At 40.8% G+C, this 144,179-nt stretch overlaps 1 protein-coding gene across 1 annotated transcript; it reads right to left on the minus strand.

Annotated features, from left to right (window-relative positions):
* Positions 1–31,056: 31,056 nt before the first annotated feature.
* MTPN (myotrophin) lies at positions 31,057–84,291 on the minus strand. The gene is made up of 4 exons (XM_059711885.1): positions 83,952–84,291; positions 49,407–49,520; positions 48,394–48,477; positions 31,057–34,242 (listed from the first exon to the last, which is right to left on the minus strand). The coding sequence occupies exons 1-4, from the start codon at positions 84,021–84,023 to the stop codon at positions 34,156–34,158; spliced, it is 357 nt and encodes a 118-aa protein (XP_059567868.1). The 5' UTR covers positions 84,024–84,291; the 3' UTR covers positions 31,057–34,155.
* Between the last annotated feature and the right edge of the window lie 59,888 nt (positions 84,292–144,179).

The raw sequence follows: 144,179 nt of genomic DNA on the forward strand, positions 1-144,179 counted from the left end.
GAATGTGTGTGTCCTCTGAAATTCATACGTTGGAATCCTAACACCCAATGTGATTGTATTAGGAGGTGGGACCTCTGGGAGGTAATTAAGTCGTGAGGGTGGAGCCCTCACGAATGGGATTAGTGACCTGATAAAAGAGACCCCAGAGACCTATCTCACCCCCTTTCTACCGGGTGAGGACACATGGGAAGTCAGCAATCGGCCACCTGGGAGAGGGACTTCACCAGAACCCGATCGTGCTGGCACCTTGATCATGGAATTCCAACTCCAGAATTGTAGGAGATGAATGCTATTGTTTATAAGCCACCCAACCTGTGGTGCTTGTCATAGTAGCCAGATGAGCTACGAGAGGCCACCGCCTGGAGGCAGATGTTTCACCTGTTCCGGGTTGACTGCTCAGAACAGCTCCACTTCCACCTGAACGAAACAGCAAGTAGCTCTTTCCCATAAAATGCTTGGGAAGCTCTTGACCCTCTTGCTTCTCAGATTGAGGAACACCATGGTGAAAATCAAATGTTTCATGTTTAAGATGGGAAAAGCCACTCCCAGAACAATAGGGTCAAAGCATTTTCTGTCTTTTGCTGTTACTGTTTTTGTAGAGTTTGTGTGGGACATTGTCCTCCTTTATCTGTAACTGGCAGTGTGACATCCTTGTCACCTCTCTTGGCCACAGTATTTTCACTAGGTGTCCTCTACCACCCCTTTTAACAGCAACATTTTAGGACACTGTTTCTGTACTTCCCAGTCCTTTCTGGGGAGGATTAAAAAACGGAATGCTCAAGGTCTGACCCTTTCTGAATGTCTACAGAATCCCAGGGTTTCAATGACAAGCAGTGGTGTGCTGGTACATGTTTCACAACTGGCACTGATTTGTAGTATTTGCCAATTTCCATGGAGTAAATAATCTCATCATGGCTGGTTTCCAGCTAGCAAGGTGATAACCTGCTCATTCAATTTCTGAAAATTTAACAGTCAGACCTAAGGAGTTTCTGTGAGCTGACTTCAACACGCCATTGTGAACAAGCCTCCTTGTCTATTCTGAGAGAAGCAGGGCTCACTCAGTAAGGGGCAGAGATGCTCGCTCTTCATCTTGGCTCTATGCCTGGCTGTTGGGAAAGGTCAGTGTGGACACCAGAAAATTATAGAGGATTGGCATGGAAATGTGCGGTCAAACACTGAGAATAGAGATGATTCCCATTTATCAGGATGTCTGACAGCTCTCTCGGGGCCCTCTGCCAGAAATGCATCATTCCTCTGTGCTTGCAGAAGGGCAGACAATGACACTCAGAAATTAGATTGCCAATAAGAAGTGTTCCAAGTGGAGAGAGAGCCCTTTCTGTGCCAGATGGGGGACAGTTTGGGAGTGGGGTGGGGTTCACGATTAGGTTCAGTGGAGTCTCTCCTATTTGGTCTTATGCTCATTAATTAAAACCAACTTTTTATTCTGGGCGGGCATCTCTTTTCCTACAGGTATGCATCCATCTCTTGTTGCTGTTTCTGAGGGCTAGTACTCTCAATTTTTCTGCCTCTGTTAAAAACAAAATCCCAGGATATGCTGAGAGAGAGACTCATATTTCACTCTTCTTTAACCGTAATTGAAAGCATAATGGAAGGTCATAGGTTCAGGTCTGCAGCAGCCAGTGAGTGATAATGGGAGCATGGCCTGTGTGCTGTCTAACCAAGAACCTGAAGTAGAAGCGGTGTTCTGTTCACATTCTGCCTCCTAAGGGGGGCGCCAGTGTCAGGCGGGGCCTGGTCCTCAGTGAAACGGAAATACCAGTAGACCCAGAGCTTTGCACACCTGCAACGTCAAGATAGAGCTCAGTTTGCAGATGCCAAGCACTGAATGCTCTGGGGAAGACTGGGCAGGAAGGCTGGTATAATGCATAGCCCTGCAGTTCTTTGTTCCCTTCCCAGGGCAGCATGGAGCAGCCCTAAGGTTATTGTCATCACTGGAAACTATGCAGGTAAATGATGTGTCTGTGTGTAGGTTAATTAGGAGGCAAGGGACAAGGAACCTTACCCAAAGGTAAAAAACAAACAAACTTGGCATAACCTCACCCATCCATTTTCTATAATCTATATGAATGTTGTTAGGCTCAAGGGAAATCTGGCAAGACTAGGTCATGGGCTCAGTGAGCCCCACCTTCTTAATGGACAGGTGCACACACCCCTCAAACAAAAGCACTCACTCTGTCTTTTCTAGAGTATGGGTGAGGACTCCAGGAATGATCTGTGCAGGAAGGAGAGCACATTCATTGGGATTTGCCTGAAACGTGGAGATGAAAATTAACTAGTGTGAGAAGAAGTGATATAATGAGAAGAGGAGTCTACAAAATAGTGCCTATGACAGAGTTAGTGTTTATCGCAAATATTTATACCAATGGATAACATTTGGAAGTGCATTACAAAGAAGTGAAATTTAAGGTAGGCTGGAGGGATAATGAGTGAACATTTTACAAGCTTTCCTAGTTTTGTAAAGCTGTTCGGATACATTTAAATCTTTTGTGAAAAGGATTTCAATCTTCATAAAGAACACAATGTGCTGGAGTTTCCCTGGAGAAATTGGAATCAGCTATAACTAAGAGTTTCTTTGTGGGATGATTAGACTCTGGGAGGTGCTTATAGCACAGCTGAGAAGCCACCTTCAAGAATGGGATCCCCTTCACCCTGCTGGCCTCTGGACTGGGGGGCGGGGTGGGGGGTGGTGGTAATAAACCAGGCTGCTGCTGAGAGTTCTCCCATCTGAGACAGTGGTCCTAATACACGGCATTGACTGAGACGCAGTGTGACCCGGTGAATTGAAGGCAGAGCTGTGCACAGGCAAGTTTATGAAGCGGGGAAAGACCAACTTTGATGACCGCCTCAGATCTCAAATGCATTTGCCTCCTTCCCATAACTGAACTAGGCCCTGCCAGCAGCCACAGCAGTTAGAAACCAGGCGAGTCAATCCTGCCCCAGGGTCAGCCCATCATGAGAACTTTGCAGGGACTCTTAGAGCCATCACCCAAGGGAACGCCTCTCGCGTGCAGAGGATGACATTAGGAGCAGCTTTCTAGAGTGGGGAGGACTTTTGCTACCACAAGGGGAACCACCTCTTCACTCCCTATTCGGGCCATTCTTCTGCTCCAAGTTCAGTGTTCTCCAGTGCAAATGCCTTCTTTTTCCAGATAGGGAAGTTATTTTGGTGACTCGGCTGGCACTGTGGCCATATCTGGTTAGAAAGATATTCCTCGCCTGAGACACAGACTTCTCCTGGAGTTAAAGGGCTCTTGTCTTCCACACGGCACGTTTGTGTGGCAGGAAGCCCCCACTGAGCTCAGGCTGCGGACAGCACCATTTGACCCTGGCCCTCGGGTTCAAGCTCAAAGAGCCACAGTTTTCTCACTTGCCAAGTGAGGCAATTACCTCGCAAGGCTCTGGAGATGAAGTGCACCAACAGCGAGGGCCTGGCATATCATAGGCCCTCATCAAACGAGTTCCCTTTAAAATGTTAAGAGCAACAGAGACACAGGACTCATTCGGTGCTTCCTGTATAGTTGTGACTCATTCTCACTGCTGACCAACACTCGGGAGGTGTCAAACAACAGCCCTCGCTGGCTCAGAAAGGCACACTTTCTCACCATGACTGGCACTTCTTGCCATGACATGTGGTTTAGCCACAGATATTAGCAAAGATGGTTTCAAAATAACTGTGGGGGCCTCCTCCCTCAAAGCCACTGTGAAATCCTGCGACTGCTTCTATTCCAGGCCCCCGGCCTCCGCCCCCGCCTCCGCCAGGGCTTGGCGTTGGCTCAGAGTGCTTGGCACACCCTTGGGACAAGAAGGCTGTTCTAGACGTCAGGGCCAGAGCGCACCGCCCGTGCCTGCTGGTGGATGAGGCTGCTTACCCAGCCCAGGGCCCAGAGAGAGGGGGCTGGCGAGTAGGAAGGAGCTGCCGAGTGACCACATTCTAATGCCAAAGCAGATCATAAACAAATGAACTAAGAAAAATGTATAGTATATTTACTAACAACAAACGCGATGGAGAAAAGTTAAAGCAGGGGCTGGGAACAGGAAGTGTTCTGGGGGGCATTTGACACTGAAGGTGGGGCGATGCATTAGGTGGCAGGGAGGTTTCTTCTGAGATCTCTCTCCTTGCTTGGAAGGGGGTGCCTCCTTACTGTGTCTTCACGGGGTCTTTCCTCTGTGCGTGTCTATGTCCTAATCTCTTCTTAGAAGAACACTAGTCTACGGGTAAGGGCTACACCCGGGGAACCTTTTTTCTGCCAAGAACCATTTGAATATTCATAACATCGTTCAGGGGCCATACAAAATTATCAACTTAAAAATTACCTGCTATAGCCCTAACCAGTTTGGCTCAGATGATAGAGCGTCAGCCTGCGGACTTAAGGGTCCCAGGTTTGATTCCGGTCAAGGGCATGTACCTTGGTTGTGGGCACATACCCAGTAGGGGGTGTGCAGGAGGCAGCTGATTGATATTTCTCTCTCATTGATGTTTCTAACTCTCTATCCTTCTCCATTCCTCTCTGTAAAAAAAAAAAATCAATAAAATATATTTACCAAAAAATTAAAATAAAATAAATTACCTGCTATATTTGGTCAAACATGTAATTAATTCACCCCTAATGCCTTGGCAGGACCAGACCAAAGGATTTTTGGCCTTAAAAAGCCTATGGGCGGGGTGTCCCCACCCCTGGCCTACACGAATGACCTCATTTAACCTTAATTTCATCTTTAAAGACCCTGTTTCCAAATACAGCCACAATCTGAGCTACTGAGGGTTAGGGCTTCAACACATAGGTTTTCAGAAGGGACATAATTCAGCCCATAACACATGGCCAGGGAAAGTCTTATGGACATGGCACTTTTGAATAAGAGCTTGAAGGAGGTGAGGAAGCCAGCATGTGACAATGAGAAGAGTATTCTAGGCAGAGGGAACAGCGGGTGCAAAGGCCCTGAGGTGAGAACATGCCTGGCTTCTTTTACAAGCAGTAAGGAAGCTAGTGTGGCTGGAGCCAAGGGAAAAGGAAAGGAGGGGCAGGAAGAGAAGTCAGAGGCGTCAGGGCTGACTGTATGGGGCTTGCAGGTCCTGGTGAGGACTTGGTCTCCTCCTCGGGGGGGGGGTGGGAGCCGGGGAGCGATGTGGTCTAGCTTACAGCACCGAGCTGCTGCAGTGGCGTGCATCAGTGGTTCCCAAAGTGGGCGCTACCGCCCCCTGGTGGGCGCTGCGGCGCCTTTGCACCTGCTGTTCCCTCTGCCCAGGGGGGCGGTGATGGCCACAGGTGCATTTGTTTTAACTTTTTTTGTATTACCTTTCTATTCTGAGTTCAATAAATAGTTTCATAATTTCAAACTTCAATGTTTCTAATTTATACCTTTCTTTACTATATTTTACGAAAAAAGGTAGAAACACTAATACATATATCTTTCTGTTTAATTGCTATTAAAATTTAAAAAAATTAATTTCCAGGGGGCGCTGAGTAATATTTTTTCTGGAAAGGGGGCGGTAGGCCAAATAAGTTTGGGAACCACTGGCGTGGATGGAAGGGGGTTGGGGCAGAAGCAGAGGCTGCACAGTCACCATGGGACCAGGGTGGTGCTCAGACTCTGGGTAGATTTTGGAGGAAGAACTGGCAAGATTTGCAGCTGGGTCAGATGGGGTGGAAGCGTGAGAGAAAAAGAAAAGTCAGAGCTAACTGCAAGGTTTGGGGCCTGAGCAAGTGGGACTAGGAATGGCTATTTATCAAGACAGGGAGACTAGAGGATCTTTGGGGGAAAACGAGGAGCCAGTTTAGGATAAGGGAGGTTTGAGATGCCTATAAAATTTCCAAACGGAGGTGCTGAGTGAAGATGGGCTATGCAAGTGTGGCTGTTCGGCAAGAGGTTCCGGTACGGAGATAAATGTTGGGAGCCATCAGCTTATAAATTTTATTTGACTGGATGATATGACAAGGGAGAGAGGGTACATGCAAAAGGGGAGATTATCTAAACACAAATTCCAGGGTTTCCAACGTTTATGAAAAAATCCGATGAAAGTGGGCTCTAGGGGTCACACTCCTCCCAGGCCTCCAAGTTATCATCCTCGCTGAGGGGGTGATTGTTAATAGTCGGACCAGGAGTAATTTCTGTGGTTTCATGTTGACTTAGAGGCACCACAGCTCCCACAGTCTCTCCTTGGTCCCTGCCTACCACACCTTGCTGGTATCTGTCTCATGGCTGGAGTGGGGTGTGGAAGGCAGGCAGTGCAGGCCACACACAGAGGCTTGGAGACTGTGCCAGAGACTGTGCTGAGCACACATAGTTATGAAGCTGCCCGTCTTAGTCAGGGACCAGCAAGTCTTTATTTCTCGGGAGATTAGCCTCCCTGCTTGTATTAACACAGAGGGAAACCACCAGTGTTGCCAGAGGCCTGGAGAGGACCACGAAGCTACCATTGACTTTCGTCCAACCCTGCAGGGGGAGAGCCTGCAGAAGCCATTTTTAAGCGGCCAATTGACGTGATTTGAATAAAGCTGGGGATGCAGGGGGAGGGCTGGTTGATGCAAGCCCTGGTGTTAACCCGCAGAGGAAACCTGCCTTCTGGCAGGAAGTGCCGCTGTGGTTTCAGACACATTTTTCATATCAGAACCAGGGTTAGCGTTCTTGTCTGACCTTAGCTGTTGAGCTGGGGGTGTCGACCCTCGGTGCTCTTCTAAACATAGGCACAGGCAGGCCGCCTTGCCATTCCCAAGGCCTGCTGGTGAGCGGGAGGGGCCAGGGTTCTTTCAGTGCAGAATTCCCAAGAGGAGCTGGTGGAATGGTCAGGGCCATGGCATGTAGTTGGTGCATGGAGGCCACGTTATGTAATGCTGAATCATAGAGACAATTAGCTCTGTCAGTTCTCTTTCCATCTTCTTGCTTACATCAAAGGACACCTTAGGTGCTGGCCTTCAGCACCTCTCTTATCCTTGCTAATCGTCCTTTCTCATGCAGAGAAAAACTCCAGGCTGAGTCTTGGGGAACCAGCAGGAGCCAGTCAGAACTTGCAATCATTGCTTTTATTATATTTATTTTATTTTCATATTTATTTTTTATTTATCAGAAGTGATAGCTGATTTCTCATAATAAATTTCCCAAATAAGTTTTAAAAGTGACTCAATTTAAGAAAAACAGTAATAAAAAACAAACAAATGGTACAAGCCATTTGTGGCTCTGGGAAAAGTCAGGACAGTAGTGTGTGGATGACTGCATTTTTGCAAGAATACTGCCACCGTGAAATCTCACATCTGCGCACGTGGAGTGCAAGCGCCCTTCATGACAGTGGAGAGCCAGGTGAGACACCATGGTCCCAAGAATACTGAGGAGATTACATTCTGCTTCCCAGAGATGCTGGGGAGAAGTCAGAAGTCACCTGAGACCCTTTCTAAGTGATTTTGTTTTCCTCTCTCTGGAAGCTGGTCCGACCTCTGTTAGTCCTCGTGTTCCGAGGTTCCACGATGTGCCTGGTGTGGGTCAGATTTCATCCTTTGTGGCTCCTTTCTCACCGGTGTCAGCTCTGGGAAACCTTCTTTACCTTTTAAAAATGTCAAGGCGGGGCGGGGGGGGGGGGGGCGGGGAGGAGACATATGTAATACTCTTTGTAATACTTTAAGCAATAAAACAAAATTTAAAAAAAATAATAAAAAAATAAAACCCTGTGACCTGGGGTCTTTGGGGTAAATTTACTCAAAAAAAATTTTATTGCAGTATATTTGACATTCAACATTGTGAAAGTTTAAGGTGTACATTGTATTGATTTGCTATGTCTATTGCAATATGATTGCCATTGTATGTTAGCTAATGCCTCTATGATGTCACTGAATTACCATTTGTCTGGCATTGAGAACAATTCTCATTCTCGTCTCAGATTCCCCGGTGAAGCCTCGTTCAAAGCCTTGCCTGCAACATGCACACCTGACTGCCTCCTTCCAGAGCCCCTGGTTCTTAGGATGAGAGGATCCCCGGAGAGTCCTGAAGTAAAAAAAGCAGGTTGCTCCTCAGTTTTCCCCCACTGCAGCTTAGGATTTAATTTTCTGCATTTATATCTTTAAAAAAAAATTAGTTTGCTGTTTTCTGTAGTCCATAACTTATTTATGAGCATATTAGTTTAAAACAAGTTTCACTAATTTCTTTTTAGCTGATTTCTGATTTAATTGCACTATGGCCAAAGATGTGGTCTCTCTACAGAGTCCATGAAATTTTAGGAAACCTTTTCCTTTGTGATCTACTTTATGTTCAATGTCCGTGAGTGTGCACTTGTGTAATTGATCCTTTGAAGTATGTAGAATGGGATTTTATCTCCATATTACAGGCAGGGAGTCAGGAGCCCAGAGGATTGTAAAGACTTGCCCAAAGCCCCACAGTAAAGCAGAACCAGAACTGAGGGGTGAGGGAGGAAGTGGGGCCTGATGGTTAAGAGCATGGACTCCAGTCCAGTCACCTGGGTTGCGGCGAGGCCCGCTGATTTGCTAGCCATCTGCCTCCCGGGGATGATAATACGTAGTTCCTACTTCATAGGGTTGTCAGGAGGTTTACAAATATGGCACATAGTAAACACGCAGTAAGAGCTAATGATTAGTTCTATTTTTTTAATCCAATGTTTATGGTCCATTTAGTGTAGAGGAGTCATTCCACTGAAGAGTATGCCTTCAGAAATGTTTGCAACTACTCCTCAGCCCAGCAATTTGTATTATATTATGGCCACTGTGCCTGAGAGAAATTAGGGATAATTAGAAATACCACAGGTAAGTGGAGAAAAGCATTCTGGATGTAATCCATAGAGGGCACTCTAGCCAATTCAGCAAGTTCTGTATTGAGCATCTATTAGGTATCAGTGACCATTCCTACCCAGGAGTTTCTTCCTATCTTCTGCAGCTCATTTATGCCTCAAACAAGGTAAATCCTGGGGGAAAACTTTATAAAATGAACAGCAATAAAAATGGTTAGAACTACAAGGTTGAAAGAAGGCTAGCAGGGGGGAGGGGGAGGCGGGGCATGAGGTTTGGCCATGCACTTTGTGGTGGATTGCCTAAATAGGAGGAATTATCTGGGCTGCCCAGACTGTCAGGAGCTAATCCCTGCAATAATCACCTCGAAGCTCTCGGAGCCTAGAAGCATGACAGGGAGGGAGAGTTGCTGGCAGTGGGTGTCCATTGGGCTGTACTGCAGTCCTCTCTTCTCTTTTGTGGGCACCAACAGCTGACAGTCTTCAAAATAAAGGCGCCTGGCCTGCCTCTGAGCTGGGCCCCTGGAAACAGGCCAGCCCCCATCTCCCTCATTGCACTCTATGTTCCACATCTGTCTCCATGAAATCTGACTTGCACTTTGAAACGTCCCAACTCTGGCCCCCCTCTCTCTTCCTGTTGGTGGAGAAATTGTGCAGTTACTTCCTTCTGTGCCATCTCCCTCCAACCCCCAAAGAAAGCATGCTTGATGATATGGTTTCCTACTCCACCACTACTGCAAGGAATGTGTATGCAGGGACATTTTTTTTTTAAAAAAAGCTTTTTATTTTGAAATAATTTAGACTTAGAGAAAAGCTGCAAAAATAACAGAGCATTTCAGGATTCCCCTCACCCGGGTACCCTCCTCACGTTCCGATCTTACATAAAACATAGTACAAAGATCAAAACCAAGGACTTAACATTGATAACAATACTAACAACTCAACCTGAGACTTTATTCAGATTTAGCCCATTTTCCCATGGATGGCCTCCCTCTGTTACAGGAATCAATCCCGGCTCCCAAATTGCATGTGATTGTCACGTCTCCTGGCCTCCTTTCATCTATGACAGTTCCTCGGTCTTTCTGTCTTTCATGACCTTCACACTTTTGAAGGATAGTGTTCAATTTTGTGGACAATTTGGGCTGCTGTCATGTTTTTTCATGATTAGACTGTGGTTATGTATTTTTGGCAAGTGCTAGGGACTGAATTGTGTCCCCCAACCCCAATTTATACGTCGAAGTCCGAAACCCCATTGTGACTGCTGGGAGATAGAACTTTAGAAGGGAATGAAGTTCAAATGAGGTCAGAAGGGAGGGGCCCTAATCTGATATCAGGGGCACACGAGGTCAGTAGGTCTTATTACTGGTACTTTTTCCTTGGGAGTTGGCTTAAGGCATGTCTGAAGGGCTGTGTTCTTTCCAGTGTAAAGTACTATGCTTCCTTTTATAATTAATAAATATTTGCGGGGGGGGGGGGAGATACTTTTAGATTATTCAAGTAACTGCTTTTCTTGGAACTTTCCCCCAGTAAGTGTAGCATCCATTGGTGGGGTTTTGCCCGCAGTCATCATTATTGTGAAGTCCTAATGGTGATCTTGTATTCCCTTCTTTCCTTCTACATTTATTAATTGGAATTCTTTTGTGAAGAAGAGATATGTCTTCTTGCCAATTTACTTATTTGTTCAATTATTTTAAAATATCTGAATAGACTTATGTATGTTTATTCTTGTCTAGGATTACAATGAGATGTTGTTATTTATTGTATTGCTCAGTTGTTCTGGCTTTGGCCATTGGGAACTCTTTTAGGTTGGTTTCTTTGCTTTTTCAGACTTTTTGAGCACTTCCTTACTTCCCTACCAAAACAACGCTCCAGAATCATCTCGTACTTTCTTGCCCAGACCTCGGATCAGCTGCTTCACGGAGCCCCCGCTCCTGTTGTTGGGACGGTTTTTAAAAAGCAGGATCTGAGTGCGGGGTGTCCTCGTTGCTCCTGGGTGCCAGTGGGGAAGGGACATTTTTTCTTTCCAGGAAATGCTCTGTTATTTTTGCAGCTTTTCTCTAAGTCTAAATTATTTCAAAATAAAAAGATTTTTTATTTTATTTATTTATTTATTTATTTATTTATTTATTTATTGCTTAAAGTATTACAAAGGGTATTACAAATGTATCCATTTTATCCCCCCGCCCTAGACAGTACCCTAGCCTCCCCTTAAAAAGATTTTTAAAAAAAATGTCCCTGCATACACATTCCTTGCAGCAGTGGTAGAGTAGGAAACTATATCATCAAGCATGTTTTCTTTGGGGGTTGGGGGGAGATGGCACAGAAGGAAGTAACTGCACAATTTCCCCACCAACAGGAAGAGAGAGGGGGCCAGAGTTGGGACGTTTCAAAGTGCTAGTCAGATTTCACGGAGGCAGATGTGGAACATAGAGTGCCATGAGGGAGATGGGGGCTGGCCTGTTTCCAGGGCCCAGCTCAGAGGCAGGCCAGGCGCCTTTATTTGGAAGACTGTCAGCTGTTGGTGCCCACAAAAGAGAAGAGAGGACCGCTCCCACTGGACAGCCCAATGGACACCCACCGCCGGCAACTCGCCCTCCCTCCTTCTGTGCCACCTCCCTCTAACTCCCAAAGAAAACATACTTTTCTTTGCTCCCATCTGCCGTAGTGCCTGAAATGCTGAGTCTCCTGGAAACCCGTGTGACTGAAATAAGGCAGCCCACTGCACTGCAGCGGCCTGAGAGATGGCCTGCTATGTCTGGCAGGTTTTTCAGTCCCCAGTTAGAATGCAAACATCCCCGGATTGTAGGATGACGTGATGACATAGAACTGGGTGAAAGCAGGCTCCTTGTGAAGGAGGCCCAGGAGCAGCCCATGCCTGAGGTCAGCGGTGACACCGGGGACAGGGAGGGACCCGGAAGAGGAAGTGGGTGTTCACCTGTGACTTGATATTCTATTCTGTTTTGTTTTTTGATTTCAGTCTTTGTTCTCTGCTTTTTGGTTTTTGAGGATTCTCCTGATATGTCCTCTGGCTCACAGACTCTTTCCTCAGCCATGTCCAATCTGCCAATGAGCCCATCAAAGACGTTCTTCACTTCTCTTACAGCAATTTTTTTTTTTTTTATCTCTAGCATTATTTTGGTTGTTTCTTAGAATTTCCATCTCTCTGCTTACATTGCCCACCTGTTCTTGCGTGCTGCTTTCTTTATTTATGAGGGCCCTTAGCATATTCTTCAAAATTGTTTTAAAGTCCTACATCTCTGTCATGTCTGCCTCTGATGCTTGCTCTATTCAAATTGTGTTTCTGCCTTTCGGTGTGCCTGGTAATTTTTGCTTGAGAGCTTGACATGAGGTACCAGGTACAAGGAACAGCTGTAAATAGGCCTTTAGTGATCTGGGGGTGTGGTGTGCGGGGAGGGAAGCATTCTATAGTCCTGTGACCACGTCTCAGTCATTTGGTGAATTTATGCTCTGGACTGTGAGCTTCACCGTGTTTGTAACTTTTTTCTCTTCCCTAAAGTGGGGCGGGATTCCTGGAGCCACAGGAGCTGGTGTTTCCCCTCCCCCGTCGATTAGGCCCTGAGCATCCCCCAGCAGGCGGCCTCTGGTTAACTAGTCTCACCTGAGGGCGGCCGGGGAGAACAGGCTGCTCTGGAGTATTTGAAAATGGCTCCTTTCCCTTCTCCCTCCTGGAAACTCTCGGGAACTTGTCTCAGGCACTGACTGTGGGAATCTGGCTGAGCTCCTGGAGGTGAATTCCCCCGCACAGGCAGACCTCGGAGGGCCTGCGGGTGTGGCTCCAGGCCACCGCTGTAAAGTGAGTGTAGCTGTAACGAGCAATCTTTTTGCTGGTGGAGGGTCTGGCCTTCAATTTGTAAAACCACAACATCTGTGAAGCGCAGTGAAAGGAGGTGTGCCTGCATCGCGGGAAACTCGCCCACCACAGAGTTCTCCTGGAGCTTCGGGCCGCCAGCAGGTGGTCAGCGGCTGAGTTCAGGTTTTCCAGCCCCCGCTGGTTCCCGCGGGCAGCTCTGCTCCCCAGTCTCCGCTCCAGCAGGTAAGTCGTGCCTCCTTTCCCCCCGTTTTGTCTCTCCAATCTTGGGGGCAGCAGTTTCCCCTGTGCTCTCCCCTCCCTTACAGACCCAGGCGGCGTTGCTGCATTTTCCGTCTGGGCAGCTTCTACTTGTTAGGAGGGAGTGCTGGTTCCTAAGCTCCTTATGTGTGGGCCTGGACACTGGAGGCGTCTCTAGCTCCTACCTGCCTTCTGATTTGGGCTCCCCGCACCGCACCTCTCCTCCCCGTCCCGCCTCTCTAAACATCCAGTGGATTTGTAGTTGGAGAGTCAACATGAAGGCCAAGGAAATAGCAGTCTGTTTTTCAGAGAGGCTGGTTGGCATGCTCTGGAGGATGTGGGTGGGAGAGGTGAGGTGGGGACAGGGCGATGGCAGACAGAGTTGGAACCACAAGCTTCCCGGGCTGTTCCCGGCTCCGGCTCCCAGCGCCACAGGTGGCCCCTGCAGGCTCTTAGATCTGGCGTCTTGGGGACCCGAATGACTGGCCCTGGGAAGAAGGCTCAGGCTCTTTGAAAGGCCCGCTGCCAAGCTCTCCTACCTGGAGACTTGCTCGTGAATCTGTCTGCCTCCGGGGGGAGGAGTGGACACTTTGACTCATCAAGCATCTCTATGCACAGGGGAGGACAGGAGCTCCCCACTTGGTATTTTAAAGGCAAATCATATTTGGGAAAGCTGTCAAGATCCTCAGCATTGAGAAATTCCTGGGGAAAGGCGCTCAGCCAGCTATCAGTTATTTATGCTTTCCAGGGGCTCTGGAAACACAGGCAGCAATGGGGTGGAAGAAGCATCCCTGCCATATATTAATGACCAGAAGGCCTGATAACTGGGTGGGGGAGGGGCCACAGAGGACTAATAGGCTCCCTAGGCCCTAGGTGTGGGCCCTTCTAATGATTTCTTAGCGAGGCTACTGAGAAAGGGAGTGGATTTTTCCCCTCTTCAGCCACCTAGGTCTGAAGAACTTCAAGGTAATTCATTAGCAAGTTCTTTATAAGAAGGCAGCTACTGCTTTGCCTGGATGGACACAGAACATATATACCTGAGGCTGAATTTTTAAAGCAAATTTAGTAAAAGATTTATTGAAAGTCTGTGAAATGCCAGATACTGTTCTAGGCACTGGGGACACGAAACTTAAAACAATGGCCCCTGGCATGTAGCTCATAGCCTACCTGGGTATTCCAGGTCAAGGGCAAAGCAATGCAAAGGTTGCCAGATCAATTAATCTATTAGTACTTTTGCAGTATTGGTGTGCTTGGGGGAGATTTAAAAAAAATCATAGTTTATTTTCTCATGGGACTGATAGGGAAGGCAAAAATAAATATCTATGGACTAGTAACAGGATATTTAATGAAAACGTGGGCAGCAGGACTTTGAAAAAAGGAGAGATCAGTGTTGGTTGGAATTTAGAGAAGGTCAGTGGGAGACTCATTTCTAAAGGGAGGATGAGGTGGAAAAATGCAGGGCTCAGGAGCAAGGCCAAATACTGACCCTGACATGGACGCCACTGAAGGTCTTAGAAGAGAAGGGGAATGTATTTGTGTCCTCGGGCTGTCATAACAATCACCAACTGGGTCACTTAACACAGCACAAATGTTCTGTAGGCTAGAAGTCAGAAATCCAGGTGTCAGCAGGGCCATGTTTTCTATGAGAGTCTGGGGGATCCTTCCTTGCCTCTTCCTAGCGCAGTGATGGTGAACCTATGACACGCGTGTCAGAGGTGACATGCGAACTCATTTTTTTTGGTTGATTTTTCTTTGTTAAATGGCATTTAAATATATAAAATAAATATCAAAAATATAAATCTTTGTTTTACTATGGTTGCAAATATCAAAAAACTTCTATATGTGACACGGCACCAGAGTTAAGTTAGGGTTTTCCAAAATGCTGACACGCCGAGCTCAAAAGGTTCGCCATCACTGCCCTAGCGTCAGGTGATGGCCACCCATCCTTGGCTCACAGTTACATCCCTCCAATCTTCGCCTCCACCTTCACATGGTATTTCCCCTTCATGTCTTCACATCACCTTTTTGCGGACACCAGATGTATTGGGTTAAGGGCCCATCCTACTCCAGTATGGTTTCATCTTAACGAATGACACCTGCAACCCTGTTTCCAGAGAATGTCACATTCTGAGGAACTGGGGGTTAGAACTTCAACATATTTTGGGGGGAACACAATTCAACCCATAAGACTGGTGAATTGGTGGAAGTGGGATATTGATAAGGTTAGTCTGAGTGGAGCATGTTGATGGGTTGGATTGGGGGGGACTTCTGGCTGGTGGTTCGACAGTCTCAGGGCCTTGTGAGGCACAGTTGTGTGGAGAGGTAAGCGTGGCCATGGGAGTTTTTATGGAAGCAATGACAGCAAGAGAAGATGAAACTAAGTGTGAAATCAAACAAGCATGGCTAGGTGTTAAGTCTACATGATTAAAAGAGTGATGTTGTGACATGTTCAATCAGTTTATTTTAATAAGCACTATATTTGGAAGGAAAGAAATGTTTTCTTTGGATGAGTGGGTGAGCAGTGAAGATTGTGAGTTTAGTGTTCATTGTAGAAGGTACTTGGAGGGCAGGGCCCAGAGCTTGGATGAGATTTCAAGAAAGATGTAGATTTTGGAGTCATTCTGAGGGGTGGGGGATGCCTGGAGCCTCTGAGTTATTACCTGTATCCTGGGCCTGGCTTTGGGGTTGTTTCATGTTTTGATGTTGAGCATCACCCAGTTCTCTCTCCATTGGGGTCGAGACTCCGGTCGCAGCATGTGAACACTAGGTACACTGTGTCGATGGTGTGACAGGCTGACTGTGGGTTGTCTCCTTGGGGATAAAGTGCCTTAGGATTAGGATGCAGAAGGTCTATATCAATTGCCTGACATTCATGTTTCCAGGGTATCCTTGTTTATGTCTCCAAACTCCCGGAGCCCTCACTGGTTGGATTAGAAATGGGATGTTTTCAGATTTCCTAAAACCTAGCACCACTGCCTTCTTAAAACATGGCGTCTGTCTTTAAACATTTGAATCGTTTATCATCATTCTGGGCTTCAGATTGGCGTTAGCCAAGGGCTCTCAGCACTTGCTTCTCACTTGATTATCCACAAGTGTTTCCGACTCCATTAGTCAATCTAGTTTACATTTGGCTCACCTGTGCTGCTCATCAGCTACTCTGCTAGTTCTGGTCTCAATTGAACCTTTTTAGGCCCATTAGCATCATCAGGGGAGAAAGCAGGACTGAGCAAAGATCTTCAATTTTTGTTGGATGGATTTACGTTTGGATACAAGGAACTTCATCATGGTGTCAGAATTGTTTCTGGGTTTCTGGCAGACGCATTTCAGCTCAGCCAGGTGGGAGCACAAGAAACATGTTCAAGTTAATCTAGGGTGCAAGTTCAATGTGTGCGGAGGAGAACATCACATGATGTGAGGAAGGGAAATGCTGCTACGCCAGGGTGTTCATCCACGTGCAGCCCATCACCGGTACTGAGGATCTGCTGGCGCAACCTTTGCTTTGACATCGTTAGCTCAGAAGCTTATGAAAGCACAGATGTCCTTCTGCCTAAGGAGACGACGACTTGAAAAGGAAGAATGGGGCCAAAACCATAGAGGCCATTTTTGGCAAAAAAAGATCGTCAAGTTGACATGCAAAACTGTAAACATAATTCTTTCCTAAAATATGTCAGGAAGCACCAGGCAATCTTTAACCCAAATAAATGACGGTGGCAAGAGAAAAAGAATAAAGAGATTTTCTCTTTCTTCATCACTCCCCAGTTGAGCAGGCGTGTATTTGACTCTCATAATAAAATAGTGAACATCTCATAAAAAACAAATAAATTTAATCAAATGACAATGTTCTGGTTCAGGTCAGAGGTACTAGATTTTTTTTGACTCCCTGATATTTAATCAGTAAGACCTCCTTGTAAAGTCATGCCCTTTTAATCTTCTGAAATGAGGCAGTTGAAACTTTTAAAAGGTAACCAGTATGTGTCGCAACCAAAACATAGGCACTTGGTCTGGTTATCCTCAGAGAAGAATTCCTTTTTTTTCCTCCCCATCATCAAACCACAGTAATATCTCCTGAGTGAGCCGTTCAGTTGCCTGCAGGAACTGGGTGGCAGACATCCAGGTTTTAATTTTTTTTTAATTGATTATTATCATTATGAAGAGAATTGTTAATAGTGGCATGAAACCAGAGTTAAACTCCTCGTTATGGTCAGGAGATGGACTGCAGGCTGGCTGTACTGGGACATTCAAAAAGAGAAGGAGTAACAAAGTGCTTCTGCGCTCAGTGCAAGGAGTAGATGTCAGGAAGCAGGTCCTCCTTGGGGAGGGCGAGCCTGGGACCACGTTGCTGTTTTGTGCAGCAAACGAAACACTGGGCATCCTCTCCCTGAACGTGGACGCTCCCTACAGAGCGCTGGGCTTCCACCCCCTGCCTGGTTCTGTTAGCCCGTGGTCGGCAAACTGCGGCTCGAGAGCCACATGCGGCTCTTTGGCCCCTTGAGTGTGGCTCTTCCTAAGCCTTAGGAGTACCCTAATTAAGTTAATAACAGTGTACCTACCTATATAGTTTAAGTTTAAAAAATTTGTCTCTCAAAAGAAATTTCAATCGTTGTACTGGTGATATTTGGCTCTGTTGACTAATGAGTTTGCCGACCACTGTCAGACAATTGGGTCAGAGGGCTCTGGGGCCGAACCCATCCGGGTGCTCCTGGGTTAGTGAGGGGACACAGTGCAGAGAGATGCCGGGGCAGCGCCGCCCTGCAGGCAGGGTCATCAGCAGGGTGCCAGGCAATGCCCCGAGGGGCCTGCTGGGCATGTACACGGGTGTCGGTGCTGCTGCCACCTCCCTCCTGTGTCTCTGCCCGCATCAGGGCTACACAACACCATGCGCTACCCGTGGAGCAAGTCCAACCGGGTGGAGCTTTGCATACCTGAGGCCATAACATTTCATGCAAATTTACAAGCACCACCAGGGGCGCCAACCTGAGCAGGACACACTTGCCCCCCAGGAGTAGCAGGTCCTCTCTGCCACCCCCGTGGGTTTTCTAGCTCGGTTTGCTCATTCCCTGCCAGCACACACCAGGACTGAAATGCCTGTTTTCTGTTTGTTCTCTCCTCCCAGCACATAAGCCCTATTGGGTTGGAGTCGTGTCAGTAGTGCTTACTGTAGTGCCCGACACATATTTAGACAATAAATGTTTGCTGAATGAATGAGCTCACCATCTAGAGAGCTGGCTAGCCTTACCACCTCCTTTCGTTAAATTCACATTGAGCTGACATGCCCCCAGTTTCTTTCGTAGTTGGATTCTCTGGGCATCTTGTAGATCCTGTGGCTCTTGTATCAGGCATGTCTCTCTTCCCTGACCTTTCACTTTCCCCTCCCTTCTTGCTCTTGTACCTGGAGGCATTTTTTAGCTTCTGGAGCCGCTGCGGCTGGTATGGTCTCAAGCAGGCTGCTTTGAAATGATTTCACAGTCTTGGTTGAAAGAAAGATAGTGCTGAGCCTCCTCCAACCCCCCTCAGCCTTCAGTTTTGGCAGGAAGGCCAACACTGGCTGCTCAGTGGTTAGGGTGCTCAGTGGTTAGCATGGGAATCCTGGTGAGTCTTAGCCCTGTGGCTCCTCTTTGTCCCGTGTCATGCTGCCCTCTCTATGCAACCTCCCCGCCCCTCCCAGCACTACTCATGCCACAACTTCTTCTTATTCCCATATTTTGTCTTACAACCACTAAGTGGCTCCTACCAGCAAATCTCCATCAGCCTTTGATTCCTGCAGGAGGAAAAGAAACACCTTCAAGATGTGAGAGAATTTTTTCTGTCTGTGCAGACAGAAAGGGATAAAAAGGATGCTAATGAAACACAAGTGTTCATTATTTATGGTACCTAAACTTTCCTAGAGGGAAGGCAGAGGTTTTTGGTTTTTAATGTATTTTTCTTTCCTTCAAGAGTTTGAAAGAAAAGGAAATATGGGCCCTTACAGGTATTTGATTGCTATCCCACAGGTGTGTGCATGTGCGTGTGTGTGTAAGACATCATTTTCCTTTTACTCTTCAGCTATATTTTCTTGTCTGTAGGAGATGCTACTGATTCTCCATAGTAGATGTCCTTCAGAGAGGGTGTTGTAGCAGTTACCTATTGCTGCATAAAAACAAACCCAAGCTACATGTAAAAAAGTGAAACTAGACCACCAGTTTACACCATACACAAGAATAAGCTCAAAATGAATAAAAGATTTAAATGTTAGTCATGAAACCATAAAAATCACTGAAGAAAACATAGGCAGTAAAATCTCAGACATCTTATGCAGCAAAATTTTCACTAATATAATGCCTAGCGCAAGAGAAACAAAGGAAAAAACAAACAAACAAATGGGACTACATCAAAATAGGAAGCTTCTGCACAGCAAAAGAAATCAGCATCAAAATGAAAAGGGAGCCCACTGTATGGGAGAACATATTTGCCAATGATACATCTGATAAGGGGTTAATATCCAAAATATATAAAGTACTCTTACAAATCAACAAAAGGAAAACAGTCCAATCAATAAATGGGCAAAGGCCTGCATAGACACTTCTCTAAAGCAGACATACAAATGGCTAAGAGACATGGAAAAATGCTCACTGTCACTAATTATCAGAGAGATGCAAATTAAAACAATGAGGTACCACCTCACACCTGTCAGAATGGCTGCCATCAATAAACCAACAAACAACAAGTGCTGGTGGGAATGCAGACTGGTGCAGCCACTGTGGAAAACAGTATGAAGTTTTCTCAAAAAATTAAATATGGAACTGCCATTTGATCCAGTGATCCCACTTCTAGGAATATATCCTAAGAAACCCTAAACACCAATCAGAAAGAACATATGCACCCCTATGTTCATAGCAGCGCTATTTACAATAGCTAAGATCTGGAAACAGCCCAAGTGCCCATCAGTAGATGAGTGGATACAAAAGCTGTGGTACATTTACAACATGGAATGCTATGCACCAGAAAAAAGGATCTCTTACCCTTTGAGATAGCATGGAGGGACCTGGAGAGTATTATGATAAGTGAAAGAAGTCAGTCAGAGAAAGACAACTATCACATGATCTCACTTATATGTGGAATCTAATGAACAAAATAAACTGATGAACAAAATAGATCCAGAGACATAGAAGCATGGAACAGACTGACAAATCTCAGAGGGAAGGCAGGGGTGGGTGGGTGGGAAGAGATCAACCAAAGACCTTGTATGCATATATGCATAACCCATGGACACAGACAATAGAGTGGTGCAGGCCTGGGGTTGGGAGGGGAGGGGCGGGCCAGAAGGGGTCAATGGGGAATAAAAGAAAACATATGTAATACTTTCAACAATAAAAATTTTAAAAAACACCCCAAAATCTAGTGGCTCACATCAACCACTATTTGTTCCCGATTCTGCAGTTTGGATTAGGTTTAGCTGGTGGTGGTTCTGCTGGTCTCATCTGGGGTCACTCATGCAGCTGCAGTCATCCGGGGACTCAACTGGGGCTGGGCGGCCCACGGTGGCCTTATCCCACGTGGGTCTGGCAATGAGCTGGGCTGTTGGCTGGGACACTCCAGGCTGCTTTCCATGCTGAGATGCGCGGGGCAAGCCCCAGCGAGGAAGCACTGGTTGTTGCTGGGTTTGTGTTTTATGTCCCATTTGGCTCCAGCAAGTCACATGGCCAAGCCCAGGAGTTCGTGTGGGAGGTAGTTACACAGGGGCATGGATAAAGGGAGGCATGATTCACTGGGGTCATTACTGTAACAATCTACCACAGCTAGAAAGAGAGGTGCGTTATCTGCGGGTGTGGCTTTTCACTTGCTTCAGCTAACACATCATACTCTCCCCTGATTTTGCTGATCATTCCATAACTAGGTCCTGGCCAAACCTCGAGTTTTTCTTAACCGATTCCATCAGTATCTGGAGTTGGCAGCCTTTTTCTGCAAAGGGCCAGAGAGTAAACACTTGAGGCTTTGTGAGCCATGCAGGCTGTTACAATCACTTGCATCTGTTGTGAGGTGTGGCAGCAGCCACAGACAATATGTACATGAATGGGGCATGGCTGTGTTCCAATAAAACGGATTACAAAAGCAGCTTGTGGGCCAGGTTTGGCCTGTGAGCCATGGTTTGCTATGCTGAGTCTTGATCTATGATACTGTTTTAGATTGCTAACAAAATGTACATTACACTCAAGTATTGCTACTTCTCAAACTTGAAAATTAAACGTCTTTGTGGAATTTGATTTCATCATGAAATAACATAATTATGTTAATAGATACATGTAACATAATATTTTTCACCTAATTGTTTAAAATCATAAGCAAGTCCATTAAAAGTTTTCTACCTATCTCCTTAATAACTTGGGAATAGCTGTGTTAATGAAATGAAATGCCATGAGTTGGTTCAGTGGGTGGGGCAATATAACAGGTGTAGAGAGAACAAACTTTAGAGTCAGAACTGAGTTGCCTGAGTTCTAGCCCTGGCTCTACCACTAATTGGCTGCGTGACCACAGGCCACTTCTCTGAGTTTTAGTTTTCTCATTTGATAATAGGGATGACAACAGTGTGACCTCATAGGGTTATTATACAAATTAAATTCATTTACATAAAAAACAAACTTAGAATGGTGCCCAAATGATAGTAAATGCTCAGTTAAAATGGTGAAAAAAATCAAAATATCATAGAACTCTAACTTCTTTAAATAGTAATTTTTGATAAGCAGAGGCATGGGGTAGTTTCCAGGTTCAAAGTGTTGTGGTATAGTTTCAACAATTTTAAATTTTAACTTAAAACTGTTAGAACTAATAAGTAATTTTAGTAAAATCACAGGATATAAAAATCTGTTGCATTTCTATATACTAACAACTATCCAAAAAGAAAATTAAAACAATTATAATAGCATCAACAGGAATAAAATACCTACAAATAAATTTAACCATGGAGATGAAATACTTATATAATAAGAACTACAAAACATTAACAAAAGAAAAGAGACACAAATAAATGGAAGGGCAATTCATATTCATGAGTTGGAAGAATTAATATTGTTAAAATGTCCATACTTCCCCAAGTGATTTATATATTCAATACAGTCCCTAACAGAATCCCAATAACATTTTTAAAGACATAGAAAAACAATCCTAAAATAATTTGGAAACAACAAAAGACTCCAGAGTAACAAAGCAGTTTTGAGCAAGAACAACAAAGCTGGAGGCACCACACTTCCTGATTTCAAAAGATATTGCAAAGCTACAGTAATCAAAACAGATTGGTACCGTCATAAAGACAGACATATAGACCAATGTAACAAACTACAGAGACAGACATAAACCCTCGCATATATGGTCGACTAATATTTGACAGTGGAGCCAAGAATACTCAATGAGGAAAGACAGTCTCTTTGATAAATGGTGTTGGAAATGGGATACTCACATGTAAAAGAATGAAATTGGACTTTTGTGTCACACCAGATACAAAAGTCAACTCAAAATGGATAAAAAAGTGAAATTTAAACCCTAAAAAAATAAAACTCTTAGAAACTTAGGGAAACGGCTATTGACATTGGACTGGACAATGATTTCTTTGATAGGATACCAAAAGCACAGGCCACAAAGCAAAAATAGACAAGTGGGACATCACACCAAAAAGCTTCTGCACAGCAAAGGAAGCCACTAACAACATAAAAAGGCAGCCTATAGAGTAAAAGAAAATGTTTGCAGATCATATATCTGATAAGGAATTAATATATAAAATATATACGGAACTTGTATAACTCAATAGCAAACCCCCAATAACTCGATTGAAAAATGTGCAAAGGACCTGAACAGACAATTTTCCCAAAGAAGACATACCAATGGCCAACAGATATATGAAAAAGTGTTTAATGTCAGTAACCATCAGGGACATGAAAATCAAAACCTCTATGTGATATCATCTCACACCTGTTAGGTTAGCTGTTATTAAAACACAAAGGACAAGTGTTGGCAAGGATGTGTGGAGAAAAGGGAGCCCTTGATTTCTGTTGGTGGGAAGGCAAATTGGTGCAGCCACTACAGAAAACAGTACAAGGCAGGGCAAAAGTAGATTTACAGTTGTGAGTACGTGAAATACAGTTTATTATTGTGTTGTTACTTATTGTATTTTCCATACAAACAGTTGTAAACCTACTTTTGCCCTACCCTGTTAGAGATTCCTGCAGATATTAAAAAAATAAACACTTGATCCAGCAATCTTCTTACTTTTTAATTTTATTTTTCAATTACAGTTGACATATAATATTATGTGGTAGCTTCAGGTGTACAACATAGTGATTAGACATTTATATAACTTACAAAGTGACCACCCTGATAAGTCTAATACCCATACATAGTTATTGCAGTATTATTGACTATATTCTCCATGCTGTACTTTACTTCTCCATAACTGTTTTTATAACTGGCAATTTATACTTCTCAATTCCTTCTCCTTTTTCACTCATCCCTCCCCATCCCCCATCTGGGAACCCTCAATTTGTTCTCTGTATCTATGAGTTTGTTTCGGTTTTTTGTTGCTGTTGTTAGTTTTATATTCCACATGTAAATGAAATCATGGTATTTGTCTTTCTCTGACTCATCTCATTTGGCATAATACCTTCTAGGTCCATCCATGTTGCTGCAAATGGTAAAATTTCATTATTTTTTATGGTTGAGTAATATTCTATTATATTTATACCACATCCATTGCATATATTGTATATACATATGTACCACATCTTTATCCATTCGTCCAACTTAAGTTGCTTCCATATCGTGGCTATCCTATCTAATAAAAGAGAAACTTGGTAATTAGCATACGACCACTACCCTTCCCATTGGCTAATCAGGGCAATATGCAAATTAACTGCCAGCCAAGATGGCGTCCGGCAGCCAGGCAGCTTGAAACTAACATGAGGCTTGCTTGCTTCAGTGATGGAGGACTCCAACGTTCCCCGCCTGCCACTGCAGGCCTCTGAGCTGCAACTCTAAGCAACTATGTAACAAATATAGAAGCTAAACAAAACCCCAGAAACCTGCTTTAGTCCCGGGCTTCAGCCAGCAGGATTGCTACATTGTAAGCAAAGGCCAGAAACCTACTTTTAGCAGCGGAGGCCTAAGAGCTGGAGCCAAGCCTCAAAGCTAAAGCTGGCCCAGAATAAAAAAAAAGAAAAAGAAAAAAAAGGAGCTTCAGTCACCCCCAGCCTGAAAACAGCCCTCATCCCCTCACCCAGGCTGGCCAGGCACCCCAGTGGGGACCCCCACCCTGATCCAGGACACCCTTCAGGGCAAACCAGCCAGCCCCCACCCGTGCACCAGGCCTCTACCCTATATAGTAAAAGGGTAATATGCCTCCCAGCACCGGGATCAGCGGAGCCACGAGGCCTCCTGGCACCGGGATCAGCGTGACAGGGGGCAGCGCCCAAACCCCCTGATCGCCCTGCGGCTCTGTGTGTGACAGGGTGCGGCACCCCAACCCCCCCCCCCCGCGTCCCCCCCTCCCCCCTTCCCCTCCGCCCACAGGCCCTGCTCTGTGTGTGACGGAGTAGAGCCATAACCTCCCCATCGGCCCTGCCCTGAGTGTGACAGTGGCGGCGCCCCAACCCCCTGATTGGCCCTGCTCTGTGGGTGACAGGATACAGAGCCCCAACCCCTCTGATGGGCCCTGCTCTGTGAGTGACAGGGGGTGGCGCTGCAACCTCCCCATTGACCCTGCCTTGAGTGTGACAGGGGGCGGTGCCCCAACCCCCCAATCGGCCCTACCCTGAGTGTGACTGAGGGTGGCATCACAACCTCCCGATCGCCCTGCTCTGTGCATGACAGGGGGCGGCGCCCCAACTCCCCAATCGGCCCTGCTCTGAGCCCGACCAGGGGCTGCACCTAGGGTTTGGGCCTGCCCTCTGCCACCCGGGAGCAGGCCTAAGCCAGCAGGTTGTTATCTCCCGAGGGGTCCCAGACTGTGAGAGGGCACAGGCCTGGCTGAGGGACCCCCCTCCCCCCCGAGTGCACAAATTATTGTGCACTGGGCCTCTAGTTATAAATAATGCTGCATATGTCTTTTGGATAAATACCCAGAAGTGGAATTGCTGGCTCATATGGTAGTTCTGTTTTTAACTTTTGTAGGAACCTCTATCCTGTTTTCCATAGTGGCTGCACCAATCTGCATTTCCACAGACGGTGCATGTGAATTCCCTTTTCTTCACATTCTTGCAAACACTTGTTTGTTGATTTATTGATGATAGCCATTCTGACAGGTGTGAGGTGATACTGTGGTTTTAATTTGCATTTCCCCGATGATTAGTAATGTTGAACATCTTTTCATATGTCTGTTGGTCATCTGTATGTACTCTTTTGGGAAGTGTCTATTCAGGTCCTCCATTTTTTAATTGGATTGTTTGAGGTTTTTTGGTGTTAAGTTGTATGAGTTTCTTATGTATTTTGGATATTAACTCCTTATTAGATATATCATTGGTGAATTTGTTTTTCTTTTTATGGTTTCTTTCACTGTGCAAAACTTTTTAGTTTGATGTAGTCCCATTTGTTTATTTTTTTTGTTTTCTTTGCCCAAGGAGACATTTTTTAAAAAAAATTACTAAAAGTGATGTCAAAGAGTTTGCTGCCTGAGTTTTCTTCTAGGAGTTTTATGGTTTCAGGCCATACATTTAAGTCTTTAATCTACTTGCATTTATTGTATATGGTGTAAGAAAATGTTCGTTTCATATTTTAGTATGTCTGTCCAATTTTTACACCACCATTTATTAAATAGACAGTTTTTACCCCACTATATGCTCTTGCCTCCTTTGCCATATATTAACTGACAATATAGGTGTGGGTTTTTTTTTTTCTGCATTCTCTATTCTGTTCCATGTGTCAGTTTTTATGCCATACCATGCTATTTTGATTGCGATAGCCTTATAGAATGCTTTGATATAAAGTGATATCTCTTACTTTGTTCTTCAAGGTTGCCTTTGCTATTCTGGGTTTTTGTGGTTCCATATAACTTTTAGGGTTATGTGTTCTAGCTCTGTGAAAAACACCAGTGGTATCTTGATATGCATTGCCTTGAATCTATAGATTGCTTTGGGTAGTGTGGAAATTTTAATGGTAATTCTTCCTATCCATGAATATGGTATATGCTTCCAATTATTTGTATCTTCATTTCTTTCTTCAATGCCTTATAGTTTTTCAAGTATAGGTTTTTTACTTCCTTAAATTTATTCAGTTTTGATGCAATTGTAAATGGAGTTATTTTCTTAATTTCCCTTATTTTTTATTAGTCTATAAAAATGCAACTGATTTGTGAATATTAATTTTGTATCTTGCTATTTGACTGAATTCATTTATTAGTTCTAATAATTTTTTTTTTTGGTGGATTCTTTAGGGTTATCTATAGCATGGGTGGGGAATGTCCTAGAAATCATTTGGTCTGGTCCTGCCAAGGCATTAGGGGTGAGTTAATTAAATGTTTGACCAAATATAGCAGACTAATTTTTAAGTTGATAATTTTGTATAGCCCTCAAATGATATTATATCCAAATGGCCCTTGGCAGAAAAAAGGTTCCTTGCCTCTTATATATAGTATCCCAACAATTCCATTTTGGGATATATACCCAAAGCAATTGAATTCTAAATCTCGAAAAGATCTGATCTACATTCCCATGTTTATTGTAGCATTATTCACAATAGCCAAGACATGAAAACAACCTAAATGTTTATCAATTTACAAATAGATAAAAGAAAATGTGGAAACAGGTGGAATAAAAGTAGGTTTACAGTTGTAAATACGAGAAAGTTTATTCTTGTATTATTTATTAATTATTGTATTTTTTATACAAACAACTGTAGAGCTACTTTTGCCCCACCCTGTATACAATGTAACATTATTCAGTCTTAAAAAAGAAGGAAATCCTGACATATAAGACAACATAGACCTTGGCGCTATTATGCTAAGTGAAATGAGCCAGACACACAAAAAATAATGCATGATCTCATGTATATGTGAAATCTAAATTACAGTAGTCCCCTCCTTACCCATGGTTTTGCTTTCCAAGGTTTCAGTTACCTGCTGTCAACTGTGGTCTGAAAATGTTAAATGAAAAATTCCAGAAATGAACAATTTATAAGTTTTAAATTGTGCACTGTTCTGAGTAGCTGATGACATCTCACCCTGTCCTGCGTGGAGCTATAAATCATCTGTCCACTGTGCATGCACACTCTCTTGCCTGTTAGTCACTTAATAGTAATCCCAGTTATCAAGTCAATTGTCATGGTATCGTAGTACTTGTGTTCAAGTCACCCTCATTTTACTTAATAATGTCCTCAAAGCCATTCACATAACTTTTATTACAGCATATTGTTAAAATTTTTCTAGTTCCTTACTAGTTACTGTTATAATTATTCTATTTTATTATTCTTACTGTGCCTAATTAATAAATTAAACATTACCAGATGTATGTATAGGGGAAAAAAAGCATACATAGCGTTAGGTACTTACCACGGTTTTAGGTATCCACGGGGGGTCTTGGAATGTACCCCCATGGATAAAGGGGAACTACTGTGGTCAAACTCACAGAAGCTGAGTAGAATGGCGGTTGCCAAGGGCTGGGAGAGAGGGAAATGGGAGGTGTTGCTTAAAATACACAAAGTTTTAGTAAGTAAATTCTGGAGATCAATTGTTTTAAAAATTAAAAAAAAACCCCACCAGGTCACAGAGCCACCCCATAGACTGAGGCAGCGTTCAGCAAGGGAGTAGGTCTGAGCATTGGCTTTGAATATCTGCATGCGAACAGTTTTTATTTTCACTTATTTGTAGGAGCATGGGCTCTAAAATGAGACAAAATTAAGTTTACTGTTCGTGTGTTATTTACTGGCTGTGACCAAGTTATTTCCTCTCTCTTGGTCTGTCTCTCTTGTTAACATCTCTTTACTGTGAAAAGTGAATAAGGTAAAAAAGTTCTCAGCACAATGCCTAGCTCCTGTCACACAAGAAATGTTCATTAAAAAAATCACAAAAATTAGCTGAGATCTGAGTACCTTCAAGCCCTCTGAAACTGGACTAGCGAATCACGGGCAGGGTGACATAGCTGGACTTGGTAACGCCCACAGGGGACATACAGAAACACGGACATTAGATGTCAGGAAGGGACATAAAGATATGACATTTTCAGACTTCTTAGTAAAACCTTAGAAAAAGCTAGCTTCTTTAAAAAATGATTTTAATTATCTCGTGTATCCTCAAAACCGGCATCCTCTGGCTAGGAATCGTCTTTGCATACTTTCCTTTGTGATACATGAGTGTTGCCCGACATGTGAGCCACCGTTCTACCCCAGCCTGTAAGTGAGACTACCCTTGGCCGCAGCTGCAGAATGCAATGCGTAGAAGTTGCTAGGGTGGCCAGACAGTCCTTCGCTTTTTATAGCTGTGCTTCAGGATATGCCACAGTGGCTCAGCGGCCTGCATTCCACCCATGCACACCATTTCCTCAGAGAACCATTGTGATGTGATCTTTGTCTTTGCTGATTTCAGTTTGCAATAGGAGTATTTAGAAGGCTACTTGGACAATATTTAGATACAATTTCACTTAGGCTCCATGGTCCTAACGGCAGCAATCCTTGAGCCAGGCGTCACTGAAACAAAGCCTACCTCACACTTGACAGTGTAATGGTTTGACACTAATGGTTCGGAACAAATACAGTGAACATCTACCATGTGTCAGGTACTATTAAAGCTGCTGATAAATTTTCTCAATCAGTGATTATATTTCAATGAAAAGCTTTGGGGGGAAAAATCCTAATGCTGATGATCTGGCTGGCATTTGGGACAGAGTTGACCTGAAACTGAGTAACTTGGCACGAGGTGCACCCACTGCAGTGGAGAATCCATACTCACAGCACTGGCGCCAGCGCAGGGCAGTGGGGTGGGGAGAGAAGCCTTTGGCCTCCCAGAGGGCTCTCTCCTGCTGCCGGACTGGCAGGCAGAAGCCAGAGGGACACCATTAAGTGGCTGCAGCAATCCAAGTGGCCTGCTGTTGTGGGGAAACCCCAAAAGTCTGAGGTCAGGATTGATTCCAAAGAACTGACATGTGGCCTTATTCAAATTCATAAGAGTTTTAATAGGAGAAACTTACATGGGCAAAGGGCAAAGCAGCTGCACCCAGTGATGGCGGGCAGGAAGAATCCACACCCCTCCCAGTACAGGGTCCCTTTTTAAAGGGGGCATTAGGGGTTAATAGCAAAACCAGACTGCAGGTAGTTGTATTGACCTCCTGAGAGAACAATCTATCACTATGTTAAAGGAAAAGTTAAAAGATAGTATCAGGCAGTTATTATACTCTATCCAGTGGTTCTCAACCTTCCTAATGCCGCGACCCTTTAATACAGTTCCTCATGTTGTGGTGACACCCAATTTCATTGTTACAAATTGAACATAATTAAAGCATAGTGATTAATCACAAAAACAATATGTAATTATATGTTTTCCGATGGTCTTAGGCGACCCCTGTGAAAGGGTCGCGACCCACAGGTTGAGAACCGCTGTGAGAGCACGTTTGCCCTTTTGGGTGGCATTCCGTCTTTGGGGTAATTAGCTAAGAGTGAGGATAGAGTTAAACAGTCCCAAAAAAGTTCATCTCCCAGGCGCCTTGGCTGCTGGAGCCATAATGCATCTTTAAAGTGAGCTCCCCTGCACCTGCGATGTGGCAAGCCTGAGGGGAGACACATGACACTTCTCCCCAAATTCCTGATGTTCCCCTCACCCTCCTCTGGAATTCACGGAGTGGACTTGGGCAGGGCCTAAATGTCAGGAATTCAGCCGTGCGTGGGGGCTGTAACCCTGGACTGTGGAAATGCTGTCCACAGCCAGGTGAGAGGACATCCTACAGAGAAAAAGCCTTAATAAAAGTGAGGGGAACCAGTGTTCAATGCTTGGACCCACTGTTAAATCTTACCCTGACTTCTTTTGTCCTGAACATAACTGAATATCATCTTGAGATTTTCTTGGGTGTCTAGAGCTCAGGACTTGGCTTGAGTCTTACCGTCTCCCATGTTAAAGGATTCCATTTACTTTCTAGGAAGCTAGCCTTGATGATGTCCTATTTACAGGCTTTTTGACCATTGGTTTCTCCCTTTATGGTCTGTACACTGGTCCTCAAACTTGGGCGCACATCAGAATCACCTGGAGGGCTTGTTATAGCAGACTGCTGGACCCAGCCCCATAGTTTGGGTAGGACCAGGCTGGGCATTTCGATCAAGTTCTCAGTTTATGGTGAAATTATTAGTCCGGGGACCATCTTTTGAGAATCACTGGCAATGCAGGAGGAAAGAAACAAAATCTTGTAACCGTCTGATACATTGTGCTGTGTGAAAGTCCTGTGATGGCTGCTCTCTAATCACCAATTTCGCAGTAACTCACCCTTAACTCTTTCTTTCCTATAGATGTGCTTTCCATCAGCAGATACTGGTCTTCTCTTCAATTATATAAGGGGGCTCTGTCCCCTTTAACACATATTTAGCCAGACTTAAATACTTTTAAAGATATCAATTCTTAAAACAAGAACTTCAGTGCTTATAACCTCTTCTGTGGACACTCCCACCTACTACCACACATACTACCTGTGTGTACTCTTCTGTCAACCACATGAAAGTTCTGAAAGATAGCTTTTGCTGTATTTTAGCATCTGTACATATTTTTGGACCATTTCAAAGTAAACTACACAATAGTCTTGGAGTATCAACAAGATTACAATAGAATCACAAATTTTACCTACAATCATGTTCAGTTTTGAGGTTTAAAGTGGTTTAATGTTAAATCAGAACATTTATACTGAAAAACATACCCTATAAAAGTGCTCAGGGTCAAGTGAGTTTTGGAAAAAATGGTGACCCTTCAAGGACGGTGCAACTTACATGAGCACGTGAAAGATCGATCAACTTTAACACTTATTTAGACCCTGGTGACCCAGGTTGTACTGGTTGCCTTGTCCCTTGTAATGGACCCAACATTTACAGCAAAGCCATTTGTATCAAGAGACTGACACAAAAGCAAAACTTCCCAATGAGCAGCCAGAATTAAATCGTTCCTATGTCTTTTCTTTCCACTGGAAGTGTGATTCAGGGAGAAAATTTAGATTAATTACATGTCTAAGTTGATCAAAGTACTGGTTCAGTTGTGGAGAAGACTGGAAAAGGGAGGCGATAGTAACTGAGGGAGAAAAATGGCTTCCAACATGTTAGCTGTAGCACAATTCAAGTTTATTCCATTTGTTCTTGCAACACAAAACTTAAACACAGTATTAGTTAGCATTCTGATGTACATGAACCAGGATAATATGAGAAACCCAATTGTGTCAAAAGTATTACATTGTGGAAAAAATGAACTCAAATATATCAAAATGCACAAAGCATTAGTCTTCCTCTGTTACTGCTTAGAAAGATATGATTGTTTCTCCATTTACAAAATAGAATCAGGACAATTTAAATTCTTTAAATTTTGCATGCAAAACACTGCAACTGCTTATGTAGGAGGGCACTCTCACCAGCTTCTATACACAATCGAGTATGCAATATTTCATGGAAGAAAACAGCAGCTTAATTGAAGTGTTAGGGGGGGAAAAAATCAAACACGTACATACTGATTTAAACTCCATTATTTGGGGAAAAGAATCAATGAATAAAGGGGCTATTTGCTTGCAGCTTCCACACACTGAACCACCTACCTCCCCTTCATGCCCCACTGGGTTTAGAAGGTGAGCTGTGCATAGAAGAACTACTTGGTTTACTCAGGTGCTGTATTTGAACTGTAAGTCTATAGATACCAGTCTGAAGCTGCAAGGGAGAATTTGTTAGTATACTAATAGCATAGTAAACACTCGGGTGTTTTAATACACCTGTTTTTAATTGTTATAGTGCATACGAAATGACTGACTTAATACAAAACTACAGAACATGCAAGGTTTTTGCTGAGATGTTAAATATTACTTCAGTGGAGAAAAAAAACACACGTACTTAACCTTTCACTAATGCATGTAGTACCAAAAAAGCAGACATGGTTTTAACTTCCTTTACTCAAATATGAACATTAAGTGTTGTGAATTTTTCTGCCAAGTGGTTCAGAAATACATTATAAATAACCTAGTTTAAAAAAAAAAAGAAATTGTAAACCATCTTGGCCAGTCTAGTCTATGTTTACATGTTATTTTCTCAAGCAACTGCTTCATAATTATGGGGCTTACAAAAAGACTGGGAAAGAAGGCGCAGTAGCCTCCACTGCATCACAGGGAACACAGGGCAAACTGTACAAAAAGTCACCTGGCGTCTACACCGGTGACTGGGAAGCAGACCAGGTTCAGGAATGATAGGACAGTGCACTCTCTGCAATAGCCAACTAGAACAAAACACTGAGGATGTAAAGGTAAAACTGTGTAGAGGGTAATCCAAGCCTTTTAGATCACATTATGCCAAGAGGTGAAAACAAAGATTTCAAAACACCTTGTTGATGGTTAAAGACTGATAGAGTGCCCTCCATCTCCAATGAGGATGGCTCCAGGTTTCAGTTCAGTGCGGTCATAAAGTACTGATTACTGACTTTTACTGACTCTAACAGGCTGCATTAAGGCAGCAGAATTAGCCAAATGTACAGGGTTAGGCTAGTTTTAAGTGAAAAAAGCCACAGGATAAAAAAGGGTTCATGGGGAAAAGTACACACACACACACACACACACACACACACACACACACAGAGTCACTCACTCACTCCACACACTAACCAACCAATCAGCAACTGATCAATAAGACTTATTAGCCAGGCTGACGGTTCTTTGATAGTTTAACTTTGCTGTCGAATGCTACATTGCCTTAAAAAATCATCCATAATTCTTTATTATCCACAATCTGAATACTAGTCCCTAACCCCCCGTTTTTAAAAATTTGAGGTACATTTAGTTATTGCATGACATGGCTAAGGAAAAATCCTAATATTTTTAGAAAGCTTAAATGGGTGGCAGGTCAAAGGAATCTTAGTATTTTAAATGCACAACAGCAAAATTTAAGAGTATATGCTCTAATTAGTCATACTGCTCAAGAAATAAACATTTGAAAATGTGTCCACAAACATTTTCTGCAGGTCATAATTATTTTAGGGCTGTATTTAAGGGCAAAGAGTACATCCTGAAAGTGTCACGCTTTATATGATGCATGATTTAGAAAAGAATAAAAAATATGCTGTGCAGGTGGGCTGGCCTATGTTCAGAACTTTATCAACAAACAGCTGGGGAGCCGGTAACAAGCATGTTTTTGAAGAGATGGGGGTTAAATTTGTCCAAATAGTAAATCTCACCCCAGTGATAGCTTTGGTGCAATAAGTAATCAGCATTCAAGATGGGTCAAAGAGACATTCCAACAATGTTCCTTGTTCTCCACACATAACCGGGGCCAATCCATTCAAATAGCAAATGAAGAAAACTATAGGTACGAAGACAACTGTTCTCTCTTTGTATGATACTAACAGGCTTATGGCTATGATTCTAGTTTTACATCCCCTTTTACTACCAGCAAAGTTTAAAAGTGTTTCAATGTTATCTAAGTATTTGAATCTAGAGGAGAAAAATTTATGCACACTGGAATGGTTTCTCCTATAGACTTCCAAAATTTAAGATTTTATAAATAAAACTAGTCAGTTTTACCTAAAGATACATGAAATCCATGTGAAAGGGGAGAGGAAATCCAAAGTTCAGGCATCTAGCAATTTAGGTGTGCCCCACCTCACCTTCACTGAGCTTTCGCGTAAAGGCAGAAAGTCACTGAGGGAAGATTTGGTCACCAACCACAGGCAGCGATCTTCACTACACCAGGAGATTCCCCAGAGTACACCTTAAGGCAGAAGGCTAGAGCTAATTGCTTATCTCAGCACCCTAAGTTACATCACAGCAGCCACTACTGCTCACACAGTTAGGGCTACGATTATGTAGAGTTGGCCTTTGTATAATCAGACCCTCGACACAATCTAATTAATGAATTAGCTAGGGAGCTGAGAAGGTCAGATGTTACGGTATGTGTCTTTGCTCTCCCTTGGGTATAATCTGTGTATTTTTGGAAATGGAAAAGAGGCCGACTTGATCAGGAGGCTTTGTAAAAGCCTGATTGTAGTTTTTGCCTCTCCTCCAAAACATTGGTTTTTGTTTTCTGGTAGTCTCATTTGTTATGAATTTCTCTCTCCCCTCACCCCTCCTAAAGTATTTAGCTGAAGAAGCTGGCAGATAGAGAGTGACAGACAGACAGGCAGCAGTGTGAGGCCACAGGAGAGTCATTCTTCCAGAGCTGTCAGACCATCCATCCATCACTGAAGTAGGGCTTTGATTGCCTGGTTGTCAGTGGCTTCAAAAGCAGTTAGTCCATCTGGGCCTTTCACAGTCTTATCAGCACCCTGGAAAAGAATGGGAAAAGCCGTTATCATTAAATGAGCCTATAGCTGAGAGAAGAGAACGAGACTAGATTACTCAGCATCCACTAGTGTTTACACCTAGAATTAAAAAATTCTCTTACTTAAACAGGGTTCATCCTATTGAAGAAAAAACCCTAAACACTTGGCAAAGTTATAGATTAAGTTATAAAAATGTCAGATTATTTTTCAGGCACTAGAAATTGTAAACTACACACACAACTTGCCAATAACATTGGCAACGACTGGCTTTTATTTATACTAGCATGTATTTGCCCAATTAATTAACCTTTAAAAATTAATACACCTAGGTGTAGCGTAAAATCTCTTTTGCTAAAAAAGAAAGTATCATGGTGACGAAATTATCTTTCCCCTCTTTGCAACTTTTTGGAGAGTAGACCTAAGTGTTACGCACATTATTTCTAAAAATCTGGGACTTATAAAACTTTTATTTTAGACAGAGTCCTAAAGAACACGTGTAATACTGATCATTATTCTTATAAACACTTAGCAGTGAGTGGCTGGGACATGGCTAGGAAAGGGGCTCTGTGACGCCCTCGGGATGAAATGCTCTCCAGCCTGCCTCAGTGCTTCTGGAGGCTGCTGTTCTGGACCATTTCGTTGCAACACGGTATTTTAGGTTTGAGAATGTGGACCTATACCTTTGTGTCCACCCACTGTTTTAAATCTGTCTTCTTTACTAGGATAAAGTTCCATGGGAGCAGGAACCGTGTCCCCAGTGTCTAGGAAAGTGCCTCGTGCATGGTAGGTGAATTTGCTCCCTGAGCCTCTTTAACTACCAGAGACAGCATTATTCCCCCATTGAGGGTTCTCTTTGCTAGCTCCACCCAACCAGGATTCAGTCACCAATTAGTCTCTAGCATCCTTGCCAAATCTCATTATTTGTTCCTAAGGCCTAGCCTACAGAGCTGACTAAACTTGGCATAGGTGGTCCTTTAAAGACCAACTCTAGTCTAACTCAGCAGTCTCTTCTCCCATTAATCTTTCTATGCTTCAATCCTATGGAATTTCTCACCATTTCTGAACATACCATGTGCCACACCTTTATACATGCTAGTTCCCAAATGGAATGTCTTACCCCCTTTCCCTGGCAAATCTATTCAATCACTCAACAAATATTTACTGAATGTTTGATGTGTAGACATTGTAAGGGACTGGAGAATCAAAGAAAAACAAGACAATTTGCCAGCCTGGCTGGTGTGGGAGACAGACCAATCAACCAGTATGAATCAGTGGGATGAGAACAATAATGGCGTTATGCACCATGATGAATGGCCTGTAACGCAGAATGGGATATGATAGAGGGTATGACAAAGAAAGTCTTTCTGGATGAGGCAATGCCTGTCCTGAGTCTTGATGAGTAAGTACAAAATGATTAGGTAAATCAGGAAGGAGATGACGACAGATTCTAGGAAGTGTGAAATTATTACAAAGTCCTCTTCAATGTGATCTTAAAAGTCTCCATTTCCTCATTTTCTAACTTAATTTAACTGCTTTATGGAACACATGGAACTCATTGCTAAGTGGAAGAGAAACCTGTAAGAACTTCAATGTGGTAAAGCCTCCAATATAGGTTAAATGACAATAATTGCGATCACTGTATTCAAAACAAATTCATTTTGATAGTTTTTATAATTAGCACTGTACTATAATTCTGCATTAACACAAAGTTAAATATTACAGTGAACATATGTTGCTTTTTCAGCTTCCAGAGTTCATTTCCCTTCTTTTGGTAACTGCATCCTAATTTCATTTTGAGGAATCATTTGTCCCATTGTGTGGACTCCTGGGAACATTTTTTCATAGAACTAGATGAATAGTTTCCTTGTTGTGCAAAAGCTTTTTAATTTGATGTAGTCCCATTTGATTATTTTTTTCTTGCCAAAGGAGACATATCCAACACATTATTACTAAGAGCAATTTAAGAATTTATTGCCTATGTTTTCTTCTATGGAGTTCTATGGTTTTGAGTCTTAAATTTGTCTTCAATTCACTTTTTCATTCTTGTATATGGCAAGAAAATGATCCAGTGTCATATTTTTGTGTCTGTCCAATTTTTCCAACACCACTTAATGAAGAGACTGTCTTTATTCCATTCGATATCTTTGCCTTTGTCATAGATCCATTGACAATATAGGTGTGGGTTTTTTTCTGGGCTCTCTATTCTATTTCATTGATCTGTGTTTGTTTTTATGCCAGCACCATGCTGTTTTAATTACTATAGCCTTGTACTAGTAGTATAGTTTGCTATCAGGTAGTGTGATCCCTCCAACTTTGTACTTTCTCCATTGCTTTGACTATTTGAGGTCTTTTGTGGTTCCATATACATTCTAGGATTATTTGTTTTAGCTATTTGAATAATGGCATTGGTATTTTGATGGGGATTGCATTGAATCTGTATATTGCTTTGGGTAGTATGGATATTTTAACGATTCAAGAGCACGGTATATGCTTCCATTTACTTGTATCCCCTTCAATTGCTTTCTTCAGTCCTACAGTTTTCTGAGTACAATTCTTTCAACTCCTTGGTAAAATTTATTCCTAGGTATTTTATTCTTTAATGCAATCGTAAGTGGGATTGCTTTCTTAGTTTCTCTTTCTGATAGTTTGTTATCGGTGTATAAAAATGCAACCAATTTCTGAACATTAATTTTGTATTCTACTTTACTGAATTCATTTATTAGTTCTAATAGTTTTTTTAAAAATTATTATTTTTCCTCACCTGAGGATATTTTTCCCATTGATATTTAGAAAGAGTGGAAGGGAAGAATGAAGAGAGAGAGAGTTCTAACAGTTTTTATGTTTGGATTCTTTAGGGTTCTCTCTATATAGTATTATATAATCTGCAAATAATTGGTTTTTCTTCTCTTCCAATGTGAATGTATTTTCTTTTTCTTGTCTGTTTACTGTGGCTAGGACTTCCAATACCAAGTTGAATGTAAATAGTGAACATGAACATCCTTATCTTGTTCCTGATAAGGAAAACACTTTAGCTTTTCACCATTAAGTATGATGTTAGCTGTGGGTTTTTCATATATGTCCTTTATTATGTTGAAGTATATTCCTTCTATCCCCACTTTGCTGACAGGTTTTTATCATAAATCAATGCTGGATGTTGTCAAATGCTTTTTCTGTATCTATGGATATGATTTTCATCCTTCATTTGTTTATGTTATGTATCATGTTAATAGTTTTGTGGATATTGAACCAACCTTGATTAAATCCTACTTGATAATGGTGTACTATCTTTTTAATGTATTGAGGAATTCAGTTTGCTAATATTTTGTTGAGTATTTTTACATCTATGTTCATCAGGGATATTGGCCTATAATTTTCTTTTTTTGTAGTGTCTTTGTCTGGTTTTGGTATCAAGTTAAGGCTGGCCTTGTAACATAAATTTGGAGTCTTCCCTCTTCAAATTTTTGTAGTAGTGTGGGCAGAATAGGTGTTAAGTCTTCTTTGAATGTTTGGTAAAAGTCAAAGCCATCTGACCTAGCACTTTTGTTTGTTGGGAGATTTTTAGTAACAAACTCAATTTTGTTAGCAGTTATTGGTCTGTTCAGAATGTCTCTTCCTGATTTATGTTTCTTCCTGGAAGTATGTATATTTCTGGGAATTTATCAATTTCTGTCATGTTGTCTAATTCAGCGGTCGCCAACCTTTCAGACCTCACGGACCACCAATTGGCGACCGCTGGTCTAATTTATAGGCATAGAATTGTAGCATTTCCTTATAATGCTTTGTATACCATGGTGTTGGTTGTCATGTCTTTCATTTCTGGTTCTATTTGGGCATTCCTTTTTTCTTCTTAATGAATCTGGCTAAAATTTTACCAATTATGCTTATATTTTCAAAGAACCAGGTTAGTTTCATTAATCTTTTCTATTTTTTTTGCCTCCATTTTGTTTGTTCTGATTTTTATTATTTCCTTACTTCTCACTTTGTTCTTTTTTTTCTAGTTCTGTAAGGTGTAAGGTTAAATAGTTTATTTGAGATTTTTGTTGTTTCTTGAGGTAGGCCTACGTTACTAAATTTCCCTGTTAGAACTGCTTTCACTGTGTCCCACAGCTTTGGGGCCATTGTGTTTTCATTTTCATTTTTCTCAAGAACTGAAAACAGTTCTTCCTTGATCTCATTAACCCATTCATTGTTCAGTGACATGTTGTTTAGCCTCCACGTCATTGTGTTTTTCAGTTTTCTTCTTGTAATTGAGTTCTAGTTTCATATCATTGTGATTGGAGAAGATGCTTGGAATGATTCCAATATTCTTAAACTGAGACTTGTTTTCTGGCCTAATGTGATTTATCCTGGGAAATGTTCCATGTGCACTTGAAAAGAATGTATATTCAGAGGCTTTTAGGTGAAATGTCCTAAAAATATCAATTAAGTCATTCTTATCTAACATGTCATTAACACCGCTGTTCCCTTGATTTTCTGTCTGGATGACCTATCCATTGATGTCAATGGGGTGGTAAAATCCCTTATTACTATAATACATATATTTCTCCTTTATGTCTTTCAATATTTATTTTATATATTTAGGTGCTCCTACACTGGGTGTGTAACGTTAATGAGAGTTGATCCTCTTTAGATTAACCCCTTTATCAATACGAAATGCCTGTCTCTTGTGATAGCCTTTGTTTTAAAGTCTATTTTGTCTTTAATACAAGTATTGCTTTCTTAGCTATTTTTTCTTTTCATTTTGCATGGTAAGTCCTTTTCTATCCCTTCACTTTCACTCTGTATGTCTTTCAATCTGAAGTGGGTCTCTTGTAGGCAGCTCATGAACTTTCATTAAAAAAATCTATTTCCATTAAAGATAATTGATAGGTATGTACTTTATTGCCACTTAATTGTTTTCTGATTGTGTAGTTTTGTGTTCCCCTATTTTCGTGTATGTTGATGACTTTCTAGTGTAGTGTTTGGACTCCTTTCTCTTTATTCTTATAAATTTCTTATAGGTTTTTGGTTTGTGGTTACCATGCACTTCGTATTTATCAAACTATGTTTTTAGAAGTCTATTTTAACTTGATGGCCGCTTAGTTCAAACACATTTTTACTTACCCGCTCCATATATTTTTGTCATTATTTACTTATTTTGTGTTTGTATTTCTTAATTTACTGTTGTAATTAGGTAATTTTCCAACTTTTGCCTTTTAACCTTTGTACTGTAGTTGGTCGAGCCACTGATTTTTACTATTTGCCTTTGTCGGTGAAAGTATTTTTATTTCTATATTTTCTTATATTTTTAATCTTTTTTATTAACTAAGTCCTTTTAGCATTTCTTGTAATGCTAGTTTAGTGTGATTAATTTCTTTACATATCTTGTCTAAGAAACTGTAACTCTCTGTTGACTTTAAATGATAGCCTTGCTGGGTAATCTTGGTTGTAGGTCTTTGCTTTACATTATTTTGAATGTTTCATGCCAATCTCTCCTGGCCTAAATGTTTCTGTTGCAAAATCACCTGACAGTATTATGGGAGCTCCCTTGTATATAACTAAACACTTTTCTTTTGTTCCTTTAAAATTATCTGTCTTTAATCTTTGACATTTTAATTAATGTGTATTGGTATGGGCCTTTTTGGGTTCCTCTTATTTAGAATTCTCTGCACTTGAATTCCCTCTAATGTAGTCTTCAGTTATTGTATTCTTCATTTATACGTGCTTTTTTATCTTTGTTGAAATTCTGAGTTCATGTATTCTTCCCCTGAGTTCATTGAGCATCCTTATAATCAGTGTTTGGAACTTTGTATCTGGTAGATTGCTTGTCTCCATTTTGTTCTTTTTTGAAGTCTTGTTCTGTATTTTTTTTTAATATATTTTATTTATTTTTACAGAGAGGAAGGGAGAGGGATAGAGAGTTAGAAACATCGATGAGAGAGTAACATCGACCAGCTGCGTCCTGCACACCCCCTACTGGGGATGTTCCCGCAACCAAGGTACATGCCCTTGACCAGAATCAAACCTGGGACCTTTCAGTCCCCAGGCCGACGCTCTATGCACTGAGTCAAACCGGTTAGGGCTTGTTCTGTATTTTCATTTGGGACATGTTTGTCTCCTCATTTGGTCTGACTCCCTGTGTTGTTTCTATGTATTAGGTAGATATGCTTATTCTACTCATCTTAGCAGGTGTCCTATGAGGCCCAGTGGCACAGTCTCCCTGTTCACTCGAGGCAGTTGCTTCAGGGCATCCCTTATGTGGGTGTGTGCACCCTTCTGATGTAATTGGGCCTTGATTTCTGTTGGCACATCAGTGAGTGGGATTGACTCTCAGGCTGACTGGCCGTGAGGGCTGTTGGTGACTACAGCAGACAAGCTGTTGTCTGGGGGCTACTCCCATGGAGCGGGAGGCTTTACTGGGGTTCTGGTGCCAGCCAAATCTGCCTTTCATGTGTGTGGATGTGGAGGTGGCTGGGTGGTGTCGTCTAAAGCCAGCTACTGGGTGTGTCGTTTCTAGAGCCTCTTAGGAAGAGCTCTGGTGCAGGTGAGGATCAACTGCTGTTTGTGTCCAGCTTAGGGTGACCAGTAGGAGCTACAAAGTAATCTGAAGAAGGCTGCTGCTTGTGCTTGGAGGTCCTTGGGAAAGGCTATGCTGTGTACTGAGGTGCCAGGCTTGAGACCCTTTGGTGGGCCCCATGATATGAGCTGAGTCAATTCAGTTTTCCTCCATATATCTCTGTTGCTTTTTGAACTGCTACCCTTGCAAGCTTAGGGTAAATTTGTGAGCCACCAAATCTTTGCATAGGTCCCTCAAGAGGAAAAATACTTGGGACTCTAGGAGCCCTCCACATCACTGTGATATGCAATCCCTGCTGGTTTTCACATCCAGATGTCCTGGGGCTCCTCTTCCCAGCACTGGTGCCCCAGGCTAGGGCTGGGATCCCTGCTCCTCAGGGGGGACCTCTGCAGCCCAGATACACACTCAATTCCTAACCCCCACACGAAGGGTGTGGCACCTGCTTGTTCTGTCTCCACCCCTCCTACCAGTATCTACATGGCTTCTTCCTTACATCCCTCATTATAAGGCTTCTGTTTAGCTAGTCTTCAGGTGGTTCTCAATGATAGACATTCTAAAATTTAGTTGTAATTTTGATTTGGTCATGGGAGGGGGTGAGTACAGCGTTTACCTACTCTGCCATCTTGACCCAAACAGTATTACATTTGATTCTCAATTCAAACAGCAAAATCTGCACCAATGCCACTTTGAGGATTTGATAATGCTGGTGGTATTTGAGAGGGGTATTCGTGTATTATCATTAAATGGTTGTATGAAGTTTTTTTAATGTAGCACAGATAAAATATTGAACAAAACATGAATGCTATCAGATAAGGTATTTTCCTACATTTTCTTAACAGACTTTTAGTATTTTTTACTCTATAGCAGGGATTGGGAATGCCTGGCCTGCAAAATTATTTGGCCTGGCCCTGCCAAGGCATTAGGAGTTAATTAAATGTTTGACTAAATAGAGCAGGTTAATTCTGAAGTTGATAATTTTGTATGGCCCATGAGTAATCTTATAAATATCCAAATGGCCCTGGGCAGAAAAGAGGTTTCCCACCCTTGCTCTATAGCAATTGTATATAAGATGTAAACATTTTGACTTATTGTAAAAGAAAGGCACTGAGTAAACTTTTGTTCTGTATCTCACTCATTTATCTCCAAAGCAGGAACAGTTAACTAAGAGTGATCTGAACTAGCTATGAGTCAATAAAATAAATGTTCAATAATCAGTGGTCAACTGTGGAGAACAGTATGGACTTTCCTCAAAAAACTAAAAATGGAACTCCCATTTGACCCAGTGACCCCACTTCCAGGACTATATCCCAAGAAACTAGAAACACCAATCAGAAAGGATATATGTACCCCTATGTTCATAGCAGCACAATTTACAATAGCTAAGATTTGGAAACAGCCTAAGTGCCCATCAGCAGATGAGTGGATTAAAAAACTGTGGTACATCTACACAATGGAATACTATGCTGCTGTAAAAAGGAAGGACCTCCTACCATTTGCAACAGCATGGATGGAGCTGGAAAGCATTATGCTAAGCGAAATAAGTCAGTCAGAGAAAGATAAATATCACATGATCTCACTCATTTGTAGAATATAATGAACAACATAAACTGATGAACAAAAACAGATCCAGAGACAGAGAAGCATCAATCAGATGCTCAAACCTCAGAGGGAAGGTAGGAGAGGGTGGGGGTAAGGGGGAGAGATTAACCAAAGGACACAGACACCAGGAGGGTGATGGGGCAATGGGGGGATAAGGACACATATGTAACACCTTAATCAATAAAGAAAAAAATTAAAAAAACTAATCAGTGGTCATATATATATATATTTATTTATAGAGAGAGAGAGAGAGAGTTGTTGTAAGGTTACAGTAGAGACTTTCTAAGAAGAAAAATTCTTTGACAAACTGTGAAACGGAAAGAATGGAAAACAAAAAAAGCAAAGTTTTCCTTTTGACTTTCCTGTTGTATATAACAAATGACAATTTATAAGTTAATATACTGTCATTTTTTAAAAATTTAAGAGTGAAACAAATTATAATGTATTAAAACGAAAATTTCAATTCATGAGATTTTGATTCTTTCATTCCTTTCTATTTAAAACAGTGGTTCTCAACCTGGGGGTCGAACGACCCTTTCACAGGGGTCGCCTAAGACCATCGGAAAACACATATATAACTACATATTGTTTTTGTGATTAATCACTATGCTTTAATTATGTTCAATTTGTAACAATGAAAATACATCCTGCATATCAGATGTTTACATTGCGATTCATAACAGTAGCAAAATTACAGTTATGAAGTAGCAACGAAAATAATTTTATGGTTGGGGGTCACCACAACATGAGGAACTGTATTAAAGGGTCGCGGCATTAGGAAGGTTGAGAACCACTGATTTAAAAGAATTCTTGTTCTTATATAGAGAGTGGTATGTACTTTATAAAGGATGGAATATAAACACACTAAACATAGCTTATCCGTCTAAATTCTAAATTGTAGCAAACTTAACATCTTTAAAACAGTAATAACAGAAGTAAACATTTAAATATTTCTCCTTTCCCCACAATATGCTTCAGTGAATTATTTAGAAATGGTTTTCCCCCTTAGGGAACAAGGATACTTGACTTCTTAAAATCCTTTATTACCCATTATATAAATTACAAGGCATTACATAATTTATAAGGAATTTTAGTATTATAGAAATTTTGATATAAATACTACAGGAAATGCCTAACATGGTAATATATTAAATGCTACAGGGATTACTATTATTTCTCTTAGGAATGATCTCTTTAACCATGGAAACTAGATTGTGATATCAAATGATATATGTAGCTGTGAAAAATAAAATGAATTTTGGACTTATAAAAGTCCACTGGCTAATATCATAGTTCAAGAGTAGCATTTTATGATTAACTTTCTTTGAAATAATGTAATCATGCAAACCTTCTATTACTCAGGTATCTGAGGTTTTAACCAAGACCAGTTCAGTAATTAACAATGAAAATTCCATATCTTGTTTGGCTACATTAATTGATAATAAAAATTTTCAACAAATATGCACTAGCATAGTCTAGTAAAAGCATCCAGAACGATACACATTTTTACCACTGAGGGTTAAAGTTGTGAAATGCAAAGTAACTGTGAGCTAGAAGAGGGGTCAGCAAGCTATGGCCCAGATGTTTGTTTTTGTAAGTAAAGTTTTACTGGAATGCAGCCAAGCCCATTCATTTCTGTATTGTCTATGGCAGCTTTAGAGCTACAGTGGCAAACTTATGACAGAAACCATATGGTTGCAAGACTGAGCCTAACGCTCTAAAAAAATCTGCAACTTCTGAACTACAGAGTATTTTATACCGCCTTTTAAGTTTTCCTTTTACTGCAAAAACTTCCCAGTTAAGATTTTCTAGGGTAGAAAAAAGGAAGCTTATTGAGCTTATAATTATAATTCAAAATGACATGTGCTTACACTCTACTTACAAGCTGCTTGGCCTTTTTACTGACTGCTGTGCTGTTCGGTTGTCACTTCTCTGCCTGTTTCATACTCCAACTTGGGTTTCTTCCTCCTCTGCTACTGCTAAATTTCCCAGGATGCTTCTCGAGCCTGTATTTTTACTTGTTTCATCTGTCTCCTTTTCCTTTTCTCTTCTCACTAGTTTTATTAATGTTTTTCACGTACTCCGGATTTGGTGAAAGTACCAGGAACTTTGATCATCCTGCTTCCATCTTATACATTATTTAACAATTCTGTAGTTTTAGCTTATTTAAAAAAACTTTAGTGTTTTGCATTTTAATATTTGTTTAGACTTATTCACATACTAATTTGCCTATGACCCTTCTTGCATCTCACCTTTCCCTCTGGGTTTATTTTGTTTCTGCCTGAAGTGCAACTAGCTCCTTCACTTGTTTGTTGCTAAGGGGCACTAACCACTATTGGATTTGGAGCAGCCTTGGATCAGAGTCTACCTTTTGTAACAAATATCCTCTTGCTCATGTTAGGAAATGCTTTCTATAACCCTATCCCGCCTGCTTTCTGTTTCTCAAGGATTCATTATAACTTCTTATCTAAAACCCCTTCTTACGATTCAAATCAAATACTGATTCATTCATTTTAAAAACATCTTTTCTGTGGTTGGGAGGGAAAGGATACACTGGCATGTGCTCACACCTTGAAGTGGAAGTCCCACATATGTTGTTTTCTACATTACTAGCTCACCAATTAAAAATCAGCCCAAATTACACATGTTCAATTTCTCATAACTGTTTCTGACAGTAATTAACCTCCCTGAGAAAAATAGTTTCCTTATCTATAAAATGGAGATGAATATACCTATGTATTTGGATTGATAAAAATTAAAGGAGATTATATACACAAAGTCCTTAAAAAATATTACATAGATGTTAGTTTCTTCTTTTGCTATATGGATAATCAAGAATTAAATGTTTTACATTCTTGTGTCATAAATTCCATTTTCCACTGCATTAAATTTTAAAAATAGCCCAGTAAGTATTACATAGTTTAATATCAAATATTCTAGCAATCTTCTTTTTGTTTTTGTGATTTTTCTCCCTGTCCCCCACTAGTTGTAATCATACTGAGTTCTTAAATTTCTGTTTATTGTTTTGGCTTTTTTCCCCCCTATGCTACTCACATACCACCTGAATAACATACTAAGAATGTCGGTGAATCTGGTAAACTTCTTAAACTAAATACTTTTTAAATGAATTTATAATACATAAGTATTCTATTTTTGATAAAAAGAATAAACTAGATTTTATAATAAACATTGATTTTAATGTTAAGACACTGAAACAGCTTCATTTTAGCAACTATGGATTTTTTAGAGTATAATGAATTTCTAAAAAAAATATATTGGTTAACAAAACTATAGGGTATCCATTAAAGAAGCTTATGCAATAATAAAATGAAAGCAATAAATTTTGAAAAAGCAGAACTAAATTTTACTAGGCTGCTTTTATAAAGGTTAAAAAATGTCATCTAAAACAAAAAACAGCTCTACAAGGTTAAAATTGATCTATCAATAGAGCCATCTTTGAATGTCCCTGACTTAGCTACAAAAATCAAGGATCAAACACATGCTAAAGAACAAAATTGCAGGCACCAAGTAAAAGAAAAAAATATAAGCTAGTTAAAAGACACCTCAACTTACTACCAATAATTTAGCAACGAAGTACATATTTATAGCGATCCTTCTGGGATAACATATTGCCTTCATACAAATCAAGCTTTCCTTTTAACAATGACTTAGAACATATTTTGGCAATAAGGGATAGAGAACAATGAATGGCTCGGGTCCTCTCTAGCATAAGAATAATTATGTCTTATTTTGTTCGTCCCACAGGAAGGAGAGGAATATCAGAAAGAAACAGTTTGAGCACGTTTAGGGGCATCTCATTTAGTAAATGACCAGAGCCTAAGGACCCAAGCTAAAAATGACCCCACGGAGGTTTTTATTTTCAGACAATTTCACCCCTGACGGGGTAGAAAAACATCATGGAAAGAGGTAATTTCTTTTTGTTTTTATTCTGACTTATGAATTTATTTATTTTTAACTGAGTTAAAGACATGTAACAACTATATTAGTTTAATTTTTTATTTGTACATATTGTGAAATGATGATCAGAGTAAGTTTAGTTATTTCACATCCATTACGTCTCATCTTTACAAATTTTGTGTGTGATGGCAACTTTTAAGATTTACCCTCTTAGCAACTAAAACTATCAAATATACAACAGTCTTGTTAACTGTTTCTTTTACTATACACTTAGCAGATAAGTTGAGGCCAGGGTAATAAAGCCCATTTTGAGGAAGCGAGCTTACAGGTAAAAAAGAAATCAGATCCTGATCCCATGGCTTAAGCACAGGGTCAGGCAGTGCCTCAACTGTAGAATTATATGCATCAACAAGATCTCCTTAAGCCTATCTGAGCTGGGGTTAGTAACTTGCAATACAAAGAGTCCTAACTAATACAATATGGGAAATTATATAAGTCTTTCATAAACTGTACATCAATATTTGTAGCCTGTGACAACGGTAAGCAAAAATAATCCCCTAGGGATGAAATTATCTAGTAGTTTACAAAGGTACTTTTTTAATCTTTTCATGAATATGGGGGTAGGAATAGACAATTAGGAGAAAGACAGTGACTGGAAATCTTTGTGAGCATATCCTACCACTAATAGATTCTGAATCTATTAGTGGCAAGAAATATTTCCATTTGGCTTTAAGAGAATTAGTATGTGTGTAGTAGCTAAAAATTACTGTTGATATTTGCCAAAATTCCCCCAAAACTCATAAAACAACCACTACACATTTAAACAAATCCAGTAACTGTGTTTAACGTGAAGCTATGGGTAAAAACCCTGAGTTTTCACGGACCTGAATTAACTACTTTCAGAATCTTTAAAAGTTCTCAAAGTATTACGAGACAAATGTGCTACCTTCTTTCCCAATTTTACTGAAGCATAAAATCCTCTTCAGTCTTAGTTATAATAAAAGCTTATTTATTAAACACAAATGTACCGGGTATGGTGACAAAATGCTTTCACTCATTTGACTTCTATTTCTTTCAGCAGGGCTTTATTTTAAAATACCGAATGAAATGTTATAAATAACATTTTCTAGAGTATAGCCATAAAATAAGCTTGCGATTAATACTGGTGCCTTATTTTATTAAGATTTCTTATTAAGATTTGTCTCCCAATATTTGCAGATCCTAATACAGCTAAATGGTTGCAACTGGTGCATTAATTCCTGAGGCTGGGTTTGGAACTCCATCTAAGAATTTATAATAACAAAGACAGAACACTGGAAAACTCCAGATTTACCATGATCTAAGTAACATCAAGAAACCAGATGACTTGGAGAGCATCTAATTCATAACAGTAGCAAAATTACAGTTATGAAGTAGCAACGAAAATAACTTTATGGTTGGGGGGGTCACCACAACATGAGGAACTATATTAAAGGGTCGCGGCATTAGGAAGGTTGAGAACCACTGCTTTAGAGCAAACTGCCTCTAATACTCTTCCCAGTATGTATTCTTCTCAGTACGTACTACAGAAAAAGAAGTTTACAAATTTTAAACCAGGGCCACTCAAGGTGTGATCTGTAAACAGTTACTAGTCCACAACATTTTCTGTATCATTAACTATAATGTTTATTTCAGATAATCCCCCCCCCCAGCAAACTATTTATTTGATTTTAGAGCGAGACATCGATTTTCTGTTCTATTTATTCATGCATTCATTGACTGATTCTTATATGTGCCCAACTTTGGCACATCGGGATGATGCTTTAACAGAGCTACCATGCCAGAGCTGGTCACAGCAACTATTCAACAACTATTCTTGATTATGGAGACTGTGTTGTTTTATATTGTAGCCCAAGGTTCTTACCTATTACCAACTAGTAACAGTTTGTGGACCAGTTATTTTGGGCTATAATATTCTAGACCTCAATTTTAGATATTACTTGTTTTCTGTCCCTGAGGCCAAACAAATAAATTAACCAAATACTTAGCTGAAACAGTCATGCAGAAGTGGAAAGGCAATAAAAAGTAGCAATTGACCTCACCTTCGACAGAAGCAATTTCACACAGGAAACGTGACCTTCATAGACAGCAGACAGAAGGGGAGTAATATGATGTTTATCTGGAGCCTGTGAAATATTAAATAAAGAGATAAAACCACCTTATCCATTTTTCATTTCTTCTTTCTAGATGGAATTAGGAAACACTTGTGAATATTTTAAAGTCAATGTTTACCTATTTACCTTTCTATCCAAAATCTCTGTATAGGTACACATTTCTAGCCTCTGGAGAGCTGCCCTCTAGAGCAGTAGTTGCCAACCGGTAGTCCGCGAACCACTGGTGATCCGTGAGGTCCGAAAGGTTGGTGACCGCTGCTCTAGAGGCCCAAGCAAGGTTTCTCTTTGGGAGTCTGCAAAGTGAAGTAGAGGGAGCAGAGGCTTTGACCCCAGCTCAAACCTTGGCTCTGCCACTTACTGTGTGACTAGGTATAATCTCTCTGAGCCTCACTCCCCACTAATATAGAAATGCCATTGAGGTGAAGGGAAGAACAGCCAATGAAAAGATTGCCACAGCTCAGCCAAGTGACTTAGTGTCCCCTGAAATGTGAGAAGTTCATCTCACTTGCTGTCATAGTTACTTAAACATTTTTCTAAAACTCTGAAATGCAGAAGGCACAGAAGGAAAGAGTCGGGAAATGGCTGCTTCTGTCTGACCATTTGCTTACTGACCTCTGTCAAAAAATGCACTATATTTACCATGACTGCAGGGTCCTATGGTCCACTGGCAGATAGCATTTGCTACCTACAGGTGGTGCAACTCTCAAGTTGCATTAGAACTTGAAAAGCAGCAGCCAAGGGGAAACATCCTGATCCTCAGCTTGAAAGTCGTTCTGTTTGCTTATTGTTTAAAATCCAAACTATACATTTCTAAGTTACAGAAATTATGATATAATTTCAGACTGTATTATTTAAAATGAGGTTTCCACAAGAACTACTTTATACATCTACATAAGCATACAACAGGAATTTTTTCTAGAATGACAATGTTCCTCACATACATTAATATCTGCTCCTTTCAGCAGCAGAAACTCCAGGATTTCAAGCTGCCCACAATCTGCCGCATAATGAAGAGGCTTCCTTCCACCTTCTAGAGTCCGGTTGACATCTTCTCCCTTTAAAAGAAGCCAAAGGAAACAGTATTTATGTGGACGGTAGATTGAAGGGGGAAGGTGCTTGATATTTTTACTTTCGTAAAGCTCTAAGAATTTCATGAAATATTTGCATTTCTTGCAAAGTGAAGTAACCAAAAACTTGAAATTCTGCACACAGTTTGATAGTAATTCAAACCATGATTAGTCAAGCTAAAACCAAGCAATAATGCTAAATGTAATGAATATACAGTGCTCCATTTCTAAGAAATTCAATCAGCATAACGTCAAGTGGTGGCCTCATGAAACTGATGAGTTCAAATACTGACTTTTTTATACATATCACATGACATGTATTTTAATTCTTCAAAGAAAAAGCATCACTACTTTGATGGCGTCGGCCATTACCACAAGGTAATCAGTATTAGCTATTAAGAATTCATTTCGTTCACTCATTCAACATTTACTCAAGTCCTATTGTATGGTAAGCACTGTACACAGGAGACAATGGTGAGCGAAATCAGACGTGACTTCTGATTGCACAGAGCTTACCATCTAGTGTAATCACGTTTAAATGTATTTCAAAATATAACTGCTATGAAAGAAAGGAACTCAGTGCTACATGAATACTTTTCAGAAGGAATATGATGATCTTGGTGATGATGGTCAGGGGTTGGTAGTATCAGAAGATGAACTAAAGGCCTCAAAAATAGTTTTCATTCACTGAGGATTAACAGAGATTCTAACACTAATAAATATAATTATCTTCTCTGCCAGCTACTACAGGTTTGGCACTGTGCTACATGCATTATCTCTAATTTTTAAATAATTCTAAAAGGAGAAAATCTCCACTTAACTTATGAAAAGTTTAAAGCTGAAAGCGGTTAAATAACTTTTTAATGTGGCACAGTTAGTAATAGTGATCTAAACCCCAAAAACTACCACATTGCCTCCAATTCAGTATTCGCTCTCCTCCCCTTTTAAAAATATGTTTTTATTGATTTTAGAGAGAGGAAGGGAGGAGAGAAACATCGATCAGCTGCTTCCTCCACATCCCCTACTGGGAACTGAGCCCAAAACCTGGGCATAGGCCCTGACAGGGCACCGAACTGGTTACCTCCTGGTGCATGGGACAATGCTCCACCAACTGGGCCATACTGGCTGGGCCTCTTTTTATCTTAAGGAAAATTCAGACTTTACAGAGTAGCAAAATGTCTGAAAGAATTTATTTTCTTAACTACAGTATTATTCACCTAGTTTGGTTTAGTCAACTCATCAAGCCATATCCTGAACTGAGATATTCAGAACTCATTTTATAGCTATTATGAGCTTTTCTTTCAAACATACTCTATATGGACACAGTCTATTACATGCTTAAGATCACTGGAGACTGGATTACTCCCAGTTAACTCCAACTCTACCACTTAGTTGTGGGACCTCAAACTATTTTCTAAATCTGTTTCCTTATCTGTAAAATGGGAATGAAAATACTTATATCTGACAGGGTTTTAGTGCATCATTAAAGGAGACAATTCTTGCAAAGTATGTATGTAACACAGTACCCGACACAGGGTAAAACGTAAAAGATTAACTGCTTTCTGTGGATCCCTGATGTTGACTTATACTGGTTTTAAAAGACTATCCAAACTTGTTTCTACCTAACAGGAGAAATATAAACAAATTATTCAATGTAATAATACTTTATATTTAGAAACAAATTTAAATAGTCTGGTTTTAAAAGACTATCCAAACTTGTTTCTACCTAACAGGGGAAATATAAACAAATTATTCAATGTAATAATACTTTATATTTAGAAACAAATTTAAATAGTAACAGCAATTTGTTGTACCATCTTAGTCTTTATTCATAACTGCAGAAATGTGAGACTCTAAAGATAGATATTGCTTAAATGATTCACAGACAGAAGTAGTTTAATTTTCATTATTTTTCATTATTAACACTTCCTTTCCATTACTGATATTAGCTGGATAGGTCTTTTTAGTGAATCAAAGCAAAGAACTACAGTACTTGCAGTGTGCAATCAATAGGATAACTTTGTGAAAAAATATCTGACAGTTTCCTTCCCTACTTAGTACAAGCATGCAAAATGCATACAAAATGGAGCTGTTGTGTTTAAACTTTATCCTTTATCCCTGCAGACACTGACTTTATAATTCTTATTTTAGCAGACAAAAAAAATGACTGCTTTAAGTTACTGACGGAAAAGAAAAGATCCTCTTCAGCAGGGCCTTAGCAAAAGCAGTACTTATGGAAAAATCTATAGTATTAAACGCCTGTATTGGAAAAGGAGAAAGGTCTCAAATAAATGATCTTTGTACATTTCACTTTCAGAAAATAGGGGAAAAAGGTACATGGAAATCTCTGCAGCTTCTGCTCCATATTGCTGTGAACCAAAAATGCTCTAAAAGACAGTCTATTTAAAAACAAACTGAATCCAAAGTAAGCAGAAGGAACGAATAAAAATCAGAGCAGGAACCAATGAAATGGAAAACAGAAATAAAAGCTAATTCTTAGAGATCAAGGCACTTGATAAATCTCTAGCCAGAGTGAGTGGTGGGCCACAATGCAATATATAGATCATGTATCATGGAAATGTACACTTGAAACCTGTATGAACCTGTTAACCAATTGTCGACCCAGTAAGTTTAATTTTAAAATAATTAATTTCAAAAAAAAAGTGAAGATGCAAAGAAACTTCCAAGCCCCAGATGGACAAGAAAAAAAAAAAAGGATAATAATAATTCTACACATTATTCCAGAAAATGGGAAGCATCCAACTCATTCCATGAGATTAGCATCACTTGGATTCTAAAATAGGACAGAGATGTTATAAGAAAAGGCCACTACAGGCTAATATCTTTCATGAACACAAATTCTGAATAAAATTTTAGCAAACAATCCAAAACTATATAAAAAGGATAATATGCCATGACCAACTCAGATTTATCCCAGGAATACAGGTTGGTTAAATATTTGAAAAGTCATCCAATATAATCCACCATTTGAACCAAAACAACCCATATGATCATCTCAGTAGACAAAAAGGCATCTGACAAAGTCCAACATCTATTGCTGCTAGAAACTCAGCAAAGAAGTAAAAGAGGGAAATTTCCTTGGCCTAATAAGGGTTTTCTACATAAAAACTACAACTAAAATTATACTTAACTGGTAAAAGATCGAATGCTTTTCCTCTAAAAATCAAGTTATCTGTTCTTACCACTTTAGTCAATGTTGTACTGGGGATTCTAGCCAGTGCAATTAGGCAAGAAAAAAAAGGGGGGCATCCGTTTTGAAAAGGAAGTAGAACTGTCTTTGCAAATGACATGATCGTCTATGCAGAAAATCCAAAGGAATCTACCAAAAAGCTACTAGAATAAGTAATTTTGGTTATGTTGTAGAACAAAAGATTAATATACAAAATCAATTGCATTTTATACTAGCAACGAATAACTGCAAAGCCAAGCTAAAAACAGTATTTACAACCGCATTCAAAAATATAAGACAATTTAATAAATCTAACAAAAATGTGAAATACTCATACACTGAAAACTACTAAACACTGTTGAGAAAAATTAGAGAGGATCTAAATAAACAGAAACATACCATGTTTGTGGGTTAGAAGTCTCAATATTGTGAAGATGTCAATTCTCCCCAAATTGATGTACAGATTCAATGCAATACCAATCAAAGCCCTAGTAGGTATTTTTTTAAGACATTAACAAACTGACCCTACACTTCATACGGAAACAAAAACAATGGAGAATAGCCAAAACAACTTTGAAAACAAAACAAAAAACAAGTTGGAGGGCCAACACAAACTGATCTCAAAAATTATTAAAAACTGCAGTAATCAAGAAAGTGTGGCATTGGCATAAAATTATAAACTATTCAAATTAATTTACAGTGACAGAAAGCAGATCTGAGAGGGACTCTGAAGGGGTACCCTCAAGTGATGGATATGTTGTTCATTCTCTTTTTATTTTTATTTTATTTTATTGATTTTTTACAGAGGAAGAGAGAGAGTTAGAAACTTCGATGAGAGAGAAACATCAACCAGCTGCCTCCTGCACACCCCCCACTGGGGATGTGCCCGCAATCAAGATACATGCCCTTGACTGGAATTGAACCCAGGACCCTTCAGTCCGCAGGCCGATGCTCTATCCACTGAGCCAAACCAGTCAGGGCTGTTGTTCATTCTCTTGATAGTGGTGATGGTTCACAGGTGTGTACATGTCAAAACTTATCAAACTGTATACTTTAAATATCTGCAGTTTGTTGTATTTCAATTATACTTCAATAACAAATTTCTGTGGCTCTATTCTTACACCAAGGTTGTGGGTTCGATCCTAAGTCAGGGCACATATAGGAAACTACAGTGGTAAAATGCATAAATGTTTAATAATTTAAAACCATATTGCTATGCAGTCATTCATTCATCAAATACTTGCTGAAAATGGACAACACATCAGGCAAAGTGCCAGTAAGTCATTCATGTTTATTCAACAAACATTTAGTGAGTGTCTTGTTCTTGTCACTGGGAGACAGTGGAGACAAGAAAGACCAAGTCACTGCTCTCATGAAGCTCAATTTAAATGAAAGGAGAGGTCAGTCAACAAAGAAACACATAAATAAGAAAAGAATATCATATATAGTAAGTTCCATGCAGAAAATTTATAAAGGGGAATATGACAGGGAGTGACTAGGTCTCTACCTTAGGTTGTAACATCAGAAGAGGAGGCATTTACTGATATAGCGGGGCCTTGACTTACGAGTTTAATTCGTTCTGTGACGGAGCTCGTAATTCAAATTACTCGTATGTCAAATCAACAGTGAACGAGTGAGACACGTGATGCTGGGCTGATGTTAGGGCGTTCACTGTGACGTTTGCTGCGCCAACTAGCAGTGGGGTATCTGAAGCCGGCTCGTAACCTGAATTTTAGCTCACAACTCAAAGCAAAAAATTGGCCGAGAGACAGCTCGTATCTCGAAAAACTCGTTAGTCGGGACACTCGTAAGTCAAGGCCCCACTGTACTAATGAATGTACAACTAAGTGGAAGAACAAAATAGATGTCTTTCTCTCTCTCAAATCAAAGTACTTTGATGACTATTCATTTCTCCCAGAGGATCAAGTTTAAACAACATAGTTTAGGACATATGGAATGATCTAGCCCATGATGACCTTTCCAAATCTCACAGCATTTCTACTCCCTAAGGGCCTAACCTTTATTTAGCTAGCTCCTACTAATTCTTCAGAATCAAGCTTTAATAAAACGTCTCCTAGAAAGTCATCTCTAATCACCTCAACTTTGAGAAATGTGATCCTCACAGGTAAGTACTTTGTCCTTTCCTGTGTCATAGCACATAGCATTCTACTCAAACTGCCTGCATCTGTATTCTCTATGGACATGGGTCAGGAACCATGCCTCCATTGTTTACTTTTGCATCTCCAGTGCCTAGTATAGTTTGTGACATATAGTAAACATTTATGTAATAGAAGCTTTTTGACTGAGCAAATGGTGAAGTTGCTCAAACAACAGACTTGGAGGTCACACATGACATCTTCCATTTCAACCTAACACTGTTATCTAGTAATAGCAGTAGTAACTTGAGATCAATGATGTTTACCAATGTAGAGAGCATGCATGACAATTTCAAGTTTTCAGCAGTAACTTCAGTGGTGGTGGTGAAACAGAAAAGGAAGATAATGCTCTATCTAGTTCCTTTCTCCTTACCCTCCATCCTATTCTAGGCCAGCCGTGGGCAAACTACAGCCCGTGGGCCAAATCCAGCCCGTTTGCAGTGAATAAAACTATTGAAAAAAAAGACCGTACCCTTTTATGTAATGATGTTTACTTTGAATTTACATTAGTTCACACAAACACTCCCCCCATGCTTTTGTTCCGGCCCTCCGGTCCAGTTTAAGAACCCATTGTGGTCCTTGAGTCAAAAAGTTTGCCCACCCCTGTTCTAGGCATTAGTGTCATTACCAAAGGAAGTTAGACACCTATTCTGTAATTTTGATTCTAATTTCATGAGACATTACCAGCTAGACCAAAATCTCATATTAATTTTGTCTCCCAGATTCTGGGGCTAGGGAAGAGAAATTTTCTGCACAATTCCAACAGGTTCCTTAGCATTACATGACAATCTAACCATGTTTTCTTTTGTATCTTGCTCTTCCACTTTCCATGGAGATTATTTAAATCTCTTCCGTTATTTATAAACTGTCAACTCTATCGCCTCACTTTCTTTCTCAGCAGATAACCTAATATCCTTCTTTTCACAGAACACTGCCTTCAGACAAGAATTCCCCCATAACTTCTCTATACCAACCTGTCTATCTAAAGCCAATTTCTCACCTACATGTTTTAGATATTATGCTTTCTTGTTTTCTTAGAAAGCGTACTCCTTTGTTTATCCCTTTTCTTATCGGTGCTTTCAACCTTTCCTGCTGTACTGGCTCATCAGCATGTGCTTTTCACAACTCTTCCACTAAAAAAGCAAACAGCAACAAGACCTGACATCCACTTTTTAGTGACTATTTTCTTTCCTATCCATTCATGGCTAAACTTTCCAAAAAAGCACTGTCTATATTTTCTATCTCCAATTTCTCACCTTCCATTCTAATCTGACTTTACTCTGAACACCATTTTTGCTGATGTCAATGATCTCCATGTTGTGACTGACAATGTTGACTACTCTTTCCTTTTTTAAACACTCGTTCTTTTTTGGATTCAGTGACACCACATTTTCCCACTTTTCCTCCTACTCTCTGCCTGGGGCTTCACTGTTTCCTCTCCTGACTCATCTACTTCTATCAGATATTTAAAACAAATTTTTAGAATCTTAGTTATGATTTCAGATTGTCATCATAAATAATTCAAACAGTTGATAAACTTGGTTATACAATTTTGTAATAATATCTACTTAGAAGTATCTTGATTATATAATTTTTTGGAATAATATTTCCTTAGGGATAAAGTTTATACATGTTTTTAAAGGCATTATGCAATAATAGCATATGCCATGGAATTTGGCAGCAATAACATTCTTACTATGATGTGTGTGTAAATAACCAGACAGATCATAAATAATTGCACATAACTTCTATTTGCCATATACAGTTGGGGTAAAGCAGGCTGGCAAACCTAATTTGTCATCACATCCAGACCTATTCTAGCTTTACCTTTCCCTTTTAGCAAGAATAATTTATCCAGTTTCATTTTACTCTCCTTCCTTTCATAGCACCATGAAGCCTATTGATTGCTGAATATACAACATAGATTTTTATTATATTAAAACTGTATTTTTACAATTGAAGTTATTATTTTCTCTAAATATGGTATATTCCATATGCGCAGTATATATGTAATATTGCAGATAAGAAAATATTACTTCATATTTTCTGGTGAGTTTAAATTAAATACACTCTATCCAGAACCACTGTGGTGACCATGATCCTTCCTCGTGCCTCCCAAGGTTTAGATTATGGTGGGACGGAGAAAGTCTGTGTGAAATTCTAAATCAAATGGAACCCAAGAAGAGTCATAAGATTACTACTCTATATTCTAACAACTCAAGATGAGCTTCTCTGAGTCTTTCCGGTCCTAACTGGAATTATTCTTAGAAATAAAAAAAGAAAAAGGAGTGATAATGCATCACCAGTTTACATCAATAAGTTGGTGAGTTCTACACTGGGAAGAGAATCTATTATACTATGATTTATTCCAATGTCAAAGCATGGCATTTTAGGTCTGAACACTGGACAAGTTTTTCAACTTTATGAAAATTAAATGACATTACTGGCATTTGAGAAAGCTAATTATATTTCATTTCTTAAGTACTACTGTTTAGAATAACAGAAAGCCTGTTATAGCAATAAATTCTCTTATTTGACTAACAACTTACTAGTGTAACTGTCTAGTTCTATCTTTAATATCAATAAATCAACTAGTATGTACCGAGAAACCAGGTTCCTAGCTTTGTATTAGGCATGCTAAGGCTACAAAAAAAAAAAAAAAAAAAAGGAATTGCAGGTCTCTATCCACAAAAGCTTTGTTTTTCACTAATTAATTGGTTTCACAAAATAAGTATTAATTCCTATATATCTCATCCACCCACAAAATATAAAATAGCCTGCCCTGCTAACTCTCTACCCAGTACTTCTCAAACATTTTCATTAAAGTACTCCAAATAACAGAGGAAAAATACATGCTTTCTTAAATCTGAGAGCAAAATCTTAAATAGCCAAATTAAAAATTCATAGAAATATTTCTGCATGAATAAGCACATATCATATGTACACGTATGTGTTGTTTAATATAAAAGCCACAACCCTAAATCCATAGCTATTGATCCCCCTCTTTCCCACCCATGGATGCTTTAGGAATTTGGGCCATCTACTCTATGGCTTGCAGTACCTCCTTGAAGAAAGCTGACTACTAAAGAGCACAATATTCTAAAATCTAATTCAGTCTCCTCTATTTCTGATGCCATGATATGGTATGATAATTTCTGATTCTGTACCTTTCCTCTTGAGATCTACAGACCACTAGACAATCTATGGATAGACTTTCAAAGAGTCTACAAATTCCTTTGTATGTGTATATAATTTTCTAGGTAGAGGCCATGTCATTTTTCATTAGCTTATCAAAGGGGTCATGACCCCTGAGACACCCCTGAGACGTTAGGAACCCATTCCTCTATTAGAATGCATTTGCTTAGGTATCTCAGTCTTACCTATCTTTCACTGCCTACTTAACTTCTACTTTTATGAAGAGAATTATTAAATAGTGGAAAGAATACCAGACAGAAGCCTTGGCTCTAGTGACCTCTGCTACTGCTCACAACCTTGGCAGACCTATTTCCTCAATGAATAACCAGTGGGTAGAGAAGATAACCTTTCGATTCTATTACAGTTAGTTTTCATGCTCTTTACTTTTATGTGTTAAAGGCATCTGGTGATTGTATCAATCTATAATTGCTCCCCACCCCCACTCCACTCACATTCTAGATCAGCGGTTCTCAACCTATAGGTCGCGACCCCTTTGGCGGTCGAACAACCCTTTCACAGGGGTCGCCTAAGACCATTCTGCATATCAGATATTTACATTACGATTCATAACAGTAGCAACATTATAGTAATGAAGTAGCAACGAAAATAATTTTATGATTGGGTCACAACATGAGGAACTGTATTTAAAGGGCCAGAAGGTTGAGAACCACTGTCTAGATTAAAAAAAAAAATAGGTTTTCTGTACTTCTGGCTATGAGAACAAAGTAGTTCAAGAGTTTTGTTGCTGAAAATGGCTGCTACAGTATAGTTAACTTTCCACATAAGCTAGATCAAGCAGGAAGATTCATATAACAATATGAATAATGTAAAAAAAATTATAGACATACCTTTCAAAGGCAAGTGTTTTTTCTGTTAAATCTATCATTACTGAGTTATTTTACTAATGTATGAATTTAAAAAGATGAAACACTGCATTAGAAAAAGACACACTATTTATAATTAGATTTAATTCAACAAACATTTACTGAACCTAACATAAGTTAGGCACTGTGCTACTTGCTTGGGATAAAATAAGAAAGTCTGATAAAATAGGCAGTTAATGAATTTGTTGTCTACCTACTTGGGAAGATACAAAGGAGCTTCAATGAAGGGAATGCTCAATGACTTAACTTGTTGAGTATTTTTTATTGCAATTTAGCTTTTCATGTATTTATATTTTGTGTTAATTAAACTGTAAAGGCCCTGGGGGGGGGGGGGGTCAGAGACTACATCTTCTACTTCTAAATAAAATCACATTTCACAATGCCAAATGTGGTACTTTGTTATTGTTGATTATGATAGCATATCATATAATGCTAAATTAAGGAATTAGCAGAATTCAACACGCTATTGATTTGGAGATGGTGGGTGTATGCGAGAGAATATGAATCCTCTCCAACTAGAGGCCCAAGACGGTGCAATACGACTAAAGAAAACACCACTTGAGGAGCTAGAAAAACTGGAAGTTTGCGACCAGAGGATTGTGGGATTGCGGAGGATGCCTGGGCGCCTACCGCTACAACGTGAGCCTGTTATTGCGCATGTACAGTCAGCCCTATAGTCCTCAGTCTGGCAGTATTTGGATATGACTTCTGGCAGGAAATTATTTGAATTGAGGTTTGCTGTTCCCTTGAGGCGAGGAAGATCAGAATTAAAGGTTTCATTTGTTACCTTGGTTAGAAGTGGAGGAAAATGGGATAGTGATGAATAAGAAACTTTGGAGATAGTGAAGGGCAGTTTGTCCAGACTGTTGAGAGCTCAGAATTAGAGTTTAATTGGGATAGAAATCCTGCTAATAGACCTGATGCCTGAAATCTGAGCACTCTACTTTTAGGTTTTCCAGTTCAAGTTTTTGGAGACTGCCTATTAAAACATTCCTGGTTGGAAAGTGTTTGTATAGAAGCCCATAAGTATTAAGTATTTGCTGTGTTTATCATGTTTAGCTCTCTGTAAGAAATATGGCATAATGTTAAATGCCTCATGTTCTCAAGAAGCTTGAATTTTAAAATAAAAAAGAAGAAATATGAATATTAAAAATAAAAAAAGAAGAAGCTTGAGTTTTACAGGTGAAATCAGGCAGGCAGGCGAGCGGTTAGGGGCGATCAGGCGAGTGGTTAGGAGCCAGTAGTCCCAGATTGTGAGAGGGATGTCCGACTGCAGGTTTAGGACTTATTTCTAAGCACTCCTTTCATAAGTGTTACAAACAATCCCACTATCACCACACATACTTAATAAGTAACACATGAATTAAATAAAATTTGGAAAATAAAATGTTTCTTCTAATAAGGCCTACCACCCAAAATACAACCATTATTAATACCTTGTTGTACTTCTGGTTTTTTTTTCCTCCTTATGAAAGGCAGTTGCTTAAAAAAAGTTACAATGACACTATTAATTATTTAACACATGAGAGATCTTGCTGTTATTCTTGAAAGCTACAGAATATTTTGTCAAGTAGGTATGTCATAGTTTACTTAAAATTTCTCCTAATTCTGGACATGAAGATTAATACCAAATACCCTGTAACATTAAAGCTTTTATTTTATAGAACAAAGTAATATATGTCATTGGTTCCAAAGCACATGTTTTCCTGTATTTTAATATCTCTGAAATTGAGTCACAAAAGAGAAAGAAAAGTCTTAACACTTTGCCTTGGTGAGAGAGAAAGGGAACTTATGGGCTGATTACGTGCTTTGTAAAAATATTAACAGTCATTGTCCATACCTGGCTTTGCTACAGAAACTAATATATAATGAATGGGTTAAGATGCTAGAGTGTGAAGTATGGAATTAGATTATGATGAACTTAGAGAACACAGAATAGTGAAATTCATTGAAAGTAAGACCAGACAATAAAGCCCATGATGATGTTATACACCCTTCTTCCTGCCATTCAGACCCTTTTCCTGCCAGTTTGTTAATGCCAAGATGGAAGTGAACTGGTTCATCCAGACTCTGTCTCTGCTAACACCCTTTTCCTGTTCAGACTTTGGACAATCTTCTTTGCCTGCCATTCAGACTCTAAATTTTGCCAAAGATGTTCACCTCAAACTGATACAGCTTAATCTGATCTTGATGTTGCCTTCTGGATAGACAACTGTGAGCTCTTTCTATATAAATTCATGTTATCCTGATATACACTGCTCTAGATCTTTTTTAAGACCTTGAAGCTTTAAAGAATTTTTCACTCACTAGTCATTTATTTGGTCAGTCATTCACTCAACATTTAAGAGCTCCCACTATGAGCTAGAAATTATTCTAAGTGGTAGAAACACAGAAATGAACAAAAAAGACAAAGTTCATCAAGTCAAGTAACAACTCCATTCTGGACTATGCTCAGAGTTTCTTTTTTGGCAATAGGTTTGTGCTATGTCATACAAACATAAAATGAAACTTCATTCCTCCTCTACCTGCTTAATCTTTTAAAAAATACTCATACTCAAGCAAAAAGACCCAGACCACCTTCTTACAGATATACAAGAATAAACTAAAAATGGATTAAAGTCTTAACTATTAGACTCAAAACCATAAAGCTCCTAGAAGAAAACATAGGTAGTAAAACTCTGAGCAGTGATTAGAGCACTGGCCTGTACACCAAAGGGTCCAGGTTTGATTCCCTAGGTTGTGGGTTCAATCCACAGCCCTTGTCTGGGTGTATCTCTCTCACATTGATAATTCTCTCTGTCTCTCTCCTTCACTCCTTCCACTCTCTCTCTGAAAAAAGAAAAAATCAATGGAAAAAATATCCTCAGGTGAGGTTTAACAAAAACTCTGACATTTGTCTTAGCAATATTTTTTTCTGATATATCTCCTTGGGCAAGGAAAACAAAGAAAAAATAAACCAACTAAAAACTAAATACATTGAACTAAAAATTTTTGCAGAGCAAAGGAAACAAAATTACAATCTACTGAATGGAAGAAGATAGTCACCAATAATACATCTCATAAGGAGTTAATATTCAAAATTTATAAAGAATTCAAAATTAAATCCCCCATTAGTGACAGCCTGGATAGACCTACAGGGTATTATGCTCAGTGAAATAAGTCAATCAGAAAAAGACAAAAACCATCTGATTTCACTTACATGGAATCTAAAGAACAAGATAAACAGATAAACAAAACTGAAGAAAACTCAGACACAGAGAACAGACTGATGGTTGCCAGATGGGAAGGAGGTTTGGAGACTGGTCATGGGGATGTAAAGGGAATATTGTCAATAATATTGTAATAACTATGTATGGTGCCACGTGGGTACTGAAAATATTGGGGGGTTGGGACACACTTTGTAAAGTATATGGTTACCTAACTACTATGTTGTATACCTGATCTAATACAAAATAATGTAAAATGTAAACTGAAAATGAAAGATAAAATATTTTTAAAAGGTACTCATCTACACTAATAAAAGACAAAGATGCTAATTGACTGCATCTTTGCTATGCCTTAAGCCACGCCCACCAGCCAATCAGAGCAACTATATGCAAATTAACCCAACCAAGATGGTGACCGGCAGCCACAGAGTTGGAGCAAGCAGGAGGCTTGGTTGCCCCAGTGATGGGGGAAGCTTGTTCCTGCCTGTGCTGAGCCGGCTGTGGCCTCCGCTCATGGCAACAAAGTTTTAATTACAGAAGACAAATAAATCCCAGATACCTGCTTCCAGCCAGCCTCTACTGGGAGCTTGGGTGACTGGGGGTTGTGGCCATCCTGCAAACAGCCATCAGCCCCTCACCCAGGCTGGCCACACCCTCATGGGGTGAGGGTCCCCGCTGGGGGGCTTAGCCAGCCTGAAAACGGCACTCAGCCCCTCACCCAGACTGGCCAGGCACCCCAGCAGGACCCCCCCCCCCACCTTGAAGGGGGTGTGGCCAGCCTGAAAATGGCCCTAAGCCCCTCACCCAGGCTGGCCAGGCACCCCAGTGGGGACCCCCACACTGAAGGTGCTGTGACCAACCTGCAAACAGCCATCAGCCCCTCACCCTCATAGGGTGAGGGTCCCTGCTGGGGGGCTTGGCCAGCCTGCAAACAGCCATCAGCCCCTCACCCAGGCTGGCCAGGCACTCCTATACAATAAAAGGGTAAAATGCAAATTGACCTTAACAGCAGAACGACTGGGAATGACTGGTCAACTATGACACACACTGACCACCAGGGGGCAGATACTCAATGCAGGAGCTGCTCCCTGGTGGTCAGTGCACTCCCACAGAGGGAGCTCTGCTCAGCCACGAGCCAGGCTGATGGCTGCCAGTACAGCTTCTCCTGCCTCCTCAGCAGCGCTAAGGATGTCTGACTTAGCAGCAGCTTAGGTCTGCTCCCCACTGGCAAGTGGACATCCCCCGAGGGCTCCCAGACTGCCAAAGGGATGTCTGATTGCCAGCTTAGGCCCAATAAGGGATTGGGCCTAAGCCAGCTGGTGATCATCCCCCGAGGGGTCCCAGACTGGGAGAGGGCACAGGCCGGGCTGAGGGACCCCCTCCCCCAAGTACTCAAATTTTTGTGCACCGGACCTCTAGTGTTCATATAATGGAATCAAGAGTGGTTTTTGGAATCTAACAAATCTAAAGACAAATCCTGGCTTTGCCATTTACTAGCTTGGTTACCCTTGGCAAGTTACTTGAATTTCTTTATTTACATCATCTGCAGAAACAATCTTTCAAGATATCTTTTTTTAAAATCAAAATTTTATGACAATTCAATGAGCAAATGTAGACGAAGTACTCAGCAAATAATCTAACATTAAATGGTGATCATTAGAATATCATTATTGTTATGTTTATTTCATAACACAGAGCATGTATTAGATCTTTGGTTTGCTTTATCTGTATCACGACATTATTATTTGAATCACTATATATTTACTAGATCCAGTACTTCTTACAGGACTCTATTACACAACATTGGTTCCTTTGAATAATAAACATTCAGATGGGATAGCATTCTTTATGTACTACTTCTAAATGAAATGGTCATCTGATTCCCGCAGAGAACTTTAAGCCATTCTTCCAGCAAAAAGAAACAATTCTCTTCCTTTGATCTCCAAGATATGTACAGGTTGCTGCAACTGAGTTCTAAGGCATAAGTACATACTGTACTGTCACAAGAAACCAGTGTCCTCAAAAGCTACTTAACAAAACAGGAGACTAAATTAGCATATGTATGACCATTTTGTACTGCAAGTAAATTAATACTGGATAACTGACAGAGTAGAATGCAGCAAAACTATTAAATTTAACAAACTCTATATAGTTGACTCAGTGTCCCCAATAATTCAGTTACAACTAAATATTACCTTTCACCACTTAAAATTCAGAATTCCTTAAGACTGCAGTGTTTAGGGCAACCAACTTGGGTTCCCCTCCCTGCAGCACCGAGTTTTTCTGTAATAAAATTGCTTTCACTCAAAAAAAAGGGGGGGGGGGCAATGTTTCATATTTCTTAAATAACAAATCCTTTTGAGAATCAAATGAATGCTATGGTCCTTCCTTTCCTATAATCCTCCCTCTGCCCTGCTCTCTACCCAGCCCCTAAAGGGTAAAAGTCCTTACCTTAGGATATAACTTTGCCAAAAGAATCATATTATTGCACTGGTGGCATGAGTGGGTAAAACAGTACCAGAATTCTAAATTACAACACAGTGATGGATTCTACTGTGTTCCTACTGCTGCGGAGCAAAGTAAGCAAGAAAGGTGGTAATACTTTATCTGGAGCTTTATAATACAGAAAAAACAAACGGATGGCACAACATAAAAGGCAGAAGGTCTAAGGTGTATAAAATCAACTTGCTGTTACTCTGTTTTCTACAAAGTTAATATGAAAGGTCTGTCTTAATAAATGCATTCAACTCTCAGTTATAGATATGAATCTATTTCAAAGTAATGAGTGTAACAATCACTCATTTAATGAGTATGTAATTAATAAACATAATGTATGCTCATAAAACACTTAAAATGTGTTCTGAAGAATAGTTTCTTATTGCGGTTAAAATCCATACTGGGTCCAGCAGTGTGCCTCAGTGGTTGAGCTTTGACCTATGATCCAGAAGGGCACATGCCCGGGTTCTGAGCTCGATCCCCAATAGGGGGAGTGCAGGAGGCAGCCATTCAGTGATTCTCTCATCACTGACGTTTCTATCTCTCTCTTCTTTTCCCTTCCTCCCTGAAATTAAAAAAACCCCCACCAAAATCCATACTGGGCTGATCCCGACCAAAGTGATCACCTTAAACAAACGTCATGTCAGACATGTTCCCAATTGAGGGTTATTTTTTCACTAACAAAATTACTACAAAACACACATGAATGGTAGTGATGGCTGAGACTCTAGCAAAAAGAAAAAAAAAATCACAGCAAAGCATATATATTAAGAATAAAAACTGCAAAATAAAACAAAATGCTGTGTTTTTAACACAATTATACATATAATTACGTATTTCTGTTTCTGGGATTCTTAACCTAGGACTACTCAAGGTCTAAAAATACATACACAAATAATAGGCTTATTTTCACTTACCTACCAATATCACACAGAACTAATGGAAATCAAAGAAAAAAAATGTGAGCTAGGGAAAATTTTAAGAGCAAAAGTAATGCATACCTCTTTGTATTTTTAAGCAATAGAAAGTGTTAAGCATCTACTTTTCTTAAAAACAAAAAAGTTTTTAAATGGAAATCATAATAGTTAAGGCCCCAAATCTTGTGGTATATTTCCCCATCTATACATCTACATAGAACTTTAACTTAAGCTTCCCCTCCCTCCCAAAATAACTACTTTAGTGATTTACATTAGTTCTATATAACTGTTTTACTTATTAAATGCATACTTTATTTTTCTTCTTTGAAAGTTTAAAAGCAATTAGTCTTAGACATTTTTTAACTAAAAATAGTGAAGTATTTGAACAATTTTTCTATTGATGGTATAAAGTTAAAATTTTTTAATTTAACCAAATACATATATTTATATAAAGAAAAACTACCGAAATTAAGAAAATCCACTCAAAACACTGTAATAGAATTTCAATTTGGACAAAAGACTAATATGAACAAAAAGTAGCTTCATTTGTCAAGAAAATAATTCATGGCTCCACAGTTGAAATTTATTCCTAATATCTTATGTAGCCTGGGAAATATCTCGAGTTCTGATCCAACAGTTTACATTCCTAAAGGCTATATCTGTAAATAAACCCATGAGAGAGTAGGAATGGGAAAAGGGGAAGGGGGGAAGCAAAAAAGGAGAAGGAGAAAGGGAAAGAAAAATTCAGTCCTCAAGTTTCTGATGTGATTTCTATGGCAATCTATTGAGTGGAAAGGGGGATATATACAGGGTGGGGCAAAAGTAGGCTTACATTTGTTCATATGAAAAGTAATACAATAATTAGTAAATAATACAATAAAGTGTTTCACCTATTCAACTGTAAACCTACTTTTACCCCACCTCATATTTTAAGATTGTTTTTCGGTTGCCATCCTACATGGGTAACAGCTTGAATTATTTTTTCACATCTTTTATTCCTAACAGAACTGCTTGTTTTCCAGTACTATCATAGAAAATAACCTAAAGGTAAGTCAATTTTACTCCTTGAATCTGTTATTTTGCCCAAAAGTTTACAAGTTAAAAAAAAATTGTATTTAATCATTTTAGCTAGCATGTGTCTTGCTCCTCATCTGTGTTTACTAATATTTAAATAGAAGTATGGAGACCCTCTATTTCTAATCTTGGATCTTCTCAGTTCAGAAAACTTCTATTTCTATCTATCAGTTCAAACTTGTTATTCTTGACCTGGCCAGTGTGGCTCAGTTGATTGAGCACTGTCGTGTGCACCAAAAGTTGCAATTTCGATTCCTGGTCAGGGCATGATCCCTGGTCAAGGTGCTGTGATGTTTCCCTCTCACATTGATGTTTCTTGATCTCTCCCCCTCTCCTCTCCCTCTTTCTAAAAAATAAAAATCAATAAAAACATTTCTTAAACAATAAACTTGCATGTTCTTCCTTATCTTTTGCTAATTCAGTCTCTGCTTTATCTACTATAATACTTAATCTTCAATTTTTTTAAATCTCGGTATTTCATTTGTGGTTCTGAAACATTTCAATGTAAACGATTGAATATAACACAGTTCTGGAATGAGTCAGATAAAATCCTGTCTTTCCATTCCTTGGCTGTAGGATCTCAAGCAAGTTACTTAATTTTTATTTCCCTAACTATAAAATGGAGAGAAAGCCTACCTGGGTAGTTGTGAGAATTAAATTATATGCATATCTATATGTACATTAATTTATATGTAGGGCCATATCTGGCATAGAGTAAGTACTCAAAGAGTATTCAATGAGAAAACACTCAATTTTCATTACCTTTCATTTGGAATTTGGTATTTGATTTGGCATTGACTCTCCTATTAAAATTTCTGCCTGGCTGGTGTAGCTCAGTGGTTGAGCATCGACTTATGAACCTGGAGGTCATGGTTCGATTCTGGTTAGGGCACCTGCCTGGGTTGTGAGATTGATCCCCACTAGAGGGCTTGCAGGAGGCAGCCAATTAATACTTCTCTCTCTCATTGATGTTTATCTCTCCATCTCCCTTCCTCTCTGAAATCAATAAAAATATATTAAAAATAAATAATACAAAATTTTCATCTGAATTTGATTTGGTATTGATGCTCCTTTATACTTTAACCACTTGTGACTTTTTTCTTGGCTCTTACAAATAGTCTATTTTTTTTTAATTTAAATTTTTTATTATTTAAAGTAATACATATGTCTCCTTTTTCCCTCATTGACCTCTCCTTGGCAGCTCCCACCCCCCAGCACATGCCCTCACCCCGCTACTGTCTGTGTCCATGGGTTATGCTTATATGTATGCACACAAATCCTTTGGTTGATCTTACACTTCCCCTCTCTCACCCTCCCCAGCCTTCCCTCTGAGGTTTGACAGTCTGTTCGATGCTCTGGATCTATTTTTGTTCATCAGTTTATTTGTTCATTTAGTCTATTCTTTTTATATAGTTGTATGGTTTCTTAACACAGCTGTATAGTTGCTTCTAAGTTTTAATCATGTTATCCATTAAATAGAGAAATGATTTATTCAGAAACCATACAACTATCTTATTTGTTTGCTCTATACAGCCTTTAACTGAACCTACCGAAGAAAACTTATTCTCAGAAGAATTATTCATTATTGTATTTCCATGGCTACTGAATACAGTGGGAGGCACTGTAGGTGCTCAAATGATATTAGGTGAATGAATTATTAATGAACCAGTGAAAACTGTGCTAACTGCCTTCTCTTTTACTTCTGGAGTTGGAAATCAAGCTGAGTTTCAGGACTGACACTAGGGCTGGGGAGAAAAAAATTCTGCAACAATTCCTAACTTCAAAATAATCTAGGCCTCTTCCCTAAATTTCAAATTTACTGAAGAGATTTTATGTTTTTCCCTCCCTCCCTCCCTCCCTCCCTCCCTCCCTCCCTCCCTCCCTCCCTCCCTCTCTCTCTCTCTTTCTTTCTTTCTTTCTTTCTTTCTTTCTTTCTTTCTTTCTTTCTTTCTTTCTTTCTTTCTTTCTTTCTTTCTTTTTTTTGAGATCTTCATTCAACCTCTCTCTTTCTCTTCCCTATCCATACATGGCTTTCTATGACAGATCAGTATATTTTAAACATAAAGGTTTCTGAATCAGTCTTTTGGAAATGCTGATCCCCAAAATAAGTCTTGTATTAGCTCATACAATTTAAATTATTTTTTATCTCAAGAACTCAAGGGGAAAAGAAATTAGATAACCCAGTTTTTGCAACTTCAATGTTATGCAGAAGTGAGCAAACGGAGGACCCACTGGCCCAATCCAACCTGACGTCTGTTTTTGTAAATCAAGTGTTACTGAACACAGACATGCTCATTTGTTTACATAGCATCTATTTTCTAAGTTTGCAGCTAGAACGCTTTCAGTTGGATTGGGTTGATGATCACATGGTTAATCCTCACCTCTTGGTGAGGATATTTTCCCATTGATTTTTAAAGAGTGGAAGGGGGGAGGGGGGAGACACAAATAGAGAAACATCGATGTGAGAGAGAGATACATTGATTGGTTGCCCCCTGCATGCACCCTGATCATGGGACTAGGGTTGTGATCGAGCCTACAACCAAGAACCAAGGTATGTGCCTTTGACTGGAACAGAATCCACGACCCTCCAGTCCTAGGGCTGACACTCTATCCACTGAGCCAAACTGGCTAGGGCTCCATATTCTTATAAGTAGTGTGGCATTGAGTAGCATTTTAAATAATTTATTCATTAATAACAATTAAAAGCACTGATGATTCTTATTCTTCACAAAGGAACAAGCATAAAGACTAACTTTACTTTCACTGAGACTATATGGTTTTAAAAATTATTAATTGAAATTCTAAAATGAGCTTTTAGCTTGGAGGCGGCTTAGATGCAACTTTCTTTGGTCATCCCGAATCCAGGTTCATCTGACACCAGCCACTTCCACCATGCCACAGAAGTTGGACCCCAACAGATCAAAGTCATATACCTGAGGTGCACTGGCGGGTACCTCAGTCGGCCCTGGCCTTAGGGAGCTCTGGGTCTGTCTCCAAAAGAGGTTGGTGATGACACTGCCAAAGCAACCAGTGATTGTAAGGGTCTGATTATTACAGTGAAACTAATCATTCAGAACATGCAGGTCCAGACTGAGGTAGTACCTTCTGTCTCTGCCCTGACCATCGAAGAACTGCCAAGAGACATAAAAGAAGCAAAACAAACCCAACATTAAGCACAGTGAAAATATAACTTTTGATGAGATGGTCAACACTGCTCAATAGATACAGCACACTGATGTTTAGCTAGAGAACTTTCTGGAACCATTGAAGAGATCCCGAGGATTGCTCTGGGTGGACTGCAATGCTGATGGCCACCACCCTCACCCCTCATCATATCATAGATGACATCCATAGTGGTGCAGTGAAATGCCCAGCTAGTTAGGAACTACAAAGGAAAATATTTCAATTAAAGATCATTTGACAACTGAAAAAAAAAAAGAAAGAAGAAGAAAAAAAAGAAATTCTAAAATGTTGGCCATGAGAATTACAACTGAAAGCTGGTGTTAATAGTTATACAACTGTTGTTAAAACTGTATTCTACAACCATTGTAACAATGTGGAAAAGTTGGATAAAGTTCAATGGCACATCATTTATACTAAGAACATTTGTTACAAAGAGGTATATGGTAAAACAACACTGAAAACAACAAAAGAAGGGTTAATTTCTAGAAATACCAATTCAACCTAAATTTAACTAAACTATATGGCAGATAAGAGACAATGTGATAAATATTGGGAATACAAAACTAATTTATATCTTCAAAAAGCTCATAGGGGAGATAGGTAAAAATTAGTATGGGCCCTGGCCAGTTTGTCTCAGGGGATAGAGCATCAGCCTGCAGACTGAAGGGTCCCAGGTTTGATTCTGGTCAAGGGCACATGCCAGGGTTGTGGGCTCGATCCCCAGTGTGGGGAGTGCAGGAGGCAGCCAATCAATGATTCTCTCTCATTGATGTTTCTCTCTCTCTCTCTCTCTCTCTCTCTCTCTCTCTCTCTCTCTCTCTCTCTCTCTCTCCCTTCTCCCTTCCTCTCTGAAATCAATAAAAATATTTTTTAAAAATTAATATGGGGTTCTTAAGTATAAGAACAGTAACCAATTCATATTGATGAACAGAAATGTAATATACCCTCCCCCCCCGCCCCCCAATGTTAAAGGTAGCTCTCTAAATTGCTGGGAAGGTTGAAGAACTGGGCTCAGTAAATGAGTAAAACCAAGGAAGTTTAAAAGAAAGAAAATCAAAATCTGTCACAAGAATGATGCGGGCACAGAAGCGATGCTACAATGGGCACCCCACTACTTCTGTTTTTGGAAATGATGTTTTATTGCACCCACTACAGCCTTTACTGTGCTTGAGTCTTTGTATTAGCTCCAGATAAAAGCACCCAATTAGCCATGTGTGGGTTACGGGCCCATTTCCTAAGTGTAGGCAGGAGAAAGCCATTTATTTGCCTTTTTTGACTTTGCTATGGTAGGAGCCAGGCCTTGCACTTCACCAAGATCCATTCATGAATTTGAGGAGTTCCCTATCTACCAGGGAGCTCCTCAAATTCAGGGAGGGATTTCAAATGCTGGGAAACGCCCACTTCCCAAAAGACAGATGTCCCACCACAAACACTATCTTAAGCCAAGATATGTTGGAATATTATGGGGAGAGAGTCTCTGAGTTGTCAGAGACTACTGAAAGGCAGTGTTCACATATTTAAATGGAAACAAGTGATCCACATCTGTACATGCACTTAAAAACAAACAAACAAAAAACAGCCATGAAGAACAAAAGACATATGCCCTGGTTGGTATGGCTCAGCTGACTGGGCATCATTCTGTGCACTGAAAGGTTGCTGGTTCGATTCCTGGTCAGGGCATACACTCGTAAGAGCTGTGCAGGAGGCAGCTGATCGATGTTTCTTTCTCACATCAGTATTTTTTTCTCTCTCTCCCTCTCCTTTGCTCTCTCTCTAAAAATCAATTACAAGTCGTAAAAACACACACAAAAATACATATTCCACAGATTTGAGTTTCTTAAGCCACTGTTTTTCAAATTCAAGTCTAGTGACTTGCCAGGAAAGTCTGGAGCCCATAGTTCTCAAGTTTAAGTAACTCTACACTAGAGCATAAAAACAACAGGAAAGCTTTACATTAGATACCACGCTGGCATAAATGAGGGATTCACTGCACAGTCAGGATATGCCATGCAGAACAAAATCTTTAAAAATAAGCAGGATTTTACCAAGCAGATAGGAGTGGGGCAAAAAAAAGAATATTCCAATAGAGGCAATAGCTAGTATAACACATTTCATAAGAAAAAAACATATTGTGATGTGAAAAGCATCTGTTCGGGTTCATGAAAACTTAATTAAAGTCCTAGTCCCAATTAGCAGTATGATCCTGGTCAAGGCTTTAACATCTAATTTTTCCTTATTTACAATATATGGCAGTTGAATTAGATGATCTTTTAAGCAGTTCTGCTTCTAAACAAATTTATGATTACTATATATCAGTAACTGGCTAATATTTATTAGCATTCACTACATGTGAGGGAAAATGGTACAGTTTATTATTATTACCTTCATTTTTTCCAACTGAAGAAACTCAAGTTCTAAGCAGTTAACTAGCTCAACTCAAAGTGATACACTTATTAAGAGAGCCAAAGCTGGAGGATTTAATTCCAAAGGCAATACATTTAAGCTCTACACTATGGTTTCACCAATAATTCACTTTTAAATTCTTAAAGGACAGTGTTGTTAGCTTCAATTATACTATGGGTAAAGTTTATTATCTACTCGGGGCCCAGTGCGCAAAATCGCGCGAGACCGCAGATCTGTTGCGCGAGCAGGCGGAGCCCCAGAGTACACGGCACCACGCTGCTGTGGGAGCAGGACCCCAGACCTTTCGTGCCACAAGACCCATCAATGCACCTCCGGGTGGTCATTACGGCGTTAGGGCCACAGGCCTTTTATTATTGAGATAACCTCCTTTTTTTGGCTAATTTTTCAAATAACCAAGAGTTTTGACCTAAGTATTAAAATGTTCATTATTTTACACTAGAGGCCTGGTGCACAAAAATTCGTAAACTCAGGGGTGGGGGGTTCCTCAGCCTGACCTGTGCCCTCTCAGTCTGGGCGCCTTCATGGGATGTCCGAATGATGGCTTAGGCGCGAGACCAGGCAGGCTATCAGGGGATAGGGGTGGCGCCGCAGGCCTCCCTCTGCAGGAGGTGACCCGGCCAATCAAGAGAAGGCGCCACCCCCATCACCCCTCCCTCTGCCCACTGGCACATGCCTTGGCTGGCCTGACACCACCTGCTCGCTGGCCCCACCCCCCACCAACTGGTCATTCCTCTGTTCAGTCAATTTGCATATTATGCTTTTATTATTTAGAATAATCAAATAGAAATCTTTCCACACATGTATCTGACTTTTTAAATGACATAAAAGTAGAGCAAATAAACTTTTCATGAAGCTTGAGGTTGCATTTATACGTATTAATTATTGTATAAGCTCCTGGAACTTTAAGGTAACATGACTTTTTGCCCCTTCATTTTCTTATGTTTTGATTTCTTCTCTCATGATTTCAGGAATCACAGTTCCTCTCCACTTCGGTAATGTTTTGTGGACTTAAAAAAACAAATCAAGTTTCTTAGCTAATCATAACTATTTATATATATATATAGCTGACCCTTGAAAAACACAGGTTTAAACAAAGCAGGTTCACTCTTACACAAATTTTTAAAATAAATGTATAATCAGCCCTCCAACTCCCTGGATTTTGCACCTGCGGATTCCACCAACTGTGGATTGAAAACATTGTTTTTGATCTAAGGTTGGGAATCCACTGATGCGGAGGGCCAACTATATGCACTGTTTTGCGTGATTTTATATAACGCATCTGAAGATTTTGGTATCTGGAACCAATCCCTATAGACCAGGGGTGGGCAAACTTTTTGACTCGAGGGCCACGATGGGTTCTTAAACTGGACCGGAGGGCCGGAACAAAAGCATGGATGGAGTGTTTGTGTGAACTAATATAAATTCAAAGTAAACATCATTACATAAAAGGGTACGGTCTTTTTTTTCAATAGTTTTATTCACGGCTGCTATAGACACTGAGAGACAACTATAGTTAAGTTTTAGGAGAATAAAAGGTTATACATGAATTTTCGACTGTGTGGGGGTTGGAGACCCTAAACTTCACGTTGTTCAAGGACCAACTAAAGTAAAGACACAGTTGCAAAAAATTTACTTTTGGCAGTTATTTCTCATTACAAGGAGGCCTTTGATGTAATACCATAAAATAACTTTTAATTATCTAAACATTTTTAAGATCTGACCATTTGTTTCAAATATTTTTATATATATAAAATATTCCAACACTACACCATATCTTCCAATCCTAAGATACTTCATAGAGAATTACAAGCTAACATATTATGTTCTTCAGATCACATGATGCTAACATTCAAGAAAAAAAGTTTTATGCTTATGAAGATACTAGGGGCCCGGTGCACGAAATTTGTGCACTGGGTGTGTGTGGGGGGGGGGGGGGAGTGTCCCTCAGCCCAGCCTGCCCCCTCTCACATACTGAGAGCCCTCAGACGTTGACCCCCATCACCCTCCAATCGCAGGATCGGCCCCTTGCCCAGGCCTGACGCCTCTGGCCTAGGTGTCCAGCCCGGGCAGCGGGGACCTGCAGTGGCAGCGGAGGGTGGGGGGGGCGCCGCGATTGCGCGGGCTCCGCCCCTGCCCCTGCAGGATGCCTCTGGCTGAGGCGTCCGGCCAGGGCAGCGGGGACCCACAGCTGCAGCGGCCCCGCGATCGTGGGCTTCGCTTTAGGCCCAGGCAAGGGACCCCTAGCTCCCGGGACTGCCAGCTTCGACCGTGTCCAGCTCCCATCGCTGGCTCCACCCCTACTTCCTGCTATCACTGGCCAGGGCGGAAAAGGCACCTGATTCTCCGAACATGGCTGGGGGGCAGGGCAAAGACGGCCCCAGGGCCACCTTTGCCCTGCCCCCCAGCTCTTAGCTCCCCCCTGGGTTTCCGATCACTGTCAGTGGCAGGGGGCTTCTTCCTGCTTTCCCTTTCGCCTCCCTGCATTGTGCCTACGTATGCAAATTAACCGCCATCTTGTTGGCAGTTAACTGCCAATCTTAGTTGGCAGTTAATTTGCATATAGCCCTGATTAGCCAATGAAAAGGGTATCGTCGTACGCCAATTACCATTTTTCTCTTTTATTAGTGTTGATATGAGTTAAATGGGAGGTAGGTCCAAACAATCCTCATACTTTTCCTGAGACAAGAGAAAAAAGGGAAAAAATTTAGAGGACCCACCTGCAAAAATTCTAGAGAGAATATGAAAGAAATGGTGGCTCTATCCCATATTAAAACATATAAAGTTAAAATCATTAAAACAGTTTAATATGGATATAAAACAAGAAATCCAAGCACATAATAGAATTCTATTCATGATAAAGATAACAGTTCAGATTAGCAGAAATCATCTATATATATATATATATATATATATATATATATATATGAAAGCCTAAGCAACCAAACAACTGAACAACCAGCTGCTATGATGTGCACTGACCACCAGGGGGCAGATGCTCAATGCAGGAGCTGCCCCCTGGTGGTCAGTGTGCTCCCATAGCCAACATCCTGCGGCCCCTCCCCCTGGCCAGCTGGTCCAATGGCCCCGATCAGCCCCAATAGCCGGCCAGGCAGAGGGACCCCACCTGTGCATGAATTCATGCACTGGGCCTCTAGTATATAATAAAGAGCTAATATGCAAATGGTCATCACGCCAGGGCAGGGGACCTGAGGCGGTGCCCCCCCCCCGACCCAGTGCTGGAGTCAAGAGACCTGAGGCTGTGCCTCCCGCCCTGGCACCAGGACGTGAGGCTGTGTCCCCCGCCTGGCAGGGCTTGATGGGGCTGGCGCCGGCCAGGTCTTGGTGTTGCCCAATGTGGGTGGGACCAGCCAGACACTTCTATGATAGAGAAAGGGCAAATAGCAATATTAAAATATTTACTCAAATTAGTTATCTTTTAATATGCATGAATTTCATGCACTGGGCCACTAGTTATACAATAAATGGTGTGAAAACTGTTAAAAATACACAAATTATATTACTATTTCATGCCTTACTTAAAAATAAATAACACAAGTATCAAATGCCTAAAATACAAAAAATGGAAAAAAAACACCAGAAGTTCTATAAGACCAAATTTTTTTTTTGTAATCTTATAGAGAAAAACAGGTCTATGTAAACAGGACACAAAAGTCCAGGTCACAAAAGCGGGAAAACATGATATATTTAACCACATTAAAGGTAAAGTCTGTTGTAGAACAACTATGACAAAACAGATGAAGTCAAGACACAAATAGAAAAATATTTGCTAGGTATATGATAAAAAAACGAGTTTCCTTAATTTATAAATAACCCATACAAATCAATAAAAAGCAACAACCAATTTCCTAGTAGAAAGATAAACAAAATATATAAACAAGAAATTGGGGGAAAGACTACAAATGCTTATGAAGTTTTAATAAGATATCAATTTCCTTATTAAAGAAATGCAAATTGAAGCAAAACATCATTTTCCACCTATTCAAATGGCAAGAACTAAAGAATGTAATGATGCCTAGTGCTGTCAATGTTTGAGGGAATGCTCAGTCTCATGCACTGCTCATATGTGCCCAAGTTGATAAAACTCATCAGGAGGGTAATACAGATAAAGTCTCAAAGTTGTCAAGGAATATATATATACACACAAAGGTAGTAACTATAACACCATTTAATTACAAAAATAAGCTAGAAACGAAATGTTTATCATAGAGCACTAGTTAAATAAATTACCCATAAAATGGAATGCCATGTACCATTAAAAAGGAGGGGGCAGCCTGGCCAGTGTGGCTCAGTGGTTGAGGGTCAACCTATGAACCGGGAGGTCACAGTTCCATTCCTGGTCAGGACACATGCCTGGGTTTCAAGCTCATTCCCCAGTGGGGAGTGGAGGGTAGGGGGTGAGTGGGAGGGGAAGTGCAGGAGGCAACCAATCAATGATACTCTCTTATCATTGACCAGAGGCCTGGTGCACGGATTCGTGCACCGGTGGGGTCCCTTGGCCTCGCCTGTGGGGATCGGGCCGAAACCGGCTCTCCAACATCCTCCAAGGGGTCCCAGAATACGAGAGGATGGTTCTTGGGTGACACACCCCAAAATCGGGCTCCCTCCTCTCTGGTTCCAAGTGCGTCACCCGAGAACCGCAGCTTCCAAGTCACCGCAGCTCAGCAGCTCCTGAGTGTCTGCCCCCTGGTGGTCAGTGTGGGTCATAGCTACAGGTCGGCCAGTCACTTAGGCTTTTCTATATATCGATGTTTTATATCTCTCTCTTCCTCTCTGAAATCAATAAAAATATATTTTAATAAATAAATGATAGATAGGAGGTGGCAGATAAATAAATTTCAATGTGCAACCTAAGATGTATTATTAAGGCATTTAAAAAAGCAAAGTGCAGAAATATGCACAGAATATTTTTAAATAGAGAAAAGAATAAGTGAATTTTCTATCTCTTCCTGAAATTAGTTTTGTGAACCTGTTAAGAATGGCTCCTTTATTCACAGGGACTGGGCAATAGAATCATAGGTGTTGCATTTTCTAATCTGTATCTAAATTAATTTAATTTCATCCTTTAAAATTACTAGGAATTAACTAAATAGTAGAATCATGGGCCAATTTTTATCTTCTTTTACGTGTCTTAAAAATACCTACAAGTTTTATATTTTAAATAAGATACCACCTGGGTAAGGGGAATGGGCAATGGAACACTAGTTTCACTTTATTCAATTTAGCTTTATCTTTTAGGCAATAAGCATATATTATATTTATAATATAAATCAGCTTTATTACACCTCTGTCTGTACTAGTGTAAGGATAATGTTTAAAAATCTCAAAGGAAAATAAAAATCTCAAAGAAAAACACTATAAACAGCCTATGACATCTGAGTGAACATTTGCCTTCCAATATAAAAAAAAAAGCCTTTATTTTATATTCAAAGAAAAAAAGAGTAAAAAACTAATAGAAAGAAAGTATCTATATTAACCTTTCTGTATCTATTGAGGGCATCTATATCTTATACAAGCTGATATATTTGCTGACTGGGTCACCAGCCCTGCTATAGAAAATGAATTTTTTTTTTAAAAAAAGGAAATTTCATAAAACTAATAATTGCAAATTAGATTGAATCAGGGCCCCTTTTAAATTGCCTATTTTATTACGAAATGAAAAGTGATGCCAGTAAGTCTTGCAATTTCTAAAGATTAGAGTTGACACTTTATTCTGGTTCAAGAGAGTCTATCTTTCACAGGGTGCACCCTTGTTGCTTTTCAAACCTATCGGAGTGTCAAGGGAAGATGTAATTAGAATGGGGGCTGGAGAGGGAAAGGAAACCACAGAGAAAGGGAAGTTAAGAGACCTGATGTATAGTATTTCACAGCAAGTGAAATAGAAGCACATTATAAACAAGAGTACATATATCAGACCTAATAGAGATTATCTGGGATTACTTATCAATACACTCATAAGCACTCACCTATAAGTGAGCTAGAGCCTCAAAATTTTCCACAAAGCTCACCTCTAAGTAGTCTCAATGGATAGTTACCATCCTGCATGATTACTTTTTAACACGTACTCAATTATATAGCAATCCCTGAGTTACCTAGCATTATTGAGAAATGAAGATCAGTGGTCTGAAGTGTAATAGGAAGAAGCTTTGAAGTCAGAGAAACGGAGTTAAAATCTCTGCTTCACTACTCAAGAGCTTTATGACCTCAGGCAAGTTATTTAATCTTTGTCTTAGTCTCTTCGCCTCTAAAATGGGATCATGCTTATGGGCTGATGTGATAGATGATATACCTGTGCACACTATCACAGGGCTCAAATCGATAAAATTTTAATACGATACTTTTTTCAAAGAGTGCTATTTATTTAATTTAAAGCATTCCGAACATGTCACAATACTACTGTACTACTTATTTCTTCCTAAGGCAAATAGACACAATTTTGACTTTTTCTGTACTGTATAGAATCACAATTGCAAACTATAACCCAAAATTATGAGTGACTATAAATACAAAAAAGTTTCCATAAGCTATAAAATAATCTCTTTCTAGACACATCTTGAGCAAAGACAGCCTCTGATGAGATTTAAAGTTTACGGAGCTGTTGTCTCTATGCTAATTATTTTCAAATAGTTGCATTAAAAAGTGTTTGATTATGGCCATTTTTCTACTTTTCATTTATAGTCAGAGATAACTTGCCTGCCTCTTGTAAGCTCTTCTCATTTTTTTAATGCTGATTCTAACCTTCCATGAGCTAAGAAACCAGATAACCATTTCAAGGTAGACTGATAATGGTAAAAAATATATGGGCTGTAAATTCAGACTGCTCAGGGTTTAAATCCCTGTTGTGCTACTTACTTAGTGGCCTTGTTAAATTACTTAATTTCTCTAAATTCAATCCTTAAATCTCTTCATCCTTAAAATGGGAATACTATTACCTATATTGAAATGCTGTGGTAATAGGCAAATGAAAACTTAGGTAAAAATCTCGGAGAGCACTTTATAGTACCTGGCACATAAGTCATCCTGTCAATGGTAATTATCATTATATAACTAATGAAGTATGGTGTAACTGTAGCTAAGTGATGAATAAAAAGAATTTATTTGGAACATATGCTTTTAATGTGTGAAATTCCTTGGCACTATACTGGGGATACAGACATGAAAAAGAATGTAACATCTACCCTCCAGAAGCTCGAGCCTAACTGAAAACAGACATGCAAACAAAATCATAGCAATTTGCTAAGTGAAACACTAAAAGAAGTAGCACACCATTAGAAGTCCAAATGTTTTCTGGAAGAGGTGATACTTAAGCTAAGAGGATAAACAGAAGCTCACCAGGTTGGGGGTTATGGACTGAGGTGAGCCAGCTTGGTCAAGGAGGATGACTGCACATATAAAGACATACAAGAAACACCATGGCAGAGTCTGAAGGAGAGTTTACAGAGGCAGGAACAGGCCAGGTTGGAACAGCCAAGTATGCCAAACTAAGGAGGAGTTGACCATTAAAAAAAGGGGGTGGGGGGTTTACAAAATAATTTTAAGGGAGTGAAGGAGATTGGCTGAAAAGATAACATGCCCAGATTTACACTGTAGAGAGATTGTTCCAGCTAAAATGTGCGAATTGACCAGGGAGGGAAACATTAGTCAAGGAAAATACAGTCCAGGCAGGAAAGAGGCAACAACTAATGTAAAATAGTAGCAATAAGGATGGGGAATAAGGAGTGAATGAGAAAGACTAAGAAGATAGTCTTGATAACACTCAGAAATTTTGGAAAATACCCCCCAATTTCTAGTTTGGGCAAATGTTTGGGTCATGATGGCATTAGTCAAAATGGAGCCCACAGAAATAATTTTTGAAAAGAAAATGAACCCTCAATTTGGAATTTATCGAAAAGAACTATCCATTCTGGAGCTCAGGTAAGAGCTGAATTAATTCCAATGGGAGAAATTAATATAAGGACAGAAATGGAAGATGAAGGCAAAAATGTCACTCAGAGGAAGCATATAAATTGAAAATAGGGCTATGAATATCTATTATTGCTGACTTTCACTCCTCTTCCAATTGGATAAACTAAATTTTGTGTTGATGTTATTTATTACTCGCATACTACTTTAAAAGTATGATAGCTTTTCCATATAGTCTGCTGAATAAAAATGCTTAAGTTTGCCAAGCACTGTGTCTAACTTCTTTACCATCAAAGTCCCTCGGACCAATAAGTTAACTAAATATGATCTCTGGGTCAGTCAAAAAGCCAAAATGTTTCAGGTACTGTTTTAATGTTACCGATGAACATTTAATAGGAAGTAATCAACATTTGTCTTTCTATGCTGTTTCCCTTTTTCCATTTAGAACTACACAATTTTCAATGGTTTGGGAATTCTGAACCGATTTATCAGAGTTCAGGAACTCACCCCAAACCAACAACTTATGCCTATCCATACTTTACATTTCTGTATAGAAGTCAGAAGCAGGTAGAAAAATACAATTATTGATTTTTTAAAAGTATTAGTTTTAAAAAGGGGGCCTATTAAAATATTTCACTTAATGAGAGAGCTTCACAAGAGAACAGAGGAGAGTATTTTAAAGGCTCTTAACCCCTTAGGAGGAAAACTAGACAAGTTCAACTTTTTAAAACAGAATTCCTTTGCATAGAACTCCAATAAATGCACACTACATAAACTCAGAAGACAGTAACAAGTGGTCATTAATTGGTAGATAAAAAGGGTGAGACGATGAAAAGCAGGGAAGATGGCTCTGAGCAGGAGAAACCATGTTCGAAGGCAGGGGTGGGGAACGTCCAGCCCCAGGCAGGGCTGTATAAGGCCCGGGAAATCATTTGGTCTGGCCCAGCCAAGGCATTATGGTAACGTGAGTTAATGAAATGTTTGACCAAATATAGCAGGCTAATTCTTAGGTTGATAATTTTGTATGGTCCACGAATGATTTTGTGAATATCCATATGGACTTTCGAGGAAAAAAGGTTCCCCACCCCTGCTCTAAGGACTTGAGAGTGAATAGGTACGGAAAGGGAGCTCAGTCAGTAAAAACTGAAGAGCTAGGTTTTGGTTGGTTGTTTTTTTGTTATGTTTCATTAACAAAGCAAAAAATATTTTAAGAGACTCAAGTTACTCAATAAAAACTAGGAAAGGATGCCTGGCTGGTATGGCTGAGTGGTTGAGCACCAACCATGAACCAGATCAGGAAATCATGGTTGGCTTCAGGTCAAGGCATATGCCTGGGTTATAATGTCAGTCCCCAGTAGGCGGTGTGCAGGAGGCAGCTGATCAATGATTCTCCCTCATCATTGATGTTTCTATCTTTCTCTCCTTCTCTCTGAAATCAATAAAACCATACTGGGAAAAAAACTAAGAAAGGAAAAAACTCAATAATCTGTTTATAGGATTACACTATAGTCCAACCTTTTTGGATAACAAGTCCTTTGGATTAAAAGTAAAACTTGCTTTTACTTTTCTTTGAATGTCTATCCTCCTTTTCATGCAAATCTTTTTTGTTAACGAAAGTAGGCAGTAAGGTAGCATTAGGAAAAAGACAAAATCAAACTGAACAGAATGACCTAACTTAAAAAACTGAACATAAATGAATCCCTTGTTATTGGCACACATTTTTTTTTTGTAAGTGTGTTTGTGTGATTGACAACTCTATGTACAATTCATCTGCCTGGACATGGGCCTTGGGAATGTCCTTCTAGAAACCTTGCTATCAGAAGCTTTGCAACTACAGTTTAGATTGTGAGAGGATGCATGGAGCAGTTAAAGAGGCTACGTTTTGGAGTCAGCAGTTCTTGCTTCATCATTATTTTAATTTCTGTAACTTTGAATTTTTTTTTTCTTAAGTGCCCTGCATCTCAGGAATCTTATCTGTAAAATGGAACTAATGAAAGGACTTACTTCACAAGGTTGACAAGGACGATAACATAAAACAAAGTGTCAGGAAGACGCTACATAAATTGTGTCATGTTTTGTAACGGTAAGCTCAGTACTTACCAACTTTTCATATTTCAAGGTTCCACAACAACACAAAAACAAAAGCCCACTCACTTCCAGAGGACGGCAGTATCCACCCCTGGAAAGTGCGCCGCAGACGGAGGTGTTCCAAGCAATCTCCCCTTTAATTTTACATGGAAACACCCGGTAAGCCCGAGAAGGCGGTGGACAGAGTCCTAAAAACCCACTGCAAACAACAGCTAAGCTGCGCGCACAAAGGCCAAGGTGGAGTGGGGAGGAGGGTAAACACTATCCGTAGTCTACCCTGCACAATCCTACAAGTTTGAGAGCAAACCCCGCTTCCACTTGCTTGCTTCCGAGCGGGTCTCCGAAGCAAAAGCACAGCAAGCACCACGTTAGTGAGTGAGTGAGTGAGTGAGTGAGTGAGTGAGTGAGTGGTCAGGCCCTCTGAAGAACTAACATCTGCTCTGGGTTCTCACGCTTTCCGGGGAGCAAGATGCCCCCCGCGGTTTAGTAATAAAATGAGACTTTTCGTTTCGGGAGATGTCTTCTCAAACGACCACCCTATCAGAATCACATGCGTGAGCTCTCCCATAATTAAAAGGCACGCTTTTAGGGTCCCAGGGCAGGCCCGCGTAGCAGGTTACCATCCACCACAACGCGGACTCTGTTTTGCGTCTTGAGTTTAGTTTGGGGATTAACGGTCTTCACCGTGACTTCAGCCTCAGCCACACCTGTGATTAAAACTGCATGACTGCTGGTCACACGTGTCGGCATTTCCGACGGAGCCAGGAAGAGGGAACAAAGTTAACGTGCTGGTCTGAAAACTACTCAGGTATCTTAAACGCGGCCGAAAGCCTTCCCACTTGAAGCAAATTAGGCATCTGCTGAAGGGGGGGGGGGGGGGGGGGGAGAGAGGAAAAGGCCACACCCAGAGCTAAGCCTCCATGGCGACGCGACACCAAGTTTCATAAGTTTAACCATTGCTATTTCTGGTACCCTGTGTGTGTGTGTGTGTGTGTGTGTGTGTGTGTGTGTGTGTGTGTGTTTTCACGGTCACTTAAGACGTTAAATTCATTAACGGCCCACGGTTAAAGAAGGGGGAAAAAAAAGTCCTTCTGATCCAGCCGTGGGCAAACTACGGCCCGCGAGCCGGATCCGGCCCGTTTGAAATGAATAAAACTATTGAAAAAAAAAAAAGACCGTACCCTTTTATGCAATGATGTTTACTTTGAATTTTATTAGTCCACACAAACACTCCATCCATGCTTTTGTTCCGGCCCTCCGGTCCAGTTTAAGAACCCATTGTGGCCCTCGAGTCAAAAAGTTTGCCCACCCTAATCACTTAGTCACTTCATTCAGCCAAGGGCAGGTTCAAGATGGAGAACTACTTCATTCAAAGAAAGATTTCAGTAACTCCGGCTGGGAGGAGGGCCGGACGCCAATGGTCCGTGCTCGGCAGGGAGGCTGAGCGCCGAGTACCACGCCTCCCCTCCCCCAGGGCCAGGCGAGCCCCGGCGCCGGCGCGGCCCCCGCAGCTCCCCGGCCCGGAACGCCCCGGCGATCCCGACCCTCCTTTCAGCCACGACGCTGCCCGCCGGCCTCTCCCCGACGCCACCTCCATCCCGGCCGCCTCTCCCCCGCACCTCCCCGCCCCCGCCAGCCTCCTCAGCCTCCGCTCCATCCCACCCCCGCCACCCGGCGCCCGCTCACCTTGGCCACATAGTCCTTCACCTCATCCAGGTCTCCGTTCTTCAGGGCCCACATGAACTCCTTGTCGCACATCACTGCAGCGGGGCGGGCCGCCGGGCCGGGCAGAAGGCGAGGAGGCGGCGGCAGAGCGAGCGGGTACTGCCGGGCGAGAGGGAGACGGGCCGCGCCGCGCGGAGAGAAGAGCAGGCGGGGGAGGCTGCCGGGCGGGCGAGGCAGTTGGCCCGAGCGACAGTTGGGGCGGGAGAAAGTTCTTTTGCAGCCACAGGGCCCAACAGAGCAGGTTCCGCCTGGCCGAGGAGCAGCCGGAGCGCTTGCACTTCCGGTTCACTCCCAACTAGGGCCCTCCCACAACTTCCTCTTCCTTTTTCCCTCCTAGCGCTTTGGGACCCCGCCCCGGGGCCGCGGCGGAGCCACCTGTGTGCGCAGGCGCGGTGTCTAGGCCCGCAGCCGGGAGCGGGAGGTGGGGGGAGCCGGAGGGGAGGGGAGGCGGGGAGAGGCAGAGAGGGGTGAAGGGAGGCGGGGGCGGGCCAGGAGGCCAGGCATCAGAGGACAGGAATCCAGAGTGAGAGTGAAGGGAGAGTTAAGAGTGTTTCTGATGGGATCAGGACGTTCCTGCACAGCATAACTGAGAAAAAGTAAAAACAACTGAAAAACTTGGAAGGCATCTTGCTCACCTGAAAGTCTCCAGTAGAACTGTTTAATTCTCTCTCCTCTTTCTTTTCTTTCTCTTCCTCTCTTCTGGGCTGCCAGCATCTCTTGGGCTCCTAAGACTGCTTGGATATAGTAAAAAAAAAAAAAAAAAAAAGAGAGAGAGAGAGATGAAATAAACTAATTCCTGTGCTCGAGGAACTCTTCAGTACTTAATGTGTATTTAGCATGTCAATACTATGTATAATTTCTGTGGAGGGGAAAACTTTGTTCATCTCCCTGACAGCAGTTATGTCAATGACTAGGACTTCAGTTTGGTGCCATAGGACACAGCAAACCTAACTGTCCTGTACAATTGCATTTTTAATATTTTATGTTCATTTGTTTTTAAGGATTTGAAGCTTCAAGACAGGTCTAGTGAAGCCAGTCTATTCTTCCTAGAATTTGTCTCTAGTACCTCAAGGCACAGAAACCAGGGGAATTATGCCTCAAACATAATGATCCAGATATACACATATGACCATACAGCAGCGGTTCTCAACCTGTGGGTCGCGACCCTTTCACAGAGGTCGCCTAAGACCATTGGAAAACACATATATAATTACATATTGTTTTTGTGATTAATCACTATACTTTAATTATGTTCAATTTGTAACTATGAAAATACATCCTGCATATCAGATATTTACATTACGATTCATAACAGTAGCAAAATTACAGTTATGAAGTAGCAACGAAAATAATTTTATGGTTGGGGGTCACCACAACATGAGGAACTGTATTAAAGGGTCACAGCATTAGGAAGGTTGAGAACCACTGCCATAGAGAGATCCAATAAAAACTCTTATTGGAATGATTATTCACATATAAAGTCTACTATTTATTAAACCAAACTACATTACCATGCTTATTGCCATATAGTATAAGGGTTCAGAACAGACTCTGGAACCAGATTGCTTAGTTTTGAATAGAGGACCCAACCCTTACTAATTTTGTGTCACCTTTGACAAACTGACTTACTTCACAATACTCTTAAGGATGTTCAGTTTTCTATATAAAATGAGGGTAACAATAGTGTTCAATAAATGTAATTTTGGGGCTATCATTTAGAAATAGCAAATAGAGGTAGGTTTGAAATCAAAAGAAAAATCTTCAAACATTTAACAATACCATTGTTATTCTGTTCATTTTACTTTGTGACCTTTAGAAATACAACCTTATACCTAACAATGATGGAAACAAATCTCAAAGAGGAATATGTTAGGCAAATCCCCAAGTCTCCATCTCTTCTCTACCTCCCACTCTGACCTGTGTGATCTTTGAGTTACCGTATTTTTCCATGTATAAGACGCTCTTATTTTTCCCCTAAAATTGCTAGACTAAAAATCGAGGGGCATCTTATACACTGAAGTCAGCCGAGGAGGGAGCCACGAAGGTGCTAGCTACCCATACCTTGTCAAATAGGCTTCTTCCAAACACGAGCCTTATTGTTATTGACATCAGCTGATGCCATACTTGGAGGTGGAGGTGGAGAGTGCGCAGATGCAACAGGGACCTGAGGGTTCTGAGCCCATAAAGATGTCAAAAAAAAAAAAAAAAGATAAATACCAGTAAGTGACTGTCTTACTCTGAAAAATCAAACTGAATGTAATCAGCTATGCAGAAGAGCATGGAAATAGAGCTGCAGAGAGACAATTTGGACCTCCTTCCACAGAGTGTGTCATCAGACAGTGGAGAAAACAGGAAGAACAACTTCTTAAGATGCCAAAAAAAGAAGAAGAAATCCTTAAGAGGAAAACCAGCAAAATGGGCAAACTTGCTGCAGAGGCTGAAGACTTGAATTATGGAGCAGTGCCAGCGTGGCTTATGCGTGTCCACAAAGCTTATTCAATGCCAGGCAAGAATGTTTGCAAGCGAAATGAACATTGTTGATTTTATAGGAAAGGCAAATGGTGCTTCAATTTCATGAAGAGAGAAGGTTTAGCCATGAGAACACAAATAAAGCTAGCTCAGAAAATGCCACCAGTTTATGATGATGATCTCACATATATAGACAGTGACTCAGAAGACAGCAGTGATACAATAGAAGTTGAAGAAATTGATATACCTGGAACTAATAGTGATGAAGAAGAGAGCAGTGATGCAACAGAGGCTGAATAAAGTGATATGCTGCATAATATCATAGTACTGGTATATAAATATGACCTGCAGTAATTACTAAATAAAGATGTGTTCTGTTTTATGTTTAAAACTAGGGGCCTGGTGCACGAAATTCGTGCACTGGGTGTGTGTGTGGGGGGGGGGGGGGAGTGTCCCTCAGCCCAGCCTGCCCCCTCTGACATACTGGGAGCCCTCAGGCGTTGACCCCCATCACCCTCCAATCGCAGGATCGGCCCCTTGCCCAGGCCTGACGCCTCTGACAGAGGCGTAGACCCCCATCACCCTCCAATCGCAGGATCGGCCTCTTAACCAGGCCTAACGCCTCCGCCAGAGGTGTCAGGCTTAGACAGGGGACCCCCATCTCCCCCCGATCACTGGCTCTCACCCACGCCCAGGCCTGAGGCCTCTGGCCCAGGAATCATGCCTGGGCAGGGGACCCCCATCTCCCTCTGATCACTTGCTCCACCCCCCGCCCAAGCCTGATGCCTCTGACCCAGGCTTCAGGCCTGGGCAAGGGGACCATCATATCCCCCCAATCCCCGGCTCCGCCCCCCACCCAGACCTGATGCCTCGGCCAGAGGAGTTGACCCTCATCACCCTCCGATCACCAATCACCGGATCGGCCCCTTGACCAGGCCTGAGGCCTCCGGCAGAGGTGTCAGGCCTGGGCAGGGGACCCCCAGCTCCCCGCGGTTGCAGGCTCCGCCCCTGCCCAGACCTAACGCCTCTGGCTGAGGCGTCTGGCCCGGGCAGTGGGGACCCGCAGCTGCAGCGGCCCCGCGATTGTGGGCTTCGCTTTAGGCCCAGGCAAGGGACCCCTAGCTCCTGGGACTGCCAGCTTTGACCGTGCCCAGCTCCCATCGCTGGCTCCACCCCTACTTCCTGCTATCACTGGCCAGGGCGGAAAAGGCACCTGATTCTCCAATCATGGCTGGGGGGCAGGGCAAAGGCGGCCCTGGGGCTGCCTTTGCCCTGCCCCCCAGCTCTTAGCTCCCCCCTGGGTTTCTGATCACTGTCAGTGGCAGGGGGCTTCTTCCTGCTTTCCCTTTCACCTCCCTGCATTGTGCCTACGTATGCAAATTAACCGCCATCTTGCCAATCTTCGTTGGCAGTTAATTTGCATATAGCCCTGATTAGCCAATGAAAAGGGTAGCGTCGTATGCCAATTACCATTTTTCTCTTTTATTAGTGTAGATATTGGTCTGAACAGGGGTCAGACCAATATTGCCTTTAGACCCCCTCTCTATGGGCAGTCCTGCAGCCAGCAGACGGCCAGCCAGCAGGTTCAGAACCAGCTGGTTCCTGGCCTGTGGTGTCCCACATCCCAGGTGGTTCAGGGTTCGGGCTCTGGAGAAGGGCTGCTTGCAAATGACAGAGACGAGACAAGAAATAATAATTTGGAAATTCGGGGGCCAGGCGGGAGCCCAATGCAAGAGGAAGGACTCCACTTGTGCTCAGGCCTTGCCATCCTTTTATTCAGTTTGCGATACACCTATAGCCCTTAGGCAGGCAATTCCAGTAACAGACAGACTATCTTATCAGTAAGGATTTACATAGTCATCTGGTTGGGAAATTGCTTCAGCTACTGTTGTCTCAACTAAACAGTTGGTGCATAGCTCTGACCTTTGCCAGGGCTCAAGGTTCACCAGCATTTTGGGCTCCTTGTCCACACCTCTCTGCTAGTGAAGACAATGGGCAGGCTTCCAACACTGTCCCAAACTCAGAGGAAAACAACATGACCTCAATGTGACCTTAATAGGGTCCTGGACTAATTATAATAAAATTTGCATTGTGGTTTGGACCCCGTCACCCCCCCCCCCCCCGTTGGTTTCTCTGTATGCATTATGGGTAAGGGCATGTGCAGAAGAAATATAGTTCTATAACCCTCTTCTGTCAATCATCCCTGAGTGCAAATGAAAGTCTCCACACAAAAAAATTCTTCCTTTAAACCACATAACCCAGGAGTTTGGGGCCATTGTCTCTTTCAACTGGCCTACTCCTTGCTTGGATAAATAAATAAATCTTCAACAAATCCCACTTTGCCTTACTTTCATTTTCGTTGACCTTAAAATCTTTTCTGCGTCGACAAGAACTGAAGTCCCAGCTGGTAATCCCAATGGGTAACACTTTTTTTGGTGCTGTGACTGGGATTGCACAAACAGAAGTCCAGGGGAAGGGGAAGACATGCCTCAGGGGAAGGCACTCTCGCACAATTAACTGATATTCAATTAACTGGAGACCTTTCTCCATCCAAGGGAATTTACTGGATCTGTGGATCCCATGTCTACCTAGCTTTGCCCCATGGATGGAGGTATTTGCTCTCTGGGCTATGTCATCCTTGACATCTCCACAGCCTTGGATAACAGTACTCTCCCTTCCCCTCTCCATTCCAGAGGACACTTAAATAGATTAACAGGACCTCTCATTCCCCTGAAGGAACCTCACTGGAGCTCCAGTAGTGCTTATCCCAAGAGATAGCGGTCGCTCTAAGACAGGAGAAACCTTAAAAATGTTACAAGAGCAACTTGATTCAATAGCTGGTGGTGCCCTTCAGAGCAGAACGGCTCTTGACCTCCTTACAGTGGCAGAGAATGGTACCTGTTTATACCTGAAGGAAGAATGTTGCCTTTATATTAATAAATCTGGAGAGATACAACAAAACATACAAGATATCCTTGAAAGGGCAAGCAACATACAGACGACTAGGGATTCCTTCTGGAATACCAAATCTTGGTTTCTCTTCTTCCTGCTTCCCTTTGCTATGCCCATAATGATCTTCATACTCCTACTAATATGTGAACCCATGTTACTCATTTTATTAAGACAATTCATTTCTTCTCATATAGCAGCCATACAGTTCCAAATGGTACTGTCTGAAGGATACCAGGCCTCACTCCCACAGAACAGACTTCTTATTTTGGGCCCCTGGATGGACATCGGCAGCCACCTCCCTCAGCAGACAGCTAGCAAGTATGGTAACCCAAAGTCCCACATTGACCCCGATCAGCTTGACGTGCTAGGAGTGGGCTTCACCCAAAAGTCCCCAAAGAATTGGGTTCCTATAACTTGAGGGGGGAAATGTTATGTAGGAAGTTAGACATGAGTAGCTGGGGTGGACCCTGCCCTGGGGTCATGAACAGGGATTGGACCAACACTGCCTTCAGGCGCCCTCCCTATGGGCAGCTCAGCAGCCAGCAGACTGTCAGGAGGCAATTTTTGGAATGAGCCAGGTCTTGGTGCAAGCTCAAAGGAAAATGACATGCCTTCAATGCAACCTTACTAGGGTCCTGGACTAATTATAATAAAATTTGCACTACGGTTTTGACCTCCCTGTGGGTTTTTCTGTATGCATTATGGGTAAGAGCATGCACAGAAGAAATGCAGTCATATAACCCTTTTTTGTCAATCATCCCTGAATGCAAATGAAAGTCTCCACCCAGAAAATTCCACATATTGCCAGAGTTAATTTTTTAAAACACAAACCAAACATGTACTTCTTGTCCTAAAACCTCTCATTGGCTTCTTATTGCATTTAGGATAAAATCCTGATTATCTGTATGGTTCTCCAGGCCCTCTGTGATCTGACCCTGGTGGTCTCTCTGGTTTCATGACATGCCCCTCTTGCCTACATTGCTTCTTTGGTTCCCATAGATCTCAACTTCTGCCCGTTTCAGTAAAAACCAAGTTCATTCTACCCTAGGGCCATTATGCTTGTTTCCTGGATGGAATATTCTTTTAATTCTTGCTCACTCCTGACCTTTGAGGTTTCAATGCAAATGTTCCCTCAGAGAGACCTCCCACACCACCCACTTTAAGTAGATCCCTAAATTATTTCTACCATATAGCCCAGTTTTATTTCCCTCTTTATCTCACTTATTACAAATATTTTCATTACTTTTTTGTTGTTGTTTACCTACTTTGTTACATTCATGGTGTTCCACTTTTGTCTAACATCCTGGGCACAAGAGAGAATTGCTCTTTCTGGCTTCCTGTGGTTGAGTAATGTCATGTAACTAATTTTGGCCTATTAGTTATGAGCAGAAGTAATATGAGTCACCTTAGTGATGAGGAGAAATAATATGAGTCAATGCAAGACCCTACAGAGCTCTTTAATCCCTCTGCTATGGCCACCAGCGGCTTTCAAGACAGTGGCTACAGCTACAGTCACTCTTGGTTCCTGAGGGACTAGCATGAGCAGAGATTTCTTGCCATCCCATAATGGATGTGTCGTAAAACAATAATTAAGCTTTTGTTGTCTCAAGGCACTGATATTTTGGTGTCTATTACTGCAGCAACACTGAGCCAATCTCTCTCTCTCTCTCTCTCTCTCTCTCTCTCTCTCTCTCTCTCTCTCTCTCTCAATATATGAGTTTATTTGAGTCAAACTGGTAAATATGCTGGGGAGCAAGATCTCAAATGCTTTCAAAATTGAGCCAATCTTGACTAATACAGAAATTTTTGTCATAAGGTTTTGTTACTAGAACAGAAACCTCAATTATGCTAAGAGAATTCACCCCTCCACTAATTCAAGAAATATTTATGGTGCACCTACCATGAGCCACGGTAGTGATAAATTTCTGGCATATAACCACAGCAAGAAAGATAAGATTCTGGTACTTATTAAGCCTACTTTCTAATACAAAAGACAGACAATAAATAGGTATTTTTGTTCAGGATAGGCTACTCTGAACAAAATATATTCTATATATTCTGCAATAACATACACCCCCCCCCCCCCCGCCAACTCATAGTAGCTTAAAACAAAAAGGTGTATCTCATTGATGTTACCTGTCTATTATGGGTTGCAGGGGAATTTGCTTCTCATCGTTACTCAGGAACCCAGGCTAAGGGTTGCCAATGTATTTATTAGAAAAAAAAAAGTGTATTGGAGGAACTTACAATGGCAAATACATGTTTAAGTGTTCTCTTATGTTCACAACTCCTTTGCTAAAACTAGTCACATGGCCCAGCCTTATTACTCACTAGGAGCCTAGAACGTGCCCCAAAGGGTGAAGCATGAGCAGGCAAGACTAGTGACTACTGCCCTCAGCACTTCTGATCATTAGGTATTAGGTTTACCTTTCTTTCCACATACAAAATATGTGCATACTCTCTTCTGGGGAAAATAACCCAAAAAGTTCTCTCCTGTCACAGTATCAAGATTAAAGTTCATGATCTTATAGTTGTTGAGACTGGATGTATCTTCTCTTTATGGAGGCATATGAACTAATAATCAAAATGTCTGTGCTCCTCCACCCCCTCCATATCCTATATAATAAAAAGCTAATATGCAAATCGACTAAACAGCGGAATGACCAGTCACTATGACACGCACTGACCACCAGGGGGCAGATGCTCAATGCAGGAGCTGCCCCTGGTGGTCAATATGCTCCCACAGGGGGAGTGCTGCTCAGCCAGAAACTGGGCTCATGGCTGGCGAGTGCAGTGGCAGTGATGGAAGCCTTTCCTGCCTCTGTGGCAGTGCTAAGGCCCATCAGGGAGCGGGCCTAAGCCGGCAGGTGGATATCCCCCGAGGGGTCCTGGACTGTGAGAGGGTGCAGGCTGGGCTGAGGGGGACCCCCCCCCCAGTGCATGATTTTTGTGCACTGGGCCTCTAGTCTAATATATAATGGTAGAACAGGATAACTACCATAAACACTCTCATTCAAAAAGGAGACGAATGGGATTCAGATAGCAACCAACAGTCTGTGGCAATTTTGGAATCCTACCAGGCAAACACTGCAAGCATCTCTGCACCAGGTGGGGATATTCCTTGATTAGGCCCCAATTCTGATCCACAGTAGATCCCCTTCACTGCATTGTATTCTGTGGTCCTTTACGCTGCCTTGCACCTTCTAAGGGAGTTCTCTTTCATTATCCCACATGTTCTTATGTCAGAATTGAGTTTAATGTAGCTGGTTATCAAGTACTGCTTGCTGGTATGGAAACCCTCTCCCCAATATAAACACAGTGGAATTGGATATAGAACCCTTAATTTTGTGTGTTTGTATGTGTGTGTATATGTATATATACAGGGCATCCACCCAAAATGTATACACACTTTGAATAATTATTAATTCTAATAGGTCTAATATGAAAAAAAAATCAATTGAGTTACCAGCTGTAAAGGGTATATACATTTTTGGGGGGACACCCTGTATATATGTGTACATATAATTAGAAAAAAATACCTAGAAGGAATCATATATTAATTACTAGAGGCCCAGTGCATGATATTCGTGCACTGGGGGGGAGGGGTGTATCCCTCAGCCCAGCTTGCACCCTCTCACAATCCGGGACTACTGGCTCCCAACTGCTCACCTGCCTGCCTGATCACCCCTAACCACTCCTCTGCCAGCCTGATCGACGCCTAACTGCTCCCCTGCCGGCCTGATTGCCCCCAACTGCCCTCCCCTGCTGGCCCAGTCGCCCCAACTTCCCTCTCCTGCCAGCCCTGTTGCCCCTAACTGCCCTCCCCTGTTGGCCTGGTCGGCCCTAACTGCCCTCACCTGCCGGCCATCTTGTGACCACATGGGGGCGGCCATCTTGTGTGAGGGTGTGATGGTCAATTTGCACATTACCTCTTTATTATATAGGATACCATGTCTGAGTTGTGGCAGTATGGTTGACTTCTTGTTTTCTTCCCTATACTATGCTATGTTTTCTAAATTTTCTATGAACAAATATTAATTTAGAAATCAGAAAATAAAATTATTTTTATTAAGTCAGATATCTGTGTAGAGCAGAACTTATGTCCAATCCAATTGAAAGAGTTTCAGTCATTGCTATATGTTTATCAAAATGAAGTGACAAGAAAGAATAATAAAGTGGACGTAGCTCTACCAGATATTAAAACATAATATGAATTTACAACAAATAATTAATTTAATAAATACTCATTCAGTGCCTGACACTGTTTAGGATCAGTAACTAAGGTAAGATCTCTGTCCTCATGGAAATGAATATTCTAGTGGAGGAGACAGATAATAAACAAGTAAATTAATGAGATAATTTTGATAGTATTTAATGCTAAAGAAGGATGTTATTTTAGTGAATGTTGTTTGAGGGGACAACATTAGCTAGATAGGGTGGTCAAAGGCAGCCTCTCTGAAAGCAGAATATTTGAGTTGAGACTTGAATGAGGAGCGAGTGAGCCACTCAACCTTCTGCAGGGAGAGCATTCCAGGCAGAAGGAACAGCAGTTGCAAAGGTGAAGGCAGGTATAGGCATGGCAGAGTCAGGAATTGGGTGGGCTCAGCTAGGAGCAATGTGTAAAAGTCATGGCAAGTCCTGACAAAATAATGTGGACTTTCTGAATCTGTTGTAGGAATTTTTTGGAATATTACTGACAAACTTTTAAAATTTGGTCAGAACAATGTAATGCTAAACTGGTGTTAACATCACACAGAAAGTCTACATGATTATGAAGTTCAATTGTCCATTTCTCTTGCATCTCTCAAGTTTTCATTTAGGTCACGTGCCTCATGCAGATGCACTGTTATGAATAGCTAAGAACCTTACAGTTAAACAATTTCAGGAATGCTGTTCTCCATCATGCCCTGGTTAAACCCTCTAAAATTAATGCAGGCTATCCACACACAGTTTCGGGTAGCACATGTAGCAGTCAAGGGCCAGAGTTGGGCCATAGGGGCAGCCTACAGGCCAGGTTGTGTGTATGGGTATGGGGGAGTGGTGGCCATGAATCTGGGAGGCCACAACATTGGGGCTGGATCAAGTCTGCTGCTAGAACTCCCTGGGTACTTCTGCTTCAGAGGATCTAGGTTTGTTGTACAATGGGAGTAGGCTGAGCTTACATAGCCTCAGCTGTGGAAGGCAAAGACCATCAGGGGACAGGAAATTATGGCTTTGATCCTTCCGAAACTTTCATCCAGGGATTGGGTCGTGATGGCAGCAGCACACTCAGAGGTTGGCTGGCTTAGCTGAGTGGAGACGAGCCATTTCAGGAAGATGATGAGTTAACTTGACCAAACAGAGATGTTTAGTTCAGTGATAAGGGGGGATCCTGACTTATTGTAGATGCTTATTTGTGAGAACTTAGTCTACTGAAAAGTTTGAATTTCTTCTTTGTTCTGATTTATGTGCCACTTTTTAGATTTAATGATTAAGAATGATTTAACATTATTGCCTTAATTATGGAAACAAATGTATTGTTTAGACAAAATACTATCCATTGAAAAGTATGCTGTTTTTTTCCTTTTAGTAATCCATACCTCTGCGATGCCCATGTCAGGCACCATTACTCACCTTTGGCAGTACCTGCCTTTTAGGTCACATCCCTGGTTGAAATGAATAGTCTCTGAAGTATTAGCTTTGTAATCCTAAACCTGTAATAGAAAAGGCAACTGTCACACTGTCCCAAGAGGCAGCAAATGGACCCTTAGGGAACTACACTCGGCTGGATGAATGAAGAGACTGACTTGACTTGCAAAATCTGCCACATTGAACTGAGTTGGTGACACAACTAAAGACCCCTTAAAGGAAGAGCCAAATTTTTACTGAATTATTAAAGTGCAACTTGCCTTCAAGGGCAGGCTTCAGTAAATTGTCAGTAATTATGACAGTGACAATATGGAGACAGAATGAAGTCTAATCATGTGCACCAGGAATCACTTCAAAAAACACACCTCTAGCAGAAGGAAAATTGATTTTTAAAGAGCGAGAGGAAGGGGGAGAGTGAGAGAGGGAGAGAGAGGAAGAGAGAGAGAGAGAGAGAGAGAGAGAGAGAGAGAGAGAGAGAGAGATTTATTTATGCATTCATTAGTTGATTCTTGTATGTGCCCTGACTGGGGATCAAACCCGAAAACTTAGTGTATTGGGACAATTCAATAACCAACTGAGCTACCCAGCCAGGCCTGAGGGAAATGGATTTTTGACTTAATATTCACACATCTAAATGTCTGCATTTATAACATTCCTGACTATAATAATTCTGACATGTTCTCCTTCATATATACTGACTAAAGAATACATATATGCTCTGGCTGGTGTGGCTCAGTTGTTTGGGGCATCATCCTGTGCACCATAGGGTCACGGGTTCAATTCCCAGTCAGGACACATACCCAGGATGCAGGTTCAATTCTCGGTTGGGGCATGTGTGGGAGGCAATCAATTGATGTTTCTTTCTCACATTGATGTTTCTCTCTCTCTCTCTCTCTCTCTCTCTCTCTCTCTCTCTCTCTCTCTCTCCCTTTCTCTCTAAAATAAAAAGGGGGGGGGGGGAGAAACCAATACATATAGAGTGAAGAAACCATATTTTAGAAAACTGAAAGGTAGGTGACTAGGAAATATAGACAGATGGTAGTGTGTGTGTGTGTGTGTGTGTGTGTGTGTGTGTGTGTGTAACTGGATAATTAACACCTATAATTCACTTTGTGAATAGATTAACTCATTCCACAGTCTCTGAAGTAGTGCCTCACAGAGTGTCTCAATGTCTTGCTCCACAGAAAGCTTTGTGCTTCAATAGTCAACTCATTAACACCTTCCAATGCTCAAAGCCAAAGGGCTCTATTTGTCCTTTATGCCACTCCTTTCTTGATGTGATTTGCTTACCCATCCAATGCTGCAGATAGAGGCAATGGGGACCTCGATTTCTCTGGAAAAGCTTCAAATGCTTAGACCCCGCGGTGTATAAATAATGATTTCAACATTGCTAGGTCCTCCAAGGTAAGTGGAAAGACTTTGATGATTTCTGCTAACTTTAATGACATTTACTAAGGGAAAAAGGAGGGTAGCAATTCAAACTTCCACAAGCTATGTTTTCATAAAACATAAACTATCCAAAGTCATTAATAAAACGGCTTATAAATGTTAAGAATAAAAATATTATGTATCAATGTGTGCAACACATTTATATTTATTTTCTATGGCTCAAAGCATACTAGTATGTCCATTTTAAAAATTGTAGTTTATTCTTTCTTTTATTTATTTAATGCCATATCTTTTGAACCAGAAATCATAAGACTCTTCTTATGAGAAAGTATGGTCTTTTATAATTCATTTTATTTATAGTAAAAATCCTGAACCATTTGTTAATTCTTTTTTTCTGCTGCATTTGAGGAGAGTCCAATTGCAGTGTATCTCCTTCTCCACTCTCCAGAACATGGGACTACGTAGATTCACAGTCTATATGGAGTAGGAGCTAGTGTAATAAAAATGCATGTGATAGATATGAAGACTTTGTTGCTAAAAGCAAATGCTTAACTGGTATAATGTGTGATATCCTTATCAGGGAGGCCTATACATATTAACCACAGGGGATTAGGACATAAGAAAGAGTTGTGGATAAAAAGGAAAATAATGGATAATAATTCCACTGTTTTATAGATTATTAAAAGGTTTTACATGATTTCATCTGATCGCTGCTAAGTTAATTTTACGATGTCATTTTGCAGATGTGGAAATGAAACAGGAAGAGGTTCTGAGACTTTCTAAGGCTGCGTAGACTATAGGTGGAGGAGCTGGGTGCCCACTGGGATTTTTGGTCCATACTGTTTAGAAAACCTGGGACCAGACATGCACACTGTGGTGAGAACAGGAGTTGGGTTTGTTAAAGTCCCAGGTTCAAACGTCCATCATTTAGTGAAAGCATTTCTGAAAAAGCTCAAATCAAGGAGTACTTACCAAGGTAAATTTGTTCAAAGAATTTTCAGAATGAGAGATCAGGGTGTGGCTTCCTCTTCCCCAGTTCAGGCTTGAGGGTGAGTTCTGGGGAGAGCACTCAGAAAGAATCTTGCTTCTTTAAAGACCTGAGAGCCAGAAGAGATACTTCTAGGCCAAAGAGGGAAAGAGCAAAGGATGGAGGAAGAAAAACTGGAAGTGCAATGAAAGTCATCATGTTCATATCAGGGTTTCTCAATCTTGGAATTTCTGACATCTTGGGTGGGATAATTCTATGTTGTGGGAAACTGTCTTGTGCACTGTAGGGTGTTTAGCAACATTTCTTGGCCTCTACCCAATAGGCATCAGTAGCATTGCCTCTCCCCATCCAACCTGTAGCAACCAAAATGTCTCCAGACATTGCCAAGTATCCTCGAAGGAGCAGAATCACCCTGGTTGAGAATCATTATTTAAGGGGGATCAGGCTGAATTAAGTAACCAAGATTGTATACTGCACATTTACCAACCTGCATATGGATTGCATCTCAGCATGTTTTTTCTCACACTGTTGTATTTTTATTTTTGTTAATCCTCACCCAGTGATATTTTTCCATTGATTTTTAGAGAGAGTGAAATGAAGGGGAGAGAGACACACACAGAGAAACATTGATGTGAGAGAGATACATGATTGGTTGCCTTCCACACTTGTTGGAATTGTGCCTGCAACTGAGGTACATGCCCTTGACTGGAATCGAATTCACATCCCTTCAGTCCGTAGGCTGACGCTCTATCCACTGAGTCAACCCAACTAGGGGTATAAAGTATTTTTAAAGCAATGAGATCAGTTTGCCAAATGAATGCTTATAGAGAAAACTTCTATAGATGTGTAGTATTGAGGCAAAATAAAAGGGGATATTTTGATCTCATGATAAAAAGACTGGAGAAAAATCCCAGATTCTTGAGATAGTGCCAATAGAATATAACCTGAAGCAGAAATTTAACAAGGCTCCTTCTTTTGAACCACATGTAAGCATGCAAAATGGCACAATCTTTTTGGAGGACCATTTGGCCTTGACCTTGGTGTCAAGGATTCTGTGTCTAGCATGTAGAGCAGCCTCTACGTCATGTTAAGTTCACTGGTACAAAATCACAAGGGCCCAGAGCTGTCCTTTGTGAAGCTTCTCATGAGAGAAACTGTCATGATTGTTTCCTAGAAAAATGAAATAAAAATAGCCCCAACAATACTTTTTTAAACTTCTTCCAAGAGATCATGAACAGCGACAACTTAATTCTTAAAGGGCAAGAGGCCTGTAATATCCCTGCTTCTGAGACTGGAAGAGTACAAGGCTTGGTGAAGAAGTATAATATGCAATTTGTGATTTTCTGGTGGAGGGAAATCCATCAGTGAAAAAATAATAATGCAAATAAATCAGTCAAATAACCAGTATTTAACCAATATTTCATTCTAGCTCCAGGAGTACCATTTCAACCTAAGAAGGAATATAATGAGGGATGTAAATCCTTGAGAGAACTTCACTGCTGGAATGTACTGAATTTTTAATGTATGGATTAAAAATAGCATGCTTATCATGCAGAAATTATTAATGACCACTTTAGTGGACTTTAGCTGCCCAGCATTGGCATGCTCATCTTATGTTTTGGAAATTCCCTTTCTAATGCATCTTGGAAGGAGGCCTTCTCACAATGGTAGAAGAAGAATTTGCCAAATCCTTGCTGTTCTGGCATCTCTTTGAGACTGATAATCTGTCAGTCAGATGGTGACAGCTGAGAACCTAGAGCCATAACAATCATGCGGTAGTTGTGAGACTTGAATTCTGTGGTGTGCTGGTGAACACCAAAGGAAGACTGAGGTCCTTTGGGTAGTGGGCCGTATGTGGCCTCTGAGCCTGGGAGTGTCAATGGTACAAACCATAACATCAGAGGTTCAAAGGTGACAATGGCAGTAATGGGGACAGAGGTGACTGGGGGGTCTCACCAGACAGGTGACCCAAGGTCACACAGCTGATAACTGGCAGAGTTGGGAATGAACTGTTGTTCTAGAGACCATTAGCTGCACCACCTTTAAATGAATGAACACATGCACAAAAGATTGTTCTAAGGACCTCCCTGCTTTCTTTTTTCCTTTTTTTAACTTTGCACTGTTTTATTTTTATTTTTAATTTATCTTTATTGATTTCAGAGAGGAAGAGAGAGAGAGAGAAACATCAGTGATGAGACAGAATCATTGATCGGCTGCCTCCTGCATGCCCCCCACTGGGGATTGAACCGGGGCATGTGTCCTCACACAGAATTGAACCATGACCTCCTGGTTCATAGGTCAATGCTCAACCACTGAGCCACACCAGCTGGGCTGGACAGGGAGCATTCTAAGACTACTTTCAAGCCAGATTTTTATTTTGTGAATAAAGATCACTGATATCCTATCTGCCGGGCCTTTCATTAGTTCCATAAAGGGAGTACTTTGGCCTTCAGATAACTGTATGCACAAGGCAAACATCTGGGATATAGCCAGAATAAGAGGCATACCACAAATAACAGCAGACTTTGAGTAAAGAAATTCTGAGAATATAGTTCAAGTCTAGTGTAAAATCAGAAGAAATGGGTGTGAGGCACCCAAACAAGTGGATCAGATGTAGGGCTGGAAAGAACACATCTTTTTTACAAATGCTGTTTGTAAATTAAACAGCATTTCCTAAACGTAATATATTTTTTCAGATAAGAAGATACATAGAGAAAAGAAATTCAATTATATGTTAGCATCAAAATGAACACATATGCATTTTATTTTTAAGAAACCCTTGGATTAAAACCTACCTTTAAAACTATTATAATAGAGTACATCTAACTGTATAAAAATATTACAAAATGTGATTGATAATCTTACTTTAATAATAGACTGTGTAATCTTGGTTGTAGGTCCTTGCTTTTCATCACTGAATATTTCTTCCCACTTCCTTCTGGCCTCCAAAGCACCTGTTGAGAAATCAGCTGACAGTCATGTGGGCACTCCCTTGTAGGTAACTAACTACTTTTCTCTTGTTGCTTTTAAGATTCTCTCTTTGTCTTTAACCTTTGGCATTTTAATTATGATGTTTTTTGGTGTGGGCATCTTTGGGTCCCTCTTGTTTGGGACTCTGCTTCCTGGACTTGTAAGTCTATTTTTTTCACCAGGTAGGGGAAGTTTTCTGTCATTATTTCTTGAAGTAGGTTTTAAATACCTTGCTCTCTCTCTTCTCCTTCTGGCACCCCCATAATGTGAATGTTGGTACACTTAAAGTTGTCCCTGAGGCTCCTGACACTATCTTTATATTTTGGGATTCTTTTTCTTTTTGCTCTTCTGATTGGGTGTTTTTGGCTTCCTCATACTCCAAATCCTTTGGCTTCTCAGAATCCTCTACTCTACTGTTGAACCCCTATAAATTATTCTTTATTTTAGTTAGTGTAGGCTTAATTTCTGACTGGTCTTTTTTATGTCTTTGGCGTTCTCACTAAGATCCTTGAAAATTTCACTAAGTTCCTTGACGCTCTCATTAAGTCCCTGAAAGCTCTTATTAAGATCCTTGAGCAACCTTATAAGCATTATTTTGAACTCTGTATCTAGTAGCTTTCTTGCTTCCATTTATTTCATTTGTAACATGTTTCTTTGTCTCTGCATTTTGGCTGCTCTTCTGATTGGGTGTTTTTTGCTTCCTCATATTCCAAATCCTTGCTCTACTTTTGATTCCCTATAAATTATTCTTTATTTTAGTTAGTGTATGCTTAATTTCTGACTGGTCCTTTTTCGTGTCTTTGAAATTTTAAGATCCTTGAAGCCCATGCTGGTTTGGCTCAGTGGATAGAGTATTGGTGTATGGACTAAAGGGTCCCAGGTTTGATTCTGGTCAAGTGCATGTACCTCAGTTGCAGTCTCAATCCCTAGCCATGTTGGGGCACAAACAGAGACAACCAATAGATGTGTCTCTCTCATCATTGATGTTTCTCTCTCTCTCTCCCTCTCCCTTACTCTCTGAAATCAATAAAAAATATATTTAAAATAATCCCTGAAAGTTCACTAAATCCCTTGAAGCTCTCATTAAGATCATTGAACAACCTTATAACCATTATTTTGAACTCTGCATCTAGTAGTTTGCTTCCTTCCATTTCATTTAGTTCTTTTTTTGGAGATTTCTTCTGTTCTTTCATTTGTGACATGTTTCTTTGTCTCTGCATTTTGGCTACTTCCCTGTGTTTGTTTCTATGTATTAGATAGAGCTGCTATGTCTTCTGGAATTGGTAGAGTAGCCTTGTATAGTAGGTGACCTGTAGGGCTCAGTGGTTCAGTCTCGCCAGTCAGTGCCTGAGCTGGGCACTCTACATGTGCCCCTGTGTGGACTGTGTGCACAGTCTTGTTGTAGTTGAACTTTGATTGCTGTTGGTGTCAGTGGGAGGAATTGACCTCCAGGCCAATTGCCTGTGAGGACCAGCTGTGAATACAGGACTATAGTGGAAGAGCTGCTGTGCAGGAGCCACCTCTATGGAGCAGGACTTGCTTCAGTGGGGCTTTGGTGTTCACTAAGTCTTCCCCTTGAGTGTGTTGCTTGTGGATGAGTAAAGTTGTAATCTGGTATTGTCTGACACTGATCACTGGGAGCACTGGCTCTGGGACCTCCTGGGAGGTGCAAAGTCAGCGACTGCCTCGGGCCACTCAGGAGGAGCTAGAGAGAGATCTACAGATAGCTGCTACTTGTACCCAGGCAAGGGCACACTGTCGTAGGCCTCTTATTATAGGTATGGGGTATGCTGACACCAGCTTCTGCTTATTTGCGAGATTTTAGGAAAGTATGAAGCCTGAGCCAGGACATGCCATTCATATGGAAAAGCAGCTGCAAACTGTTTGTGTGGGGCTGCAAATTGGATGGGGTGGGGTCTCAGGGAATCACCAGGGTGGAGCAAGCAGTGTGAGTCAGGCTGATGGAGACTCAGATATGGCTGCAATCAGCTCTGCTATGGGGGAGGTCTCAGCATAGGAACAATGACCCCTATGAGCACCCTGTCTAGGAGAAAGCTGCCCCCTGAGTTCTTGCTCCAATGCCAGACAATCCAGTTCTTCACCGTATGCCCCTGGCTCCCCCAGGGCTGTTGCCTAGTGCTGGAACTCAGAGGGAACGAGTCCGTGTAGGCTCATGTGCTGGGCATCTGAGAGGAACTTCCTGGGTCTCTGAGTGACAGCCTCAGTGTCACTCAGCCACAATCCCCACTGATTTTTTACAGCCAAAAGTTATAGGGACTTCTCTTCCCAGCTCTGGTACCCTGGGCTGGCAGTTTGGTGTGGGGCTGAGACTCCTTGCTCCTCATGGGAGGCCTCCACAGACAAGATGTCCCTCCCATTTGAAAAAACAAAAAACAAACCCAAAAATCCCCAAAACAACATACCACACATGGGTGTTGGACCAGCCCGTTCTGTGCCTCCACCCCTCCTACCAGTTTCCATGTGCTTTCTTCTTTACTTATCTAGTTGTAAGACTTCTATGCAGACTAATTTCAGGCTTTTCTGAATGATGGTTGTTCTGTATTTTAGTTGTAATTTTGATGTGGTTGTGGGAGGCGGTAAGTACCAGCATTTACCTAAGTTGCCATCTTGGTTCTCTATTATTTCTTAATAGAAGCAATTTGCATTACTGACTCTTTGGTGGGTTTCTCAGTATGCTTATTGTTTGAACCCAAAGAGCCTTTCGTTTACATCTCTGGATACTGGAGGATATGTGTTTCATGACAATGTAATATATCATCAAGAGAGCACTGAATCTCTAGGTATTTATTCATCCACTTGGACCCAGTTCATCCGGAGCCCAGGCCCTGGGATGATGGGGTGAGCGGAATGGTGCTAGGAATTTCTTGGTTGGTTTGTACTGCTATCATATGAATGAAATGTCTGGGTTTTTCTTTTCTAAATAAATCCATTCCTTAGATTAGAGAATCGGCTAAACTGCAAAAGCCTTTTATAGATTGAAATGGCACAAAAGATAGTTTTTCTTTCAGTTGCTCGGAGTGAGTACTCTTTATTCTCTCATCCACAGGTAAAATACATTTTCTGGGAAATGAACATGCTTTGTATCTTTGTATATCCCACTGTGCTCACTGCTTGTCAGATTCATCGGCAATCACTTTACATTTGACATCACATTTTCGGATCTGAAGGGGATCTGAGGATGTCAGAAACCATGGCATATGGAAATAGCTAAAAAATAGGAGATGTTTTTAGCGTGGAAAAGAGAACTGGAGCTATGATTGTTGTACTTAAATAATTGCAACTCTCAATATAAGAGCAGACAACAAAGCCAGAAACAATGAGAAATTATCACTGGGCCCCACGTACAACTTTTATATGATGAGAATTCTCAGGATGAGGTGGGGCCCTTAGAAGTTTAGGTGGCAGGCAACCATCTGTCGCTGCTTGGGTTATGCCTTTGCAAGGGTGCTACCAAAGTGGCTTTCACTTTGGATGGAAGTTTGGATTGGTTGACTTCCTAAGATACATTTTAACTTTAAGATGCTATGATTTCACAATCTTTAAAAACAATTACTGTAAAAAGATGCCCTTGGAGCTCACCGTGTGACAAAAACAAGTCCTTCCTCATCTCTGGGTACTAGATCCCTCATCTGCAAAATGAGATGGTTGAACACTAGATCAGAAAAGCATATCCATTGGCCTTTGGGGTACTTCCAGCCTGAAATGTTAAGGAGAAACACTAGAAACTGCCACCATATTTTCCCTCTTGTGTGTTCAGATGTTAATGTTTTAGTGGCTCATAAAAAAGTACCAATCTTCTCATTTACATTTTAAAAATTTGTTAAAGTGGATAATCCAAGTTGTAAGAGTGGTTTTCTTCCATTCAATGCAATGATATCACTTTCATTTGGAAGAGAGAAAAAAAAGTAATCTGAAAAATCTTGATTTTTCTTGAGTAGGTCCTTGTATAAAATTTTGAGTACCATTGGTTTAGATGACATTATCTCTGCAGCTTGAATATTGTTTCTAATTCCTTCATCACTCTTAGAATAATAGATTCGAAGACTAGAAGTTTGAAATTATTGGCATAGGAAGCTTTTACCTCTCTTCCACTTGCAGGAGGAAATACATCCTCCTGGAGAACAAAATCAAATTTAATGTGTACTCAAAGTCTTTTCCAAAGTACTTACCTTCTCATCCACCAGGATCAAACTCTCTCCACCTGAATGTCCTGGTAATAGCCGCTTTTACTTAGGAAACAATGATTATTTCGAGTAGAGGTAGCTAAAAATTACACAGATTCTAAGTTGCTTGGGAACAAAGTTCTCCCTACAGTATCCCTGGAAAATAACAGAATCTGGCAGTTACTAGGGACTTAGTGATACTGGTGAATCAGTAAATGAATGAACAACTGAGTAGATAATTTTTTATAACTCTTTCCATCTATACTTTAATGGTGAGAGAGCCCTCTGCTGGAAGAATGGATATTATATGCCTATCTCTCAGCAGTGTACTGAAAATATTTCAGCTAATCACTCCTGTTTCTAGATGAGGTCACAGAGAAAGAGAGGCACCTTATTGGACAGAATATTATAAAAAGCTGTATGAAGAATCACTGGCTAGAACAGGATTCAGTTTTCACACATTGGATATGTTATAGATCAAACAATGGACTGCTAAACTAAAACCTCATATAACAAAATTTCTGATATAATGTTCCAAACCTATAACCTGTATTATGAGTAATGCAATATGAGTAATGAAAGCAGCAGTAAGCATCATTGTCAAATGAAATTTATGAATTAATCTGATATAAACACATATTCATGCAGTACACAGTTTTATATATATATATATATATATACACACATATATATCATCTAATGCTTCATGACAATTATGCAAATAAGCAATTCATTAAAATTACTTGGTATTACTTTTTTTGAGGGGGGTATTACTTTTTATGGAATTGAGACAATATGTTACAGTTTTTCTTTCCATTAGGTATTCAAAGCGAGAACCACTAACACTTTTTATACATGGAGTTTCTCTCTTTCTCTTAGTTGGAACTAACCTCTCCATTCTTATAGTTTCTTGTTCACCTGCCTCCTTCCTATGATTCAGTTCATGTTCCCACTTCCACCCAGGGGTCTGTCATTGTGTTTCTTCTATGCTTTGCTCTGGGCACTCTGGATACTGGAGGGCGACAAGAGAGACTGTGCTGAGTAAGCTGGAATAATCTTTCTAGAAAGCAAAGGCACTATTACCACACTTTGGGAGGGGTTGGGGTGGGAGCTCAGTGAGCTGGTGTGCCTGGTAGGTTGGAGACTCAGGTCTGAATGAGGAGACAGAAGAACTTAGAGAGAGTGAATTGGGGGGGGGGGTTGCTTCTCACCAGGGAACGAGGAAACAGTAGAGAGTTGAAAAGTATATGGAAGTAGGGAGCAGCCAACCAGGAGAGCTCCAGATTCCTTCACCCATTACGAACAATTCCTTTTCCTTTTTTTTAAATTTAATTTTTGTTGTTAATCCTCGCCAAGAATATTTCTTCCATTGATTTTTAGAGAGAGTGAAGGGATGGAGGATGGGAGAAAGGGTGAGAGAGGGAGAGGAGGTGTGAGAGAGACACATCCATTGGTTGCCTCTGGCACGCACCCTGACCAGGGCTGGGGATAGAATCTGCAACCCAGGTACATGCCCTTGACCGGGAATTAAACCTGTGACCCTTCAGTGCACGGGCCAAAACTCTAACCACTTAGAAACACCAGCCAGGGCACAAACAATTCCTTTTTTTGTTTGTTTTTTTAAATTTTTTTATTGATTAAGTTATTACATATGTGTCCTTATCCCCACGTCACCCCCTTATCCAACAATTCCTTTTTAATAAAACCCTTAGGAAGAGGCCTTCACTAATCACCAACTGCCTGTACCAGGGGTTTTCAATCTTGGCTGTGTGTTGGAATTACCCAAGGAACATGGAAAATTCCTGATGTTTCCCACTTTCAGGGATTCTGATTTAATTGGGCTGGCGTGTGGGCTAGGTATTGGGAGGTTGTAAAGCTTCTTAGGGGATTGTAAAGTGCATCTAAAGCTGAGGATCACTGGTTTGTACTCTGGTGAAACAAGGGATTTCTTGCATAGAGGAAATAGGTGCATTATCATTTCTGATTGTTAATGCATCTTTCTCTTGCCTTATTGTATTGTTTTCCCCTTCATCACGGTGGTAGGCAAAGTCATTGTACCATATCCCTAAAGATATCCATGACCTTGTAAAGGAAGGGGAAAAAAATCCCCCTTTCTCTCCCCTGGTTCTTTTGGCTGGTTCAATAGTCAAATCAACATGAGACAGATTGACAAGAGAAAATAAAACTAAATTTCATGCATATGGGAACAACACATACATGAGAGGTTCACAGATAGAAAGAAAAATGAGCTATACATGACATTCTGAACGAGGGATGAGGCAAAACACCTTGAGGTTTCAAAAGATCATTGGAGGGACAGCATGCAGTAATTAGTCATTTGCTCTGCCATATAAATAGGTCAACAAAGGTGATCTCTTATCTCTTATTATGGTCAAGGCCCCTAATTAAATTCCTCTAGATAGCTAATGGGAGAGGCTAGAGTTTCTCTCGAGTTTGTAGGGTCTGGGTTGCCTTTAGTTCAAAATAATCCACATACCACAGAGGCACATCCTGGGTGACTTCTTCTGAACCCCTACCCCCAATCCTTGGGGCCAGAGAATATGTTATCTTACATGGCCAAGGGGATTTGGAGAGATTACCCTGCTGACCTGGGAAACTCAGGTGTAATCACAAAGGTCCTTATCAACAAAAGGAGGAGGAAGGAGAGTCAGAAGCAGAGAAGATGTGCTGACAGAGCAGAGGCCAGAGCTCTGGGATTGCTGGCTTTGGGGACGGAAGATGAACATGAGCCAGGAATGCTGGCAGGCTCCAGAAGGAAGAGAAGGCAAGGACTATATCCCCATCTAGAACCTCCAGACAGAACTCAGCCCTGCCGACACTTGGATTTTAGCCAAGCAAGACTCTTTTTGGCATCCTGACTTCCAGAACTCTCAGAAAATAAATGAAATAAATGTGTGTTGTTTTAAGCTACTAAATGCATGGTAATTTGTAATAAGAATAACAGGAAACGAATGTAATCACCAATCCCATAATTCTGCACTTACTTCCTCTTCTGCCACTCTACGCAGCCACTGTGAGATGTTTACTATACACACTTGGATCCTTGGATTTGCATGTATCTTTAAAGAAAATATACATTTTACCTAAAGAAATACCTAGTGTGGCTGTGGGGGCTTTTCCTAAGCTTCCCAAAACGTTTAATAGGAAATTAAACCTTTCTTTTCTTAATTTTTATAAAAGTTTAAATTGCAAATGCTTGCCATAAGCCGTGGCTCACTTTTACTATTGCATGACAGACAGGAGTAGGTGAGTGCTAATAAGTGATATATCGGCCATCACTTTACATTTGACATCACATTTTCGGATCTGAAGGGGATCTGAGGATGTCAGAAACCATGGCATATGGAAACAGCTAAAAAATAGGAGATGTTTTTAGCGTGGAAAAGAGAACTGGAGCTATGATTGTTGTACTTAAACTTTTACTGGGGAGTGGGATGGAGGGTTATTCATAGGCAGGACAAAAAAACAAAAAACAAAAAACGAAGGGCCGGGAAGCAGGAAATGAGGAAAGAAATAAGTCAAGGGAAGCAAGGGAACCTCCAAACAAACTTCTACTACTTCATGGTTAACTATCTTTAGTTGTGCACCAGTAACCGGAAACCATGTGCAAGCATATTCCTCCAAATATACCTAAGCATGCATGAAACTTAGCAGGAATGTTGGTCTGTGCAGCTTAACTGCCCTTGTGTTCAATATTTTGTTTTTCTAAACATTCTTGCTTCACTAAATACAAGAGCATTTCAATACAATATAAGCATTTGATGGGGTGAAGAAATGTTGAATATTTGTGGTGGAGGGAGTTGAGATTTAGTGTAAAGAATAAGAATTGTTTAAATATGATTACTAGCTATAAATCAACAAGTGGCAACAGATTGCATAAAATAAAGGACTCTTTTAAAATATAATTTCTTTACATTAAAAAGTTGTATATAAAAACACCAGAATCAAGAGAAAATTATTGATATGGAAATTAAAAGTTAATCAGATCCATCTCTCCTTTCTTTTTAATAAATTTAATATGATAGCCATCTGAAAATGGTTAATGAGTTAGATAACCTTGGGTCTCTCTCTCTCTCTCTCTCTCTCTCTCTCTCTCTCTCTCTCTCTGTCTATCTCTTCAACTCTCCCTGTCTCTTTGTCTCTCTCTTCTCATTGAAATGTTTATTAAAATAATTGTACATTCACATACAGAGGGATTCCTTACTCGCTTTACTCAGTTTCCCCCATTTTGAAATCTTTTCTCCATTGAATTGCCTTTGCTCCTTTGCCAAAGATCAGTTAACTACATTTGTATTGATTTTATTTCTGGGCTCTCTATTCTGTTCCAATAACTGATTTGTCTATTCTTCCATCCATACCTCATTGCCTTGATTACTACAGTTTTAGGGTAAGTCTTGAAGTGTGCTAGTGTCAGTCCTCCAATGAAATTCTCATTTTTAAAAAGCTTTCTAGCTCACTGTTGGGGTTCTCTCAGTTTACAGTCATTTCACTTGCAAATATGTCTCTCTTACTTAAAATTTTTTTACCTCTACTTATCTTAGCTATTGTAGCTCTGTAATATGTTTTAGCGTTTGATAAAGCTGTCCTCTTTTAGTTACTCTAGTCTCAAAATTATCTTGGCTATTCTAGCTCATTGCCACCCCTGTAACATACCCACCTATTTCTTGGGGATTTCTGCAGAAACTAGAGGTAGATTTTAAAAATAATTTTCAGTCTTCCACAGCAAGATCATTGTCTTATATTTTTAAAGAAAATTTACTACATGAAATATTATAAAGACCTTTTTATATATTAAGGTAATAAGACCTCGGTGTGTTTCAATTCCCCCCCCCCCCCCATTTTGTCTTTTGACTTTTTATGGCATTTTTTTCCCCCATGTAGGAATGGGAAATGGAGAGGGGCAAGGAGGATGCCCTAGTCCAGTGGTCAGCAAACTGTGGCTCGTGAGCCACAGATGGCTCTTTGGCCCCTTGAGTGTGGCCACAAAATTTCAATCGCACTGTACGTGTGCGCCCACACGTGGTATTTTGTGGAAGTGCCACACTCAAGGGGCCGCAGTTTGCTGACCACTGCCCTAGTCAAAGAGTCAACAAATGCAAAGGCCTCTGGGCCAGAGGATTGGAAAACTGTGATAGATAGAAAAGTGTTATATGAGTTGAGATTGGAGGAGTAAGTAGGGGTCCTACCAGAGAGGAGTTTGTTGGCTGTGGTGAAGAGGAGTTAAGATTTGATGCTACTTGCAAAGGGAAGTCATTAATGGATGACTTTAAGTAGAAGAGTGACAAGATGTGATTTATGCTTTAAAATAATCACACTACAGGGAGCATGGGTTATGTTATGGGATTGAGAGACAACCCGAGTGGAAGCAGGAGATGTGTTAGAGGCTGCTACAGTGGTCCCAGTTAAAAATGATGGTGGCTTGCACTAGGATGAGGGTGGTTGAGATAGAAAGGAATGAATTTAAAAAATGTGTTGGGGGTACAATTAAAGGGACTGGACAATAAACTGGACATGGGAGGAAGAGGAAAATGGGAGGATAAGGAGTAATTCAGTTTTTGACTTAAGCAGCTGAGTGTTTGGTGGTGGTAGTTACTAAATTGAGTGTGAGATGAGTAATAGGTTTGGGGGCAGAGAGAATAAAGAGTTCTATTTTGGGCGTGGAAGTCAGGAGAGGCCTATTTGACATACAAGTGGAAATGTCAATAGGCAGTTGGATATGAGGAAGGAGCTTGGGAGAAAGGCTCAGGTTGGCTTTTTTAAATTTAGGGTTTCACAGACGGAGCAGATGAGATTACATGGACAAGAGTTTAGACCAGTGATGGCAAACCTTTTGAGCTTGGCGTGTCAGCATTTTGAAAAACCCTAACTTAACTCTGGTGCCGTATCACATATAGAAATTTTTTGATATTTGCAACCATAGTAAAACAAAGATTTATATTTTTGATATTTATTTTATATATTTAAATGCCATTTAACAAAAAAAAAATCAACCAAAAAAAAAATGAGTCTGCGTGTCACCTCTGACATGCGTGTCATAGGTTCACCATCACTGGTTTAGACAGAGGGAAGCTCTGAGGCATCTCTGGCTTATAGATGTCAGATTAAAGGGTATAGACAACAAAGGACAATATTGAAGGAGAGGCAAGAGTGTATGGTGGGTACAGGAAAAAGTGGAAAGAGAAGCTATGCCGACTGCTTTTAAGAAGTTTAGTAATATGAGAATATTCAAGTGTTAAGTTTATTTTACGTAACTAAAAAAGTACAGTATGTATGTGCTGTTTCAGCCAATGTGGGCATAACTCCTAATGATGAAAAGTATTTCAAGTAAAAGTAAGAAATAAGACAATGATAAAAATTCATCATTATTACATTTTGTTCTGAAGGAATTGGCCAATAAAATTATAAAAAAGGAAAGAAATTGCAATCTCACAAGGTTAAAAGCCTTTCAGCATTTTTTCTTGGATCTGTCTAAATTTATAGATCAATCTAAGTGAAATTAGACCTTTACAAGTTTAAGCATTTTATCTGAGGACAGGTAGTATGTGATTTAATGAAATCTTCTTTTATGGACCTCAATAGAGATAAAACATTTTCTTCAAGAAGGTTTAGCTCGTTTCTAGTTAAATTTATTCCTAAGTGTTTCAAAAAAACTTTCTGTTGCTACTGTTAACATATCTATATCTGAATTGATGTCAATATTGATAGCTATATAGATGATTTTTAATATATATAATATATCTTATATAATAAAAGTCTAATATGCTAAGTGTCCGGTCATCTGCTTGGCTGTTCAACCAATCAAAGTGTAATATGCTAGTGATATGGTAAGGCCGCTCAACCGCTTGCTATCATGTGCACTGACCACCAGGGGGCAGAGGCTTCGATTAGTAGGTTAGCTTGCTGCTGGGGTCTGGCTGACTGGGACTGAGCGAGATGGGCCAGACATGCCCTGGAGCTCTCCTGCGGTCTTCTTGGCTGGCCAACCTCCTGCATCCCTCCCCAGCCCTGATTGTGCACTGGTGGGGCCCATTGACCTGGCCTGTGCCCTCTCACAATCCGGAACCCCTCGGGGGATGTCAGAGAGCTGATTTGGACCAACAGCAGAACGACTGGTCGCTATGATGAGCACTGACCACCAGGGGGCAGACACTCAATGCAGGAGCTGCCTCCCTGGTGGTCAGTGCGCTCCCACGGGGGGGAGTGCCGCTCAGCCAGAAGCCAGGTTCACAGTTGGCGAATGCAGTGGTGGTGGTGGGAGCCTCTCCTGCCTCCGCGGCAGCACTAAGGATGCCTGACTGCCAGCCCAAGGGCTCCTGGACTGCAAAAGGGTGCAGGCTGGACTGAAGGACCCACCCGAATGCACTAATTTCATGCACTGGGCCTCTAATATTTAAATAATTATGCACAGAAAGATTAAACTAGAAATGACCAGAGTCTTCCTAAAGAAAACATACACACCCTCTCTTCATGTGTGTATACATCTATACATATAAAAGCCAAGCGACCACAATGACAGAACGACCAGAATGACTGGAATGACCAGTTGCTATGACATGCACTGCGCAGCCAACTGGCCCGATTGGGGCCTAATTGGTGCCCCCCAACTGCCCGTGGCCCCTTCCCCCAGCTAGCCCGGCCCCTGATCAGCCCCTGCCACCCTGATTGGGGGTAGGGCTGGCCAGCCAACCTCCCACATCCCCTCCCCCTCCGCTGGCTTGGCTCCCATTGGCCCTCATTTGGGTGGGCTGACTGGACCCCACCCATGCACGAATTCATGCACTGGGCCTCTAGAGTGTGTGTGTGTGTGTGTGTGTGTGTGTGTATATATATATAATGGTATATGTATTCATATATATCGTGTACATATTTATATTCACACACACACACAGACACACACACAGACACACACACAGACACACACACACACACATATATGTCCCTCTGGGAAATACTTAATACTATCTCTGAGTTTTGATTTGTTTTTCCCTGTCTGGTACTAGAGCCTTTGTCTTTTTTCCTTCTCTAACTGTAACATGTTCCATCTTTAATTTCTCGGGCACAAGAAATAAAATCCTCCTTGGTGTTTCTTGACATGTTCATACGCTTTTTAAAAAGAAATTTATGTTATTTTATTCCATCGCCATTTATACCCTCGACTCCCTCTTCCCCCTCCACTCCCTCAATCACCACATGTTGGAGTCCAACCCCAACAGGTCCAGGGGTCCCCAAAGGTGTGGACGGAGTCGGTGAAGAAGGAATGACACAGAGGCAGCGTTCAGGTGATCATCATAGCCGGGTTCTCTTGTCAGGGTCTCCAGCCAGGTTCTGTAGCCAGTTCTCCAGCCAAGTTCTGTCTAGGATCTCCAGCCAGGTTCTGTAGCCATGTTCTCTCACTAGGTTCTCCAGCCAGGTTCGGTCTCCAGGTTCTGTAGCTGGGTTCTCCAACCAAGTTCTGTAGCCAGGTTCTGTCTAGGATCTTTTACCATGTTCTCTCCAGCGAAGTTCTTCTGTCTCTAGATTCTGTGTAGGTTCTGTGTCTAGGTTCTGTGTCCTATTGTCTTGTTACATCTGTATTTATATCAGTTGATTCCAATCTTATCAATCTCTATTCCAAAGGTTAGGGCGTTTCTTATCTCCATTCCAGGGAGTAAAGATTATGTAGCTTAAGCATGATTGTTCGTAGTTAAAGTGATTAATTACCCGCCTGGCACTTAGTTAAGGGGTTTTATTCCCTCCCTAACTTCAGGGGAAAATCCCTACCTGGGGAAACAACCTTTCTCAGAGAGGTGACCTTGGTTAAAACACATAGTGCCAAGAGGGTGAGCAAACATATTAAGAACAGTATGCCATATATGCCAGGTCCCTTGAAACAGCAAGCATGGACCGGCTCCCGGCAACCACACTGTTGTGCATGGCCATGAACATGTCCATACTCTTAAAGAAGGTACGAAGATATAGTCTTCGCCCATGGGCCTTTCCAAATGAAGGGTATGAGCTGGGAGAGGACCTTGTGATGGGTTACTGAGGGGAGAAGAGGAATGTTATATTTTCAGGCACAACTAAAATTTGAGCAGCAGTCTTAAGAATCCCATGAACTGTGACATTACAAAACCAATTACTGCACTTGTTTCAAGTTATAAAGAATAGTGGAATTAAAATATTGTCCCCTCCTGGAACTTTGACTTAAGTTAATTCTCTGAAGAATGAATATAGGTAGAAAGTAGGGTGAACACAACATGCTGAGAAGGATAATAGTGAGATTTGATATTTTCAGAATATCACTATAAGCCAATTCATTAAACCATAGAATTAAAATTATATTGAGACCTTCAACAGTGAATGGATTTATGAATTATGCTTGTTGGAAAATTTGAAAGTTCAAATAGTTTATGGAAAAACAAATGAAAAGAACCCAATTTAACTTGAGTAGAGATGCAGTCATTATGGCGTAATTTCCAAGTGACCACATGCTTGTCAAGAGCTCCCCAATGGCAGAGGGAAAGTAGAAATAGGACCAGAGGGTGTAGATGGGATCGACAGACTCCAACAAAGGTGAGAGAGCTGAGTGTATGCAGAGACTGTATCCTTCTCCTTTATACGCTTGGTTTGGTTCTGGTGTCTGATATTACTCGCTGTTCTAAGTTTCTTACATAAACTCAGCGTTGGTCATAGAGTGGGCCTGGGACTGCTTGATTCCATAAGGACACTTCAGGGAATAATTTCAGGCCTCCACCCAGGATGTAGTATCAAAGAGTGTGTGTCCCCGTGCCACACTACATGCAGGTGAGTCTTTAATTTTGAGAAGTTCAGAATTTGCCTAAGTAGTTTAGGGTTAGGAAAAGTTCTAGAGCAAGAGGTCTTCTCATCAATCTCTAGGAGAACTGAGAGAGCGTGTGTGACTCAGTACAACTCACAGTGGCAGAGGGAAAAGTCACCCCAAAGTACATTTTCTGATGTTGGCAGGTGAGTGACAGCCTCCTTATTCAGGCTTTCTTATACCCAAATGTTCAGAATACTACTTAGGTAATAGCCACCCTAGTACAGCCGCAACTTATTTTCACCCACATGTACCCTCTTTAGGTAGTTCTTCCACAGGAAAATAAAAATGTGCTTGTTAAAGTCTTGGAATTGCTGACCTGGGCTTGAGCAGAGCCTAGAACTTTCAAACATAACAATGTCTTCCAACCCCAAGTGGTGATTTAAATTATTTTCTTAAAATATTAATTAAATATGAATAAATAAACAGATATGAACACTTTATGCCTATAGCTCTTATATAACTAAAATCCAAATAAAATCCATAGACTAATTATATACAACCTATAAGACCAACAGAACTCAAATCTGTAACATTTATTTAGTGCTAGTTTGTTATAAACTAAATGACCTTTCATCATGTGAATATAGTTCTTGTGCAGGGTAGCTCTCTCTGGGGCTACCACCTTATTCAAGATGGGTCCTTTCACGATCACCATCTGTCTTGAAATGAAGCTCACAGATAATTTCACAGTGCCAGGCAGAATGAGTAGGGAATGGGCTTTGTTGGGGAAACCTACAAGGCAAGAGTCAGCAAGAAGAAAAGACATGGCTGTCCATGGAGGGAGAGGGTTGGAGCTAGCAAGCTTTGCTAGACACGCTGTGGATGTATGTTTGAGTGAAGGTTCTTTGTTCTTCATTCCTTTACCTTTTTCTAGTATAAACACAACAAAATGGCTATGTTAGAAGTGAGACAAATGGACTACTCAAACTCTTGGGATATCTGGATTTCGAGTCCAGTGTTGAAAGAGTTGTCTGGGAAACCCAGCTACCTGGGGACATGGGGGCCCATGTGGAGTTAGGTTTGGGTACAGATTTTCCTGGGGGCGGGGAGCGGGGGACATATAGCCACTGAACTCAGTTTAGTGTAGTTCCAACTGGGTGAGTTCATAGGACCATTTTCAGACAATTCTGCCTGTTATGTCATAGTGCAATAAGCTATGATACTGGTTCATTTGAATTTGGTATGTTTAAGTCACCATAAGCTAAATGATAATTCCATTCTCCCACAATGTTTTTCTGATTTGAACTCTTGTAAAACTTACTTCCTATAGTGCATCGTGATATCATTTAGTTTTCACTTAGGGAAAAACCTTGTTTGTGTGTTTGCTTAGACAGTGTTAATCTAATGGCAAATGCAAATGTAGGTGATATTAAACATAATTCTGAACATTCTTACTTTTAGATAATCATAAAAACAAGACCAGAAAACTAAAAATAACTCTTTTAAAAACATTTATTTATTTTTAAATCCTCCCCTGAGGACATGTTTCTACCGATTTGAGACAGAGAGAGAAGACAGAGAAAGAGAGAGAGGAAAATTGAGCGGCTGCCCTCATATATACCCCAACCAGGGATCGAACCCACAACCTAGGTATGTGCGTCGACTGGGAATCAAACCTGCAAATTTTTGGTGAATGGGATGATGTTCCAACCAACTGAGCCACTTGGCCAGGACCTAAAAATAACTCTTGTAAGGAGTATTCAGACACCTGCCAATTTGGGAAATGCTGGAAAGAGCAAGGATGTTGGGGCTAGGCAACCTTGGACATGAATCCTAGCTCCTCCAGTTTAGTATGCAGCCTCGGGAAAGTCACCGAACCTCTCTAGGCCTCACTTTCTATATTTGTAAAGTGGAAATGACATCCACTCATTCAACATACAGTGATTAAGCTGGCACTGTTCTAAGTGCTGGGACTCTAGCTACTAGTATGAGCAAACTAAGTATCTGTCTTGATATAGAGCTCACATTGTTGTCAGGGTGGGGAGTTCAGAGAGAGAGAATACAGCTCAAGTAATTTCACTTAGTGATAAGTGGTGTAAAGAATACAGGGCAATAGCATAGAAAGTGACTGGGAGTAAAGACAGAGGTGTTACTTTAGTCAGGGAGACCGGGGGACAACTCTGAGGATATGTGACATTTGAGCTAAGACCCAAATGAGGAGAAGCCAGATGCCTGCATGAGCCCGGAGATGTGGGAGTGAACTTGTATCTGAGGGACCATCAGAAAAACCAATGTGTTGGAGTGCAAAGAGGAAGGAAATGATGAGGTCTGCTTTACTGGGGTATTTAAAGATGACACGAGATTCATATAAAAAGGGCCTCGTACAGAGTAGCCACCCAACAAATGACAAGCATTATTTGTATTATAGGTTGTGAATTTATGTTTTATAGGTTAAAGAATTCATCTGTTCTAAACAGGGAAGTTTTGTTGATCTCATTTAGGTTCATTCCTTTTAGAGATAAAAAGATAAGCTGCTAACAAGATGACCATTTCAATTACCTGTTTTGTTCACATTCATTCTTTGTAAAGATGTTTTTGGTATGTTTCCTTAACAATCTCAGGACATACATTATTCATACAATCATAGAATGTTTACTCATTAAAACTAGTGGCACTTCTGAGATAGTCCTGCCTCACTCATTTTTCTGGTAAGCAAGGTTCAGCCCAAGGAAATAATGCTATTTAATATCATAGAATTAGTGGCACAGCTTGTACAAGATCCCAAGTCACTGGACGCATAATTGTCTATTTTTTTTATTATCCTAACTAATTCCCTCCTTCTAATCTCCCTCCTGAATCATACCTTGGCTTTTTGTAGCTATTATGATTAGCAAAATAATATTTAGCTATGGTTAGGGTTATAACAAGCCAGTGATATTAGCAGGAATTTAAAGCTTTTTAGACAGATGGCATCAGAGATGAGGAGGGTCCTGTTGTAAACTGAATGTTTGTGCCCCTCCACCCCAATTCCTATGTTAAAGTCCTGCCCCTCAATGTGATGGTATTTGGAGGTGGGGCCTTTAGGACGTAATTAGGTTTAGATGAGGTCATGAGGGTAGAGTCCTGACCATGAAATTGATGCCCTTATAAGAAGACACCAAAGAGCTTGCGCACTCCCTCTCTGCCATGTGAGGACACAGCAAGAAGGTGGCCCTCTGTAAGCCAAGAAGAGAACTCTCGCCAGAACCTGACCGTGCTAGCACCTGATCTTGGACAGCCCAATATCTGTTGTTTCATCCACCCAGTCGATGGTATTTTGTTACGGCAGCCTGAGCAGACCAAGGCAGGCCTTTATATTGTGACATTTATGACTGCTGTATTGCTGAATATTTGCTAAGGTGGAAGAAAATAAAGCAGTAGGTTGGTTGCCCCAGGAAACCTGACTAATGAAATTAAGGGGATTTTCTTGGCCAAGTTTGCGAAGGTTTCCCACCTTGATAGTGAAGTGTGAATTTTACTTAGAAAATCTGCTTTAGAACTGGTCACTATGGATTTTATATTATGAGGGAAAAAGTTGAAGATCTAAAAGAAAAATACAAATTAATGATATGGCCTTGGAGGGAACTTCTAAGGTCCTTTAATGATTTGGCCCGTTCTGATGAAATACATCACCGTCAGAATACCGCTAGACTAGATGGGCTTGATCTATCCTAAAATGCAGGACTATTTTGTGCTTGTAAATGAGAATTGGATCTTTGCTAGTCATTTTCTCAGTGATGTACGAGTCAGCGGAGAATACAATTCTTTTCTAAAGCTACATTAAAGATGCATTGCTGACACTGGGAGAAAAAGGCTTCGTCAGTAAATAAGCAATGCAGACACAACGAATTGATGTATATGGCAACAATTATATTCTATTACTTTTATAAAGTCCTCTGGCCTACTGATGCTTAAGAAAATATACTGCTAAATAGCCCTTTGAAAGGGATGAATTAGTTGAGATGTTGCTTTTCAAAATTTAGACTCAACTGCTCTCTGTGGAAGATGCCCAAGTGCTTAGGACTGAACATTAACAAATGAAAAAGAAAGGCAACTTCAGTGCATGCATCACTCAGCAATTACACATACTGTTTTTACATCCTCTTGTATTTGTGAATTTGTTTGCAAAATATTTATAGTTAATTCTTCAATACTGGGGTAATGGGAAGAGCATGTGGAGTTGAAGACCCTTCCTACCTAATAATGTAAGATTCAATTTCTGAAATTTTCAAAATATGAGAAATAATAATACCTATATCTCAATGTTGTCATAAGAGTTAAACGAAATGATATGTTGAAATGTGGCCTAAAAAACATGAAACAGGTATTATATACCTATATATTTGTTTTATTTCCACTGGAAAATTCAACACAAAGGAAATAGAAAGAGGTTTTGTCACCAATAGTAAATGAAAAAAAAAAAAGGGTGGCTAATAAGTAATGCAAGTGTGAGTGGAAGGAGAAGAATTTAGTGACTTAAGCTGTTGGGAGGAAGCTGGAGTAAGAGGTCTCATGCTTCAGAGCCAGGGCAGAAAAGCATAATTCGCAGAAAAATTTTTCGTCTTCCTGGGGGTCAGTCTGGAAGGAGAGCTGGGATCTCTGGCCAAGGATGTGGGAAGCAGTGGAGTCTCCTCTCACCTGGTTCATAAGTGAGGGCAGCCTAACACACAGCAGGGCAAGCCTGCAGCAGCCACGGCCATCCAGGTGCGAGCAGAGGAGGTCTGCCGGGAGAGCTGGCTGGTGCAGGTGGGCAAGGGGCGCAACTTCCACCAGCATTCTCACTCCCCACCCCCATGTACATAGATCTTAGTGAAAAGCTAGCTTGCTCTGCAAATGTAGGCTTGAGGCAAGTCTCCATTCCATTCAGATTGCCTCTCAGCCCTTCCCATTCAGAACTCCTGAACTGTCATTCTTCCGTCCTGTTTTAGAAGCAAAATGTCTAACTCTATATTTGTTTAGAGGGTTTTGTTTGTTTGTTTGTTTTTAATCCTTACCTGAAAATATTTTTCCATTGCTTTTAGGTAGAGTGGAAGAGGGGGAGAGGGAGAAAGAGAGAGAAACATCTATGTGAGAGATACACATCAACTGGTTGCCTCCTCTATTCGATGGAGCCTACAACCAAGGCAGTTGTCTTTGAGAATTGAACCCAGGTGTCCAGGCCAACACTCCAACCACTGAACCTAAACCAAACCAACCAGGGCTATTTAGAGGTTTTCACCAGACAACACGCTCCATGGGATGTGCTCTCTGTCAGTTTCACTTCCCATTGTGTCCTCAGAGCCTGGCATAGTGCCTGCCACATAATAGGTATTCACTCAACTAGACAGAATGAATACATAACAGAATGTAAAAAAGATGAATGTATAAATAGGAAAGGGGTATGACCTTGGAGAAGTAACTTTACTGAGTGCCTCTTTTGCATTCCTTTACTTTTTTTCCCTGGTATTTTATTTTATTTTTAATTGCCAATTTGTTTTATTTATTTTTTTACATTTTATTTAATTTTATTGGGGTGACATTACTCAACATGAACATATAGGTTTCATGTGTGGATTACTAATTTACAAAATCTGTACATAGGACTATGTGCCCACCACCCAAAGTCAAATCTGCCACCCCATAGTAGGACCGTTTCTCCCCCCACCCCCCTCCCTCTGGCAACCACCACACTGCTATTTGTGTTCGTAAGTTTCAGTTTACATATAAACAGCCAATAGTTATATGAAAAGATGTTCAACCTCCCTGGCAATCAGGGAAATGCAAATTAAAACTATAATGAGATACCATCTTACACCAGTTAGAGTGGCCATTATCAACAAGACAAGCAACAAGTGTTGGAGAGGTTGTGGAAAAAAGGGAACCCTCATTCACTGCTGGTGGGAATGTAGACTGGTACAACCTCTATGGAAAGCAGTCTGGCAATTCCTCAGAAAATTAAAAATAGAGTTACCATACGACTCAACAATTCCACTCCTGGGTATATACCCAAAAAACTCAAAATCATTTATACGCAAAGATATAAGCACCCCTATGTTCATTGCAGCATTAGTCACGGCAGCCAAGAGTTGGAAATAGCCAAAGTGCCCTACGATAGAGGACTGCGTAAAGAAGATGTGGTATATATACACAATGGAGTACTACACAGCCATAAGAAAGGATGAAACAGCGTCATTTACACAACATGGATCGGCCTTGAGAACATAATGTAAAGTGAAATAAGTCAAACAGCAAAAACTAAGAGCTATATGATTTAGCTCATATGTGGAATATAAAACTGCATTCCTTTACATATAATAACATGTTTAAACCTTCAAACTACCCTGGTGATAGATGCGATTGTCCCATTTAGTAAATGAGGACACCGAGACTTAGAGAATTTATCAAACTTGTTTCTGGTCTCACATCTGGTAAGCGACATAATTTGGGCCAGATTTGACCAATGACAAAATCTGCAGTTTGCAGGCCAATGTTCTATCCACAGCCCTCCAACTGCTGAGGTTCCCCCTGAGTTGCAGTGATGATGACATAAGGAGGGGCAGAGCTAGATTCCGTCCTAAAGGTGCCCCAAGGGGAACTCAGAACCTTCCAACGGTGGTTCTGGGGATTGGCTAGAACTGAATTTTCTGTTTGTTATTAAGTAAGACTAGTATCTGTTTGAACTAGTACCTTTGCAGCATAAATGAATGGGGGGGAAAAGAATGAATGAAAAGGATAATCAACCAGAAGGCCGATTTTAACCTAAATCCACATAGATGAGCATGACTAGCAGCAGGGAAATAAAAATAAGGTCAAAGGGGAGGAAACCATAAAGGTGGTGAATTAGAGCAATCTCTGGGCCTGAAAGTAATAGAAGGAAATGAGAAGCAAGGTAAACACATTAAAAACCCACATTATAAAGGTTTTTGTGTCTTCTATTTGGTTCTCTAAACAATAATACTGAGGTTCCCATCTTCAGTTCATTAAATAATCTATTTAAAAACCCAACCAGGGCCTCTGGAGAGTCAATGAGGCCTTTCAGGGTGGGTCTCCCAGCATCAGACAAGGAAATCCTATGAGCCCTTTGGTGCCCTGAATGAGTGACCGCATTCAGACTGCAAGTTTTCCTCGTGCTGTAATTATGATATTAATTGTGAGCTTTTGATCTACTTGTAATCAATAGCTTTTGCTATTGGTTGTGGCTAGAACAAGGCCTCCTTCCCCAATCCTGGCAGGGGAGGATGAGGAAGTGTCACTGTTTCCTAAGGAAGGAAACAGGCTCCCTGACGGTATTAATGTTCCTAAGAAAAGTTGCAGTGCCTGGCCTTGTCCTCTAACATTTTAAGGTGACACCTTGCTGTCCCATACTCCACCCCTTGGTACCATTCCCAGAGGCAGAATCCTAACATGAAAGGACCAGGGGCCTAAGGATACAGGACACTTTACATGCTCATTTACTGTCTCCTGTCCTGCAAAAGTGATGGTGAGGATGGTATTGTCTTTTAATGGGTCAGGCAGCTGCTCAGCAGATCTGGGCTTCTGGGCTTCGGCCATCCAGACTACAGGAGGTGAGCAAAAGATCTCAGCGCCTCAAAAAACCCTGCCTTCCAGTTGTTTTCCATTCATTATTCTTACCATTTGAATTGGTTCCATGAATGTAGAGATAAGAAAAGCAAGTACATGTAAGTAGTGATTTATCCAACTTGGTACCAGAAGTGATCCTGACATATACAATAACTACTTAGTAGCCTTGTCCACATTTCTTGGAAATACGGCAATAGCTAAGCTAATTGAATAAAAGCAAGATGGATTCCTATAATAAATTAATCTTATCATTTATCTTATTTATTAATCTTATCTAGTGACTTTTGCTACTACACAATTAATTAGGAAGTGTTTTGATACACTGATTAAGCACATGGGAACCGTCCTCAAAATCCAGCTTGATTATTTACTAGCTCAGGGGTCTTGGGAAAATTACTTAATCTTACCACCTCAGTTTCCTCATTTGTGCAATGGGTAAAGAGCTGTGGTTTGCTAGATTGTTATGAGGATTAAATAAATTAAACCAGGTGAAGCACTTAGTTTAAAAAGGTCTATCACATATTAAGTCTCAAAAACAGAACACTATATATTTGCTTAATGGCAGATGTAAATTTGTCACATTTTGAGATTCCTGAGATTGGGACATGTCTTAACATCTTTCCAAAGAGACTGTCCAGGTGCCAGCCAGAGAAACTTTTTGAACTTTGGAGGAGTTCACCTCAGGCGAGTTAGTGCCATTGGTAGCACTACAGGTGCATCTCATTTATTAAATTTAGAAGTGTAATTGTGAAAACCAACCGAAATATTTTGAAACAAGTTTATATCATGCTGAAACTTTGAAACAAAAACTTATTGTGTATGCATCAGTCTGCCTATTACTCATCAGACAATGCAAGTAAGGACATCAGAGAAGGCCATGTTTTTCAGAATACATCACAGAATTTTCAAAGCTAGGAGAAAGGTGACTATAACTAACTTTGTGATGGCCTATCACTCAAGCTCAGAACATCAGTTAAAGGCTTTTAGCTGACTTTCCAAAAAAGCAGTTAAAATTCCAGTGATGGGTAACGCAATTTAAAAAATCCTGTATGTACATAAAAATTCTAGAAGAATCCAAAGGCAAGAAAATCTCAGACATATGCCGAAGCAATTTCTTCACTGATACAGCTCCTAGGGCACTTGAAACTAAAGAAAAAATGAACAAATGGGACTACATCAAAATAAAAAGCTTCTGCACAGCAAAAGAAACCATCAACAAAACAACGAGAAAACCCACTGTGTGGGAAAACATATTTGCCAATGACATATCTGATAAGGGCCTAATCTCCAAAATTTATAGGGAACTCATACAACTTAACAAAAGGAAGATAAACAATCCAATCAAAAAATGGGCAAAGGACCTAAATAGACACCTTTCAAAAGAGGACATTCAGCAAGCCAAGAGACATATGAAAACATGCTCAAAGTCACTAATCATCCGAGAGATGCAAATCAAAACAGCAATGAGGTACCATCTCACACCTGTCAGACTGGCTATCATCAACAAATCAACAAACGACAAGTGCTGGAGAGGATGTGGAGAAAAAGGAACACTTGTGCACTGCTGGTGGGAATGCAGACTGGTGCAGCCACTATGGAAGACAGTATGGAGTTTCCTTAAAAAACTGAAAATGGAACTCCCATTTGACCCTGTGATCCCACTTCTAGGAATATATCCCAAGAAACCAGAAACACCAATCAGAAAGGATATATCCACCCCTATGTTCATAGCAGCACAATTCACCATAGCTAAGATCTGGAAACAGCCTAAGTGTCCATCAGTAGATGAATGGATTAGAAAACTGTGGTACATCTACACGATGGAATACTATGCTGCTGTAAAAAGGAAGGAACTCTTGCCATTTGCAACGTCATGGATGGAACTGGAGAGCATTATGCTAAGTGAAATAAGCCAGTCAATAAAGGAAAAATACCACATGATCTCACTCATTCATGGACAATAGAGACCATTATAAACTTTTGAACAATAATAGGTACAGAGGCAGAGCTGCCTCAAACAGATTGTCAAACTGCAGCGGGAAGGCCGGGGAGGGTTGGGGGGCAGGAGGTAGGGGGGTAAGAGATCAACTAAAGGACTTGTATGCATGCATATAAGCATAACCAATGGACATAAGACACTGGGTGATAGGGGAGGCTAGGGGACTGTCTAGGGCGGGGGGATAAAATGGATACATATGTAATACCCTTTGTAATACTTTAAGCAATAAAAAAAAAATAAAAAAAATAAAAAAAATAAAAAAAAATAAAAAAAAATCCTGTATGTATAATCAAAGCAGAAATGTAGATAGAATTCCAGATTCTTTGTTATGCTTTTAAATTATATCACCAGTCCCAAAATTGCTATATCTATCAAGATAATGAGGATGGGCAATGAATATTAGAATATCTTTATGATCCAAAAGTATCTCAGAATTATTATTTTTAAAAATATATATTTTATTGATTTTTTTTTATAGAGAGGAAGGGAGAGGGATAGAGAATTAGAAACATCGATGAGAGAGAAACATCGATCAGCTGCCTCCTGCACACTCCTTACTGGGTACGTGCCCGCAACCAACGTACATGCCCTTGACCGGAATCAAACCTGGAACCTTTGAGTCCGCAGGCCAACACTCTATCCACTGAGCCAAACTGGTTAGGGCATCTTAGAATTATTTTTACCCTTTGTAAAAGAAGCATAGAGTCAAATTTTTATGGTCATACTGATACTGGATAAGAAAGTGGTGTGTGTGGTATAGACAAATATAAACATTTGTAAGCCCTTAAAATATATTTAATATGGTGTTTGCTTTTGGTGAAAGAGTTGCCAGTAAATTGATGCCTTTTATGATGGATGGTGTCTTTGAATATTATAACCAAGATGACTAAAAATTTCAAATTGGATATGGCAATATCTTTGTGTTGTGTGTGTCCAGCTCACAGCACCTCCCAGTTAGCCATTCTTCACAATATAACACTATTCCTCTGGCCTCAGTTGGTCAGACCAGGCATGCACCCCGGGGTCAAGTTGGGCCAGGAATCTGGAACTGGGACACAGAGAAAGAGTGTCTGAACTTGAGAGAGATGACAGTATGCCACACATATAGAGCTTCAGAGAGGGGCTACTATGTCAAGAAAAAAATAACAAAGCAGGCCACCAGAGAAGCAACAATGAGACATACAAAGAGAAGAACCCCTGTTGTTTGATGAATTTCCCTCTCTTAGTTCCTTCCAATCCTTCCTCAGGCCTGGCTGATTCCAGCCCTGTGTCCCTTGAGTTACCCCTATATTGTTAAATAAATTCTCCACAATTTTGCTTAGATTATTTTCTACTTTTTTTTTTCAGTGTTGTTTGCATTTTTAAAAAAATTCTTTACTATTGAAAGTATTATATATGTCCCTTTTTCTCCCCATTGTTGTCTCCCAGCCTGCCCAGTCCTGGCCTTTACCTGGTGTGGCTCAGTGGTTGAGCGTCATCCTATGAACCAGGAGGTCACGGTTTGATTCCTGGTCATAGCATATGCCCGGATTGTAGGCTCCTTCCCCAATGTGGGACATGCAGGAGGCAGCAAATCAATGATTCTCTCTCATCATTGATTTATCTCTCTCTCACTCTCCCTTCCTCTCTGAAATAAATAAAAATATATTTAAAAAATGGTTTTCTACTATTTTTAACCAAAAGACCCTGTATGGATTCATTGGTATAGTCTTGGACTAAGCCAGTGATGGTGAACCTTTTGAGCTTGGTGTGTGAGCATTTTGAAAAACCCTAACTTAACTCTGGTGCTGTGTCACATATAGAAATTTTTTGATATTTGCAACCATAGTAAAACAAAGATTTATATTTTTGATATTTATTTTATATATTTAAATGTCATTTAACAAAGAAAAATCAACCAAAAAAATGAGTTTGCGTGTCACCTCTGACACGCATGTCATAGGTTCGCCATCACTGGACTAAGCCAACAGCATTACATTGCTGTGGTTTGGTATTCTACAGCTGAAGACACCAGGCCCCCAGCAACAGGACTCCACATACCCTCCATTTTCCACTAAGCCACAAAACATGTTAGTGTTGCCTGTGAGTTTTGACATAAAAGGTTTGAAAGAACTGGTTTAAGGTATGTTTTAAGTCAAATCAACACTGGGGCAAGGACAATTGATGAGCCTGAGGCCAATGGACTTCTATCCAGGGCTTCTTTGGGTATAACATTTAGAACTACAGGAAAGAATGTTTTCCCTTGTTTTTCATTCCCCTAGTTTGCATCCTACTTCACCAGTCACCCCTTTTTAGATTCCCCTGCTTGCTTCCCCTACTCAACTAGTCCTCTGATTATTTTGGGGCGGAGGGGGCTCTTAAGAGTTTTCCCTTTAAAAATTTTCTCCATAGATGACTCTCACCCATCAATTATATTTAATTGATTTCAGAGAGGAAGGGATAGGGAGAGAGAGAGAGAAACATCAATGATGAGAGACAATCATTGATTGGGTGCCTCCTGCATGCCCCCTACTGGGGATCAAGTCTGCAACCCAGGCATTCTGACCAGAATCAAGCTGTGATCACCTGGTTCATAGGTGGATGCTCAACCACTGAACACACCAGCCGGGCAAATCGCACCTATTTTTGGGGATTCAAATAGCATTGTAATGCTTGTGGATGAAAAAGCATACTAAATCTGACAAACTCACGGGAGGCCTGCATGGTGGGCCTTAAAACTTGGAGACCTAAAGTAACCACATAGGATGAAATTAAAACGTTCTAGTGAAAAGCAGGTCTGGCAGGTATTCATGTCCTAGGCTGGTATCTTCCCTGATAAAGGCCAATCTTTACCTTAACTGAGCCTGCCCATTGTCTTTTTGCATTTGTGATAACACACCTTTGGAATGTCAGGATAAATCCTTTCCCCTTCCACACACACACCCCTGGTCACAACCACTGCACCAGAGCAGAGATCACAGATCCCCTTATTGTTATTGTGCTTTTTTACATTTTATTTTACTTTTTATTTTTATAAAAATATATTTTTATTGATTTCCAAGAGGAAAGGAGAGGGAGATAGAAACATCAATGATGAGAGAGAATCATTGATTGGCTGCTACCTGCATGCCCCACAGTCCTCAACCTGGGCACATGCCCTGACTAGGAATCGAACCATGACACCCCCCGCGCCCCCCCCCCCCCGCTGCCATTTCATAGTTCGACGCTCAACCACTGAGCCACACTGGCTGGATGGCTATTGTGCCGTTGACTGTTAACTATCCTATATGCACTTATGTAAAAGAAGTATGTGTCTATTCCTTTTACATTTTATCCAGTCCCAGAGATTTCCCTGCTTTGCTTTCTCCCACCTCCCTCATCTATCACCAGTGAATTTCATCTAATCCCCTTACACCTCCTCTTTGCTTGTAATAGATAAAATAAGGTGTAGCATTTCTCAGAACATTGAGATTTTGCTTCCAGGCAATTGTCGTCAGTTTGGCGACATAAAATAAACTTATATTCTTCCAGATTCGGATGTTTTATGTTGACATGTTCAAGACCAAATTAATGCTGCCAGCCCTGACCTCTCATTCAGACTTGTAGATCCAACTGCCTCCTTGACATTTCCACCCGGATATAACTCAGCTGTGCCAAGTTCCCAATGGGTTCTTGACACCTTCTGCAAATCACCGAATCTCAGTAAACGGCTCACATCCTCTTGGTGACTTCAGCGAGAATACGAACAGTAATACTTGATTCCTTTTTTCCTCTTCTCCCTCCTGTCTGATTATAAAACTGTTAATTCTATTTCTTAAATATGTTTCAATCCCTCTTCTTCTTTCCAACTCCACTGCTACCACTTGTTCCAGGTCAACATCTTCTGGTCTCCCCATACTAATTCACTATTTGCATATTATTCAAGGTGCTAGTCTTAAAATAGAAATCACACCAGGCCACCCCCTCCTTAAAACCCTCAGTGACTTGCCGTTAAGCTAGAACACAGTCTGAACTCCTAACCACAGCTTCCAGGATTTGCATGATCCTGTCCCTTCTCCAACCATATAGCTTGCTTTTCTCCCTTCAATGGATGAAATTCACCATTTTCCTTTTTCCTTCCTCAAAAAATGCCATGGTCTTTCCTGCTTCTTAATCTTTGCACATGTTGTTTTCTCAACCTTAGATTTTCTTTTTCTGACTCCATGGGCAGACATTGTTCTATCTTTTAGTCTAGCTTATTCTGCACTCCTTGTTTACATATAGCATTAAACATAACATACAACTATTAAACTACTTTATTTGACTTTTGCCCCCACCTACCCCTTATCTTTTTCTCCTCCTGATTGCAAGCTCCCCGATGTCAAGGCCAACATCTACCTTATTTTTCTACCTTTAGTGCCTATTACAGTGCCTGGCCCAATTTGCCTTATGAATGAGACATTTGGACAAATTCATTTATATAAAGACAGATCAGCACTCTTTTCCTTTATATAGGTAAGATATTCTCTGATCACTTGAACAGCATGGAAATGGGTGGGAAAATTTTAGTTAAGGAAATAGTTTATAAATAGTAAAGCTGACGGAAGAATGTCAGTAAATGTGGTGTTTTAGGAGTCTTTGAAATCTGAGATCATTACAATCAGACTTACGAAGCTGGCCTCATGAAACAATATTCTTGAATTGCCATAAAATTTCCCTTATGTTATCTCTTGACTGTTGGTGGCCTATTTTATAAAAAAAGAAATACGTTTTCCTTGGAATGTTTTGCAGAACTAAAACAAACTCCTTTTGCTCTCTGATTTTTATAATTGCTAAACTTCTACTTATTTTTTCCCTAATGAATGTGGACAGGAGGTAGAAGCTTATTAATGATTATGACATTTCTTTCTAGTATATTTCAAGCCCAGGTGTTGAAGCTAGCAGGTGTCATGCTTTAATCGCTGGCACTTGATGTCTCAGAGGGCATGCTGCTACTTTGTTCCTCTGGGCATGAGATATTCATCTTCTTTCTCAGGTCGCTGGTGTTGTTGTTTAAATCATTAATTCTTTGGTTTTATGAAGTATGATGTTCACCCTAGGTGCAAAGATCTCCCCAGACACTTTAATTCATGGAAGAATATTCTCCCCATTGGTTTTTAGGGAAAAGCAGAACTTATCCTAAGGTTATCCAATGGCAGGAGCTCTTCATTTCATTTTGAGCCACCGATTCCTTTGAGCATCTCATCAAAGCTGTGTAATCATTGGATAGAAAAATGCATACAGAGACACACATGTACATGTTGGGTGTGTATTGAGAGTCACTGGGCTGGCTGAAGCCCCTTTGTAAGCCCTGAACTAAAAACCGCTGTTTTGCAATACTCTTATACAGACCTGGGCAAATTTCTTTAGTTTCTAGGCATAAATTGGACAAATCCAGCATTTTTGGTGGAGAAGAGACATTAAAGGCCAGAGAATGAGGGTTCCATTCCTCTCACACCTCAAAGCAAGACTTAAGGATCTTCATTCATCCTAAGATTAGTCCTGGAAGTTACATTATATAACATTTACCATACTGGCGTGCTCTTTGAGTGTCAAGAGCTGCATAGAGCATTTGAAAGTATTTTATTTCTAATATACTTCGAGGCAAAGTCATTCTTATTTACAGAGGAATAAACAAAATAACAACTAAACGCCACAGCCAGAAAAGAATGGGGTTAGGCTAACAGACCTAGAAGGGCTTCTGCTCTGGGTAGTTCATGTTCCTCTGAGTTCATTCAACAAATCTCTCCCAAGAGTATCCAATATAACTGTACTCTGTGGGAGTATCGGGCTATCACCAAAAAATTGAGACATAGTTCATGGTGCCATTAGGAAGATGAGACAAAACCATTCATTAATCCAGGCTCCTTGCTTTGGATGACATCAAAACAAGACCCATGTTTGTACTATGATCTACTTAGAGGATACTAAGGTAGACATGGCATCGGCACAAAGGCAAGTAAGATAACTGTTGGAAGAATGGTATGAATCCAATGAGACATGGGAAAGTGAAGATAGAGGGTAGAAGACTGGACTTCTCTAAGTCTCCTGGAGGTTCTATGGGGACCTAGGCTAGTGGAAGATAGAATGTCTATATGTCTAGACTTGCAGCACCACCCAAATCCACTGATCTGTTAGATCTTTGAAGATAGGGCTTGAATCTTATTTATTTTTAAAAACATTTTTTCAGGCCTTAGCGCAGTTTTTGTCAAAGAGGAAGTACTCAGTAAATGTTGGTTGATAGAACTAGAAACAAAACATAAAAAACAAAAACAGCCGGGCCAGCGTGGCTCAGTGGTTGAGCATCGACCTATGAACCAGGAGGTCAAGGTTCGATTCCCGGTCAGGGCACATGCCCGGGTTGCCGGCTCCATCCCCAGTAGGGGGCATGCAGGAGGCAGCCGATCAATGATTTTCTCCATCATTGATATTTCTCTCTCTCCCTCTCCCTTCCTCTCTGAAATCAATAAAAACATATTTAAAAACAGAAAAAACAAAAACAGCTCTCCCTCAAGACAACCACCACCACTATCACCAAGAAAGAAACATAAAAGCCTATTTACTTATGCTATTGTCCTAATTTTAACCAAGGGATTACTTTGGTCCTTAATTTTACGACTTGACTGCCTAATATGGACACACAGAAGTAGACATGGGAAATGCTTTGTATGTATCATGGGCCTCCTTACTGAGTAAAGAAATAATCCGACTCATTGGAGGAAACTGCACAAAGAAGAGTCTCTAATTAGTTATTTCTATTTATGTGGCTATGTTTTTTGTTTTTGTTTTTTTGGTGTGTGTGTGTGTGTGTGTGTGTGTGTGTGTGTGTGTTCCCTATTTGGTACATGATAAGTTAACATTGGCTTCTCATCATCTAAAAATGTTGATTTTCTCACTAACTGTTACAAATAACTTCTCTATACACAGACTGTCTTTTATTTTAATATGGAAACATAACACTTTTAAAGATATAGCTTCTTTTATTTGTTTTTTGCCATAATTTCTAGTAATTTCCCCCCGTTTTTGGCAATGCTTACATAGTCGCATACTAACACATAGGGAGTGAATTAGTTTGTCCTGCAGATTTATGACATGCCTTATGTTGCAAACATTCAGGTTTAAATGATCTCCTAAAAGTTCCACAACCAGGCCATGTGGTTTAGAGGTCAAAATTAAAAACAAATCCTTTTAAACTCTCTCCTTTATTTAAATAATGAGTCAAGTTAAGAAAGATTGGGAAATGCTATTAGCAAGCACCTAAGTTATTTATTCATAACACAACTGAAATAGAAAGCTTCCACACGTAGGAAGGTTATGAATATTTTCAGCAAGTAAACTCTCTTCCCCCTACACTTTGACCAGCAATAAGAACACAGTTCTGCAGGTCTACTCAGATCCTACATAGTTTTTCAGAGCAACTACTTTGCTTTTTAATCACTTGAATTTACCATTGTTCCTGGTTATGTCAGTCTTATTCTCTCCCATTGATAACTATCTTCAGCATTCAGTAAGAATTTAGCAAATATTTTTGTAAGAGAAGGAAGCTCTGTAATTAATATTTCTTTTCTTCCTTTTCCCCTTTTTTCATAGCTTCTCTCCCTTTTCTGGTCTTTATGTGTCTTGGTTCCTATTTCTCTCCTCCTCTCTCTATCTGACTCTCTGTATCTGTGTCTCTCTGTCTCCTATCACTTTTCTTTCTCCATCTGCCTGTCTCTTCACATGTTTATTATGTGTTGCCACATGCCAGGCATTGGATTATGGGTTGGGGATTATAAAGGTTACAAAGAAGACAGCTTATGCTTTCCAGAGTTCTCAGGATAGGACAGGGGTTGCGAGGAAGAAAATGACATAGAAAATGTTGGAATAGCAACAAATAGAGGTATAAACAAGATGTTATAGAAGCACAAAAAAGTTTTTAACTCTGTCTGAAAATATCAGGATGAAGTTAGATTTGAGTTAAGTCTTTAAGCATAGCAGGAGTTTTCCAAGTGACCAGAGGTGGGACCAGGAGAGAGGCCACTGCAGTGGGATTAGCACAGGCAAAGGTGTGAGGGTGAGAAAGTACTGAATGCTGTAGAAATGGCAGAAAGGGCACTATATTTAGTCCATTCAGAACCACAAATGGAAGGTGGCTTACTGAGTAATGGCACCTATGATCCAATAGCAAAGGTTACCTACATGTCTACATAAATCCTGGGCAACTGGCACGATTTGGTTTGTTTTTGTGTTTCTCCCCACAACCACTCTGAAACATACCTACTGTAGCCAGGTTGGGAAGCCATTCTCCCCCCTTCAGTGTGAATCAATAGAGTGGGGTGAAGGGGAGCCCTCTATTTCTCTGACCAGAGGGGTTTGTGCTCACTCTCTTCTAAACTGAAAGTAGAAACCAAATGTTGGAGACTTGGGAGCAGGCAACCTATGATTCCACTTTTCTTTCTATAGAGTTTTGAATCTGTTAAGAGATAGAGAAAGAATAAGGCAAAGGGAATTCAAATGACCTTTATTAGTAATAACGGCTAGTTTGGAGGATGTGTCATGGGCATATGGAACACAAAACTCCTCCGTTCCTTACCCCAGAACTGGGAAGTCTCACCCACCAGGTAAGGCAGGGCTGGAAAACCATGGTCTTCCCTGCAACCCTGCGGAGGCAGAGGATCAGACCGGAGCTCTCTGTGGGCAGAGGAATAGGCAAAGACGCTGAAGTACACACTAGTCATATCAGTTATTCCACCCACCATGGGGTAACATGTGTGTGGGGGGTGAGGTCATAGGTACTACACTGATGATGTCCCATGGAAACCTAAGCCAGTTAAGACTGCCTTCACCAACTCCAAGTCTAACATTTGGCATCCCTCTTCCTCACCATAAGAAACTGACACCTACGTGAAGGTGGTCTTGGGACCATTTTAAAAAATATATATTTTATTGATTTTTTACAGAGAGGAAGGGAGAGGATAGAGAGCGAGAAACATCGATGAGAGAGAAACATTGATCAGTTGCCTCCTGCACACCTCCTACTGGGGATGTGCCTGCAACCAAGGTACATGCCCTTGACCGGAATCGAACCTGGGACCTTTCAGTCCGCAGGCCGACACTCTACCCACTGAGCCAAACCAGCTACAGCATTGGGACCATTTTTATTTGAATTCCTAGCAAGATCTGGTGGAGCAAACAGCGATGCCTTTCTAGGGACCTCCTAGATCTGTGATTCTAGATTATTGTGCTCCATTAAAGTTAGTGGACTTGAGAAACACTAACACTATGGTTTTTAAAAAATGGGAGAGACCCAGGTCTTTAAAGGAATCTAGAATTGAGCACATGATCAGCGATAATGTGGCCCTGGGACCTTTTGAGTAGGCTATCAATTTGGAGAAAAGGTTCTCAGGTTGTTGTTGAGACTTTGGGGCCTGTTCAGTGCATTTTGTTCCAGTCACACTTAACTGCAGTTTGTCAAGCTAACGTATCTCCTCTCCAGCTCTCCAGACTCTTTGCTTTCCCGCTGTTTACACTTGGTTGGGGTGCTGTGTTCTTTCAAGATTAAGACAGCTGCTCCAGTCTAGTTTAGAGATGTCTGCATTTTAGTGTCTTTGGCTTTTTTTAAACAGTTGAAACAAGGTTTACAATTTAATTAGTAAGGAGCTGTAATCTGTCAGTTCACCTGGGCTTTAATAGCTGCAGAGGCATGCCTGTGGGGGAAGGGGACTCCAGCTCCCCCAAAGAGGCACTACCCAGGCCCAGAAAATGTATTGAGACCCTAAAATTACCTTTCTGGTTCTGTGGCTTTGTCTTCTGTGTTCCTGCTGTGGTTGCCAGATTTGCCCACAATCTCTGTCTCACATCTTTGCTCCTGCCCAGGGTAGGCATTTTTGGCGTATTTATTCCCATTTTGCCTGATTCCACTTTCCCTCGGAATCAATAAATCTCTAGCATTAGTCAGTGTACCAATCACTTGAAGGTGTAGAGTGGTGCTTGTTCAAAATGCAGACTCCTGGGCTGCACTTTAGAGATTCTGATGTGTGAGGTCTGCCCAGGAATCTCACCTTGAACTAGCGCCCCCAGAGAGTCTGAGGAAGGTGGCCCACAAACCTTACTTTGAAAAGCCCTACCAAGTATGATGCCCTGTGCCCTGCTTCAGTCCACCTCCAATTTCTGTCCTCACTACCTTCATTTAGGTGCTGAACACTCCAAGGAAGTGTAGCTTGAGATAAGATGCCTTTATAAAAAAAAAATGCCTTTATGACACACATTGAGGAAGAGAATAAAATCAGGGAGATGTTTTGAGATGAAAGGGACAGCCTGATTATGTTGTTAGCATGCATTTTTCATAAGGCTACAAGTTTATCATGGTTTGTTTCAGCCCCGTCCAGTTCAACAGAGAGTTTCTCTCAGGCCCTGTGCTTCAGGATGGGGATCCAGCTCTCTAAGAGCTTAGAGTTTTAGACAGGTCACTGTTTTTCCTCCCCAAGCAGTCTGCCGAGAAGTTGGTTGGCTTCTGAGATTGTGTTGTATCCATGATGTGATTTTATTTTATTTTTTGGTTTTGATTAGTAGTTGGAAATGTGGGCTATAAACCTTACTTTGAGACATTTGAAGGACCACCGACATCGATTTAGAGATATTTGCCCAGGGATATAAGCCTCACGAAACTGCAGTAGTGACCTCAAGTTTGGGGAGAACCACTGATCATCTTGCTACAAGGGACCCTATACTTTTCAATGGGGTATTAATAACAGGACGTCTGAATTTCTAGAACCATTGTAATTTTATCTTCTATCTTTCTGGTATTCTCTTAATTATTTATTTTTAACTATTCTCATACTTCTTAGTTCTTCTAGAATATACTTTCACCTATTGATCATTTTCATTGTTTTTAATAGTCTTTGTTTACCATTTTATCACTGTCTTTTTGTTTAATAGATCCATTTAATCATGCTTCATTTTACAGCATTCTATGTTCTTGTTCATTTTTTATGTTTTAATTTTATCTATGTACTTTGGTCATTTCATAGCTATGGCTTTTTATAAACAGAAAAACTGAAGTTTGGATGAATTCTTTGTATTTTTGTTTAGTATGAGAAAATTACTTTAAAGTTAGGTTTATTGTACCAGTTTTTATGACTTGCTTTGTCATCATCTCAGCTCACTATTTATACTTTTTTTTATAAGAAGCAAGTTTTAGTCAAGAGTTGTTGGAAATCCAGACTGTCACTACATGCTCCTCTTGGGGAAGTTCTCTGAGAAGCTAGCTCTGCTGAGGCAGGTGTTGGCATGGCACTGGCACGTCAGGTATTCTCAGTATGGACTGAACCCAAGGGGGAGTGACCAGAAGGCCAGTAACTTAGAATTGCTGAAATTGTTATTTTTATTTAAAAAATTTTGTGTGCCTCAGTAAAAGACAGACTGTATGTAGCATTAAACATGATTCTACTTTCACCACTCTTATTCAGCATAGCACTGGAGTCCTAGACACAGCAATAGATAAGAAGAAGAAATAAGAGCTATCCAGCTTGGAAAGGAAGAATTAAAACTACCTTATTTGCAGATGACATGATACTATATATAGAGAACCCTTAAAATTCCACCAAAAACTATGAGAACTGATGAATGAATTTAGTAAAGTAGCAGGATACAAAATAAATATTCAGAAATTAGTTGTATTTTTACACACCAAAAATAAACTATCAGAAAGAGAAACTGAGAAAACAATCCCATTTATAATTGCATGAAAAATACCTAGGAATAAATCTAACCAAGGATGTAAACAACTTGCACTCAGAAAATTATGACATTGAAGGAAGAAATTAAAGAAGATACAAATAAATGGAAACATATACCATGATCACAGATAGGAAGACTTAACATCGTTAAATTGTTTATATTACCCCAAACAATCTGTAGATTCAATGCAATTCCTATAAAAATACCAATGGTGTTTCTCACAGAACTTAAACAAGTAATCAAAAAATCTGTATGGAAACACAAAAGACCCTGAATAGTGACAGCAATCTTACAAAAGAACAAAGCTGGAGGTATTATGCTACCTGATATCAAACAACATTATAAGAATATAGTAATAAAAAAAAATAGCATGAAAACAGATCAATGGAATAGAATAGAGGGCCCATAAGTAAACCCAGGCCTATGTGGGCAACTAATCTATGACAAAGGAGGCAAGAACATACAATGGGGTAAAGACAGTGTATTCAATAAATGGCGTTGGGAAAATTGGACAGATATATGCAAAAATGAACCTAGACCACCTTCTTATACCATATACAAGAATCAATTTAAAATGGATTAAAAACTTAAATGTGAGATTCAAAACCATAGAGCTCCCAGAAGAAAACATAGGCAGCAAAACCTCTGACATCTTTCTTAGCAATATTTTTTTCTGACATATCTCTTTGGGCAAGAGAAGCAAAAGGAAAAATAACAAAGATGATTACATCAAACTAAAATGTTTTTGCACAGCAAAGAAAAGCATCAACAAAATGAAAAAACAATTGCCTCGCTGGTGTGGCTCAGTTGTTGAGTGTCAACCTATGAACCAATAGTTCACAGTTCCTGGTCAGGGCACATGCCTGAGTTGCAGACTTGATCCCCAGTAGTGGGCATTCAGGAGGCAGCTGATCAATGATTCATCATTGATGTTTCTATCTCCTTCTCCCTCTGTGAAATCAATAAAAATATATTTTAAAAAATAAAAAGACAATCTACTAAATGGAAAATGTTCACCAATGATATATCCAATAAGGGGTTAATATCCAAAATGTATGAAGAACTCATATAATTTAACACCAAAAAAATGCACAACCCAATTAAAAAGTGGGCAGAGAATCTAAATAGACACTTCTCTAGAGGACATACAGATGGTCAATAGACATATGAAAAGATGCTCAATATACTACTCTTTAGAGAAATACAAATTAAAACCACAATGAAGTACCACTCCACACCAGAAAGGCTATCCTTGATAAATCAACAAACAACAAGTGTTGGCGAGGGTGCAGAGTAAAAGGAAGCCTTGTGCACTGTTTTTGGGAATGCATAACACTGCAGCCACTATGAAAAACAGTATGGAGAATTCTCAAAAATTAAAAATGAACCTGCCTTTTGACCCAGCAATTATACTTCTGGGTATATATCCAAAGAAATACAAAACACAAATTTGAAAGAATATATGCACCCCTATGTTCATTGTAGCATTATTTCCAAGATGTGGAAGCACTCTAATAGAGGAGTAGATTAAAAAAAGTGGTGGTACATATATACAATGGAATATTACTTGACCATCCTATATAATAAAAAAAACCCTAAGAGACCGGGTACGACTGAACAACTGGAACCACCTGAACGACTGGTCAACCAGTCGCTAATTTGTGCACTGACCACCAGGGGGCAGACGCTTAACGCAGGAGCTGCCCCCCTGGTGGTCAGTGCACTCTCACAGGGGGAGCGCCGCTCAGCCAGAAGCCAGGCTCATGGCTGATGAGAACAGCAGCAGCAGCGGGAGCCTCTCCTGACTCTGCAGCAGTACTACTGGGCGGCGGTGGCAGGCACAGAGGGCCAGGATGAGCATGAGCGGCATGGCGCCCGACCCCAGCTCAAGCTCCTCCCTGGCCACCTGCCACTTGGCGCACTGCTACATCCCCCGGGGGATGTCTGACTGCTGGTTTAGGCCAGGCCTGTGGGGATTGGGCCTAAACTGGCAGTTGGACATCTCCTGAGGAGTCCCGGATTGCGAGAGGGTGCAGGCCAGGCTGAGGGAAACCCTCCCCTCCATGCATGAATCTGTGCACTGGGCCTCTAGTCCTATATAATAAAAGTCTAATATGCTAAGTGTCTGACTGTTTGACCATTTGACCAGTCACTATGACGCGCACTGACTACTAGGGGGCAGACGCTTCAACCAGTAGATTAGCTTGCTGCTGGGGTCTGGCTGATCGGGACTGGGCGAGATGGACTGGACACCCCCTGGAGCCCTCCTGAGGTCCCACCCTGGCCCCGATTGTACACTGGTGGGGTCCCTCAGCCTGGCTTGCACCATCTCTCAATCTGGGACCCCTTGGAGGATGTTGGAGAGCCAGTTTCAGCCCGATTCCCGCAGACCAGGCCAAGGGACCCTACCGGTGCACAAATCTGTGCACCGGGCCTCTAGTAAAAAGAATAAAATGTTACCACTTGTGACAGCGAGGACAGACCTAGAGGGCATTATGCTAAGTGAAATATTCCAGAGAAAGACAAATACCATATGATCTCACTTATATATGGATTCTAAAGAACAAACAAAATAGATATAGACTTATATAGAAAACAAACTAATGGATGCCAGAGGGGAAGGGTGCTGGGGGCCTGGGTGAAAAAGGTGAAGAGACTGGTGGTTACAAAATAGTGATGGGGTGTAAAGTAAAGCATAGAGAATATAGTCAATAATATTGTAACAACTATGTATGGTTGCAGGTGGGTACTTCAAATATCAGGGGACCACTTTGTAAAGCGTATGATTGTCCAACTGCTATGCTGTACACCTGAAACTAATACAAAATAATGTTGAAAGCAAACTGTAATTGAAAAGTAAAATAAAAAAGAAAAAGAAACATTATTATTATTATTGTTCATGGTAGGTGAGAGATGTTATCTTTTTAGTTGCCCTTGGGAGAAGCTGTACAGCAAGCTTCTCTGTACAACCCTTGGTGTCATAGATTGAAGTGGCCTGGATTAATTTTTAAGACTGTTTCACTTAGAATAGTCTGGGTGCCTGTCCAAAGACCTGGAAAAAATCTGTTCCCATGGTACCCAAAATGTTGACACCAATTCTCTCACTTGTAAGGATGCTGGTTGTAGTGAGTAAAAATAAACTAAATAAAATAAATCCTGTTTTTAAGAAAAGAAACCCAAACAATAACTGGATTTTAGCTAGTAGGACAGTTATCTAACAGTGGAAAGTTCCATGAAGGCTCGGTGTGAGCCTCCCTGGAAGGTCAGTGCACTCAGGGGTTATCATGGAGCTTCAGGCTGGCTGGGAATCCTATCAGCAACCATGGCGCCTATGGTGCCAGTGTCTACTCTTTCCTGTTTACAGGCCTCTGGTCATCCACGAGGCACTTTAACCCAAGTGCCTGTCCTTTCTGGTCTGGTGAAGTCTCTAACTTGACATTATCGTCCATGTTGGAAATGAAACAAAGAGCTGAATTTTAAAGCAAGTTCTTATTCTTGTTTATTCACTTTGCATGAATGTTTGTTACTGAGAATTTATGGACATTCATGTGTCCTGTTCTCCTATTTAAGGTAGAGATGATAGCCTCATTTAAAAATCTACCAATTTGCCTCCTGTAACAATAATCTACCAAGGAGTAGATGTTGATTTCCCCCCCTTCCCTTCCCTTTCCTCACCTCCATTCCCTTCCCAGCATCTTTATTTCCTTCTTTAGGTAAAAACGATCCTGTATTAGTTAGGGTTCTTCAGAAAAACAAAACCAATAGAATATCTCCAGCTCTCTCTCTATATCTCGAGATATTTTAAGTAATTGACTCATTCAATTGTTGGAGGCTGGCAAGTCCCAAATCTGCAAGGTAGGCCAGCAGACTGGAGACCCAGGGAAGTTATGCTTCAATGAGTCTGAAGACAGTGTGCAGGCAGAATTCCCTCTTTCCTGAGAGCAGGGAGACAAGTTCAGAAGATGTCAGTGTTTTGTTTTGTTTTCCCCCTCATAAGACCTTTAATGGATTGGACGAGGCCCACTCATACTATGGAGGTTAATCTGCGTTACTCAATGTCTACTGATTTAAATATTAATCTTATCTAAAAAATAACTTCATAGCAACATCTGGACTGGTATTTGACCAAATATCTGGGTACCATGGTCTAGCTAAGTTAACATTAAAAATTAACTATTACATACCCTAACTTCCTTTTGGAGAACTGGTCTCCCAACCCTAAATCCACATGCTTCAGGTGGGACTGACCTCATTTTCTTCTCCAAGAGTGAACATGAGACAGGCATGGCCAACCAAGGTGACAAATTACCCTGGCCAAAGAGGTTCTTTAAGGATGGGCACATGACCAAACCCAGATCAATAAGAGCCTTTCCTGGGATTCCTGCTAGAACTATCAGGACTGAGGTTTTATCTCATTCCTAGAGTCTGGGTGCCAAAGGCCTGTAAGCCTGGAGTTGCAGGGGGCCATCTTTGCCCCCCAACCCCCACATGGGGAAAACTTGCTTGAAAATTAAGCCAACTCAGGGGAAAGAAAGCAGGGTTGAGAGATGGAGAACAAGAAAATTTCTTGCAAACATTATATAAACATTAATTGAAAACCTGACTTCAGCTATCTTGATCCATAGTTTTTGTTTTAGTCATATAAGCTGATACATCCTCTCTTTTTTGCTAAAGCTATTTTAATTTGCGTTTCTGTCACTTGCAACTGAAATAGTTCTGATTAATACACAATATGCGGGGCAGTGTTCTAGGTGCTGCCCTGAGGCAGCCACTGTCAATAATTTTAGCTCTGTCTTCTCATATCTACCTCCACATAGCTAAACAATATGCCTTTGCTGGTTGATTCTAGTCAGTAGTGATTGATCCTGTGATGATGATGATTCCCTCCTCCTTCTCCATTTTCCCTCCACTTCCTCTATAGTTATATTATAATATTTAGTTAAATCCCTAGTTAGGAGCTACATTATCCTGACTTTATAAAGATTATTTTCGGTTGAAGCAGCTACTGCTCTATTATTGTGTTAAACATTGTTATCTCATCATTAAGAACGATCCTGCTTTTGTGTTTCTTAGTTTATCTATGTACCAACCGGTACATACTTTTCCTAAATACTTTGACATATTTGTCATCCACCCAGAAAAAATTTCAAATATTCAAAATCATTGGTTCCACTCTTTGTCCCACCTTCTTCTCGTAACCACCATCTTGACTGGTGCCAAGCTATGGTCCAGGGACTTCCTTTCACTTACGACGTGTGTGGGAAAACATCTTTTTGGTATTCCAAGTTCTCCTTTTGATTTTCCCTCTCAACTTATTAAAGCACGTATCCCAGGTGGTAGCTTCTGTGAGAGAGCTCCGGGGAAGTAACATTTTTTAGTCCTTGTATACCCATGCATGTGATTAGAAAAGAAAGCTAAAGTGCACATTTGGTTTAAGAGTAATGCCCACAGAAAAGGTGTCATAATTCAGAGCATAATACAATTTCTGTCCATCCTAGGGAGGGGTAGGGGGAGGGACATTTTCAATAGACAAGAAACCCCAAACTAAAAACCCCAGTTTTTCTAAAACATCTGGGAAATATTGAGACGCCAAGGAAGGCCTCAGGAGGCTGGTGGCAGCAGTTCAGCAGGGATGGGAAGTGACCTTGGGGTCATCGGAGCACTTTACTTGCACCCTGAACATGTGGGCACTGGCGGGTGCCTCACAGAGAAGAGTGGGGTCTTGGAGAGGTGACCGCCCCGCTGGGCTTCACCAGTGGTGGCTCTGTGGTCAGCAGCAGCTACTAGAGGTTTTATCAGGTGAATAACAGTGCGGCAGGAGAGACACATGCTTCCCTGTGACTAAAGAGAAGGTCAGTTCGCGTAGCATGTGGCAGGCATCGCCTGAAACAATCTCTGGGACTGATTTGAAGGTGGGGTGGAGTGTTTGGTCAGATGACCCTCTTAGAGAAACTGGGAGCAGAGTTCCCCAAAATGTTTACCATTTTATGAGCATTACTGTAATGCTATTTTTATGCCAGCAGGAATGCCCAGGAAACTTGAGTGATGGATGTTAGGCAGCTATACAACTGTAAGGGATCATTACAAAAGCATAAATACATTTGTGCTTCTTTCTGCTAAGTAGATCCCAGAATGTGTACAATAGGGAACCAGAGTCAGTAGAGTTTACTTTATTGCTCAAAGTTGCATTGAGCACTCTTTGGATCTCAGAGTTGTATCTTTAAGTTTTGCTTCAATATGTCAAATTAATCCTTTGAATTCCGAATTTAAAAAAACATTGATGTTGTTAACTGTGTCAAGCTGAGTAGAAAATGCATAAATGTTTAATAATTTAAAACCATATTGCTATGCAGTCATTCATTCATCAAATACTTGCTGAAAATGTACAATGCATCAGGCAAAGTGCCAGTAAGTCATTCATGTTTATTCAACAAACATTTAGTGAGTGCCTTGTTCTTGTCACTGGGAGACAGTGGAGACAAGAAAGACCAAGTCACTGCTCTCATGAAGCTCAATTTAAATGAAAGGAGAGGTCAGTCAACAAAGAAACACATAAATAAGAAAAGAATATCATATCTAGTAAGTTCCATGCAGAAAATTTATAAAGGGGAAAATGACAGGGAGTGACTAGGTCTCTACCTTAGATTGTAACATCAGAAGAAGAGGCATTTGCTGATATTTGAATGTTGAGAAGGAATCAGCTGTGTGAAGGTTGGTGAGGGGCAGTGCATTCCAGGCAGAGAAAATGAGAACCAAGGCCGTAAGGCTGGGATAAACTTGACCTATCAGATGGGCAGAGAGAAGAAGGCCTTAACATGAGTTTGGAAAGGAAGGCAGGGCTCAGATTGTGCAGGAGTTTAGAAGTCAGATGAAGGGCGTTGGGTTTCATTGCAATTGTGCAGAGAAGCATCTTAGCTAATGAGAGGAGAAGTAAGATGCTACGGCAACAACCTAAATGAGAGGGGTGAAGGGTTGGCCACTGACAATAGCAATGGAGATGGAGTGTTAGAGGAAGGATTCAGAATATCGAGTTGACTGGATTTGCTGATAAGATTCTATGTGGGGGTTAAGGAAAGAAAAACATCAAGGATGACTCTTGGAGGGTAGAATGTGAACCAAGATAGACATAATCCCTAACTTGGTGGAGGCTGGGGAGACATTTTAGTTAAATAACCCATAAATACAATGGAAAATTGTAACAATGCAAATGTTTCCAAGAAGAGATTTTTCAGTGCTGTGAGAGGGTTCAAAGAGGTAATGCGATTGGGTGAGGGAGATCAGGGGAGGCTTGTTTCGGACGAAAATCTAAGTCTGCAGTGATACACGGAGGGAACATCCCGTTTTCTGAAGGCGGAGATCCTCTGCCTGATCTGGGAAGGCTGTTAGGGAAGGAAAGTGTCAAACTGGTGCCCTGAGCAACCTCACTCCCATACTCCCCTTCCTTTATTCCCACGGCCTACAGAAAGATAATTTTTAAAAAAGAAAGTGCAAGAACAAAAGGGAGACACTGTGTTTCAGAGTTCCCAGAGACGGCCTGATTGCCCAGACTCCTGGCTGGGGAGGTGGGGTGCAGCCTGCTCGTTTTGCACAAGATCTCCTCAAAAGATCAACAAGCTCTTCCTTCCCCAGGAGCCTGCCAGCCAAGAGGTAGCAACGCTATTTCTGTGTCTCTTTCTGTCATTATTATCTCATGAGCCTTTCTTCATTCTCATTTGAGAAAAGTTTGAAATGACTAATTGCACAGAATTTGGCATGAGGATCCTAAATTTGATATCTGGCTCCACCACTAACTGTGTGTGTGTGTGTGTGTGTGTATGTGTGTGTGACCATGGGTAACTTTCATAAGGCTCCATATCTTTATCTGTAAACTAGGGGTAACAGTAATTACCAGCTACCCATAGAGCACTGCGAAAGAGTGAACTAATGAAGATTAAGCTCTTCGCAGTGTCTGCCGTATTGTAAGTGACTAGGATATAAGGCTATATAAATGTCTACACACTGGGGACTTAAAAACCAATACCACATTGTCTTATGTTCTGGAGGTCTGAAGTTTGAAAATGGGTGTTACTGGAATCGAGGTGTTACTAAAATCGAGGTGTGGCATGGCCGTGTTCTTTCTAAGAGCTCTATAGGAAATTACATATGTTGCCTTTTCCAGCTTCTAGGGGCTGCCTACATTCCTGGCTTGTGGGCCTTTCATCTTCAAAACCAGCAATTGTATCACTTTTTAAAAATATATTTTTATTGATTTCAGAGAGGAATGGAGAGGGAGAGAGAGATAGAAACATCAATGATGAGAATCATTGATCAGGTACCTCCTGCACACCCCGTACTGGGGATGGAGCCTGCACATGCCCTGACCGCGAATCAAACCGTGAACTCTTGGTTCATAGGTTGACATTCAACCACTGAGCCACACTGGCTGGGCACAATTGTACCACTTTGACCTCTAACCTAGTTGAGAGAAGCATTGCAAAAGTTGGGAGCTTTCCTGGTGGGAAGCAGTCTAAACCCA

The sequence above is a fragment of the Myotis daubentonii genome, chromosome 10 (assembly GCF_963259705.1).
Source record: "Myotis daubentonii chromosome 10, mMyoDau2.1, whole genome shotgun sequence".
Taxonomy (NCBI): Eukaryota; Metazoa; Chordata; class Mammalia; order Chiroptera; family Vespertilionidae; genus Myotis; species Myotis daubentonii.

Excerpts from the sequence above, each read along its gene's own strand:
- MTPN (XM_059711885.1), bottom strand. The coding sequence starts at position 84,023 with ATGTGCGACAAGGAGTTCATGTGGGCCCTGAAGAACGGAGACCTGGAT. Across the intron at positions 48,478-49,406 it reads TGAAAGGAGCAGATATTAAT|GCTCCAGATAAACATCATAT; the intron begins GTATGTGAGGAA and ends AATATTTCACAG. Across the intron at positions 34,243-48,393 it reads TGAAATTGCTTCTGTCGAAG|GGTGCTGATAAGACTGTGAA; the intron begins GTGAGGTCAATT and ends ATTCTTTTCCAG.